This window comes from Typha latifolia, chromosome 1, assembly GCF_019914945.1.
Source record: "Typha latifolia isolate L0001 chromosome 1, TyphaL0001v2, whole genome shotgun sequence".
In the NCBI taxonomy this organism is placed as follows: Eukaryota; Viridiplantae; Streptophyta; class Magnoliopsida; order Poales; family Typhaceae; genus Typha; species Typha latifolia.
Window position 1 is genome coordinate 9101706 of NC_133086.1, and position 118428 is coordinate 9220133.

Sequence of the window (118428 nt, forward strand, 5' to 3'; positions counted from 1 at the left end):
TCTCATTTTTAGATCTGGACTAGATTTGACATAAAACTTTAGAAATAGATCCCGAAAGATGAAATCGTCGGATCGACGTGAAATTTTTATATGTTGTATCCCTATAAAAGAGCTTTCCAATAAATCTAGTTTTAGGCAAATCGGATGGTAAGATCTCAAGATATCATCCAATCAGTATATGAACGTCAGGGAGTCTGTCTTTGGATCCGTGGATGGAGGCACGAGATCCTTGATGATGGTGGATGATGGTGGACCAGCGATAATGGGGTGGCACCGATGAGTAAATGGAGGTGGAAGGGTTATGGATGATGAAAAGGGTTAGGGTAAGGTGATAGATAGATTGGAAGAAGGGGAAGGAGTGGGCCGCCCCCTAAGGGACTAGGGTGATTGGTCGGTCGAGGGAGGCTAGAAGCGGCGACGCCGGGCAACGAGAGAATGAGAGAGAAGAAGATGAAGGAGGCTAGGGCAAAACTCAATTCATTCAATAATCATTCTATGGTTGCCATCCACACCTTTAGAGGCTAACCAAATAATTGAAAAATGGCAATTATTAACCCTAAAATAGTAGATTTTCGTCGATCGCGTTCAAACGTGCCCGATCGCGTTCGAACGCACATTTTATATTCTCTGTATGTGCGAACGCGATGCAGGCGTTCGTAGGCGCGTTCGAACACGGTGTTCGAATGCAAATTTTGCACTCTATGGATGTGCGAACCTGATGCAGGCATTCACAAGCGCGTTCGAATGCACTCCACCCGCATTCGAACGCGAAATACAGAAAACTTATTTTTTAAAAATTAAACACTAAAATAAGAAACAAAGACACCCCTAAAATATATCCATGCTCAAGACGACATCGGTGAAGTTTGAATTGTATCAAAGTCCACTCCGGCCTCTCTATAACTACCAATCGATCATAGGTTTGTAGCACGGGGGCAGTTCAATCATATACCGCTTCAAATGGAGGCTTTGGTGGTAGGTGATATTGTAAGACCACTCCGTCCGAGACAAATACCACAACCACTCTCTTGGTCGATCCGCCACGAAGCATCTCAAATAATGCTCAATATCTCGATTGATTACCTCAGTTTAGTCATCTATTTATAGATGATAGGCCAAACTGAGTGTCAATCGTGTCCCCTACAGTTTTAAAACTTTGCCTAGAAACCACTGACGAAGATGCAATCCTTGTTAAAGACAATCGTCCTCGATATCCCATGAAGCTTTGCTATATCATTCATAAAGATTTCAACATGGTGGAGTGATGTGATTCAGACCACACGGAGTCATCTCATGCATGGATACTACCTATGGACCCTTTTTTATTTTGATTTCTTAGTTTCATTCAAAAAATAAAAATTCTTGCTGTCACGTTCGAACGCAGGGAGGTCGCATTCATGCACTTGCATATGTTTGCACATATAGAGAACGCAAATTGTATGTTCAAACACGCAGAGGTCGCGTTCGAATGCCCCCATTCAGACATCTGCATATGTTTGCACATACAGAGAACTCAAATTGCGCATTCCATCATGCTCGGTGAAAATGCATTATTTCTAGGTTTATCATTAGTTAGTTTTGCTTGTTAGATTATCATAATATTATGTGGAAGACAACCTATTAGGAATAATGAATTAATATTGTGTTTTCCTTCCTACTTTCTCTATTCTAAATCTTCTCCCCCTCGCTCAAACCCTAGCCACGTGCCACCTTGATGCTGGTTACTCCTAATCCTCCTTGACTATTGGGTCCTCCCTCCTACTTGGGATATCAACCACCTTCTCCCCCTCTTCCTTCACCCAATAGTACCTTGTGCCACCGCTCCATCACCACCTTCATCACCATCACCCATCATCTCCACCTCCACCATAACATTGCCTATTTGTCCCTAGCTATAGTCAGAATCTATAAAGGGTGTGAATATAAAAAACGTAGGTCAGAAAGATACAGAATGATCCCATCTAGTTTTGAAATTTTATAACTACAAGTAATATTTAGAGAATATTTTCTTCAGACTGCGCAGACTACTTTGCTACATCCGATCTTGATCGGGTAGCTGAGGCCCGGTCCATAACAAGTGGTATCAGAGCCACCGTTCCTCAGACACTATGCCAACAACCAGATCCATCACGTCGAGACCCAATGAAGGCACCTTTGTCGAAGGAGAGGCCACAAATATGGTTAGATTTGAGATGAACCCAAACTTACCAGTTGAGACTTCTCCAATGACTTCTTCCATCAACTCAGATTTAATCAATATGTTCACGGACATGATGGAGATGCAGCAAGCCATGCAAGAATAAATGGAAGTGATGACTCAGGTCCTCTTGGGCCCACCAAGAAGTACGACGACAACCGAACTTCTTGCTCGCACTAGGATTGCACCACCAATAGAACCATATTTTCGTCAAAGGACACCGCCTCCACCATTCCATGCTAGACTAGAGGAAGATCATGAGGACTTCATGGGTGGCCAAGCCAAGGGGCCCTTGCTGGCTACACTGCCAAAAAGGCGTAACGTACCACTGCTAGCTTTTCACCGTAATCGAGCATCGGATCTGCCTCACCACGATGATGATGACGACTAGGCAGATTATGAATAACTAGTGACTCCTCAATATCATCTTAGGAATGCTAAACTAAACTCAAGAGAAGAAAGGCCCAACCGACATGAAGAAGAAGCACGCGAAGTCCATGCTGGGACCATTCGCCTCAACTTTTCACCCTTCATGGAGGTGATCCACTCAATTGGGTCTATCTAGCGGAGCAATTCTTCAAGTACCAGTGAACATCCAATGCACAAAAGGTGTTTTTAGAATTATTCCATCTCGAAGGCATCGCCATCTGATGGTACTAAGTCATGAATTGAGCTCAGCCTTATTGAACGCAGGGGGAGTTCGCCGATGCTATTTTTATCCGTTTTGAACCCTAAAGTTATGAAGATTTCCAAGCTACTCAAGAGATGGCTAGCTTACCTACCCTAGGCGGAATACCCATACAACATGGCTCACCACACTGCTATTGGGATGACACCCTTCAAGGCCAGTTTATGAATGCGTGCCCCCCCCATTGCAATCCTATGACTGATCAAGCGCACCGAACTGTTCTGACATAGATAAAGTACTAGCGGAACGAGATAAAGTGCTCAAATAGCTCAAGCTTCACCTCACAGCAACACAGAACCAAACAAAGCAAGTGTATGATAACAAACACTAAGATAGAAGCTATGAAATTGGCAATTGGGTTTATGTTCGACTCCAACCATATCGGCAAATTTCGATATGACCCATTCAAAACCAAAATTTAGCCCATCGCTCCTTTGGTCTATTTCAAATTCTAAGGAAGGTGAGAGCAATCGCATATATGCTGGATTTACCCAAGTCGTCATGAGTTTTGCTGATCTTCCATGTATCTAGCTTGAAAGCCCGGGTTGGTCCAGTTGAGCAGGTTGCGGCAGAACTACTCGAGCTTGAACTGGAGGCAATTGGGCTCACTCTAGAGAAGGTCCTAGTGTGCAGGAGGGTCAAACACGAGAGACAAGCCACATGGGAACCCGAGGTAATATTAATGGGCTGTTATCCTAGCTTTGTACTTTGAGGATAAAATGAGTGGAAATATAGTGGAGTGATGTGATTCGGACCACATTGAGTCATCTCATGCATGGATATGACTTATGAACCCTTTTTATATTTTGGTTTCTTAGTTTTCTTTAAAAAAATAAGAACTTTGGATGTCGCTTTCGAACGCAAGGAGGTCATCGTGTTTGAACACCTACATACATTTGCATATACGGTGAACACAAATCGTCCGTTCGAACGTGCGAAGATCACATTCGAATGCCCCTGTCCATTTGAATACCTACATACGTTTGCACATACGGTGAACTGCTTCCTTGCATCTGATCTTAATCGGGTAGCTGAGGCCTGATCCATAATAGAGTACCGATCCATCAGAATTTAGAAGTTGAAGAAACAAGGCAAGATCTTTTTATGCTCTCATCAATTCTTACATATTCATGTTTCAAGACTTTCTTAGCTTAGCTAGGTAGCAAAATGATGATAAATGAATGACCATATTCTAGTATCCAATGTAATGCAGTAGTAGAGTATATAGCAGGCATGAGAAATCAACTTTTTACAGCACTCTCTATTTGACTATTTGTCAATAGTAAATGCTACCAAACATGAAACTGAAGCATCCAGTAACATAATGCCTGCAAATATTAGTATATTTGTTGCATTTCTTTCAATTATTGGATGAGATATATCATACCAAATTATCCCCTCTCATAGCCTATTGTACCAAAACGGGGTCTGAGTGCAACTAGATAGGACATACCCATGGAATTTTTGGTGACATAGGAAAACCCAGCTTCAAAAATTATTTTCTTGTATTGTCTTTAATCTCTCTTGGCATAGACAAATCCTTCATGAATTGTGAAAACAATTGACTCTTCTTAGAAGTGTCAACAAAGAGAAGTATATTTACTAGCATAATCAATGCGTCATTAATTGTCTCTCTGGATTGATGTCTATGTGATAGTATATTTTAATTTGGTATTTTTAAGTAAGAATATTGAGTTTTTTAAAAAAAATATAGATATAAATTTTTTTTCTATCACTTTTGATAATGCTCTCACCATTTTTTGATGTTGTGTGTTTGGTAGATCCCAAATTAGGACTTCTCTACTTCTACTAACTTCTGCAATCAATCTAAGGGTGATAAGATGAATAAGAGTTAGATCAATGAATCAAGGTTCTTTTCTTTTATTAATTATTTATCCTAATATTTTAGATATTTACACATTGTATTCTATTGACAATTTTGTTTACTTTCACTTAAAATTGTAGAGTAAGTGTAGCACACCTGAATAGTGTTGATAAATTGCATTTAAGAAAGCAGCTCAGAGTGGACTAATTTTATGTCCATGTATTAAATGCATCAATTGTTTTTGGAGGAGTCGAGATGAAGTTAAAGATCATTTAATATCTTATGGATTTTTAAATGGTTACACAAGTTGGATATTTTATGAAGAAATAAATATGACATCAATATACAATGAAGTAAATGCACACGGTGATATAACTACAATGATGTATACAACCTAATGCAGAGGTAAATAAATTTTATATGCTTGCATGAAGTCCTAGTTCCCTATTTTCTTTTTCTTTATTTTGGCTCATAGGATGAAAAGTTCTAATCTCATTACAAATCTAAAGAGGCCCAACATAGAAAAATCTATTTCCTGGATATGTCCTCTTTCATAGTTACTTCCTGTGATTATCTTTCTTAGAATTAATATTCTTCTACTTATTACATCCTTGTTGTATTTTGAAGTTATTTTTCAATTTGGTGTCATCATAAGTTCATTTGTTTGATAGAGAAGATCTTTAGAATTAAATTGTAACTATTTTTTTTTCTCTGACATAGGTTTAAAGACTAAAAGTTGGCAAGACTGGATGACTACCTAGGCTTATAATATTAATACTTATAATTACAAAGGATAGACCAAGCATGAGAGAAAATTTCAAAAGCTTTTTTTTTTTTTTTGTCATGATTTTGTCTATCTGCAAATTATAATTATTTTTATGGAACTAACTTGGATACATGCTATATTCTCCATATATGGATGATTTATGGATAACTATAACTTAAATGCTACAAACTTTGATTATTAATCATGCAATTAAATTTCTATTTGTATAATTGTAGAGGTGTAATTATTTGTTTGATATATGTATTGAGCATTCTGTGTATATTTAACTATGAACAGATAAATTATAAAGTTCATTACTATTTGCAAATTATTAGATTATGAAATATTATAAATGAAAATGCTCATTTCTTGGCATTTACAAGTGCTAGGAAAGATTTCATAATCCCAGCATTAATATATGCTGCTAATACAATAGTTCACAACATTTATTAATGCCATGAAAAGTATAACAGAAATGTTATTTAGCGGTATTTATAAGTGCTAGGAAAAATTTTATAATTCTTAGCATTAATAACTATCATAATACCACTGTTTTCAATGGTATTTCTTAATGCCACTAAAAGTTAATAATTACTAATATCATTACTAAATGTCGCTATTTTTTTTTCGACAAGCACATAAGCAGCTTTTCTAGCAACATGTTGGGCAAAGTTTGGCAGCATTAACGACCTATTTAGCGGCATTTATTAATGCCATGGATGGTTTGTTTTGTTGTAAAAAAATTTGTATCAGAGTACATACCCATCTTCAATCTTCTTCGTACAAGTATTATTTCACAAGTCATATGTCTTAATTTAACATTAAAACTAAACTGTAAATCATATTCTAAAGTGTTTTGTATCTACAAATTGCTATTGTATAGATTTGCACTTACAATCTCATTCAAAAATTTTCAAAGACAGCCCTTTAAAGCTTTCCAAAGACTATCCTTCAATTTGCTATCCAAAGATATCATTTAGCTTTTAAAAGATGGATTCAAATCTTTAGATAAACACATTAGAGTGAATGAGATGAACTTTTTAGTAATGTCCCCTTTCTACAAGAGAAAAAAAGATCTAATAAAAAGATTGTCAACAATTGAATCGAAATCAACATAGAAATCAATATTACCCTACTACCTTAATTTATCATGGCACACTTCCAACTAGCAAGTATAGAGGTTATTCCATGACACAAAGCACACTGACTAAGATTTCAAAGGTGATACAATAAATTTTAAATTTTAAAACAAGAGACATCAATAAAAATTTCCAATCACCCTTCAAAGCAGCACACTCGAAGAGGACCAATTAGGGATGGAAAAGCTCAACTTGCCCATATTCACTCTTTGATATATTATAATTATGAAACACAATTCATGCCTTATAGTAGGATTTAATTCCCTTAGTTAAATCCAAAATGTCATCACCAAATAACTTATGAGATGATAGGAAATCTATTTTTTTATCAGTCATCATCTCATTCATCAATCAAGATAAAAATTTGGGAGGTAGAATAAAAAGATAGGTGATAGTGGCCACCCTACCTAATCCCAAATTACTTTTAATTAATCTAGAAGTAGAACCATTAATAATAAAAGAAAAGGAAGGATTTGAAATTCATTTTTCTCAAAACCTCATATACGGATATTGCCATAAGAACAATTTTATTCTATTTTTTTACTATTTCATAATATTATGAATCATATGTTTAGTTTAATCATGGAACAATACTTTCTTTTTTCACAAAAGTAAAAAATAAATTGCACTTTATACGACGTTGTATGACTCAATATCACAAAATCTTATAGTATTTTCAAGTTAAACACTTAATTCCTCTATGGTCTTGACGAAATTATAATTATTAATTTTTATCATGTCTAATCAAATTAGAGGTCTTAGAGGTCGAATTTGAATATTTTCATTAAAAACAAAGTTACAAAGGGTTGAATAAAATTTCTAACTTATCTAAAATAATACTGATCAAATTTAAAATGACAAAGATAGAATAAATATATCAAATATATATAATTTTGTTATATTTTTACTATTTAAAATTCTATTAGTATTATTTTAGATGTGTTGAAGAACCTATTCAATCCTCTACAACTTTTTTTATGGGAATCTTCAAATTCGACATCTAGTATTGTTAAATATAAAATAACGATTGTATTTTAGTCAATGCCACATGAATGTTACGTGCTTAAGTTAAAATATATGTGTGTTTTGTGAAATTGAGGCATACCATGTTTGGGGTAAAATGGGAGCTAAATGATAATCTTTTTTTTTTTTCTAGTGCTAGCCCTAGCTCTCTGCTAGGATTCGATCGCTGCCTTCCCTCTCTCTCGAGAGGGGTTTTTTGGTCGGCCTTCACTCCCCTCCCCTCCTCTAGCCGGGTGTTAGAGGAAGGGAAAGGCTTTTCTTCTTCTTCTTTTTCTTCTTCTCCCCTTCTTCACTAGTCTCGAGGTTTGCCGATCCTTGTGCGGCCGGGTGCGTGGGTTGTGGAGACAAGCCGCCTAGGCCAAGTATCATTACTAGTTTCTCTTTTGACTCCGCCCTTTCTTTGCCTCCGTCTTTATTGGCACCTTCCTCTACCTTTTCTCCACCTCCTTCGTCAGAATCCTTCTCCTTTCTCTTAGTGGCACAGCCTCCAACTCGCCCGCCCCTCTCTAGTCATCATCTCTTGCAACGGTTGGGCCCATGTTCACTCATTCTAGCTCTACCTCCTTCTACCTTGCTCTTTACCACCGCCTCCGACCCTAATGCCATGGTGATCATTGGCCTCTCCGATACATTGCTGCCCTCCTTAGCCGCCCGCCCACCCCTTGTCAGGTCCATAGTGTTGCAACTGCTACCTAGCAGAGAAGCAATCATGGCTGCTTATCGATTGCCCCTCCGCCTAGTAGTGGTCCATCTACTGCTATAGCTAGCTGTTGTGGAGATGCTAACTTGGGGTTCTCAATTCAATGCCCCAACATGAATTGGTGGCTTGTTTCACTAGTGTCGTTGAGTTGGTCAGTCTCTATGCGTGTTGGGTCTATTTTGGACGGGATGAGCCATAGGACGTCGACCTTTTGTTGAGAAGTGCTATAAGCCCAAGTCTCTTACAATTGTTCTTATTTGTAAGGCGGCATCTGATAGCCAAGAGGGAGACTTGTTCTAGGGTTGATGTCCTATTCCTTCCGAAAATTTTATTTGCATGAGTACTTTTATTATTACAAGTTGATATTCTGAGTTTTATGTTGGTCAGCCTGTCTTTCAGCTAAGACCGGGGCTTATTTTAAGATTTTATCTTACCTTCCTTTTATATTTGTGTATCAAGCTATAACTATTACTTTGAGCTTAATAAAACATCTGTCTAAAGACTTCTGGAAGAAAAAAAAAACGTTGGGGGGTAAAATGCAATCAACCCCCAAAAAAATCACGGCAAAACGTGGATAGAGAAACGACTCGGATTTGAGATATAAGCCGACCCGTTTTTACCAGCGCCTGTGATGCGGATCCGGGTATCGAAATCAATTGATCCGTCTTGAATCCCTAAATCCAAACGAGAGCGGCAAAACCCTTTCCTCCCTATTTTTCCCCTTATTCGATCAAGAACTAGGGAGCCATGAGCAACTCCCGCGAAGAATCTCCTGATTGGCTGCGAGCATTCGAGGTTTATTCTGGGATCTTATTCATACTTCTAATCGTTCACATTGATTCCTTCTTCTTCGTGCTTCTGGATTTCTTTTCCCCTTTTCAAGAGTTCTGTGTTTTTGATATTTAACTAATTAGATTTACCTTTTCATTTAGAATCATGGATTCTTGTACTGGGTTTGCCACTTTAGACTGGGGTGCTCCATGTTTTGGATCTCTGGTACTAAAAGATTTCTCTATTTGCCAACTTCGATTACTGTCATCTAAGTTTTACTGGTTATATTGTCTGTACATATTTAAAACTCTTAGAATTTGTCTGTTTCTATAGCTTCCTTCAGCTTTTGTGAGGTCTGCAGAAATCCTTTCTGAACTCCTAGAAAGCATTTTGGTTGGGCCCTTCTTCTGTTTCTCTCCAATTTGGATATATTCATATGATAGTTTGGACACCACACCACGCGTTTATGGGAATCTTCTCTTATTGACATTCAAATTTTTTTTTTCATATTAAGAGTTCATATCTTTCAAGGCTGTTGTTCGTAAAATCGTTGATTGGGCATTAAATCAACCTTTCATTTCCAGGAAGTTAATCTAATGATCTTTTGCAAAGTCTGGAATCTGACTTGGAAACCATTTAAATTTTGTGTACATGTGATTGATTCTCGTTGATCACTTGTTCCTTCTCATGCTATTGAGAAATATATTTGCTCATTCTCTGAGAGTTTCTTGGCTTATTCTCCAATTGTGAACAAAATAAGCATGCTACTGATCCATTATTCTTCTCTTTATGCTTCAAAAGATGTTGTAGTTTGCAACCAATAGCTAGAGTCCCAACGAAGTTTTAAGATGGCATAATATTTAACTCTAGGATTATCGTTGAGGAATTCTAACCTCGTTCTGCTTACATCGGTCTATTCTCTTCTACAGGCTCCAAGTAGGGATGTTGTTACATTATCTTCCGGTTCTGATTCTTCCCCTGAAAATAGTCCTTCAAGGTCTGCTCTTACCCCTCAGGAAGGACTTGATAAATATCAGGAGAACAACTCCGTTCTTATAGATAGCGGAGAAGATAGCCCAACAATTAAATCTAAGAAGCCAAAGACTGCCAAAACTGAAACTTGCCAAGTTGTGGCAGAAGGTAAAGTTCATTGAATCAAAGCACCTTCCTTTATTGGAAATACAGGATTCTTTAGTTATCGCAAATTTCTGTAGCTACATCATCTCAACAATATCCTTGAGCTGAATATAGTATAATTGACTGCAGCTCCTGTCTTCATCTTTGTTGTTACATGACTGTATGTCTGCTAACATTTTTTTTTACATGGTCTAATATAGATACCTTGGAAGCACAAGAGGAAGGACCTGATGAGCAAGATAGAGAAGATAAACCTGCTGGGCCTTCTGTATGCTGGATATGCTATTCATTTTAAGCAAATTTCTTTATAAATTCAGAGCCTATTGACATCTGATGCTCTTTATATTTAATTATTTCCGAATGTAGTGTGTCTCATCAGCCTGGTGGAAGATCCCACCTTTTTCTCCCAAAAGGCCAAATTACTAATTTGACCCTCTCTAAAAGCCAAATTACCGAATTGTAATGTACATTCGTAATGACTGTAATATATCAGAATATATTACTGAATTATAATGTGATTATAATATAATATATTAGAATATGTTTGTAGTGAACATGCTATGATATGGGATGTGAATTTGTGATAACTATATTACATTATTACATAAGTTATGATTAATAAAATTAAATTATTTTTTATTCTAAAAATAATCATGATATGATAATATAATTATTATAAAATAAAGTTATAATTTCTATTTAATTTTAAACATATTTCTTATCTTTCTATAAAAAAGAAATAATACATATCTATTTACATTAAACTAGGAAAAGAGCAATAAGATCAATTTGATTATTTTTACCCCTTATCTCAAAAATCACAATCAAACACCATTTTATCTCATATTTTTATTCTACACTTATCCTAATTTTTCTAACCAAATGCCAAAAAATAAATTGGGATAAAAACTCTTTTATCCGTGGATATCCCAGAATAAGTCCTCATTTTATCTCAATCCCAAAATTTCCTTATACTGTTATCAAATGAGCCATAACACTTTGGATGATCAACAATCTGGAACAATCTCTTACTTTCTCCATCATTTATTACGAATTCTCATGGTTTTAGTATTTGTTTTATGTGCTACTTTTTAAAGAATTGAATCTTCTTGTTTATTTCAGGTTTCTCAACGGTTGCCCTTGGTCTTTCCTGACAAAGTTCATCATTCAAAGGTACTAGCTTCTCCTATTTATTGTTATCAGTAGTGGTGATATCTTGTTTGGCCTACTTAGGAAGTAAAATAATAATTATCTAAACTGGAGTTTTTCCTTTTAATTAGAGTATCTACAAATGAAAATGATTAACTATGATTACTGATTGCTAAGACTGACTTTTGATCAAAATTGAGTATGCATATTTTTGTGATATGATAATTTTCAAATTCAACTACCACTACAAGAGCTCTTTTCTTTTCTCTTTCGCATAAAGAAGTGGGATTGGGCCAATCATGTAATCTATGTCTACACTAATCCATATTAAGATTTAATTAAATTTGTACCATATAGAATATTCTAAATTTTTCCACTTTTTAGCTTCCGAATTGAATGTGGAAATGGGATACTCTATATCTTTTCTTGGTTGGGACTTTAGGGTTATACTAAATCTTTTCCCTTAAAAGCCTTAATGGAAGGAAAGGTGGGGGAAAGGAATTTTGGATTGAGAAGTCGATGTGCTAGTGCTTAATAACTAATCCAGATTGACACTTAGTGTTCATGATCAAGTCCCAACACCAACACCAGCGATAGGGGCAGGCGACAATACCACCATAGCGGTTCTAGTTGCAGCATAAAATAGTGGCATAACAAACATTAGTAGTAGAACATAAGTCACAAAAGTTTACTTGGCGCAATAACTGGTGGCAAACATAGCATAAGCATAGGATTTGTGGGTACTAGGCAAGATGCAAGATCTCGTAGAGCCTCATCATGCCCACTTCGGGGGAATGGAAAATAAAGACTTTGAAAGTAGCTTCTTTAGCTTCATACACACAAACTTCATTTAGATATCACTACTAGGGCTATCAAAATATGCGAGCAGCTCAAGCTCGGCTTGGGCTCAGGTTAGCTATGGATCAACTCGTGTATAAATGAGCCGAGCCTAAACAAAATTGTTGGATCGAAATAAATTTGAGCTGAGCCTGAGCACAAGCTGGCTCGCTCAAGCTCAACTCCAAAAGCTCAAAATTATATATATATATTATATAAATTTATACTATATAAAAATTATAGTAGTTGGATTTTAATTTAATAGCTGCCTGAGATTGCTTGCCTTGTTCTTGTTCCTACTCCTACTCCTACTAAACTAACAAGCCCACTAAAGAGCTCCTACACCTACACCTACACCACCGACTCCTGCTCCTAATAAGAGAAGAAGAACTACTCCGGCTACGACGAGAGCGAGTGGATCTGGTAGCTTGTCATGTGATCATTTCAGTCAGCTTTATTTTAATACTTTGCCCTTATTTATTTATTTATTTTTATCCCATCTTCTTCTCTCTCATCTATCATTTTGCCAACCACTCAAATTTTGTTACTTATTGTATGCTAATACTTTCTTCTTTTCCCTATGACCTATCACATCTCTCTCATTCCATTTCATTTAATCAATTATTCTAACTCACATTTTTTTTCTTAGTTTATTTGTCCTTTTCTTTCTCCTTATGACAAACCTGTCCTATTCTCCTTCCCCATCTCATTTCTACTCTTCTTCAACCCAAATCCCAAAATACAACCCCACCATTGCAGCATTGGCGCCGGTCTTCTTCTCGATGCTGACGACCACCGCAACCTTCCTCTTATCCATGTCACTATTCCCCCAGCAACTCCTCTTTCTCCTTCCCTCTCTCAGTTTCTTACCCTCTCATCTCTCCTCATTCTCCCACCTCTCTTCTCCCTCGTTCTGTAATAGGACGACATTGATGAGAGCGAATAGGCCGGCGCTAACCTCTCTCATCTCCTTCCTCTTTCCTCTCTTCCTCTCTTCCTCCTCTTTTCTTGGCTCATTTCTAGCTCAAGCTTGGCTCAGGCTCGAGTTTATTCGGCTCGAGCTTAGTTTGAGATCAAGTGAGCCAAGCCTAAACAGATGGTTTTGGCTCAAAATTAATTTCAAGCCCAGCCTGAGCAACTCCAAGCTCGACTCGGTTACACCCCCCCCCTAATGACTACCAAATCTATTACACACTTACATGGAAGGAATTCAATTAGGATGAATATAGTGGAGAGAGGGATTTCTCTATTTTTTCAGCAATGTTTTCTTTTTAACTCTGAAATCTTCTTCCAAAAAGTAAGCCTATGAACAGTGTTCCATGGCTTAAAATGTTACTCGAAAATGGAGTTCCTTGGGGACAAATTCTTGGGAACACGATTATGTATTAGAAATGAGAATGTTGAGATAAATATAATACATTTAAGAAGACCAAAGGCTAGTTAAGTCTTGTTTGTAATATCACTTAGAGGACAAATGCTTGGATAATAACGTTGAGATAGTTTATGCATATACATTTCTCCCTGAAGGAGCGACTAATATATTATTTTTGTGGAAAAATTTCAAATAACAGCCTGCATTTTCATCATCTTCTGATTAATATCCCATCTTTGAGGATTTTCTAACTAGATCCATTCTTTTTTGTAATTTTCATATAACACTCTACTATTACTTTGACTAACTACCATTAATCCTAATTTATGGTTTATCTAACTCTACTGCCTAAGTTATTAAAATAACCTTGAAAAATTTCTAACCTGACCCACTTTCTTTAACCACATTTCCCTAGCCCACCTTGCCCCACTAAAATAAAAAATTCTTCCCAGATCTAATCACTCTACCCCACTAAAAGGTAATTTGGGTGTTTTAGAAATTATCTAGTATTCTAAAAAATAATCTTTGGTTGAAACCCTTCTATATGATATTTTTTAGTTTTAATTTACTCAAGGTGTCATATGAAAATTATAGAAAAGAAAGGAGGGATCAGGTTACAAAACCTTCAAAGATGAGGTGTTAAATGGAAAATGATAAAAATGCATGGTGTTATTTGAAAATATCCCTATTTTTATTTACTACAAGATAATTTCAGGGCCTATTTTATTTGTAAGGTTCTAATTGTATGTTAATTCCTTTACATTGATGTGTTAATGGAGCATGCATAAAGGTTTTAGCTTCAGATATATAGGTAGAATTCAACTTGTGCAAGAATTTTTTTTATTATAATCCTACTTGTAGAAGAAGATAATTTAATTATCAGAAGAATAATATGCAAGTGTGTTGCTTGTGTCTCCCAGAAAGCATGCACCTTTTATGAACAAGATTATGCTATAAAAGAGTGAATGTATTTTTGGTGAAATATTGAAAGTAGTTGTACAACTATTGTCCAATTGTCAATTGTGCGACATGGATATATTATATTGTTAATTGTATTGAAGACATCTTAAAGCTGCAAAGTATACAACACATTAACTGGAAAGAGATTAATTTCCACAATCATTTGATGTTATTGTTGTTGTGAACAGTATATTTTTCTGTTACGATGAGATAAATCTATTGCACAAATTAGGGGTAAAATTGTGTGGTAATTTCTTTATATTTGATTTATATCAGATTTTCTTCTTTAATATTCTATATGCACTACTGCTCATGCTGTGTAAGTAATCATGAAATTTCACTCTTCCAAGAATTGCTTTACATTTAGGCACTTGTTGAATGTGATGGGGACTCTATAGACTTGAGTGGAGACATGGGTGCTGTTGGGAGAATCATTATTTCCAATGGTCATGCAGGGAATAATGAATTGCTATTAGACTTAAAAGGTACTTGTTATTATGTTATATCTACAGTACTTAATTTTTCCAAATTTATTGAAATATATGATGCAGCCGCAAATTTTAGCATGTGGAGTTGTGTCACACTTGTCAACTTATTTGTTAATCTCCTCTTTTAAGTTGGTGTTTAAATGATTACTGTTCTGTGTGGACTTTGGAGAGGTTCTGACTATTATCTTTTCAGACTAGCATGAAGACAAGATCTTTTCATTTAAGACCGATGATCAAATCTTTAGTGGTGTCATAGTTATGGAAATTCAAACTATGTGGGTTTTCTTACATGAAGTTGTTTCTTCTATTTAGCTCATTTGGCCCATGTATTTGATTAGGCTGACAGACTTTGTCCAGCTTCTGTCAAAGTCCTTGTTTTCTTTTACTGTTAGCTTGAATTGATTTACTCCTTGTGCACTATGCCAAAGTTGAGAATTTTCTTTTCAGTCCTGGGGGAACGAATAATTTTGGAGGGAATATTGTTATGTATTTTGATGTATATTGTTAACAATGGATGTGTTTATATTTCAAAGGCCATGTTGGAGGTTTGGTATGATGTTTACTGCAATTTCCTCACAGTACTCAATGAGTGGCAGAGCAGTGGGCTAGTTTCCTGATTTAACTAGATCAAATCAGATATCCTATTGTTTGACCTATTTGACCTCATAAGGCAAGTGCTTCATTTGGTTCATATGATTATCCTGATTGGCAATGAGAATCTGGTAGATCCCATGGTTCCTTATTTCAGAAACAAAAGCTCATACATGATTTTTCTGCCAGTTCAACAGAAGTTTACTGGCAATGCATGGATTAACTATGCAAATTGCTACATATTAAGCTAATTTTAAGTTGGCCGTTGGACCATACTTTATATCTATAATTATTAAGAGCAAGGTTTCCAGTTTCGGCCAATCTCGATCCTACCTTATTGACTAGTTTCCATAGTGTATCGGCAGGATTGGGGGATACTTGATCTGGACCGGGCTGTTTTAACTAAAATGAACCAAAACAGGGAGAGAGAAAATGAGAGAGAGAGAGAGAGAGAGAGAGAGAGAGAGAGAGAGAGAGAGAGAGAGAGAGAGAGAATGGTAGAGGGTGGGAAAGAAAGGAATTTTTTATGTGTGAGAGGGGGGGGGGGAGAGAGAGTGATTGGGAGATTGAGAAAAAGAGAGAGATTGAGAAAATAGCTAGTTTTAATCTTTATATTTAAGTAATTTATATTTTATATCTTTTTTAATTTTTTTATAGATTTTTATGTATTTTAAATTAATTTTTGAAATATAGGCCGATCTGGTCAATAATGTATCATTTTTCATGCAGCTGATTCCGATCCTAGTTCTGATACTGAGAGAACCTTTATTAAGGAACTGTTTGGTTACACTGTTACTAAAACAGCCAAACAAGTATTCTCAGAAGCTGCAGCGAAATGATGTACACATATTTTCTTGATTGGGTAACAATAACAAATCATGTGTCAGCAATCTATTCCTATCATAAAATCAAAATGAGTGTTTTTGGATTAAAAAAACAGTACATATGATTTTAGGAAGGCATGACTAAATTAATCAGAATCAGAAAATTAATCAGAATCAGAATCACAACTCTCCCTGAAAAGTTAAAAGTACTTTATGAACAAAGTGCTAAAACTTTGTTCAAACATGCCCCAACTACTCAATCTGACATCAATTCTGCTAACCCACCAGCCCTAGCAAGTTCCTTTGTTGTCTTTTTGTTTGCTCAGAACTTGACACCATTGTCTAGAGGGCTCAATGACAGGTTGAAACTGGTCATGGAAAATTGTCAATTCTTTTGGATCTTTCTCATATTAAGGTCTTGTTTTATCTGATACTATTTTGTTGGAAGTAGGCTTGGATGACGATTACACACTATTGATTCTAATACCCATAGTTTTTTTTCTTCTTTTGGTACTCTTCTTGGTAGTTCATAAATATACTGTCAGATTATCCAAAGTCACCACAAAGTTGTTCTTTATGTGTGCCTTTCATTTCCTTTCATCTTAGCAATTATCAAATATTTTTAATTTTTTTAGATTTTCTCATTTCTTTTGCTGGTCTCGTTGATTCGTAGCACTTCCATGCTTTTGTTAATATTTCATTTTCTTTTGTGCTTGTTGTTACAGGAACTGTATATAAAACAACAATAGTTCCTTCAAGGACATTTTGCATTGTATGATACACATCCAATCTCAAGATTACATGCATGTTGTAGCTTATTTCTTTACTTGATTCGTTGATCTTAAGCTGTCTGATCATTGCCCTTCTTTTGTTCAGGTTAATGTTGGACAATCAGAAGCAAAGGTATGTCAGTATATGCCTTACACTAAAGCATTTTAGTTTTCTGTATGTGTTTAGAATAAGAAGTAAAAGATGCTTTCTTAACAATTAGTCTAAATACAAATTAACGAGATACAATGTATTGTTATATATCAACATCTTTTCTTCTGTTTAATCTTAAATTCTTAATATGATCATTTAGCTATATCTTCACTGTTCCCATGTTTTTGCATCTTCTTTCGCCTGCTGATTTTTTTATCTGGTTGTTTCTCTCGACAATGTCATCAAAGTGAGTTATCTCATCTCTATACCTTTTTTTAAAGATGTTGGGAGAAGCTGACACAATATGAATGGGTGATGCGGACATCACTGATAGGACGCGATGGCGTGTGTACCAGCGCAGGAGGCGCCGACAGTTGATGATCCCTCCTATAGGGATTTGGTTCTGATTTTTATTTATTTAGGGTGTCTTTTGTTTATTTCCTATGTAGGGTGTTTTTTGCTTAATTCCATTGTAGGTTTATATATAGACCCGTTATATTTCCTTTGGCACTTAATGGAAGTTTATGTGATTTGTTCTCTAGAGGATTTTGGTGTGAAACCTTTTCTTAGGGTGGAGGTGTGAAACCCCATTCCTTCCCTTCTTATTTCTCTATTTCATTTTCCTCCACTACGTTTTGCATCATTTTTGCACATCCATGGTCAAATTATCCTTGGAAGGCCTTGGCTATTTGATAATGATGTGCATATTTATGGCCGTTCAAATATCTGCATATTTGAACATGAGGGTAAGAAAATCAAGATTCTTCCATCGCAGCCTAGAGGTGGTAAGATGGAAAAGAAGTCTGATCCCATCCACTTCGACAATAAAGTCATCTTGATTAGTACGAGAGACATTGAACGTGAGATGAGTAAAGGAACTCCTATTCTGATTCTTGCGGCTCGAGAAATTCTGAATGAGCCTAGTGAATCGATTTCTTTTGAAGCCACTGCTGTGATTGAGGAATTCTCGGATGTCTTTCCTGAGGATCTCCCGGATGAATTGCCACCAATGAGAGATATTCAACATGCTATCGATTTCGTCCCGGGTGTATCTCTTCCTAACTTGCCTCATTATAGACTTAACCCAACTGAACACGCTGAACTAAAACGACAAGTTGACGAGCTATTGAGAAAAGGCTTTCTAAAGGAAAGCCTAAGCCCTTGCGCAGTTCCCGCATTGTTAACGCCAAAGAAAGATGGAACATGGCGTATGTGCGTCGACAGCCGCGCTATTAATCGAATAACGGTAAAATACCGTTTCCCCATTCCTCGTTTGGATGACATGCTGGACATGATGGCAGGGGCCACGATCTTTTCAAAGATAGATTTAAAAAGTGGCTATCACCAAATTCGTATACGCCCTGGCGATGAATGGAAGACTGCGTTTAAAACAAAAGATGGGTTATATGAATGGACAGTTATGCCTTTTGGCTTGACTAATGCTCCAAGTACTTTCATGAGAGTGATGACTCAAATATTACGACCTTTTATGGGACAATTTTTAGTCGTATACTTTGATGACATCCTTATCTATAGTCGATCTCGGGAGCAACATATAGATCATCTTCGTCAAGACTGCGCTGTCTTGAGAAGAGAGCAACTGTATGCAAACCCTATGAAATGTACGTTTCTGACAAACAAAGTTGTTTTCTTGGGTTTTATTGTCTCATCTGAATGAGTGTCTGCTGACCCTGATAAGGTCAAAGCTATTAAGGAGTGGCCTGAACCCCGTACCATAAGAGACGTGAGAAGTTTTCATGGACTCCTACCTTCTATCGTCTGTTCATCAAAGGGTTTAGTACCATTATGGCTCCAATAATAGAATGCCTCAAGAAAGGTAAATTTAAGTGGTCAGCAAGTGCTACTAAAGCTTTCACTGAAATCAAAAGGAAAATGGTGGAAGCCCCTGTCATGCGACTCCCCGATTTTACTAAAATTTTTGAGGTCACTTGTGACGCTTCTGGAGTTGGTATAGGAGGAATCCTAAGCCAAGAGGGCCATCCGATTGCCTACTTTAGTGAAAAGCTGAATGAAACTAGACAACGATATACCACTTACGATAAGGAATTTTATGCTGTGGTTCAATCTCTTCGGCACTGGAGGCATTATTTGCTTCCTCAAGAATTCGTAATCTTCTCTGACTATGAATCTCTTCGCTACCTTAATTCCAAGAAGAAGCTTAATGCTAGACATGGTAGGTGGGTCGAATTTCTCTAGGACTATACGTACACCTTGCGACACAAGTCCGGAGTAGACAACAAAGCGGCTGATGCACTGAGTCGTCGCATGATTCTTCTTTCAAGGATGAACGCATAAGTAATAGGATTTGATAAAATCAAAACTGAATATGAATCATGTCCGGATTTTCATGAAGTTTACAATTTATTAAGCAATGGAGAGACTCAAGAAATAGATGGTTTCATCTTGCAGGATGGCTATCTATTTAAGTCCCGAAGGTTACGCATTCCTAGCACCTCGTTATGGGAATTTTTAATTTGGGAATTGCATGCTGGGGGTTTAGCAAGACATTTTGGGCATGCAAAAACTATCGAAGCTACGGAACATCGATTTTTCTGGCCAAGCTTAAAGAGATGTTATGAGACTTGTTAGTCGATGTCATGCATGTCAACTTGCTAAGCAGCGAAAGCAAAATACAGGATTGTACACGCCTTTACCGGTTCCTAATTGCCCTTGGCAAGATGTTAGTATGGACTTCGTGCTTGGACTTCCAAAGACTACCCGAAAGCATGATTCCGTTCTTGTGGTGGTGGATCGATTTTCTAAGATGGCCCACTTTATACCCTGTTCCCAAACTTTTGACGCCTCTCGAGTTGCTAAAATCTATTTTGACGAAATCGTTAAGTTGCACGGGCTACCAAAAACTATTGTATCAGACAGGGATGTAAAATTCACTAGTTATTTTTGGAAAACTCTATGGCATAAGATGGGAACTAAGCTTCAGTATTCAACTGCTTTCCACCCACAAACTGATGGGCAAACTAAAGTAGTCAATAGGAGCTTAGGTAACCTATTGAGAACTCTTATCGGCGAGAATCTAAGAGACTGGGATCAAAAACTGCCAACTGCTGAATTTGCATACAATAATTCTGTTAATAGATCCATAGGTCTGAGTCCAACTGAGGTAGTATATGGTTATAAACTTAGACAACCTATAGATCTCATTCCTATGTCCCATTATCATAGGTTGTCTGAGTCTGCATCTGCATTTGCATTACATATTCATGACTTGCATAAAGAAATCAGTAACAGAATTGCTCAAAGTAATACTAATTATAAAATTCGAGCTGATCTAAGAAGGAGATTCAAAGAATTTAATGTTGGAGACTTTGTGATGGTCCGAATACGTCCGGAACGGTTTCCACCCGGAACTGTCAAAAAGTTGCATGCACGAAGTGCCGAACCTTTTAAAATTCTCAAGAAAATTAATGATAATACTTATGTTCTAGATCTCCCTAGTGATTTTGGCATCAGTTCTACTTTTAATATTGAGGATCTAGTAGCTTATAAAGGTCCAGATTTTACTCCAAATAACCCACTAGATACTGAGCCTACCTATGAGCCTGTTTATGAGAGACCCTCTTTACCTCCACTTCCCAATATTCCACCTAACACAGCAGACGAAATTGATTAAATTTTAGATGATGAAATTATTTCAACTAGAGAAGGTGGATCCCAACGGTATCTAGTACGTTGGAAAGGACGACCTACATCTGATGACACGTGGCTTGATCGTCACGATTTGGAGGTGCATCACCCTGATACCTTAGAGCAGTATGAGAGCAGCACACTCGACGGAGTCGACTTCTCTCCCACCCGGGGAGAATGATGCGGACATCACTGATAGGACGCGATGGCGTGTGTACCAGTGCAGGAGGCGCCGACAGTTGATGATCCCTCCTATAGGGATTTGGTTCTGATTTTTATTTATTTAGGGTGTCTTTTGTTTATTTCCTATGTAGGGTGTTTTTTGCTTAATTCCATTGTAGGTCTATATATAGACCCGTTATATTTCCTTTGGCACTTAATGAAAGTTTATGTGATTTGTTCTCTAGAGGATTTTGGTGTGAAACCTTTTCTTAGGGTGGAGGTGTGAAACCCCATTCCTTCCCTTCTTATTTCTCTATTTCATTTTCCTCCACTACGTTTTGCATCAATGGGTCATCACTTGGTGCTTATGGTTGTGATTTTCTTCACAATAGGAGTTTACATTCCGCTATTGGTCCATAGAGTTTTAAGCAGCAAATTATGTTTTAAGACTAGGTCCAGTTATTTAATCTTGTTCCTACTTCATTGGATACTACAAAGGTGATTCTTTTAGAGCTAAAGACAGCGCAGTTTATATTTTTCATTTTTCATGTAAGGAAGCATATCTTTAATTAAAAGATGATGAGATTAAATAAACTCTGAACTTTTCTTTTAACTTCTAATAAATTAGGTCTTCATTTTTAATAATGCAGGGTGCTGCATTCCAGTTAGTATCATTAGGCAACAAAAAAAGGGAAAAGTTGTATAAGAACTATGACTCTGTTGTGAGATTGTTAAATGACATGTACTTCTAGTTGGAACTTTCTATAGTTGAAAACTTATTCCTTTAAGTTGAAGAGAATTTTATTGGCAACATGGTTACATTTTGAATGTCATGCAGCTAGGTAACAGTGTCTAGAAAATGATTACAGCTGAGATGAAGAGTGCAAGAGATTGAGAATGGCAAAATGGACACAGTGCATGGAGAGGTGAAGTTTCAACAAGATTTTATACAGAAGTAATTATCAAAGAGATGCAGATTGAACAAAGACATGATCTTATAGAGAGCTTTTAGTGCAGTGGATTATGAATTGGACTTGATCTTAGATAAACATAAAATCTTTGGCAGGGAAGATATGTTGAATCCAGTTTGAAACATTTGAAGTCTTATGTTCATGAATTCTCCTGTTGTTTTGAAGATATAGCCTAGTATCCTCTAGTTAGCAGTTTACTAGTTTACCAGTTTACAATAAGATATGAATCTTATTTGGGTCTTAGTTACTTATTCCAATTTTTTTTCGACAATTTGCAGTTATATATGCTCTATCTACATATATTCATATGGTTTTACACGATCCATGTAGATATTAATTTGGAATGGTAACTACACAGATTGAGGCTATTATGAATGACTTTGTACAATTGGAGCCTCAGTCTAATGTATTTGAAGCTGAGACAATGATTGAAGGTGAGCTTTTTACTCCTTTACTTTCTTCTATCATGAACAATTTGGAGGCTGAATATTCTATGATGGAATAAATTTTCTTCCTTTTAAGAATTTATTGATCTATGAATAGGTTTAGGAGAGAATTATATTGTTAGGTACTTACATTTTTACTGTTTACTAACTCCAAAGTCCTGTATGCATCTTTGTTTGCATAGATTATGAGTCCAGCCATTGTTCAAATCAATTTTAAAGATGAGTTTTGCCATTGTTCAAATCAATTACTAAGAAGGAAGGCACTTAACCCCCACTTTGTTTCTCCTTCTCTGTGTGTGTGTGTATAGTTAGACTAGAAAATCAATGCTAGAAATTTATAGTTCTAATAATGTTTTAACACCTTTTTGGCAAGTGAATGCACCTCAAGATTCACATGATTTTATCCTAAGGTGAAATAAAGTGAGAGTTCTTTTCTTTCTCTCCACCTTGGGATTAACTTTCACAATCCCAAGGTGCAATCAGTAGCTAATGCAATTTAACATAAAATTTTATGTCCGACTCATATTTGTTTGTAAACATATTTGTTTATCCATGAATTCTGGAAATATTATGAGACGTGTCAAACTGGAAATGTTTTAAGTAATTGAAAAAGGAAGATCACCTGAAGTTAGTATTGAGTCCTGTTTTGTTTAATATTATGATATACTATCTTTAGTTGATACTTGAATTTTGGAATAACTTATAAGGTGGGTTCACTTAAAACTGGTTCCAGTTCTATATATTCCTTTCCATTCTCATAACAGGCAACTACTTTGATAAAATAACCAACCTCATGAGAAATGTAGACAAGGAACCAAATATTTCGTCTGAAGAATCAGGGGCAGTAGCATGCAAGAGCTGCCAAAATATAAGTACATGAAAGTATTTTTGAGACTGGAAATTTTTCGTACTTTATATCATATCATTCTTTAATTAATGCAACTGCAGGAAGCTTGGAATGATTATTGATATCTTAATTATGTTAGCTACAGCTCATCTCTTACTCTTCATTTCTATCATAACAAGATGGACTTCTCCTAGGATTAGAATGGACCAATCAGTAAATCTTCATCCATTGAACACAACCCCAATTTTCAAGTTTTTTTTTTGTACTTTTAGGGATGAAATTATTGAAGGGGTTAAAGAAGGGAGAAATAGGGGGAACTGTTGAAAGAAATTGAAAGTACAACATTTGCCACTTGAAAGTACGCAAGATATGATTGAAGCTCCTAAAGGTTGAAATGAATAGCTTTGGAATTTGGATGTTTTTAGACGCAAAAGCGGGCAGATTCTATATTCAGATTAAGGAAATGCTCTTAATAATTCCCCTTTATCGTCCTACTGTGTGCACATCATTATAGGTTTCACTTTTAAAACTAATTTTACTTTCCATGAAATTATCTGCTAACTTTGATATATCCGAACATTTTGATAATTTTGTTTCTTAGAGCCTTGATTGGTTTGAGGCTAAGTCCCGAACTTGATTAGTTGATCCTATTTTTTAGTCTTAATTTTTTGGAGAGCGAATTTGGTTAGGGTTACTGAATCAGGCTAGGAGTTCTTGAACCAGTTCAGAGACCCTCCTTGAACTCAAACCAAACGGGCGCTAGGTTTTCAAAATACTACATTCCTTTGGTTAATTTTGGACCTTTCCACTTGAAACATGATAAAAGAACTGATGAACTCTAAATGTGCCGGCAAAACTGAAATTTGAAACTTCACTTGGAACCTTGATTTCAGCCCTGAATTTGGCCCATCATTTGTTCTTGTACAAATAACGAATAGCATATACATTCTGGAACTTGAGAAATAATGCCTGTAATTACCCAAGTCCAGAGAATTAGTCTCCTTCATATGTATACCTTTCTCTATGGATGTTTGGAGGTTCTCTCATAGTGCTGAATGTCTTCTGATCTTCTCTAGAGCTAAATGGAGAATCTATCACTAACCAGTGCTAGACTTGGCTGTAAGTGAGTTGAGAGGTATGTGTTGGAATCTCATATATTTGTGCTAAAGAAGTAAATAAAATATCAAAAATTAAAATTCTACATTAATATGCATTTGTTTCAACTTTCAAGTATTGTTTGGCGTTCATGAGCTCCATAATCAAAATTCATTCCTAGTTGACTTGTGGTACCTATTTGGGTCATAACATTCTACCCTTTAAACATTTGCATTAGAAGGTTTCTTCAAGCTTAATGTTTATGTTTCAGTGGGAAGTAGGAAGATTCATAGCTAAACCTAAGGCCAAATCTTGCTCATTTGAAAGAGGAGACTGTTGTTTTAATAGTTGGTTGAACTGTTGAAGTAGTTTGAAGTATTTGCATATGCTTGAGTTGTAGAAGAACGTCCTGAAATACTTATGCTTGGAGGTGGTCAATTTGTCAGGTGAAAAATTAAGACGACAATTGACTAGCCTAAATTTCATTTCTTTCTTCATTTTTCTGATGCAGCTTACATACTCATTATAAGTCTTGATTAAATTTCTATCTGGAAAAACAACTAATAACACCCATTGTTATCATTGTTTGCCTAACTTCTGTAGCTGCAATTCAATAGGTACACTCAATGGATTTTCATTTGATTCAGAAGAGGAAGCAGATAAAGTGCCCAAGCCATCCTCTGTGAGTGACCAGAAGGATGAAAATGTGGATCAGGCAAATAAGAAAGGCAGTGGAAAAGTTAAAAAATTGCCGGTATGCTCTGAAGCGAAATGCCAAAGTGTATTAAATGGCTATAGAAGTGTTAAAACCTTTTTCAAAATTTCAGCAGTCTAGCCCAAATATTAATACTCAGGTAACAAAGAATGACATTATGTATGCAGGGTGCAGTACATAAGAAGGGGAAAACTGCCGAAAGGCAGCCTAAAAAAGCAGTACGAAAACATCCAGTTTTAAAGAGGACGAAAAAGTCAAAGAAGTGACATAATTCCATGCTCCATTCGTATCCTCCATCATCAAATTGTTTTACCTCTGAAGAGTAATAGGAAAGAATGCATCCAATATCAGCTGTAACTTTTATCCTGTGTAAGTTCCACGGAGAGATTGTTATGTTTAATCAGAATCATTCTCTTTATGAATTTGAATTCTGGCTACATTTTGGTGTGAGATAAAAGGTAGAACAGTCAGTCCCCAGCATAACCCATTCTCCATAGTCTACATCTTAGAACCCATTTTGGTTTTCTTTGGCTATAAATTGCCATCAGACAAGCATTTCTGATCTTTGATAGTCTATATCAGACCGTTAACTACTGGAAAATATCTATCCTACGTAATCTGATATATTCCAAGCTACACTTTTCTTGTATGCCAGATAACCACTGTTATGTAAGGTTATCAAAGAATTACACTAGACATTCGTACATTACAATAGGCACCACAAATTCCTGCGCTTGAATGTGTTATCTGTTCTGCAAGCATAGGCTAGTGAGCCTTCCAATGATCTGGTTACACCTAGAATTTGCTATTTAGTATTATAGGGCATTGTTCTTAAATTCTTCTGCATATGAGCTTGTATTTCTCTGGTCCATCAATCTCCTTTTGCCTTGCCCTCTAGTCTGGTCGCCTCTGGTAAGGTAATTGCGTCCTAACCCTAGAAGAAGAGGATGAACAGAAGAAGGAACCACAGGTGAAAGGCTCGGCCGCTTGCCGTGGAGGTCATCTTGCCTGGTTCGCCGCTGTTGCTATGCCCGTTGATTGGTTGACCAACTGAAGTACCATCTGATCTCTTCATCCTGTTGAGATGGGCAAGAAACATACGAGTATGGTCATTAAGAACTCTCTCTACTTATTTTGTTTGAAAGAAGAATAAGAAGAAGAAGAAGAAGAGAGGGATATTACCAGTTGGTGGTTGGGCAGAAGACAATGGTGTAGTCATTAGCCTTGCAGGTGAAGGTGCTTGTTGCATCATCAAATGCATAGCTGTAGGCTCTTGGACAGGCGCTCTTGAAGATGGAGGAGTACATGGATGGCTTGCATGTGTTGGGGTTTGCAAACTCCCCACTGCAGCAGTACTGGTCGAGCCCAAACACCTCGCATGCGCTCTTGCATGCGATCACTCCATCGCCGCAGTCAACCTGGAGCTCTTTCGGGCAACCTGAGAGGAACAGTTCATAAACACAAACACACTGACGATGAGGATGTCAAGTAATTTCTCTCTCTACGAAACTTCTTTTGTTTGATTCTATTATATTAGCTCCTGATGTTAATTACCGCGGTTGAGGTCGGCCATGCACCCGGTAGCATTGCACTCTCCGTTTTGTAAACCTGGGATGGCGACAAGTGGCAGGTTGTACCCGTCGACGAGGCTCACGTCATAGAAGTCCTCGTCGGTGCCCTTACCGAGGGTGATCTCAAACAGGGTGGCCGGCGGGAGGGCACCGACGCCGTGGCATTCCATTCGTCCGCCGCAGTCCCCGGTTTGGCACATGCCTGCCTCATCGCCGTCGAATTCACACCCAGTGCGGGCCCAGATCCGGCCCGACCACCCGGGTGGGGCTGGAATCCGAACCGTCTGACCTGAGTCTAGCCTGAACCCAGTGGTTGGCAATTGAGGAGTCCCAGCTCCAGCCAAAGTTCCAGGCCATATTGTGTGAGGGCAATTGTTGGATATGGTAAAGGTGCAGCAAATTGAAAGCTTGAACATATGAACAAACACTGAGACAAATAACAAGAGTTTACATGTACTTTGTGCATCCATTGATGGATTTGAGATGGTGGTGGTGGTGGTGGTAGGAGGAGAAGGAAAGGGGAAGGCATTGGGAGGAGTCAGAGGAAGTTTTAAAACGTTGGGGGGGAGTAGAGAGGGTTAAGGAGAAGTGCTTGAAAGCTTTTCTCCTGAGGTTGCTTTGCGAAGCCCTTTGGCACATGGTGAGGGCTGTGGGTTTAGTATTTTGCATGCATTGGGTGGCCTCATTAGGAAGCAATACCTTTTGCAGTATTGGAAGGAATAAAAGGTAAAAATAAGATACAATTGTATAATACCACCATCTCTTTATACCCTTAGTAAATCTATATGAATTCTACCTACCTATGATTTGTTACATCAGGGAAAAAAAAAACTAATGACAATGTACTTATATCTATTAAAATCTGATGTAACACCAGGGTTTGAGTTGGATCCATGAAAGATAGATTTGTTTAGAACTGGCCGGCCCCCTGAAAAGCTTCAAGCTTTTCTGTATAGCAACTGATGTGGTTCAGGCTTTAGAAAAGGTTTCAAGGCGGGGTGGCAAGCTCAACTTTGATCAGTGAGGTTTAGAGGGAAAGCATCACATTCTTACCAAACAAATGTATGGTTAAACTGTTCCTTTTAGTGAGATTGTGATCCTAAAAGGGATCGGAAAGTTGTCCATCAAATTGTGCAAGTTGTTGCAAGTTGTAACGCTCCAATCTAATCAAATAAAGCAAAGCCTGTCACTCGAGAACAAGAAAAGTGAGGTACACATTATGCATAGCTTGGAAAGAAATGATAACTTACTGTAATCTTACAGCATCATACTGCCCAAGAGGGAAAGTCCACTATTGCTTGGATAGTTAGGAAGAAAGGAATAATACTCATTTGATGCATCTGTCAGTTACAAGCTCCAAGCTGAGGAAATACCAAATGACAGTCCTTCAGAAAGATAAAAAAACTTACCCTTCAAACTTTAAACTTCATGCCCCATGAATTCTGTTCCTGATTTAGAGGTCAACATGAACATCTAATGAGCAACTAGCAAATTCAATCACAGAGGAACTAAGGCTTTAGGTAGATATCCTTTCTGGATTATCCTTTTATCCTCTAACACAGGAACATGTATAATCCTTAAGGCACAGTCGCCGATTTGTCACCAAAGAAGGAAAAAAAAATGGATTTGTTTGTGCCCCCTCCATTGATCATGCTTGTCACTAGGCTGTTTCGCTGTCTTCTTCACCATCTATGTGTTCATCAGCAGCTTCAGGGCTTTCAGGAGTTAGGTAGCGGCCAGTCATTGGATGAACAGGACGGGTGTCACGAGGTCCACCTTTGTGGGTCATTGCAAGCATAGGTGGAGGTGGTAAAAGTCCAGCCCGGAAAAGCACACGTTGGACAGGATCTGATGGCTGCGCACCAACTGATAACCAATACCTGCACCAATAGCAGAATGAGTAACAGCAATAGAGTAAATAGCATTTTAGCACAAAATAACCACATTTATCCTACAGGAACTTGCAGTTCTAATAGGCATATGTTGTAAAACAAACAAAATCCAGAAAGGCTGGACGTATTGCATGTTGCATAATAGCGAAAAATCATAATAGTTTTTCATCAATAACATATTCACAAGCCTGCCTAGTTTCCCGTTAGATGGGATTGTTCAATCACATTTCTTTCTAACCGCAGCCTAAATCTTCTCCATTGCCTCTTAATCTAATCCTTAAATCTTATGTTTGAGATCCTTCCTTTTTCAGAACACTGAACCCATGATACACTGTAGAAACAGCTTATATCTTATTTATACATATCTTTTCTATTTTGATCACTGGTCTAAAATCCCTCCTCACTACAAAATTATAGGCTTATGATGCACATTGCAAATGAACCTTACAAAGTGCATAGTTATTTAAACCAAGGTTCCCAGTATCGGGATCGGTATCGGCCGTCCAGAAAAACGATACGTATCGGCCGTTCGTATCGGATCGAACTATTTTTTAATTATATAAAATTCTAAATATTATTTTAAAATGCAGAAAAATTTAGAAAAAATGACAAAAAATAAGAAAACAAAAATTACTCACATATGAAGTCTAAAACTTAAAAAATGTATTAACTTACTCAAAATTTAAAATTTTGATGAATACCAAGCTGGTTCTCGTAAATTTCTATAGTCTTCATCATCACAATCACCATAAATTTATAAATATTGATGTTTGGGACTTGATGCTCCAAAAAGTGATTCCATCATACTAGTTATATTGTATGGATCTTATTGTGTGACTTACGTTTGAGAAGGATAATAACCAGCATTTGAATATTGTACCTGAGAATACTAAGGATACTGAGGATAATAACTAGCATATGGATCTTGTGATGGCTCCAAACAATAAATACTCGATGTACCATAATCATATGAACCAAAATGCATCTCATGACGACGTCGCTGATATGTATATATATCCACAGTTTCTCTGTCTTCACTCCTTATGCCTCCTTGACTTTACTCAACAAATGTAAATAGAACGATCTCACCACCATATGTATCATTAGGACTATGACTGGTACTAGTAGGTATATTATCTCTCGCTACTGAATAACTCGTACCAGCCTCTGCCCTCATCGTGGTCTCTCCTAATATTTCATCTAACCATGGGTTATCTCTATCATCTAATAACCTGTCCTCTATTTCTCTGATCCATGAAGTCAAGGAGTCTTCTTCATCAAAAACATGATTTAAATCAATCAGTTGTTCATTTTCTACCTTTCTTCTTAAATTTCTCTCCCTCAATCTCATATTATAATGACAAAAAACTAACTTCTCCAATCATTCTATTATCAATCAGTTGCGTGTTTTTGTGTGGATTAAGGAGAAAGTAGTCCAATTTCTTTCACACTGTGATGAAGACACAATTTGACTTAAAATCTTCTTTGCTATTGGCGTCAAATTTAGTGCCTCCTCCCATCCATAGATAGACCACCATTCAGCTGGAGTGTTATGAGATATAGCTGTAGCAACTTTAGCAGTACTGAATTGCCCAACTCTCAATCTATATCTCTCTATCTGAAATCAGAAATATATTATTAGCTTATTGATTATATTGAAAGTTAAAACTTGAAACAAATAATATTAAAATTATTTAATTGAATCATAACTCACTTTTTTATTGCATAGGATTTATTTATGAATATCGGGCTCAAGCTTGCTGATTACCTTTCTAACCCCCAACAGGACTTCACTATCATTATTGACATTTTTAGAGAATTAAAATCTTGAATTAAGAAAATATTCTGTAGAAATTTAAAATTTGTAAGCATTCAAATTTTTAAATATTCATAAATAAAAGTAAATTAATAAATTAAAACTTAAAACTTAAAACTTAAAAGCATGCCTACTAGCAGCGTGTATATCTCTATGTAGTTGTTTGTTTCATCTAGAATCAATTATCCTCCACCACTTCCTATAATTTTGGCCCACATTTTTTTTATTGATTCTTTAGCTATGTCCATTGCCTCATATAAGAAACCCATCTCAAACTTGTCATCACTGTCTACAAGTCTTAATACTTTGACAAGAGGTTCAAATACTACAGTGACAATTGTAATATTATCCCAAAATGTATTTCCAAGAGCCATATTTTTTAAAGTTTCACCTAAAGATTTATCTTTACGTTTCATATTCTTAATTTTTATAGATCACTCCTGTGATGTAAACATCCGCATAATATCATCTTTGTAGCGTATGATGCTCTCCAAGGCTAAAAAGTGAGTGGCAAATCTAGTGACCCCGGGTCTGATGATCTCCCTACCACCAGTCATCTGCCTAAATAAAATAAGAACCCAACCATGGTTATATATAAAATTTGTTAATCTCTGACTTTCACGTATGATCATGTTAATTTCAAGCTTTTTTGCAATAATCTCTAACATCAGATCAATACAATGTGCAGCACACATGGCGTCCAATATAAATAAGGTCTTTTAATCATCAGTAAATTTCCAGCAGCTTTATAATTTGCCCCATTATCAGTAACCACTTGGACTACTCTTTTTTCACCGATTTCTTGTAACACCTCATCCATCAACTGACAAATATAATCTGCATTTTTGAAATGAGCAGTAGTATCCACAGACTTCAAAAATATTATCCCCATGCCAGAGTACACTAAGAAATTAATTATATTTCTTCTGTTTTGTGTACTCCACCCATCACACATCAGTGTACAACCAAATTCATCCCAATACCATTTAAATGTTTTAATATAAGTATGAAGTTCATCTACATCTGAGTCAAGATATTTAATAGCAATATCATTTGAACTAGGAGAGGGAACACCAGACCCTACTGATTGTATAGCATCTACTATAGTGTGATAGTAAGGACTATCAGGTACATTGAAAGGAATATGGTTATAGAAGAAAAATTTAGAGATAGCCCTACCAATGTGTTTCTTTGCATTTTTAATTCCTTTGAGAGTTGTCTTGATAGAAATCTGTGTACGACCTCTCTTTTTTTCTGAAGATATATATCCATTGGTCCAATATTTTTAGACTCTGCTGTAATACTAGGAGTCCTATAAGTAGAACTGCTGCCCTCATATTCTCTCTCTCCTCGTATATTAACTAATCTAGATCTCTGAAAGTTACCACCAGTGTTTCTTCTCATCTCTTCCTCTTCTTTATGCATATTTCTGCTCTCTTTCATTGCCCTCCTTATCTGTCTCTCCTTCTCATCAACATTGCAACACTATTGAGCAAAATAAAAGACTTGTTAAATGCAACAGGTATGGAAAGAAAATGAGTAGTGCTGTCAGCCGTTTGAAAGAATATTTAGCTGAAAGATAAGGAAATGTAGCAGCTTGCACTCAAGTGTCCTTGGAAATTAGAAAGCAGATGTTGGCTCATTTAATTGGCAAAAAGAAGGATAAACAATCTGCACAACAAAGAGAGTCAATGGTTCGTGAAAAATTGATGCATAATCCTGTACACATTGATGATGATAGCAGTGAGCAAAGTACCCAATGTCGATATCATATGACTTCTCTTTTGGAGACATTGATATTTTAACTCTACAACTAAAAAACATTAACAAAAATCAAAATAAATTATAAAATAATTTAAAATTTATGAGGCATAACTACATAAGCAGCACTAGGTGCTGCTGCTGTGCTGAGAAGTAGCAGCAGCAGCACTGAGAAGCAGCAGTAGCAGCACCTGCTATAGGTGCAATTGCTGCACAATGAAAAAAAAACTGAAAAAAAAACTTACCCAAGGTCGTCGAAGATTGAGGTCGTTGAATCTTCGTCGGAGAACGTCGCCGCAGGTCGAGGTCACCGGAGATCTACTCATTACTCAGTTGCCGGTGAGAAAGAGAGTAAGAGACCCGTGAGAAAGAGAGAGAAAGAAGGAGAGAGGCAAGTAGGGGTGATTGATGTCCCCCGGGTCGGATTCGACCCGTTCCCACCCGTTTCGGTCGGGATCGGCCGAAACGGATCGAGTTTTGACCGAAACTGCCGAAACCAGCAAACCAACTAGTTTCAGCTGGGAGCCGATCCTGATCCGTTTCTACCGATCCCACTCGAGATCGGCCGAAACTAGAAACCATGATTTAAACAGCCCTTCTTTAAAAGATAGCAATCGGTATGAACAAAAAGTAACAAAGAATCCTAAAAGGAAAAAGGAGGAAATAAATAAAGTACCAGGTAGATTGATTGCTTATCACTTTAAGCTTGATATCTTTGTAACATAGTATAATCTTGCAGGTAATTGCAGTACTTTTAACTAATCAAAAGAACATTCTGGGCCATCTATATGTTCAAACAGTTGAGTCCTATGTTGAGAAGTAAATAACAAATTTTCTTTGGAATGGTTACACAGGATTCCTTGTGTAAAATTAACGTAACCAGCCATGAGTCGCATGCATTACGACAATAACAATTCTGTATGATGGTGTAAAAACAGAGAAAGGTATAGATCCTAAGGAAATCTGATTCTATAGCATTTTTCACATGTCAAAGACACAATGAAAGCAACTGCAAAACTTCCTCAGAGCAGCAGCAGATCTGTTGGAGGAATCTGAAAGGAGAAATAGCACCCTCGGTTGAAAGGTGAAACATAAAAACTTTGGCAGGAAGATATGATGCAATTTGCCATGATTCTTAGATAAGCCATACCAGCATAAGCTAAAACAAAGGAAGAAGAGCAAGCCATCATATTTAACAGAATGATAAATGAATGCACCTCCTTATGGTTAGCTCATATTTGCAACTGGGAGAGCTCATCTGATCAGCATTACAAAAATCTGTCATGGAAGCCCCCAGCAAATTTGACCTCCCACTGCCACGCTTTTACAGTAGCAGTATGGCAGGCTAAGACACGCCATACTGCTACTGTATGGCATGTCTTACTCCATAATGATAAATGAATGATAAATCCGACTCGGTGTGGCAAGTTAAAGGAAAGATTTATCTCAAGTATCTATTGTTATCAACATTTTCCCTCCAAACATTTTGAAGTTTACACAGTACAATTTCAGGCTCCAAATAATCATTCCATCATCTGCAGCTACAATGGCAACCGCTCTCAGTCCTCGCCTGCCCCCTCATCTGCCCTGAAATGAATGCACCTCCTTAGGTTTAGCTCATATTTGGCACTAGCAAAGCTCATCAAATAGCTAGATGACTAGCTTGTCTTCATATCAATGTAGTCCAACAAATTGAGTGCACTGATTGTATACGGTAGTAATGCACATAGTACTTTATATGGCATCTAATCATTTCCAAGTATCTACTGTTTGAGACCTCTCTCTCTCTCTCTAGAACCAAGCTAAAGCAATAACACAATCTCAAGCTCAAAATAGTCATTCCACAACCAGCTAAGATGGGCATCAGCCTTTAATCCTTTTGTTTCCATCATCTGCCCATAAGCCCATCTACAATTAGCATACTTTATATCCTATCTCATATTCAAATTGAGGCTTTGATTATGCCACCGGAATAATAGTCAAAGATCCAAGAATCCAATTATTGAAACAGTTTCTGAAATATTAATTGATGGTGACAGTGACATCAGTTTCCTTTTTAAGAGAATCATCATAGTAAATCATAGCATTGTCTCTCTTCCTATTCTGGAGCCAACAAAATCATACAAGAGATATCTTGGTACCGGTACCCAATCCACCTGCCCTTAAGTAGTACTTTTAAAGCTTTGTTGAATTCTCAACTGCAAGCAAGCTAACCCAGCTTAGTTATACTCAACTAGTTAAATGTTGAGTGATGACATACGATTTGCTGTTGAAAAATTCCTTCATCTTGCCTTTCTCAAATGCTAACTCGTATAAGTGTATGAAACTCGTTTGTAGTAGTTCAACATCCTAATATATGTTACTTGAGGAGAACATATATAATGGAATATAAGGTGTCCACTACCCAATCTCTATTTTGGGTCATGATAGTGCCATTTGCCCATTTCTTGAGAAGAACTACAAAGTTGTTTTGCTTAATTTTGCCATGATAATACAAACAACTTAATGCTACAATAAGCTTCTCATTCTATATCCAAGATGTTTTGCTGCACATACGCATTATCCTTCATCTTACAAGTTTCATGTATGTGATCAGATATCCGAAGATTTTACATCACAATTTCTTTCATCAGTATGTCATCTTAAGTAGCTTGAGATTAAGGCAAAATTACCTTGCCACATTCTTGAGATTAAATTCTTCCATGTCAAACATCATATCCATGCCAAATGAATCAGTCTCCTGATCCAACAACCAAAATGATCTCCAAAGAGACTTGCTCCTCTCCAAAATCATCACAAGCAACAACCTTCATAGACACTCTCAAGAGGAAGCAGCTTTTAGTTGAGAAATAGCGCCTTTGTAATCCTTGGGAGACATGAATCAAGAACACCTTGACAAAGAGAACCATCAGCAATGGGTGCTGCGGTTGAATGAAGAAGAGTGTCTTTAAACAAGAAGTGGATGCTTCTAAAGATTGCCATAAGGGTAACTAAAATTGTTCTATATTCGGATGATCTAGATACCATATATGAGAGTGAAGAAAAATGATATGAAAAAGGCACATGTCCAGCTAAGATTAACGTATTTGGAATATAGAATATGTCAGCAATACATGTACATGTTTGTGACAGATTAATTTTTGACCAGATAAATATTCTGATCCTAGTCATTATCTGGTTAACATACCTGACATAGACACAGACTCATAACAGATTGGCTAGCCTCGAGTCTTGCTTATAAATCACTCTAAAGATAGAAACTGGAATCTCCATTTTTCGAAGTGGTCAACTAAAATATAACAGAAATTTTGCATGTTCAACTATAATCAGTACTTACAAGCCTTTCTCTAAGAATATGATGCAAGTTAGGTAAGTGAAATCATTACCAACATCAGAACTGAGAATGCCATTCTTGCATAATTTTAACTTTGATATGTTCTGTTACTGCAAAAGATGCCCCTAACAAAGTATTCCAATCTGAATTTCTTTTCTAATGTATCCAACATGTTAAATCAATTTTCCAAATTTTGACACTTTCATCTTAGGATATCCTCCGTGAACATACGAAATTCTACTACAGTCACATTATATAGAAAATGGACACTAGGTGTTCCAATCTACATGGTCATAGACTTCATGATATTTATTTCACTGCCGGAGTTCCATCAGATGATCAGAAGCACTGTTTTCAGGATAAAGCAAACCTCACATTCTGTGTTTCATTTAGTTATGTCACCAGTAAGGAAGCATCTTCAAGTAAAGAGATCATTGCAAGAACCTTTATATTAGCTAACTTATGTAGGCAACCTTCTTTTTTAGGCAAATTACAATAACTTGAGAAGATCTTGAGGATTGCTTGATCTTGGGAATATTTCTTGCTAAGCAGTGTGTCATGACCTAGGGCCAACCTCAAGGATATGTTTAAGATTATAGTTAGTGAACATCTTCAGCCACTTATTACCAGCAGTAACACTGAATTCCTCACTGATAATGGGCACATAATTGATATGGAACCAAAAGGTAAATGTTTGGGTTCCAACTTCCAATGAACCTTAATGATTCACAAACTTTCTCGACCTCAATTATTAAGCTCATGACATGTTGAAGATGAAGTTCATAATGCAATTGAGAGTCCCACAAAAAGGTAATAAAAGAGCTGCACCAATTTTCTAAAGCAACCTACTTTAAACTCTTCTTAGTTCTCCAAATCATTACATCATTTGATTAGACTACATAATTAAGAAGAGAAAACTAGCTCACTTACCACCACAGTTGGCAAAAATCATTTTTTCTATTAACTTCTAAGAGAGGTGAAACCTCACATATCTTCATGAGGAGGTAGCCCATATTTCACATTAAATTTTGCTATTCACAATCAAGCGCCTATCAGCTGCAAAACCAACTTGAAAAATGTTTATTCTAAACATTGTCATAATCAAAAGTTTAACGAACAGTGAGGAATAAATCTTGATATAAAATCTTTTTGTTCGACTTAAAAAGCATATGAACTAGACTATCAATTTCAGATAAACAACAACAAAACATCCCCCAAGACTTAAAGCTGTTCATTGCTTTACTTACTTGACTCGATCGAAATTTAGCCCCATTCTCTTACCACCATCTTTCCCTGTGAATTCAAAACAAAAAGGAAGAGTCATTAAGATTGTTAAACAGATAACCCAATCCAAATAGCTATATACAATGCGAAAAGAGGAGATCGGCAATGTCCAAAATTGGATTTTTTTTTCTAATATATATATATATATAGAGAGAGAGAGAGAGAGAGAGATCGTAGTACCAGGCAAGGGATTGTAGTAACCCAACACTTCGAGGTGCTTCCCGTCTCTCGGAGATCTGCTGTCGGCCGCTATTACTCGATAGAACGGCCGGTTCCGGCAGCCAAATCGGGATAAGCGAATCCTCACCGCCATCTCTCTCTCTCTCTCCCGGTCAGGGACTCAGGGTTTAGAGAGGGTGAAGCGTCGGGTAGAGATCTATTCGGAGTTTTTATAAGCATCCGACCCTGGCCAGCCCGATATATTTCGGATTCGGGTGTACATAAACTCTTATCCGGAAGCCCGAACAGTGTATGGATGGGCCTGACCCGACCTGGCCCATTTCATATCTTTGGATGGAGAGAGGTAAAAAAAGAGAACGAGGGAAAGGTAGACAAGTATCTAAAAATAATAAATAATAATAAGAGAAAAAGGGGGCCTTTCTCATTTCTATCCCTGTCTCTCTCTTCCTCCTCAGTTATTTGATTTATTGATACAAACCACGTCTAAATTGAGTTTGAATTAGCTTAAGTCCCTTAATTACAAAAAATTATTTTATAAATATAAAATATTCTTATAACATCTTAAAAATATAAAGCCAGATGGATTAGATCTATGTCAAGATCTATATTTTCAGTATTTAGACTTTCTATAAATTTTAATTCTACCTAAGGAAAAATTATTATTAAATCCGAGAGAGATAAAAGCTGGATGGATATGATTAATTTTTAATTTATTTTACTTACCTTGTGCTCTTACTTTATTTCTCTACAAATATGGCTTTATAGCTTATATTATAGATATGCATAATATATGAATTGAGTTAGATTAATCATCTCCCTATCTCTATTGTCAGTCTCTCTCAACCCTAGTTGTTTTATATGCTTTTTTTTTCCTTTTCCTAATCGGTCAGCCTATTATAGTCACTGGCCATCTATCCACAAGGCTAACCTCTAATGCAACGCTATCATCTAATTGAGAGTCTTGCCACTATCGATTCTCCTCCCTTCCTTCTCTTGCTTGCTATCCATCTATTTGTTTACCCTCGCTAAGTCCCCTAGTCAGTATTATTTATATTTGGATGGAGAGCATAAAAGAGAAAAGAAAAGAATAAATAAGGAAACCAGAAAAAAAAATTGTTATAGTCATTTTTTTCTCCCCCTGTCTTATCTTATTCTCTCATGTTTAAAGTTTTAAGAGATAATTTTATTTAGATCCTTGAATTATCATTTATTTTTATGTACCTCCTAAATTTTTTTATATACATAGACCTCTAAATTATTGAAAACGTCTAACTTCCCTTACGTTGTTAATAGAAAAGATAAAAAGATAGAAATACCCTTCTACTTATTATAAGAGGGTTATATAAGATAAATTAATCAAATATATTTTCTGCCCTCCAAACCCCTCAACTTTCTCCTTTGCATCTCTCATTTTTTTTATTTTTTTCATAGAACTTAATTAACAACCAAGTGGGTTCCTATGCGTTCTTCTACTTCAGCATGTTCTGCATCTCTTCCTTTTTAGACTCCTACCTGATCATCATTATCGACATTAACATCAACAACACTAACCTTATTAAGGTATTTCTTCTATTAGGGAGTGGAGACAAATCAGAGAACAAGGGACAAGGCGTTTGAAAGCATCGTCAATTCCACGATGGACCTGGTTAGTGTTTTATTTGTATAATTTGATTTTGAAGGAATTTTAAGAGTATGAAACATTAAAAAAAAATCAAAAGAGCTTTGTAGAGAAGATAAGAGAGAGGAAGAACAAAAAGTTCTTAATTTTGGATTGAGAGGATTTCTCCTTTATAATCTTTTTTTTTAATATAGTAACATTAATGGGATCTCCGTGGACATAGCCCTAGTTGGGTAAACCACATAAAATTTATGTCTCCTTGCTTGCTTTGTTTATTTTCTTCTTACATTCTATATTTTATTTCCAATAACTAGTATTAGAGCTTGGGTTGTGGTTCAAATAGAAGAATAAATTCTCGGATTGAGAAGTTCAACAGAAGCAATTTTGTTTTATAAATATGTAAATAGAAAATTATTTCTATAAAAAATCTTTATTTGTCTTTAGCCGGAAGTGATAATAAACCTAAAAATATAGATGATACAAAGTGGAACATATTCGATCACAAACGGTGATTTAATTTACTCTTATAACACTAGTAGCCTTTAATATTTACAAAAAGAAGATGACTATACATCGTATGATTGTTTTGACAATGATGTATTGATGAAGAAACTATTCAATATGAAAATGTCTGAAAGCGGTACCGTGACAAAATATTTGGATAAATTTAACACTATCACTAATCAATTAGAATCGTTTGGTATCAAGTTTAGTGGTAAAGTTATGGCTCTATTGTCTGATCTATCAAATAGTTGTGGCGATCTAGTTAATAAAAGTATCTCATTAGTGAAAAAACATCTTGTCAGTGAAAGCATTAGGAAATGATTTGAGCATGAAGGAAGAGTAACATTCATAAAAAATAATAATAGCATAATATAGTCAAAATAAAAAAATAATAATTTTAGATATCTACAAGGGTGCTAGAATTATGGTAAGAAATAGCATATAAAGTATGATTGTAGAGCACCTAAAAAATTAGCGCACAACAATAGTTATGACAAGAGTTCAATAAATCTTTCTATCGAATCCGATTCAGATTATGACAATCAAAATAAATTTGGATTTTAAATTTAAGTGCATCCTTCTATGGTGCATTGAACGTAGTTTTACTTTCTAACTTTGTATAGAGAAAAATTTAAAATGTATATATCAGTGATTATCAACCATATGATATCACTAGAAAAAGAGATGTGAAAGTTAAGACTGCTAATAAATAAATCTAAACTCGAAAGATGTGAGATATGCGCATAAATTGACTAAAAATTTGATTTCAGCCAATTGTCAAATATACGACATAATACAATATTTTTTAATAACTCACTAAATATCACTAAAGAATCTATGATAATAGCCCGAGGCAAGCGTGAAGGGATTTTGTACGCAGCATCTAATAGTAATGTAATTGCAATTACGTCATCTGAGATTGACACTATTATTTTGCATAGGAGGCTTGGGGACATATGTAAGAAAGATATGAAAGTAATGATTTCGAAAAAAAAGGGTTATAAGATCTAAGTTCAGTGGATATGAATTTTTGTAAACCTCTGAAAAAAAAAAATATCAGCTTTACAAAGGTTGGAAAGACACTAAAGGCTGAAAAACTAAAATTTGTTTATACTAATGTTTGGGGACTAGCTTATATATCTTCTATTGGTGGCTCTTTATTATATTAATTTTATAGATGATTCAACTAGAAAGTTTTGTGTTACTTCTTAAAACATAAGTCTGATGTGTTTAAAGTGTTTAAGAAGTGAAAAGCTTTAATTGAAAATAATATGAGGCTAAAACTAAGATATCTAATATTAGACAATGGAGATGAATATTGTAAAAAATAATTTAAAGAGTTTTGCATAAATAACAGAATAAGGAGTGAGAAAACTATTCTAAGAACATCGCAACAGAATGGTGTTGCAAACCATATAAACATAATACTTTCAAAATATATTAGGAGTATAAAAATTAATGCTAGATTACTAAAGCAGTTTTAGGCAAATGTAGTAAGCACAGCCACCTACCTTATTAATGGAGGATCATTAGTTATATTAGAATGTAGACTACCAGATAAATTTTGGATGAGAAAGGAGGTCAATTTATCACACTCATGAATTTTTTTATTATATTTTCTACACTTATATTGATGTTGAAAATATATCTAAACTTGATGTTAAGTCAAAATTGTACATTCATTATATATAGTGTTAAAGATTTTAGATCTCATCTTTGAGCTTCCTATAAATAAAGAGAAACTCTTTGAAGGCAAATCAAATATGAGATTTGGTTCGAGCTAGAAAAAAGCCATCCAAAATAAGTGGGTGTATAGACTGAAAGATGAACCTAATAGCTAATAAGAAATACAAAGTCAGATTGGTGGTAAAAAGTTTTCAACAAAAGGCAAGTTTCGACTTTACAATAAAAATTCTCACATATTGTAAATTTGTCTACTAACTATGCGCAGCATTTTGAATATGATTGATTTACATTTACAGCAGTTAAATGTAAAGATAATTTTCTTGCATAGAAATTTAGAGGAGGATATCTACATGAAGTAGCTAGAAGAATATGTGAAAGTAGAATTTGAGTGGCTTGTATGCAAACTCAAGAAGAGTTTATATGGACTAAAATAAGCTTTAAGATAATGATATAATAAGTTCGACAACTTCATAGTACAACATAGATATAATCATTGCAATTCAGATCATTACCGCTATTTTAAAAAGTTTGAAAATTCATATATTATTTTACTCTTATATGTGGATGACATATTAATTGTAGGTTCTAACATGAATAAGATTAAGAATCTTAAGGATCAATTATCTTATGTTTTCTCTATGAAGGATTTGGGTATAGTTAAGTAAATTTTGAAAATGCAAATCAAAATAGATAGAGAGACACTTTCCAAAATTATCCTAAAAAGAGTACATTAAAAAAATATTGAAGACATTCAATATGAAAATTGCTAACTCAATTAACACATCTTTTACAGATCATTTCAAACACTCAAGTTAGTAATTTGCAAAAATATAAGAAGAGAAGACAAAGATGGTATAAGTTTTATACGCCTCAACAGTTGGGAGTTTGATATATGCTATGGATGTACAAGACTAAATATTGCGAATAAAGTGAGAGTTATGTACATAAGAAATTTGAGTAAAGAGTATTAAAAAGATGTAAAGTGGGTAATTAAATATCTACATGACACAAAAGATGCATTTTTATACTACGGAGACTCTAAATCAAGTTAAAAGATTTTATTGATCAAACTTAATAAAAAATCATGACAAAAGGAAGAGTATTAGTGGGTTTTTGAGTTTCAAGATTAAAGAAAATAGTTTTATCAATGATAAAAGTAATATGTTGTAGCTTCAAAAACCAACAAAGAGATGATATGATCAAAAAAACTAATTGAAGAAGTTGGGAATAGAGCAAAAAGATTACAATTTGTACAACGACAGTCAAAACACTATGCATTTAGCAAAGAATTCAACATTTCATTTAAGGACAAAGCACATTGATATTAAGTATTATTTCATACAATAATATTTACATAAAAAGACCCTAGAGTTAGTGCAGATTCATACAAATCATAATTTTGCTGACATATTAACAATAGTTGTCACCACAGAGAAGCTAAAAATGTACTCAACTTCTTTTGGTCTTCTTGGTTAAAGACAGTATTGAGATTCTATCGTTGGTTGAGTATAGGTAGATATTGAGGACTCAAGTTTTATAAATCATATGAGAGTCAAATTAGTCTCCAAGTGAGAGATTGTTCGGAATTGAGACATATTAGAAAAAAAAGAACAAAGTGTTTAAATGTCTCGGCAAATTCATGACGGGCCTAATTAGGTTCTTTTGTAAACTTATAAATATAATTTGTTCCTAAAAGAGTTTTAAGGGCGTGAAAATTTTGAAAAAAAATCTACGAAGAAGAAAAATAGGAGAAAGAACAATAAATTTTTAATTTTGAGTTGAGGAGAATTTATCATTGTAATCTCTTTTATTCTATATAATAAAATCTCCGTAAAATTACCCTTAGTTAGGTGAACCATATAAAATATGTATCTCGTTACTTGCTTTATTTTCTTTTCTTCTTGCATTCTGTGTTTTGCTCCCGATATCCCCTTCTTATATTTTAATTCCAATAGTTTTTGTAGTACCACACTTTCTGTTATGCATTTCTTTCCTATGCTTCAGATAGTCATATGGATAGCAACCTCCATCCCATAGTAAGTAATCGAAGAACTTAACCAAACTCTTATCCTTTACTCCATCTCCAAATCCAAGAAATCTTTTAGCCTCTAATAGTTGAAAACAGAAAATGGTAGCCGTCATACAACTATCACCAATGTTGTAGATTTGATCATTATCTCCATCTCACACAATTCTTCAAAACTATCTCTGAGCTCTAGTGTTTTTATACAATAAAAAATTATTCATAAGTTTTTAGTTTTATTTAAATTTGTTATCAATTTCACAGGAACCTAAATAGTCATAGAAAATCCATTTAGCAAGAAGCTGACTTTACGTGATCTATTTGGTAAATTATATGAACATTTAATTCTACCTATTTGAATAGGTATGCAAAACTAAGACATGTATATTGTCTTATTTTCTTTGTAAATTTCAGGAAGCTTTGAGAGAGTTTGGCTTTGAACTAACTTTAATGTGATTGAATTCATATTATTGAGAATTTTAGCGATCAACATCTTGATTAGACTCTTTTTTCAAAGAATTGGAGTAGAGCTAATCCACTAGCCAACTAGCAAAGCTTTTCTTTCTCAATTCTAATCTCTATCAATAATAGCTTCGCTCTTGTAATCTTTGAATAGCTTAAGATTATTAGACCGTAAAGATTCTGTTTCATGTTTTAGACAAATAATCCAACTAAGCTCTTCTCCTTGACTTGTTAAAGAAAAGAATGTTTCAAGTTTCTCTACAAGCTTGATCTCAATAACAATTATTTTTCAATGCCTTACCTTGTATTGCCCTCGCCGTACCCTCCCTTCGCTATCTCGACCTCCGCTTAAACGACTTCAAGGGCTAATTTGTCCGGGCCTCTTTGATCAACCATGCGATGTCATCTTTTTGAACTCCAACCACCTTTATCACCCTATCCTCTCCAACCTTAGAAACATTTTAGCATTTGTTATTGTTTTCGCTAACAATTAGCTAAGTAGATGCATCATCTTCCAACAACGGTATGATAAACACTCTATACATATAAATAGCATATATATTGGTAAATTAATATTTCTATTTTTTTACTACTATAAATAAGGGTATAATGTCATAAACTTGCTCACATGTGATTACATAATAATATATAAATGAGAAATATAACGATGAACCAACTAAAAAAAGATTTGTGAGATTTTTAATAGTTTAGGAGATCTATATATAGGAAGATGGTCTATATGAAATTATTCTAAGTTTTGTTTTAAATAAGAGTTTTATCCAAATTGTGTAAATGTTATATATATATATAATGTAAAGTGTGCTCATTAAATGTATGCCAAAAATACAAGGCCCAAGCTTGTTCGATATCATGTTATATATCTAAAGTTGCTAAATCTATAACTATCACTTCTAGAGATGCTCATTGAACCAAATTCAGGAAAGTCCTGGTCGACATAATTCACCAACTCTAGCTCCCTAGTGTTAGAAGCACATATTTTTTATATTTATTATTTACTATTGTAGTTTTATCTTATCTCACTTTATAATGGCAGAGTAAGAAACTTTAGAGGGGCAAAATTATCAAAATCTGTACTTTATACTTGAAGTATTAAATAATAACATATACTTAAAATTTCACTTAAAAATTATAGGTTTTCCAATACATTCTAATTTTTAGTCTAGAATCAATAAATTTAGTTTTATTGTAACCAATTTCTATATGGCACATATTTTAATAACTAAAAGAAAACTCTTACAATAATAGAAGTAAGAGATCAAAAATAATATTTATCATATTTATTTCAACTCAAACATATGATGAGCATGGAGTAGTAAATACAAGATTAAATCAACAAGAATGAATAGTATTAGAAGAAAGAAATTATAGTTGATTATTTTCTATAAATTTTAGAAATATATGATTTAATGTTGGATCCACAAATAGTATTTTAAGGGAAGAATTCTAATAGAAAAAATAAAAGATAGGATGCAAAAATTTAAAAATAAATAAATAAATAAAATTTTAAATTTTATAAAAATCAATGGGGGTGCAATTACTTCCTTGCCTGGCCCTAGATTTCACTATTTTAGGAAAGCGAACTAATTTTCAAATCTAACTTAGGTCCCGATAAAATTGTCTTTTATGTGTGATAATATGTTGTATATAGATAAATTTGTATGCTCTTTTAAAAAAAATATTATAATTAGAAAAAAAAAACTATTTCTAGAAACAAATGAAATAATAATCTTCATCTAGAGATACATGCATGCATGATGTAATAAAAAGTGAGCTATGATTTACTTAATCTCAGTTAGGACATACAAATATATATTATTTTATACTTACATGTGTTAGCTTCATCTACAACATTAGAGACAAATCACATTGTATTAATTCTCATAAATTTGTACTTAAAATATACTTAAATGATGCCGGTAATAATTTAACTCCTGGGTGGTTTGTTTTTATAGATCATGGATCACACACACAGTGATGAGCATTAATTATTCATTGCATTTGGGTTTGTTTGAAATGAAACATCCAAAAGAATAAGCATTGAGAAATAATAAATACAACAACAAAGGGTAGTAGTTGAAGGGTTGGCACAAAATGCTAGTAAGTGAATGATAAGCATCTCCACCCACCGACCATGAAAGGAGCAACTGAAAGATTTATTAATTTATACTCCATCCTCATTTTAATTACTAAGAGTAGATGAATAGCAAAATTAGTTACTATATTTATTTAATATATAAACTGAATTGATATATGAATACATGAGTTAAAATGAAAATTTACATATAACACCCTATCTTTTAACGAAATTTTGATTTACATACTATATTTTTACTATTTATAAATCGAACCTTATAATTTAACTAATATGTCTAGAAAACATGCCGTTGTTAAATCTGCTGGTTAAATTTAACCAAATCTTTTAATTAAGTTATAATGAAAAGATTACAAAAATATTTTCAACCAAGTCATACTAAAACATTTTAGTCATTTTAGAAATAAGTGCATAGTTATTTTAGAAATAATATATCTCTATTTAACAGAATATTCTCATGGTATTAGCCCAGGTCTAACCCGAGTTATTTTTTTGCACATATTCGTTAAATTATAGAGCTCGATTTGTAAATAATAAAAATATAAAATATAAACCATAATTCTTTTAAAAAAGATATAAAAATTTCTGTATTTAAAAAGATCAAAATAACCCTTTTAATTTACAACAAGTTAGGATTTAGGAATATAGCTTTTTTTAATGTTCTGTTAAAATCCTTAAACATTCTAAATATTTTAAATGGAGAGAAAATAATATATATATATAAGGAATATAAGAGGATTAAGTGAAATAAATGAAGGGTGACGAAGATATTTTAAATCGTATCCTAATCATAATATATTCTAAATTTTCAACCTTTTTATGGGAACAAAAATGTTAACATCATGGGAATTTTCCAAGAGCCTTCCATACTCTATCTAAACACATTTGCTTATTTAAATCCGTAAGTCACGAAACTGTTGAATAAGGAGTGTATTTAATTAATGCATAATTTATTTATATTATTAATTATTAGCATGTTATCGGATAACTTTCCAAGCTTTTGGATAACTACAAATTTTTAACTCTGTGTAGATAATCTAGTGAATACTTAGAAAACTCTTTATCCTTAGAATTGTTAGTTAAACTTAATTAAATTTCTGAGTTAAATTAACTATATTAAAAAGATTACGAAATACTCTCGGCTAAATTATACTTACTCAACCTGTACTAATTAAACTTAACCTAACTAAATCTAACTAATACTAAGAATATTTTAGCTGTTTAGAAATAAAATATTTTTATTTAACAGAATATTTTCACGATATTAGTTTAAATCTAACTCCAGATAATTTCTGTATATATTTGCTAAATTAGGGTTCGATTTGTAAATAATATAATCATAAGGTGTAAATTATAATTTCGTTAAAAGACGGTGTGTTATATGCAAACTTCTCTAAAATTAAAATATAAAATTAGATTAATTTTATTACCTCAGCAAGATCGCTGAATCACTTCAACAACTTAATATAAAAAAATTCTCCTAATAATACGTAGAATGTACGCAACGACGTTCAATTTTCCACATAAACTATTGCTATTTAGTTCAACCATTTTGCTGACGTGGCTTTTATTATAGATAGCAAGAAATCTGGGATCTATAGTTTGGTCAAAAAAGGAAACTCCATAATAAATGCATGGGTTGTCGTACGCTACACCAAAATAAATTCCTCTGGCAGCCTGAGTGGGGTCAGTGCTCCGTCATCAGCGTTATCGTGCCTCGTCCTACTACCACGTCGTCAGATTCTCTGCCACGCATTCTATTTGCTGACTTGACCGCCGTACCACCTCCACATCCACAAGTCTTTTGGCCCGCCACGTAAGATTTAAACAAAAAAAAAAAAAAAAAATATATATATATATATATATACATGGGAGAAAAGTTTCGGGCCTTCTCTGCTAGGCTGCTTGAAAGAAGACACCGTGCAGCTTTTCCTAACCAATGGTCTTCTGCCACGTCGCTTACAACCTATAAGAAAATTCCCTGAAGTTATATAAAATTTGAGTACAAAGTGACCATATGATGTGTTCTAAGTGGCTACTAAGACTACCCAAGTGTATTGAATTCAAATTCATTTCCATAGATTTATGAATCTCTTAATCCATAAGTTGCAGCAAAGTACCAACTAATTTTCCAACCAAACAAGGAAAACATATCTAAAGTTTGTCTAACTAATCAAATATAAATATACTTGGTTTCTTTTAGTGCTAATTAGTGCTATTAATAAAATTTATTAAAATAAAAAATCCTATATTAAATAAAATAATAATATAAATTTAGGAGGGTCATGGCTCCTGTCCATGATCTCCATCATTGTCCGTGATGGCATCTCTGCTCTCTGTCGGTCTCAACTTTTGTCACTTCTGAGGTAGATTTGTTGGGAGAGCGGATCATCTGCATCCTAAGATGCAGGAAATCTTGTTTAGCTGCCAATACCTAATAAATTATTAGCAGAACAATAAAGATGCTTTATCTAGGACGAGAAGATAAAGAAATATGTAAGGTAGCATTGTGCCACAATGCCATCATATAGATGGTAGGTACTACTAATTAGAAAAACAAAATTTAAGGGAAATTTTCAAGTAACACCCTATATTAACTTTATTTATCGAATTATATTATACCTAAAAGGAGTCTATTTTAATATAATTTTAAGTAAAATCTTAAACTGGTCAACATTTTACCTGGCAAAAAGTAAAACGCTAATCATATTAATATTTTTAAATAAAACGCTAATATAATTAGCATTTTTATTAAAGAAAAAATGTTGAATAATTAGCTTTATTAGAAGAAAATGATATATATATATATATATAAAATATTAAAGAGTTTATCGCTTTATTGTTAAAATTATTAAACAAGATATATATAAAAATATAAATAAAATTTTATAATGTTGTAACTTTGTGCTCGATTATCTATTTTAGTCATAAAATATATCGTTACGAAAATATAAAAAAATAATATAGTCATTCCTTGTAGCCAACTACACTTAGAATTACAAAAAAAATCATAACTCCTCCAAATTTTATTTTTATTTTTTTCTAATAAAAAGCTTAGCTCTTCAATATTTTTTAATATAAAATACTGATATAATCAACATTTTATAATGCTGCATTTATTAGCGTTTTATATAAAGCTACAGAGTCATGGACCCATTTTGATATTAAGTATATAATATGATCTATTTGGAGAAATAAGTTTTAAAAGAGGGTTAGTTTGGTTAAAAGCTCTATACTGATTAAATTATTAAAATACTATGATAAAGTTTAGAAATTACCTTTGTATGTCTAATAGAATAGAAAATTTTTCATGTAACACTCTATCTTTTAATAAAATTATAGTTTATACTTTACATTTTACTATTTATAAATTGAGCTCTATGATTCAGCGAATATAAAAAAAAAACATACTATTAGATTAATTAGTTAAACTTAACTAAATCTTATAGTTAATTTAACTAAATTAATAAAATTATGAAAATACCTTCAACCAAATCATACTAAGAGTATTTTAGTTATTTTAAAAATAAAATAATTTTACTTAATAGAATGTTCTGACTTCTACACATATTCACTAAATCAAAGCGCTCGATTTATAAATAGTAAACATATAGGATGTAAATTATAATTACGTTATAAAGTAAGGTGTTATAAACAAATTTTTCTTTAGATTAAAAAAAAAATATTGGAGATTGTTTGAAAATTCCCAGAAATTAAAGATACTTTTATAATTGTGTTTACTTGATGCACTCTCCTATGTATGTATGTGTAGTTTTTGGGAATAAAAAAACAATTTCATTTTCCAAAATCATTTGTAGCCAATCCTTAAAAAGTAGATTACTTTACTCCTCCACTTTCCATCTCTCCCTTTGTTAGACAACACTAACAAACAAAATATAATAACAAAGAGAAACAAGGAAAGCCTCTCAAAAGCCAAATTTCCAATCCTTCTTTCCCCTAACTCCACCATCTTCTTCCCCTCTCCGCCAAATTATAACAAAAGAACCCAACCTCTATCCTCCTCCTCCTCCTCCTCCTCCTCCTCCATATACACACAGCCTCCCTCCATTGCTAAAGGTCTCACCTTTCCTCCTCCACAACCTCAGAGAGTTCCGCACCTTCTTCTAGGAACCGGGAATCCAGCATCTGGGTCTTGTCGGGGAACCGAGGAGCGGTCATGGCTGAAGCTCCTATCGAGCCGCCTTTGTCGCCTCGGAAGAGATTCTCGGCTCTGAGAGGCGTCCGTTGGCGGATTGATCTTGGGATTCTGCCGTCGATTCCGTCGGCTTCGGTCGACGATCTCCGGCGGGCTGCTGCGGATTGCCGGAGGAGGTGAGTTTTTGGGTTCTTTCTCTTCTGTACATTTTTCCCAACATTTTGGTAGCTAAATCTCTTCTTCCCATGGTTTGTTTCTGCCAAAGTTCCTTTCTTTCTCCCCTCAACTTGAGATTATTATGGTACTTGAGATTCAAAGTAGATCATTTTCTCATTGTATCAAGGATTATGCAATCACAGATATGCGCGTCTACGGCGACATCTTCTAGTAGATCCTCATCTTCCCAAGGATGAGGATAGATCCTCTGACCTTGTCATGGACAACCCTCTCTCACAAAGTCCAGGTGCTTATCTACTTGACTTCTAAATATCTTCTATGGATCAGGGCACAGTGTCTCGTTCTTTGGTTGTGCAAAGTTGCCTCCATTGGATGGAGACTTTCTGGAGTTCTGTATATTATATTTTTTCTTTCTGAGGACATAATTTGACTGTTATTCTGTTGGTGGATATCTCAAGTCTGTTTTTATAGACATTATTCCTAATTTCTTCTGCTAATTTCAATGTTTGAAGGTATTATGTATCGTTAGATTTGGGCTGAGAAGTTCTGAATAACTACATCAGTTAAATTTTCATTACTTTGAAACTTGAAAGCTAATTGCACCAGATTCTATCCAGAATGGCTGAATTGTTTTTTAAAAAATTTACTCTATTTTGGTTTAAGTGCTCAATTTTCCTGCACAGTTTGCTATTGACATCATCAGAAACCTTTTTTTTTTTAAATAATGAATAAATGTGATTATGCACGTAATATGAAAGATAAAAGCAGATTATCTCTTCTTAAGGATAGCTATGCAGTTGCTTGACCTTACTCCCTCTATGAATTATTAATATGGTGGGCATCATCTAAATTAGGACTAAACATATGGAGAGCGAGAACATTCATTTGTTCACTTTTTTATTTGTTATTTTTACATAATTGTCACTAAAAACTTTCAAAATATCATAATTGCCATAATATTTTTTAAAATATCATAATTGCCACCGAAATCCTTGTGCTCTTTTAAAAATGTCATTCCGTTAGTTAAATCTAACTAATCATGATTAAAACACAACTTAGATCCAGAAAAGACTATTTTGCCTTTGTATAAATTATTAAAAATAATTTAAATACTATCCAATATTATACTCATACTATAGTATGATAAAATATATCTTATTTTATGTAAGAAAAAAATTGTTGATAAATATTTTACACTAAAAAGGAGGATATTTTAGTCATTTATGTGTGTTTATTAATTTAAATAATAATATGTTAGGAATATTATGTTAAAAATAATTATAATGGCAATTTCGAAAGAGAAGATTTAAATGACAATTCTAATATTTTTAAGAAAATAGTTGCAATTAGGTAAAATCCTTTTTTCCTTCTAATCAAGTTAAATCTCTTTATTGCTTACTAATGCAGCTCTACTCTTTTGATCAAGTTTGTTGATCGCTTTTATATACACTGTTACAGACAGCACTTGGGGCCGCTTCTTCAGGAATGCTGAGTTGGAAAAAATGGTTGACCAAGATTTATCTCGACTATATCCAGAAGATGGTAGCTACTTCCAGACACCCGCCTGCCAGGCCATCTTGAGGAGAATATTATTGTTGTGGTGTCTTCGGCACCCTGAATACGGATACCGACAAGGCAAGTTATCTTAATATGTCTAATGTCTGTAAGCTCAAATAATTCCTTGTTGAAGATTGGTTGAATTCTTTTTGCTGTTGCTCATTGCACTTAGTTGTAAACATTTCAAACATATTTTCACTTGAAGATATGTTAAAGGCACTGGCTGACTTTCTTTGTCATTCCTTGTGATTTTCTTCTGTCAAAATAAAGTACGTGCTCGTATCCAAACCTTCTGCATCTTGCAGGGTACTCATGCAAACTTCCTATTGAGTGTATTCATCTACTTTAGTTTTTTAAAAATTGCAATCTTCTTTTGTAATGGTATAATCATCAATAACCTTCACATGTAATTAAAATTTCTTTCTAAAAGTCATAGATATACATTTATACTAACAAAGGATTGTACTTTTATTTACAGGAATGCATGAATTGTTGGCTCCTTTGATATATGTTCTTCATGTCGATTTGGATCATCTATCCCAAGTGCGAAAACTCCACGAGGACTGTTTTATTGATAAATTTGATCGAGCATCTTTAGCAGAAAATGATATGGTTTCCAATTATCGATTTAGAAAGGACAGGAAATGCAACTCGGTAACTTTCAAAACAAATAGTTCTCAGGAGACCACACTTAAAGTTAGCAACCTGGATGAGCTTGATCCTGACATAAAGGATATATTTTTGTTATGTGATTCTTATGGAGCAGAAGGTGAGTTAGGTATTATATTATCTGAGAGATTTCTGGAACATGATGCCTATTGCATGTTTGATGGTTTAATGAATGGAGTTCACGGTATTGTTGCGATGGCGGATTTTTTCTCTTCCTCGCCCAGCACAGGATCAAGCATCAGTTTACCTCCCATTATTGAAGCCTCATCTGCGCTATATCATTTGCTTTCTATTGTAGATTCTTCTCTTCACTGCCATCTTGTGGAGCTAGGTATTGAGCCTCAGTATTTTTCCCTTCGATGGTTGCGAGTTCTGTTTGGACGAGAATTTTCCCTTGATGATCTCTTAATATTGTGGGATGAACTATTTGCTTCTTCCAACAGCATGTACATAAGTGACAATACAGAGTATAGATTTTGGCTCTTATGCTCAGCTCGGGGGGCATTAATTGCAGCAATGGCAGTCTCTATGCTTATTCACCTGAGGTCGTCACTGTTAGCCACTGAAAATGCAACATCCTGTCTACAGAGGTTGCTGAATTTTCCTAAGAATATTGACATGGAGAAGTTGATTGAAAAGGCCAAATCACTGGAGGTTATTACTCTTGAGGCAAACATCTCCACGTCTTCCTATAGGATAAGTTCTAGCAGTAATAAATCAGCGGTTACCAGAGTTTATAGTCTTCCATCTGGTTCAGCATCTCCTAGAACTCTTCTCCATCCAATACCAGATAGCTACTGGGAGGAGAAATGGAGAGTTCTAAATAGGTCTGAAACGATTTCCAAGGAAACAGAGAATAACTCTTATTCTACTGGAACAACAAAAAAATCTCTGGATGAGAGATCTGGTTTATCCAGGATGGAATCAGATCCTTCTCCAATGAAGAATCGGAGAGGAAAGAATGCTTGGTCTTCAGTTCGGCGTAAGCTTTTTGACAGTTTGTCTTCCGATATAGAAAAATTGGAGGCAGATGATGTTAAGTCGCTAAGAGATAAAATTCCTGTTGTTTCAGGAAATGAATCTCTCTCCTTTCAAGTGAATGTAGAGGAGCATCCTTCCAAGGAGCCAGATGTCCAGAATATAATGCAAAGGACTTCAGATTTCACTGCTGAGGAAGCGAATTTGAGTGGAGAGTACTCTTCGGTGCTGTCCACGGCTTCCAGTCCTAGTATCATGGGTAATGATCATGACAATGACTCTGATAAAAGTAGTGTTACTTCAAATTCATCTGTTGGTCACAATGATGAGGAAACAACTCACATGGAGGAGCCTTGTGGTCAAGATTATCATAGTCAGGAAGTTCGAGACTTGGGAACCAATTCTACTGTAAAGCCTAGACTGGATGGATCCTTGGAAAAGGCAGAAGTTTCAAAGCCATTATCTTCTAAGTTCCAATGGTTTTGGAAGCTTGGTAGGGCCTCTGATGAAGGGAACATGGCGAACAGCAGAAGTGAGGAGTCACAAAGGCCATCCAGTGGAAATATCAGTAAGGATCGTTTACAAACTTCAGATACTGATGGGTGTTGCAACTCCTGTGGAGTTTCCAGAAGAACAGATGTTGGTGATAAAAAAGTTGTTAGCACTTTAAAGAATCTTGGGCAATCCATTCTCGAGAACATCCAGGTAAGACATTATTCTGTTATCAAGTGGTCTTTCTACTGTGCTTCTATTCCAATATGTGGTGTTTGTAGACAATCTCTTATTATAATGATGAGTGCCTGAAGAAAAAGGGGACCACCGCACAAAGTTCTTGTCGGTGCACAGCCTAGGAAAGGGAAAAATGTACGATGCCTTACCACAATTTCTGAAAAGGCTATTTCCCTGGCTTGTGTCTACGAGCAGTTTGATGTAAGGTGGCAAGGCTTTTATAGAGACATTGAATAACATCCTTTGCCTACAGTTGCCTCCAACTTTTGTTTCTCATGTATATTCTTTTAGGCTTTTTCGGTTTAGTTAGAGAAATGGTAGTATCATGTCCTTTTTTCTTGCAAGGTGATAGTATCATATCCTTTTTTCTTGCAAGGTGATAGTATCATGTCCTTTTTTCTTGCAAGGTGATAGTATCATGTCCTTTTTCTTGCAAGGTGATGAAAAAGATTAATGGCTTTATGACATGGCTGCTTTTGTGATACATCTGATATAATGTTACTTGTGAGTTTCATATACTGTTAGAATGTCGATTACTCATACTACTAGTCATAAAGAACAACTGCTGTTAACTGATTAAAGATTATTACATGCTTGAGTGCAATGGTGGAGAAATGACTCCTTTTAATTTGTTTAGGTTATCGAGTCAGCCTTTCAGCAAGATAGCGGTCAGCTCAGCTCTCTGGAGACCTTGTCAAACAACATTCTTGGAGGTAAAGGGCAAGTTACAGCAGTGGCAGCTCTCAAGGAGCTTCGGAAGATTAGCAACTTATTATGTGAGATGTGAGTTTACTATAAAATGTGTATAGCTTCACATGTAAGTATCATTCTTCCATGGCCTAGTAATAAAAATTGAAGTGTCTAGGCCTTTCTCAATAAAGATTTTGTACCTCCATTGTAAGATATGTACATCTCTTCAGTCAATAAACCTACAAGTATCAGGGAGCAGCTCATTGGCTTTAGTATATTTCTTTTTAATTTGTTTAAATCCACAGTCATCTCATTGGTAAATTGGTATAAATGAGCCTTCACAGCTATAATTCCTTTGAGTTGGTTTAAATTGTGAATGTGGCCTTTGTTCTTCTTGGCTTGTTTTGGAGTATATGATTTCTTTTCATATATCTCGACATGAGATAGAGTATCTTGTTCTAAGTATCCTACACAGGCATGTCTCAATTTCAACTGTGATCCTAGAACATCAGATGGTGACTTATCTTAATTATGGTATCAAACATTATATTTACTTGATTCAATGTTCTCCAAGTGATGCGATTCTTAGATAACTCTCCTTTTTAATGCTAATAGCATTATTCTCTCGTGGTTAAAAGGATTTAAATTTTCGCTTCTCTTTTAAATAAAATTATTTGATAACGTCGGATAAATATTTATCCGGCACTTATTATTACATTATTTTCCCTGAATATATGCAGCAAATTACTCGCCAATATATCGCTTTCTCTACCATGTCGCATGTGGACCAAGATGGGGACATTAACATCTCAACCAAATTCTTAGTACGTTTTGTCGTTGTCTTTTAGAGCTGGCCTAACCTGGACAAGAAGACGACCTCTGAACTCACAAATAATGAATGAAGAAACAACGAAAAACTAAGCTTATAGACGAATTATTCAATCTTAGGTAGTGTATGATCTTGCCGGGAATCACGTTTAGTTTTATTGCGGTATATTATATTAGCTATCCTGGAAGAAGATAAGAGGGTACGGTATGAAAATAATTCTTTTTTATTTTAGAGAAATAAAAATTTAATTGTATCTCAATTAAATCGATGCCGTTGAACTTAATAATATCTCAATTAAACATTTTTAATTTAATATTATTTTAATAAAAAATATTATTTTAATACTAAGTCCGAACTATTTATAGTTTTAGATTTTTTTCTATCCGTAGGAGAAAGAGAGAGAGAGTTGCATAGCTAAATTGCCAACTGAGAAATATTGAAAGATTCAATTTTTCTATAATCGTCAACATTCACTGCTCAGCAAGGTATAGTTAGGTGCTAGAAATGCTGAAAATGTTAAAACTTTCGGCGCCTTTGTAGCTTACAAAATTACTAAAATTATAGGAGCTGTCTTAAATCTGAGTTGGTTGAGGAGTCCTTATTTTGCTTTAGTTTTTGAAAGCTTGTAATGCCCTATTGAAATTTTGGTTAAAATCAAAGTGCTAAGGCAGTCCAAGGGCTTAAGCAATGCAATAGCAAAACTTGATTCAAGGACACTGCGATAATTTAACAAAACTTGAGTTTATGCACTGGTGATTGGTTATGATAAGGATAGCCTCTCTCGGCCTCATCCTTAACCTCCTAAATATTTAAGAAAGATATATTTTGTAGATAAGAATAAATGATGACACATCTTAATTCAATCTTTAGTTTCTTAAATATTTAGGAAAGATATTTAGAAAACTTAGTTGCTAAGTTTTTCTTTAGCTATATAAAGTTATGAACACTTTACTTGTAAATGATATAAAGTTTTAGAAAATGAAAAGAAGTGAGACTTTATTAAGAAAGCTCGTCTTCTCTAAGTGTTATTTTTTAATACAAATATGTATTATAAAAAGTCCTCTCTCTACCTCATCTCTTTACCTCCTCTTTCGATCTTCGTCTCTCTTTTATCATTTTAGAATAGTGATAGATTATAGTAGATTATGGTTACATAAATAGAGTAGGTTATGCTTGTGGTACTATATAAATTCTTAATGTTTCTGCCATGGGCACTCTTTCTCCTATGTAAAGAGAGAAACCTAAAGTTATAAATTATTTAAACCTAGCATTGAAATAAAAAGTCTTCAATTACACCATAATTAGTTTTTTTCCCCTTACAAAGGGTACTAAATATTTTCTAAAGAAGGTTTAAATATAGCTTAGATTTTGACAAGACGAAGTATATACTCTTACATTGAGATGTTATTGCACTATGATGATGGAACTAACTTCCTCTCAATATTTAGTCATTAAAGAGAGTTTTTGACCAAAATATATTTATCAAACTATAATAGTGTTCAAAGTATTTCTTAAAGTAGTACAATATGATAATTGCTTTTTCGGACAACGACTATCATTCGAGTAATCATCTAACTCCCATTGATTGTTGATGATGAAAGTGTGGATGTAATATTTAATTTGCCTAAATAAAGTGAAGGTTTGGTGAAATTATTTGTAGAGTCTACGCTAAATGATAGAAAATATGATGGTTTGATAGAATTCACTACTTTGTTTGCACAACCTAATGAACAAATGATATCTCAATCGCTAGTAAACTTGAATTTTCATAAACAATATTATGCAGATCTAAGTCAAAATCATTTTGTGTCAACTTTAATTCAACCTCCATTAGAGTAGCGTAATGCAGATTAAGCATCTCGTAAAGTTGTTAGTAATGAAATACAAGATATATCAATTGCTTCACAAAATATTAATAGTGAGCCACACATTGGTCTATTGTTTAAAAGTAAAGATGAGTTGTAGATGCATTTAAAAAAGCATACAATTGTCTTATACCACCCATACAAGGTTAAATATTCAAATTCTACTATTTTATATGTGAAGTGTCAATAAAAGAATATTTATCAATGGAGAGTACAAGCATATATTCGAAATAATCATGAGATATGAGAAATAGCAAAATGCATTGGTCATCATACTTATCTCAACCCTTCACTAAATGAAGACCATTAATTAGATATCAAATTTATGGTTCATAGACTTATAGATTCTGTGAGAAAGAATACAAGTAAAAAAGCTAGTTAGCCTCCAACAAGAGATTATCCATATTTATTATTATTAGATTTCATTTTGAAAAGTGTAGAGAGTAAAACAAAAGTTTATGGCAAATTATTTGGTGGTTGGTAGAAGTATGCAACAGGGAAAGTAAAACACAAAAATTCTAATATAGTAGCTCAATATGATAAAGTCAAATTGAATGACCCAAATACAAAGATATTTATTTTTTGATCACTTGAAGCTTCAATTCATAGATTTAGACATTGTAGGTCTGTAATAAGTATTGATAGCACACATATAAATATATATGGTAAATATAAAGATGTCTAATTATTGCTCCTGATGAAAATGATTAGATATTTCCTCTTGTATTTGCTATTGTAGAGAGTGAGGATGCATCAAGTTAGGGTTGATTTCTTGCATGTTTACGTCATCTTGTTATGCATTAAAGATAATAAATTTGTTTGATTTCAAATAAGCATACTGAAAAATTAGTAGCAGCGGATGACTCCAGTAATAGTTAGAAGGAGCCAATGCTTTGGCACCGCATTTATTTGCGTGATATAATTAGCAATTTTAATAAACATTTCTATAATACTACTGACAAAATTTTGTTTATCAAACTATAGAAAATCATGTTTGAAAATTTGTCATATTACAAATGAAGAGTTAAACATAAATATTATTTAAAACATAATAGTTACACTTTCTTAAATATTTAGTATGTCTATTATGTCAGATTATTTTTTTATTTTATAATCTTTAGCATACTTATGAATATAATTTCGTACAGTTGTAAGCACATAGCTGCACGTGATAATTCAGGCTATATAGAAGAACTTATTTTAAGGTTATAGAAATAACATAGATATGAGACTATTTCGAGAGGCAAAGTAAGAGTTATCTTTATTACAAATAAATAGTTAAATATAAACACTGTTTTAAATATAATAATTATACTTTCTTAAATATTTAGTATGTTTATTATGCCATGTTACTTTTTTTATGTCATGATCTTTAGTATATTTATAAATATAATTTCATGTAGTTGTGAGCACATGGATGCACGTGATGATTTAAGGTTATTAATATAAATTTAAGGTCATTTAGAGAGGTGGGAAAAGAGTTATCTTTATTACATAATTAAATTTGCTATAACATTTGGCTCATATTACTTGTTTTTTATTTTGCAAATTGCAGGATCTAGGTAGCCTCACTTGTCGACATTGAGTTTTTGCAAATTGTAGAATCCAAGTAACCTCACTTGTCGACATTTAGTACTAACTTGATAGAACGATATACTAATAAGTTAGAGTTAGTTATTCATGAAAATGATTCAATTGCCTTCTCATAAAGTAATTCCTAAACTGGTTTCTCGTAAAGCAATTTATTAATCACTTTCATCAATTACTTAAGATGGGACTTAGATGATTACCCGAATGGTAGTCATTGTCTAAAAAAATGATTTCCCTATTATAATTCTTTGGGAAATACTTTGAACAATGTTATAGTTTCGAAAATATATTTACTGTAGAAGTAAACTTGAGTTTTTAACCAAACTAGCTTTATTATAAATTTTTTACCAAAATAGACTACTCCTTAAACTTATTATCAAATGGGTCTAATTTATTGTAGCCTAATAAAAACGCTGAACTACTCAACGTTTTATCCCTAAGCAAAGACGTTGATCAGTTTAGCGTTTTTGTCTGGTCTTAAAACGCTGAACTGATTAGTATTTTATGTACATAAATTATTTTAACTTAATCTTTCAGTAGTTAAGGAAAAAAATTGTCTAGGGATAAAAATGCTAAACTGATTAGCATTTTTAAAAATGCTGACTAGTTTAGCCTTTTTGTTACGGTTACAATGAATTAGACCTCATTTAGTAATAAGTTTGAAGAGCAGTCTATTTTCATAATATATATATATATATATATGTCTAGTTTGGTCAAAAAATCAGTAAACTCTACTAAAGAACATGGTGTTTGTACTTTGTAGTACTAAATAGTGAGCTTCTTAAGAATAAACTTGCTTAGCAAAGAGGCTTGAGTGATTGACCGAGCTAGCCCTAGTTTAATTTTCTTTTTGTTATCAAAATTGATTGTCCTCCAAACTTATTATAAAACAAAAGCCTATTTTACTGTAGTCATAACTAAAAGACTAAACTCATAAGCGTTTTATGTTTTTACACAACTGCTTATTAGTTCGGTTTTTTATCTGACGTTAAAATGCTGAACATTTCAGTATTTTATTTGTAGGATTCAATTTAAGCAGCTTAAGTTAAAATTTTACTTTTATATAAAAATGCTTATCCAATGTAAGCTAATATTTAATCAGCTTAAGTTAAAATTTTACTTTTATATAAAAAGGCTTATCTTGATAACATTTTTACCTTAGAGGTAAAATGCTTAAGAGTTTAGCATTTTATTATCGAGCTATAATAAAATAAATTCCTTTTAATACTAAATTTGAGGGGCTGTCTATATTGATAAACATGGCTAGTTTGGCAAAAAACTCAAGAGCTCCCTAGTAGTTTAATCTTATTGCCAGTTTAGTTCACTTGTAGAATAAGGCTAATTTTAGTACAAGATATTCTATTATTTAATTAAAAAGTAATAATAAAATATGATGTGATATAAAGTTAATATTAAAGTAACAATGAATTTAAATTTGTATTGAGAAATAATAATATTTTAGAATTTTTTATAAATCACACCCTACATTTTATCTATTTTGTAATTCACACTTCATATTTGAGAATTTTATAATCTAACCCTTTCTTTTCCCCTATTATTTTTATTTAAGCTAGAAGTAAAATAGTTATTTTTAAGTATATTATTAAATTAATTTTTAAAAGTTGTATAAAATAAGAAAGAAAAAATTATGAATTAATATAGCAAAAAATGTTAAGTTGTTTAGTTACTATACCATAATAAAAGAGGACCGAACAATCAGGGCCAAGCCCCGAAGATTAAAACAAATGAATAATTTGCTAAGACATGAGTGGCATGTCTGCAATCAGTATTAAACTGGAGCACCTCAAAGTGGATGCCAATATAGCTATTCAGTTTGATTCAATAGCTTGAAGGTTTGTGGCTTTAATGCCATCAATCCTCTAGGTTATAGAACTTGACAATCGTAAATCTTTTGGGCCTACAGGATATATATAATATTTGAGGGAGTGCCCTGAGGCTGATAGATCATTAAGATTCATATTTCCTGTAGGTACCAAAATATGAACTAGAAAAGTAGCTCAACATAAAGGTGTACCTTTTAGGGAAAAAAAATACTCCAAGATTATATACATATCCCAAATGTCATGATACTCCTATTTCTTCTTCACTGCTGCATACGATCTACAACATGATTCAGCGATCTACAGCATGACTCAGATGACACTAAATAGCAGATTAGATAAAACAAAATCTACAAGAACTTGTGACTACTCATTGTTGGAATTGCAGGAATGATCTTTTTAACCATAATACTGAAGCTGTAACAGTTTCATGCAATCAGTTCCACCTTTCTATGTACATCCTCACAGGTGGTGGGAGACATTATTATCTCTACTACGCATTCGTCCTGTGTATCAAAATTAAATGTTTAGTGATAGCAACATTTAATCTATTGGCTATACTAAATTATCTCTAACTCACATCTAATGCAATTAGCTTTAATGCGGTTGCAGCATAAGCTTACCCTGGTGCATCATTTTCACATACAGACATCATTCTTCATCATCCGATTGTATAGCAGCCTTCTTGGGGATCTTCTTTGCTAATTGAGGGGAAGCACATGCTGTCAGTGAATCAGAATTTATGGTACTGAATAAAAGAACTACTCATGATACTGGAGTCATGCAGTCTAGCCAAGATTGACAAACATTTACTCTCCCAAAAGTCTATCGACTTGTCACAAAAGCACTGAAGATAACAATGTAAAATACAAATGAAAATGTCAAAAATGAGGCAGAAATTTTTAGTGGATAATCAGTGTAAGACATCTTGCAACCAATGACAAAGGATCTTTTTCCCTGCCTGTCCTTCAATAAGTCCTATGATAAGTAAGGATTTTTTTTTCCCTGCCTGTCTTCAATAAGTCCTATGATGGATATGATATTGCAGGAACTTGAAGCGAGCCAATCTTTGCTTCCACTGTCCACAAGCCCCTTTCCCAATATGAAATATGCCAAGAGAACGATATATCATTTACAAGTAATTTCAAGTCTACATTTGTTATGGTTCAACTGTTGCATTAACTATCAACTATCTCTTCCACTTCCCAGTTCTAATATGCTGCAACAGTTTTAGTCTGTGTGTACCACGTAATATTAGTGAATAGACAGCCCACCGTCCAAGAACTATCAGAAATATCATATGCTCTAAAAATATGATGCAGTAGCTTAGTGCCAATCCACATTAATCAGTATAACATATATCAATTCTTGTCAATCTGGATCACCAGCTTGTGAACTACTCAAGCTTGGCCTGTTTTGAGCTATTTTCCTGGCTTGAAAAATAAACAAGCCAAGATCCAGCTGATCCCAGCTCACTTGAGCTTGAATAATTGTTTATATATATGTATATTACACTATTGAACTATTAGACCATCAGAATCAGAGTTCAATGGCTTCTAAGATAACTATATATACGTGTCAAAATAACTATACATGCTGTGAAACTATTAGAGCTGCTAGATTTAGAATTTAATGGCTTCTAGATATATTTTAAACTAGCCTATTGGAGAGATCATTTTTTGAGTCTAACCAACCCGAGTTTAAGCTGGCTCGACATTAATTCAAGCTAAGCTTGAGCTGGCAGTGTTGCAGCTCAAATCAAGTTAGGTTTCTATAAATTTCAAGCCAAGCCAAGCTGAGCTCAACTTACTACACCTGTAGTTGCAAACAAGGATTGCTGTCCCACTGAGTCAGAAAGTGCTTAGTTAGCCATTAAGAATTTGACAGGTATATGCCGATTAAAAAAGATAAGAACAAGAACTCACACCAGTGAGCTTATTTGTGGCCCTTTTTGTGTGGTTTCAGATGTGTTTGCTGCCCCCACATAGCACGTGAGCACAGTCATAGGTATTGATATGGGGTGGAGTAGAGAAATGGAGATTTAATGAAAATCAGGGATTGCTGTCGCATAAGCGCATTGAAAGCATGCTTATAGTTGGGTACAGATTACAAAGATGCTAACTAGCTGAAGTGGCATGGAAGTTAGTCCATAACTAACTTCTAAATTGTCAAAAACACATCCTTGGCAATGAGGCCTCTTTTCTTTTAGCTGGGTCATCTGACATCAGCCAACAAAATTAGTACTTTCATAATCAGAATTTACATGGATTTAAGCTTTACTCACTTGTGCTCACAACTACCATATACTTATTGTCTTGTTAGGCACTACTTTTACTTTTGGCTTGATGTGGTAAATTTTGACTATACAGTAAACATTACTTTCACACCCTTCTCTAATTACTTCCTTACCCACTAGAAGGTTCAACCCAAAACGTTAAGTGACAGTCAGTGAGGGCCCCTCACCTACGAACTAACTCTTAGCCTTCAAAACTTATTATCTTCATGATTGACACTTTTAAGCTTTCCATAAGTTGATAATACAATAAAATTCATGGATTCTTAATGCAAATCATGAATCCAAGAAGTAATCATGTAATGCTCATTATTAGACCGCATTCCCCCGTCTTAAAATGGACTATGCTGTTATTCCCAAAAACTTACTATAATGTTATTGTTATTCTTGTCATGGTAGATCAGTGACCATGGATGAAGAGGCTGATATTTAATTTTCTGTAATGCTGAGAAAACCAAAATTTTCCTGAATGTATGTGTTCTGTAAATTTCCACATAAGTTAAATTATAATTTTAATGACTTGTTTCAGGAAACAACATGCACTCTAACCAGATGATAAGCAACTGAAACTTTATATATGTAAAGATATAAACATGAAGAGAATTGAGTTTGCAATATCACTATCATCTTTATCCGAATTATCATAAACCTAATTTGATGATAGAAACATATCCATGCATAGGTTTCATGCTTTAGTCAACAGAGAGATGGAGAAAACACAACTGGATGAAATTGGAATATAGTAAATTCTTGTTTCAATGGTTTTTTTCTCCTATCTTCTTGTCTCTATATATTTAGTTATCACTTTAACTATGGGGACAGAGGTGCTACATATATTAGTACGAAGATATTAAGCCTAGAGATGCAGTTAAATACTTTCGCTTAGCAATATTATTCATTTAAATGGACCTAGAGGCATCAATTGTGTTCTAATAACAAAAAGCGGTCAAATAGTAGTACCTTTTACCAAATCTAGCCTTGGTCATTAAGATTCATCATTTAACACACCAAAACAAACTTCAGCCACAGACAGACTCTTCAATTGCCAAGCATGCTACCTTCTTATGATTCACAACTTGTCTAATAGATTGATTCCTTGAACACATAATAATGAAGACTCTCATATAGGTCAAGACACGTATATAAGTGTTCAAAAAAATCTGGAAATTCAGCTCAAGCTGTGCAATCAACTAGTTCAGATATCTCAGAATTTAGCCTAGAAGAATGACCCAAAATTTTCTGAAAATTATCCCTAATTCCTATAAAGAGTTGAAAGTAGAAGAAAAAAGAATGTAAATATGCCATATGTAGCAACAAATTGCATAAGTCCCCGTTTAGTTCTAGATTATTGTTTTCCCTACTCTCGATTAAGGAACACTACTCTAGATTTATAACCAGATATCAAATTATCCCAACTTTAGATTAGAAATACTATTCACATTATCCCACACATACGCCTAATTTTAATTTTACCTTTGATTTGACTAAAGTTATTTCAAAAACCTCTCATACCACCAACTTATCTCATTTAACAAACGAAAAGTTCTTAAATTTTTTACTCAATGATTCAACCTATCTGTTCTCTCTTATCACCCACCTATTTCATTTCTTACTCAAGTATGCATTACATACTTATAAATATGTGAATCATACCTACAAGTATATCAAATCAAGGGTATTTGAGTTAAAATTTTAATTTTAATTTATATTTTTGCCTCTAACTTTATGTCACATAAATGGTAATTATTATACCACTGTTCTAGTTTACAACCTAATATCAAATTACCCTGCTCTAAATTAGAGGTACAATTTTAAGAATAAGAAATTAGAATATCTACTCTAATTCATTCCTGGACACCAAGCGGGGCCTAATGATCGTCCATATTCCCCAAGTTTACACAATAAACACTAAACAGCATACCATTTCTCCCCAAGACAACCATCTTGCACAGAAACTAATGTAAAGGAATTTTGTTTCTGCACCACCATACAAGAGCGTAAATAAGGCTAGTCAATCTTAGACCTGATCATCGAGCCCAGCCCGCCTGTTAGGCCCGCCCACCTGTTTAGCCTGCCTGTTCGGCCCGCTGCTACAGTGAAAAATAACGGAAAATTTTATACACTGTACCATTTTATAATTTTTTTAGCCCATCTCTCCCATCACAATTCAGCCCAAGTATAAGTATTGTTTAAATTTTTTAGCCCACCTCCCATCACATATTAGCCCATGTACTATTTAATTTTTTTTAATATACTTTTTTTTAAATAGAGAATAACAAAAATATTTAAAAAAAATGTAACGGAAAAAAATATTCTAAAAATAGCTAAAAAAATTCTAAAAATTAGCAAAATAGGACCTCCACTTTTTTTACCATTTTACCCTTTTAACAAAAATAAACAACTAGTTTATAGGGTATTTTGGTAATTTTAACTTTTCTCATGCTTATAAATAGATGATAAATTTTTTAAATTCATCACACATTCTCAAATTCTCTAATCTCTCAAGTTCTTTCCAAATTAAAGGTTTCAAGATTTTTAGTCTTCAAATTAGCAAATTCTCTCCAATATAGATTCCTTTGGATCATATAGAATCGCAATTGGAGGGCGGAGATTCAATTAATCCTACACCCGCATCTCAACATCAACCTGATCTGAAAACTCTGGCTTCGGCTTCATCATCAGGCAGTTCTAAGAGATTAAAGTCCGAAGTTTGAAAGTATTTCAAAAGGATTGAAACGAAAGATGGCCAATGTAATGTTATAGATTGTAGAGCTAAATGTTTTCAATGTAATTATAATTTTTCTACATTAACTAAGAATGACACTACTCACCTAATAAGGCATATTAAAGACAGTATAAAAAAATCAACTTAATATTGCTCAAATGTTGTTTAATCAAGATGCTTCCGGAAATATTTCTAATTTTCAATGGAATTATAAAAATGCTCGTAAAAAATAGTTAAATATATTATTCATAGAAATAAACCTTTTGCTATGGGTAATGATCCGGAACTTGAAGGTTGTTTATAAAAAGGTTTTAATCCGGCTTTTAAAAGAATTTCTCGTCATACAATTAGAAGAGATATTTTAAAATATTTTGCTAAAGAAAAAGAAAAATTAATTTTAGATTTTAAAAAATTAAAATCTAGAATTTCTTTTACTAGTGATATTTGGACTTCATGCCAACATTGGTCTTTTATGTATATAATCGCACATTTTATTGATAATAATTGGAAAATATAAAAACGAATATTTTTTTTTCGAAAGCTTGATGAGAGTCATACTGGTGAATATCTTTCTCGTACTATTACTCAAGAGTTAACAAGTTATAATATCCAAAATAAGGTTTTTTTTCTCACTCTTGATAATGCATCTAATAATGATTCCACAATTTCTAATCTTCGATGTTTTCTTCCTTTACTTTATAATGATAAATTATTACATAATATATGCATGTGTCATATTATAAATTTAATTGTACAAAGTGGTATAAAAGAAATTGCTGAACTAATTCATAAAATTAGAGAAATTATACATCATATCATTTTTAATGATAAAAGAGCTAGAATATTTGTAAATATGTGTAAAAAGTATGGATTAGAAGCTAAAAAACTTCAATTGGATGTAAAACATAGATGGAACTCTACTTATGAAATGTTAAAATTAGTACTTGAATATCAAAAAACTATAATTTTTTATGTTTATTTAGATATTAATAATGAACTAGAATGTCGTTCTGATTTAGAATGTAGAAAAAATAAAAGATTTTTTAAAAAGATTTTTTGATGCTACTAATATGTTATCAAACTTTTATTCTCCTATAATTACAATCGTTAGTATGCAACTTGTTAATATTGTTCAACTTTTTATTGCTTTTAAAAATGATCGGACTTTACATAATGTTTTACAAAAAATGGAAACTAAATATGCTAAATATTTTGAACATTTTCCTTTACTTATTGGTTTTGGCATTTTATTAGAACCTCAACTTAAAGAGACCGGCTTTTTCGATATTTTTAATGGTTTATATGAAGATAAACAAGATGACTATGTTTCTCGTGCGATAACTATTAAAAGTTATTTTGAAAAGGTTTTTAATGATTATTCTATTATATATGGTTCTTCTTTCTCTACGCCTTCATCTTCTGTTATTTCTCCTGAAAATGGTAGTACTAAGAAGTTATTGCTTGCCCGATATAAAATGAGGAGAACTTCATCAACGTTGAGGGAAATCATTGAGTTTTAAGCATATTACAATCATTTTGTGAGTGAGGATGAAATAGATACTTTAGTATGGTGGAAGGCAAATGAGAGAAAATTTTCAATTGTTACTGCCATGGCCCGTGATATATTGACCATTCCTATGTCTACTGTACCTTTAGAATCTGCTTTCAGTACAAGTGGGTGATTAATTGATCAACGTAGATCATGTTTGGGAAAAAAACAATTGAAGCGCTAATGTGCCTACAAAATTGGTATGCTGCCGAATCTAGATCGCAAATAAATGACTATTTTGCAATAAAAAATATAGAATTTGAGTTTTTAAATCTCAATGACTAATGTAATTTTATTTTTTCTAATTAATGGATGGATTATGCAAATGATAGATAGGTGGGTAGGTGCCAACCTAGTTGGGATGTGCTCATTCTATAGTGATGCAAAAAATCCTCCTAATTTTGGTGTAACTATTTGTTTAATTATAAAAATATTTCTATTTACTCATTTGTTTAACTATTTATTTTTTTTACATTTGCTCATTTATTTTTATTTATTTTAATTCTAATTTTTTATTTACTTTATTTACAACGCGTTCTCTGTATGTGCGAATGCCTGTTTTCGCGTTCGAACAACCTGAATGTATTCTCTGTATGTGTGAATTCCTAAGAGCGTGTTTGAACGCGGTGCGAATGCGGTGTGAACGCAGTCGGCCAACTAGCTATGTAAATTTGGGTGAATAATAATAATGGTGAAATATGGGGTATTTTTTATAAAACTCTTAAAAAATCCTGCCAAGTGGCCGACGATCCGAGTAAAGAAAAAAGGCCAAGTGGGGAGTGGCGAACTGGCAACAGCTGGCCAAGTGGGCAGTGGCCAACTAGCAACAGCTGACCACCACCCACAATGGCACAACTCCACAAGTGACAAGACCACAACTCCCCATGACTCTATCTACCCAAGCTACCTTGGACGGTTGGACCCTTGTGTTTGTCACACTCCTCGGATCCATTCTCCTCTCCACAAGGTACCTTGGATGGTTGGATACTTGTTAGCGAATTGCCGCCGCTCGGTGTGCGCTACAGTGAAGAACTCCTCGATCGCGGCCTCAGGCGGCGCCATCCCGGCGGTCGATTCCAGATCGGCCCGTTTGTCCCATAGAGCACTCGTTGGCGTCGTCTCCTCCGGTCGATATACCACAATGGCAGCTCTTCCGGCGGCACCTCACAGGAGGCATTGCTCGAACAGCGTGAGATCCGACCGAGATCTACGGTGGAGCGTCGCCGACCGTCGGAATTCTGCTCCGTTCTCGTCGTCCGCGGCTTCATCAGGACATTACGGCTCCAGAGTTGGAGGCAGGAGATCTAGAGCTCTGCCGCTGCCCCCGCCTTTCGGCCGCGAGATCTCGCCCCCTCCGCCGCCGCCAAAGCCAGTGTCTTGGCTCTTGTCCGATATCTCACGGGCCATTGAAAATCTTAATCGGCAGAGCCTGGCCCAGCTCGATATCTTACGGGCCGACGGACGATAACGGGCTAGACTATTCTAGCCCAGCCCAAATCCGGCCCGGCCCGAGTGATTGATGGGTTAGGCCGTGGACAAATACTTAAGCTCGGTTAGCCCGAAAAGCCCGGCCCAAACCCGACCAGGCCCCGGCCCGCCCGATGATCACGTCTAGTCAATCTACATAAATAATTGAAAAAAAAATCCAAACTATTTCCTCCTTTTCTTCTTTTCAATTGAACGAGGGGAGAAAAAAAATAAGTCAAACATTCCAGAAGAGAAAGAGCAGGGCAAAATTCAAAGATATAGGTAGATCAAATGACAAACCAAGCAAAGCCCTTACCTTCCACGAAGTAGCCCGAGGAGGGCCACCCCCTAGCTGAGGTCAGCGAGAGCATCTCCTCCTCACTCATCGGATTCGCGAATCTTCCGACGAGCTCAACCATTCCAGCTGCCGCCGCCCGCCGCCGCGGGGGGACCCAATAAGAGGATCCCGGAAGAAAGGGGAGCCAATCCGGAGCAGATCGGCGAACGATGATGCCGTGGATGGCGTCCTCGAGCCGCCGGACCCCGACGACCTCTACGTCACCGGAGCTATCGGACGAGGAGGAGGAGGAGGAGTCACCGGCGCCGAGGTCGATCTCGATGAGGTGGCCCCTATCAGCGCGGTGTGAGCGGAGGCGGAGGGCAAGGAGGCGAGCGGAGGACGGGAGGATAGGGAAGCGGAGGGCGCCGGTGAGGTGGAAGGAGGAGGATGGATTGAGGATTAGGGTTTGCGAGGTGCTGATTAGGGATTGGTAGAAGACGCGAGCCATCGGTCGCTTACACCCTGTTCGGAATCCTCGTGAAGATTTGAATTCTATTTGAAATTCTATTGATTTTGAGATGATTTAGATGTGAAATATATATAACGGATCACACTACTTGATATGCGACTGCGTGAGAATTCATTTCTATCTTAATTCAGGGTCTATGTGGGTAAAGAATTTCATAATTCTGGGTCTACGTGGGTGGGTAAAGAATTTCTTAATTCTGGGTCTATGTGAGTAAAGAATTTCTTAATTCAGGGGTGTATATAGAAAACAATCATAATTTGGGAGGCTAAATTTAATTAATGATATTTTATAATTAATAAAACATATCCATGGAACGGAGAGATGCGTCTCGAGAGCAAGAAACCCAAGCCCACAAAAAAGCCCACCATGCAATCCAAAGCAAAACCCTAGCCCAAACTCTTCTGGGAGATGGGATTCAAATTGGATATGAAGGGTTTGGGCATAGAGGCATCTCGGAAGAGGTCGGTTACTCTCATGTTGGGCAGAGAAATCAAAGGGTTGGGCTCTCAGAGTGCATAGCATCACGCGGAGGAGAGTAGTTTTGGGAAATGGAGGACGATGAGTAACAAACCTTTATACAAGGATGTTCTTCTTAGAAATTTAGAATAGCCAAAATCTAGTTTATACAAGGATGTTCTTTTTGAAAATTTAGAAGAGCCAAAATCTAGGGTTTCTTCTAGATCTAATGAGGCGAGGAAGAGATCAAAAATTGGGTGCTTTCGCTGTGTGAACACAACCATTGGGCGACATTGTGTCGAAACAGTGTTCTCTATTTCAAGTGTAAGAAGTTTGGACTCGGGTGGGTCGTGCAATTTTGGAAAGATGGAAGAAAGAAATGCTATCTTAGCTAGATCATCTTAGGTTTTACTTCGAGCTTATGAGAAAATGAGGCAGAATGAATTCAAGCTAAAGAAATGTATGGTAGTGACTGTTAGAAGAGCCAAAATCTTTGAGCATTATCTTGAATTAGCCATGAGTACCATGTGGGCATAGGAGCATTCACGGAAGGCGAGAGCAGTCTCTGAGCACAAATTTTTGATGGATTTTCCTTCTTTACAAAGCATGGAGGAGGTGATGCGGGAAAGAGAAATTGATTTAGAGGTTGTAGTGGTTGTGTTCAAATCTTGGAGGAAGGATTAGAAAGTGGTCTGTCAAAAGAAACTAGTATGGCTTCGATCGTTAGATATTCCTCTCCATTGTTAGAATTATATTCACTTTATGAAAATTGTTGAATCATTCGGTACTCTAATAATGGTGGATGATCGTACAATGAGAAAAGAAAATTTTAAATAGGCAAGGTTGAGAGTAATGATCACTATATTTTAAATAGGCAAGGTTGAGAGTAATGATCAAGGACATAGTGAATATTCCTACCAAGATAGCTGTTATTATTGATAGTGGATATTCCTGTCAAGATAGTTATTATGATTGAGGGTTTGATATTTGAGGTAAACTATGAAATCAAAGGTAAAGACAAAAAATTGCATAACTCAAAAGCTTATGCTTGAGTTCGCAAAGGACTAAGAGTGAGATATGACCAAAGCACTAATCAGGGATGGGGTAGTTGGGATAGAGTTTATTGTAAGATGGCCCCAAACAAATGTACTAAAAAGATGGCTATGCATGCTAAATCTAAGAAGGCTGAATGGGGAAAAGCCTTTGTGAAAGAAATTGCACCTATAGTTGTTGAATCAGAGAGAAGAGAAGAAAATTCAGAAAGATGACAATATGAATGACTCAAAAGGAAATGACAAGATGGAAAATAATATATCTATAAATTCTCTAGAACCTGGACACTCATCTGAGTGGAAGGGAATAGAGAAATTGAAGCTTCTTAAGAAAATTTGGATGGGAAAAAAGATTTTGATAGAAAAAGGAACTTGGGCAAAAAATGCTGGAACATGGGGAAGCTATGAAAATAAAAAAAAAGGAAGAAATAGAGATTCAATAGAAAGATAGTGATGAAGACAAAATAAATAACTACAAATGACTATGCATTCTAATGGAAGATATTGGATGTAAAACCAATGCAAGTCATCGCAATTGCCAACAAGAAGAAGTATTAGAAATATAATCAAGCAACGTGGACATGAGAGCTCACTATAGCAATAATTAGAGGAAATGGGTAGGACCAGAGATTGGAGCAAGGAGGGAAAAAGAGAATGCAAGAAGGTAATCCTTTCCTACAATATCTTTATTTTTCTAGATTTTCTGATGATGAACTATTATCTATTGCACATACTTGTAAAATTTACTTAGAATGTTGAAGGCACTTGAGTGGGAGAAAGTTGAGAAATATGTAAACTCCCTGAGAAGAGACAAGGAAGGAGGTTGATCAAGTGAAATATGAAAGGTCTATTTTAGAATATTAGAGGTATAAAAATACCTGAAAAAAGAAAAAGCATCAAAGAGATTATTTTGCAAGAATAATTAGATTTTGTTTATATCCAAGAGAACAAGCATGAGGTAATGAAAGATAGAATGCTATTAGCCATGGGGGAAGGTAGGATCAATTAGTGATCTTACTTCCTTCAGTGGGGGCTTCTGGTGGAATTGGTATTAATAAAGATAAGCTGAAAGTGATAGATTAGGAAAAAGGTACTCATGCTATGTCTGTTTGTGTTCACAGTAGGGACAATTCAAGTTGGTGCCGACAAATGTCTATGACCTTAGGAGTGAGCTGACAAAAAAAAATCTGCGGGATGAACTGAAATAAATTAAAAATTGGAATGGTAGATATTGGCTCCTTGGTAGAGACTTAAATGCTACCAAGTTTGTGAGTAACAAAAAAGGCACAAAGTCCTGTAACAAAGAAAGAAAGACCTTTTAACAAAGTTATAAATGAACTGGAGATCTTAGAGTTACAGCTTTCTAGTAGAAAATTCTCTTGGTCTAATATGAGAGAGGAACCTATTTTTGCTTTACTTGATAGAGTTTTTGCTACTACTGATTGAGATCTATCCTTTAACTGTAGTTAAAGCCTTACCAAAATTTTATTCTTATCATGTCCTTTGCTAGTGGATACTAATAATGTTGAGGCTAAAAGTCATATCTTCATATTAGAAAACTACTAGTTTTGCAAACTAAGTTTTGATGCTTTAATTACCAAATGGTGGTCTCGAGGGACCTTGGGGAATTTCTCTGTTGGCATTTAGATTGAGAAAGTTAAAAAGATAAGACAAAGTCTAAAAGGGTGAAGTAAAAACCTGAGAATGAGTTATTAAGCTCTTAAAACTAGTTGATCCAAATTGTTAAATAGTTGGATGTTACGGAGGAGCAAATAAATCTTAAATCTAAGAAGGTACATAGAATGGAGGTGATTGTGATTCAACTGCAGCAATTGTATGAGTAGGAAATAAAATGGCAACATAGATTTATACAGCTGCGGCTATCTAAAGGTGATCTAAATATAGCTTATTTCCATAAGATGTCTAATGGTAGAAAAAGAAGTAATAATATTTTTTCACTTCAGATTATTGGGGAACAGTCAAATGATCTGAGAAAACTCGGTGAACATATTACAAATTACTACAAATAGTTGCTTGGGAATGTGAGTAGTTGAAGACTAACAATAGCCCATGAAATATGGGTTGATAGGAAGCTGAGAAGTGATAAAGCTAAAGCTTTAGTAATTCTATTTTGTGAAGATGAAATTTAAAAGACAGTCTTTGAAATGGTAGAGAATAAAGCACCTAGTCTAGATGTTTTAAGCATGAAGTTTTATCATCATTTTTGGGATTTGGTAAAAGATGATATTTTGGCAATGTTCTAAGATTTTTATAATGGTACTTGTAACTTGCAGAGATTGAACTATGCTATGATTTGTCTAATCCCCAAAAAGCATGGGGCTGATAGAATAGAAGATTTTTGATCTATTAGCTTATTAAATTATAGTTATAAAATGATCGCTAAAACTTTGACTAATAGATTATATCAGGTAATTTTTGAGTTGATTCCTAACTACAAAGTGTTTTTATTAAGGTAGATACATTATGGACAGTATAATAAGTGCTTATGAAATTATTTTTGGGTAAAAAAAAACAAAGTATTATGCTAAAGCTAGACTTTGAGCAAGCTTATGATAAGGTCAAATAGGATTTTCTAACGAATGTGCTCAGATGGAGAGGATTTCCTAATAAATAGATTGACTAGATAATGCAATCGATATTTACTGAGTTTTCAGCTATAACCATAGTGTTTTGGGGAAATATTTTTAATGTAAAAAGGTCTGAGACAAGGGGATCCATTGTTGCCTTATCTTTTATCTTGATAGTGGATGAATTAAATAAAATGCTCAATAAAGTTAAATATGAGAGATTGATCACTGGTCTAGAATAAGATGTTAGGATAAGATGTGAGTGAGAATGGGTTCGTCAATCTTCGGTATGCTAATGATACTTTATTATTCTTGAGGGCTAATAGGAGAGAGGTGAGGGTACTGAAGTTCTTATTACATGGTTTTGAGGCAGTATCTGGCCTGAAAATTAATTTTGAAAAAAAGTTCCTTAGTATATTTAGGAACTAATAAAAAAAAAGGATGAGTTAGTTGTTATGCTAAATTACAAAACTGAGGCTTTGCTTATTAAATATTTGAGGCTACAATTGCATGATAGTTAGCTGAGGAAAAATGATTGGATGATAGTCATTGATAAGGTGGAAAAAGGTTTGTAGGATGGAAATGAAAGCTTTTATTTTTGGGTGGTCGTATAACTCTTATTAACTCTATTTTAAGTGCAGTTCTTCTATACTTCATATCTTTCATTTTTATGCCTGCCTAGATTTGTAAAAGAATTGATAAGTTGAAGAGAAAGTTTTTTTTGGCGTGGGACAGTGGATAATAAGAAAGATTATGACTTAACAAATTGGAATAAGGTTTGCAAAAGAAAAGAGTTTGAAGGAATGAGAATTGTAAACTTACAAGAGCTGAAGATGTCCTTATTGGCTAAATAGTGGTGGAGATTATTAAACTCAGAGAATCAAATGTGGGCTTCGATTGTTATATTTTTTTTTGTGGGGTGGGGGTGAGGTTCTATAGAATGGTGTAGTCTTTAAAGTGAGAATGAATTGGGAGGCTCACAATGACAAACTGACAAAATTCTGGAAAGATATTTGGATAGAGGAATGTTCCTTGGTAATCAAATTTCCGTATCCTTTTCAGATTGTGTGGGATGAAGAGGTCTCTATTAGTGATGGTTAGCCTGAAAGGTGGAATTGGGATCTTAAATATTGAAGAATGCTCTTTGTAAATCTACTTCTAGAGGAGCAGTAGTTGATTAATTTTGTGGAAGAAAATTGTAATAAGGAAGATAATGGAAATGATAAGATTAAGTGGTGATTTGAGAACAATAGAATTTTTACAATGAAATCATTATACTGTTTCCTTAATTATGGAGGTGTGATTTCCTGAAATCTGCCTAAAATCTGGAAATTGAAAATTTCTCGAAAAGTTTGAGCTTTCCTTTAGTTGGTTTGTAACAATAGAGTGTTAACTTGTGTGTTTTGTTCAAGGGATGAGATGATGGATTATTTATTCTTGAGATGCAAATATGGTGATGTTGTGCTGCGACAAATGAAGAGGGCCATATGGATTAACAATCATATAAAACATGTAAATTATTGGTTCCGGACTGATAAGTTGAAGTTGAGCAAAGATAAGAAGAAATGGTGGTATATATGGCTGAGTGTATTAATATGGAGTATCTGGCAAGAACGGAATAATCAAAATTTTTAAAATTGTGCTAAGTCAATTAATGCATTTGAACATAAGGTGACATCCTTGTTCCTATAATGGGCAAAGACTTAGGGAGGAGATGTAGTGAAGCGAGTTCAGAAGCTGACATAAACTTGTCGAAAGAGGAGTTGGTGAATATAGAAGATTAATGATGCTGGCTTTGTGCCTTCTCTATTCTTAGTCTAGAAAACCTTATGGAGTGTTTGGACATGTGCTCTATTGTTAGTAATTGGGATTATGTTAATTTATGGTAGACTTTTTGATTTATCTAGTTTTGTTATAGTTGAGATTATGTTATGTTAGTGAACTGATGTTGGTCATAGGTGGTTGTTTTGTTAGAAGTTGTTAGTAGGACTGGTTGATAGTCCATTTGTTGTAATAGATTTCTTGTTTCTGATTTTGTGATGTATCTTGATAGAAGATCATCACTAATTAAGTTTCAATAAAATATGTGTTGTAGTCTGAAAAAAAAGTCTATAACTTTTCTCTTGCCATTTAATTTTATGCTATTACTTTCTTTTTTTCGTTATATGAATGTACTTTCACTCTTTTTTGAGTTTTTGACAATTTTAAGTATGTCCCTAATTTTTTTACGCATCTAAATTATATCAAAACTTAAATATGAGATAATGTTTGTTTGGAACTACTAACCTACGCAACGACTTCTAAGTATAAGTTGCTCACTTAATTTATATGAAATTTCAAATCCTCTAAAATCTATCCATCACCAACGACCCATTGCTCATCTATTACAAGTGCAGTTGTATTGCCATTGATATATAGATTTATTCATTCAATGAAACAGAAGTATAGTCGTAGTTATTAGAATCAGACAAGACATTGACTTGGTTAAGAGTCAGGGCACTAGGTGACTAGGTGATTGGTTCAACCGATAGTTTGCTCGGTCGAATTGCTAGTTTTTTAAAAATATTTAAATAATATATAAATAGATCTAAATAATTCTAAAAATAAATAAATATCTTATAAAGTAGTATAAGTGTATGTATATCCCTCAAAACAAATATTATATATATAAATATTCTCATAGTTATTTTCAAGTTAAGTTATTTAATATAAAAATATAAAAGTACTATTGACTGAGAGAAATACTTAAAAACAAGAATAAGAATTTTTTTCTCTTTTTATATTTAAATTATTTAAATTTTAATAGTAGTTTATTTTAAGTAGTATTCATGCAAAAAAAATAAGGATTTTAAAAGTTATACGTGCAAGAAATTTATATACATGTATACATGTAAATATGAACTTTAGATAGACATATAAGCACATAAAGGAATTTTCAAAGCCTTATGTGCAAAAAAAAAACTAATTTAAAAACAATAGATATGTTATAAACTAAATATTTTAAAAATTTTAGGACTAAAATACCATTAAGATATAAAATAAAATAATTAAATATTAGAGATAATTTTGTAATTTTGTAAAAGAAAAATAGACCTAACTAGCTGGCCAAAAACTAGCCGGGTTGCACAGTTCACTAGGTCAATCAGTTTTTATCGGGTTGATTGCTTATCCAGTCTAAAAATAAAACCAAACCGGTTTGGTGGTTGGTTCACTTGTCCGGACCAATTTAGATAACTATGAATATAGTCCAATAGAGAAACTGATACACATGAATTATGATAAATATTTTAGCAAATACTCACTTGGTGGGCTCTATGTGGTCTAAATTGATAGTTGTTATAACCAATGAGTTTGTATAATAATTTGAGCTTTATAACAAAATGACGCTACCATTATTAGTCTTTTTAGAGAGAAGTGAGAACATAATAGCGCCTTATTAGATACCAATGCTATTAGAATTCAAATTCGAGTACTTTCATACAACATGAGCATATGAGCCCCTTTAACCAAGCTTTATTCCATTGGCAATGGTTATCATTGGGTTTTAAAAGCTTATTTGCAAATTTTGGTTCCTTTTTGTTAATAGCTAGGAATTCGATTCATAGATTATTCTATGATTGATCTCAATTGAGCATAGTGCTTGAATTGACTATTTTCTTGCAAGCTACTTGAGACAAAGTTGATGTAATAAAAGTTTTGAAAGCATGCATCTAGGTTATTCATGTTAGGGACCGCAATTAGGGTTTATTATCTAGAATCTGGATATGATGCTATATTTATCATCTTAGCTGCCAATTTGTCATCAGCCGCCAGTTTTCACTATTGGTAATTTGTGCAATGTTGTATTATTCTTTTATATGATGTGTCTAATGAATTTAACTTTAGTTATCAAGCCCTTTTCAAGTTTTGAAAAATAAGCTAGTTGATAATAAAACACAATTTTGTGTGCCTTGCCTTCTTTTAATATAGCTCTAGTACACTGCTCTAGTTTCTAAAACAATACAAAGCTTTTGGATAGCTTATTTCCAATATAGATCATGAAATTTATAATATAGAAGAAATCTGATTGATACCTTGTTGGTAGAGGAGCAATAGATGATCAATATGGTGCAGAATAGTGAGATTGTTCTGGATAGGAGGCCTGATAGGGCTAGTTGGAGGTTTAATACCAATATGATTTGTATTGTTAAATCCTTGTATAACCTACTAAAAATGGGGGAGAAATTGCCAGAAGTTTATCTAGCATATGAAAATTGAGAATTCTTCAAAGCTTATTTGTGGCTGGTGTGTAATAATAGAATCCTCACTAGAGATAATTTGCTTAGAAAAGGCTCGATGGGATGTTCGAAGTGTGTTTTGTATGGGAAGGAAGAGTCAGTAGTTGCATATCTATTCATCAGATGTCCATATTATAAAAAGATTTTATGTCAGCTTGCACAACTCTTTGGGTTTAAAAAGAAACCAAAACTGGTGAGAGATCTATTTTTTTAATATAATATTTGAAGCATAGAGACAAAGAAAATAAAAAGTGGTGGCAAATCCTAATGTCTGCTATGATATGGAGTAATTGGTTGGAAAAAAGAAGAGAATTTTCCAAAGCAAGAGTAAAGATTGGAAAGTAGTGACTTGTGGTGTTAAAGATTTATTTCTTGGCTGGTGAATAATCCAAGGAGAGAACAAGAGATCCAAAGGGCGAAAGTTGGTTTATTGTGAAAGATCTGGAGATCCTGTAATTTTGGAGGATTAGTTTTGCTGTGGTGGCTTTAGTATTAAAACTTTGTATTTGTTTGTAGTCTTTATGTGGGATTATATGCTCTAGATTGTGGTGTTTTGTTTTGTTGTTGGCATTTAAAACTTTGTCTTTGTGGTGGTTTGGTTGTGATGTGTTGTTTTAGTTGTTAGGTCGGTTAGCTTTCATATCGGCTTTGCAGTTTGGTGGTTAATTAAGTTTCTAAATGAAACAGAGCAAATGCCTGTTCTTTTTTAAGACCTCGAGATTTAGCACCATAGTGCTGCTTGCTGGGCTTAGTAACACTAGAGAAATTATTCAGTTCTATAGCGGTGGAAATCTATTTAATTGAATGGGTTCTTAAAAATTTATTGTTAAGCATGCTATAACTTTTCTGTCGTACTATCCTCCTATTTTTATTGAACAGTAAATCTATGCAATCAACGATGGTGCAAATGTTCTCCATATCTCTCTATCTCAAAAAGAAAAAAACGATGGCACAAATGCTATAACTTTTCTTAGAAATTTATCGTTCAGCGACGGCTCATTGCTCGTCCGTTACAATGTTAGCTTTACTAATTCAACTGATGCACAAGAACTATGTATGTGTGCTGGAGTTTTGCTGTTGGCCAATGGTTAGGCTAGCAAAGATCTGCAGTAAGAAAGTTGAAATGTCATAGCCATCGAGTGTTTGCTTTGAACTACTGATGAAGGTGGGTTATATTGTCAGTTAGCACTACCGGGCACTGCACTTCAAAGTTAATTATCACTACACAGTACACAGTCATACTATTTGGCCCAACTTATCTTTCTGCTACAAGCATTATTCCTGTACCCAAGCAGATAAAAACAAGCAGCTCTAAATCCTCCTAAAATGCATGCAGTACGATTTATTTTTTCTGAGTAGTAAATCAGTTTGCAGTCTGCTCAGCTTATATAAGCTGTTGCCAATAAGGTGACACATCTGAAGAGTGATCATCCCTCTAATCCCAAAAGAGACTTTTTAGGTTCCCCCTCTTTGCGCTTGAACAAGGCCAACAAACAGTAATGATGCAAAATAGAGTTTATGTTAACTTTCTTTCACAACTGAGACCATAAGTATAACTTGTATGATCAATATATATCTCAGGGATGTAAACCAAAGCAAATATATTGAGAGAAAAAAAAATCTATAAGAATGATCTTGGGTGGAGCAGTTACACCATGAAAATTAATCCGTTTCTTCACAAACAAAAGGCAGTGGAAGGCACAAAGCAATCACAAATAGGTGTCCAAGGTCAGTCAAGATGATTACGACTGGAGGCCATATGCTTTCTATAAGCACTGAATGCAGTTTCATTTTCTTGAGAAAAGGCTCAAATCTCATGGCTTGACATGCTCCCTAATAAACTGCTCTACTTGCGACACCTCACCGGTCAAACCAGATGACTCTGCCACAGCGACCTTGTTCCGGCACTGAGCAAAAGTGAACAGCTCACCAGGAACTCCGAGCATGAATTCATTGGTGATATCAGCAGTAGAGATTGCATTCCTTGATGTTCGAAGCTTGTCGCTGCAAAAAGTTATAGCGATGTTGAAGATGGTGATAACAAGATGACAATGATAATGGTCATAGAAGAAAAAAATCAACCATGTCATTCCTTACATACAGTGACAATGTGTATCATTTACTACAAACTTATCCTTCATTTCTTTTTTCTCACTTTTTTGCTAACCAGATGGTCTCTTATCATAAGCGAAAGCGAGAGAATTCTAGGTCTTACATTTCTTTCTCCAACTGTTTCCTGATGAATTCCTTTGAGTGTGCTGTCACTTTATCTGTCTTGTTACACACTATGAGGATGGGGATTCTCCTCTTCACTACGCTCGACTTTGTCAGAATATCATATAAGTACCTTTCACACAGGAAAGAACACTAAATTAAAAAACTGGCATATACTTGCAATGATCTTCTCTAAGAACAGCAATAACAATTTTTCAAGCAAAAAATGCAGGCAAAAAATTACTCTGCAGCAGGCCGACAGAGTGGTAAGAAATCCAGAGCGTCCACAACAAAAATGAGACCAGCAGCTTGAGGTAAGAACTCATCAAGCTTGGGTTTGAGCCTTGAATGACCAGGAACATCAACCAAATGTACAGGTTTTATTTTCCCCTTCTGCAGATAGGAAGAACAGCACAATGAATGTACACTGACCAGTTACTATGGAGTTCCTCCATAATCTTTCTGAAAAAAACGAGGCAGCAATATGTATAGTATGATTTGCTTCTTGTGATGTGGAACATAAGGAATCAGCTATACCTTTTCAAGTTCAGAATGCATCACAAAGCTACCATCATTTGGTTCCATTGAAGTTACAGTACCTTGATGTGGAGAGCCATCTCGAAGCTAGGAGACAAACAAAAGTATATAAATTAGTGCACATACTGATTAACAAATCAAACTATAATGCACCTATGTTTTGCTAAAAAAATTGCTGGCACCTCTAATAAACTAAAAGCACTTCAAAATAGATCGTTCAGAAGTTTGTTGCTGATCAAGTTCAAATTTTACAAGTGCTAATACAGAAAGCATCTTAAAATTGAATGCTTATGTAAAATAATGCTGCATTACATGTGCACATGCAAGGAATTTTGGCAACAAGGAGATAATCATAAAAATCTGACAACTCTTAATACTAATCTTATTCCTTGTTACTAGCTTTAAAGATAAGACATTGACTCTCTCCTATATCGTTCTTGTTTGATATTTGGCATTGTCTTTGACAGAACTTCACTTGTAGACTTGCAGCAGTCAATATATCAATCATGGATATGGTCAGATCTCATATGCTTATCTTTCTTCAAGCTGTCAATTATTAAAACAAGGAGGATAGTGCAAAGAAAAGTTATAGCATTCAACAACAAATTTTTACAAACTCATTAAATGAAATAGATTTCTACCTGGTAGAAGAGAACAGTTTTTCCACTGCCACTTAGCCCAGCAAGCACTATGGTGTTAGATTTGGAGGTCTTCAGAAAGGAGACTGAGATAAAATAAAAGTAACACAATATCACTATGATTCATTAGATTTGTTATGTTCAAATGGGAGCAGAATAAGTTCCACAAACTTTTAACTTTATATCAAGATTCTTTGATACTTTACAGCCGATTACAAAATTAAGGTCTCTCAGTTTTGTAAAACCAATTCTAGCACAGTTGCACTTCAGTAATCGGTGTTTTAATGGATGTTTTTTTTATCTACATCCAGTTCTACTGGTCTTTCTTATAAATGGTCAGAAGATAGAAACTTGAAAAGTTGATACGACATATCTATATAAAACAAAAATGTAGAATTGTTGGTGCAGTCAACTTACAAAAAATAAAGAAGACAAATGGTAGGATCAAAATAGCAAGAGCAACATAGATTTGCTGAACTGGCTGTTGGCGAAACCATTGTTCAAGTTGATAAACCGACTGCTCCATATCTGCAGGACAGCAAGTGAATTTTTTTATTACAATGAAAACGTTAAATGAGTGAACAAAATAAATAGGAAACAAAAAAAAAAACAAGAATAAGATTACTTACATTGTAAACTGTCCAAAAACTTCATAATATTTTAGAAACTAGAAACTAGAGCAATGTACTAGGGATGGATCAAAAGCAAGTAAAGTACGCAAAATCGTGTGTTTCGTCAACTAGCTTATTTTATTGAACTTGAAAAGGGCTTAATAGCTAAAATTAAATTGATGAGACCCATCATGAAAGGCATAGTACGATATAGCACAAACTATCAGCAATAGAAACTGGCCACTCCATAGTGGTAAATATATCACTACAAATCTATATCAAGGCTCTAGATAGCAAACCCTTGTTACGGTTTCCTACATGAAGTAGCTAGATGCACGCTTCCAGAAATTTGTTACATCATCGAAGTAGCAGATAGCTTGCAAGAATATATTCAATTCAAGAACTGTGCTGAAATGAGATCAATTTTACAATAATCTGTGAATCGAATTCCCCGACGTTAATCAAAAGTGCGAGAGTGAGAGTGAGAGTGAGAGAGTACGTGTTGTGCGCCGCTCGCCACCACTACCGTGCACTGCTCGCTAACCGCCGTCGTGCGCCGTGGACAGTTGGAGGAGAGGGCTTGAGAGAGGAGAGGAGAGGAGGAGCTCGACTAGGGCTGGATGAAGTTTCTTATTTTTCAACTAGGCCTGGCCAACCCGCTAAGCCCACCCGACCCGCTAGGCCCTCCGGACCCGCTAGGCCAGCCGACAGCTTTTGCAGCGCGGCCCGTAGGCCGGCCCCACCAAATCGGCCGCATGAAGCCTAGAAGGGTGAAAATTGATCCCCGAATGTTTGACCCACGTCTATATTCATATTTTTTTTATTCAAATGTATATTGGGATACAGATATTAAACGAATAGTAAAATTTAGAATCATATAAATATAGATCGAATAATTTTGGACGCGGATCCGATTTTAAACAGATGCGAATCAAATTTTAAATAAAGTATGACATTTATTTTAGAAACAATTAACACAAAATATTAAGAGTTCTAAAAAAAAATCTTGCATATCAAATACATATAAATCATTTTTTTACAAAACTGATGCACATCCTTTCTCATTCTCTCTTTTTCCAAAATAACTTATCATCAACATCTAAACCAAAAATAATATAGTTCGAGTTTCCCTAGAGAAGATCCTCTAATTCTGCTTTTTTTTCAAAGGAGTAATGAAAGGGCCCCCCAATATCAAGTCGAATGTCTTCCACAACCTTTTGGGGATCCGAGAGGAGCGCCACTCTAACCAGTAGGTTATGAGAGAGGGAGGAGGTTTTGGTAAATTGTATGGCTGGCTAGGTGAAGTAATCCTACAGTGAACATAAGAAAGGGCACTCAACAAGAGGTGGCTTCCTAATTTTAAAGTATCATTATCACACGTAGGGCAAACTATAAGTCTTTGATGGCCTTTTCAAGTTGTGATGCCTACAATGTGGATTTTGTTGAGAGTAACTAGTTATAAGAAAGTTTTGAGTACCACCTATGAGGAGAAAATCAATCATAGATTTAGAGGAATAGTCATCGATTGAGGCTATCATAGTGAACCTTTAAAGTAGGCTTAAAATCTCATTCATCTCCAGAGTTGGTTGGCTAAGATATTTGTCCACCTCAGTCGCTTACCAAAAAAAAAGTGTTAAATTCTTCTGAGTAGAAGTCCTATAGGTGAGAAGGATACGAGTGATGAGAGACAAGTTTCCAAATGAGGGATTCTCTCATAATCTCACTCAATTGCCTCTTTCACTCGAGTGAAAGGAGCATCCTCTAGAAGACTATCTGTGAGGATGCCCCACTAGATGGAAGAGCATCTCCAAGGGGCATCAATACGAGGGATGCATTGTCTAAAACAGTCTATACTGAAAAGCCTCAATAAAAGGACATCAAACTAGGGGTGCAAACGGATCGGATATAAACTAAATAGTGCTTAACCCACATTCGGATTTATATTTTTAGTTCGGATTGTATTCGAATATAGATATTAGATAGATAGCAAAATTTAAAACCAATCTTAACTAAACGAATACGAATAATTTTTGGATAAAGATTTGGATTTTAAACAGATGTTGATCAAATTTTAAATAAATTATGATCCTTTTGTTACGAACTAGCCTAATCCAATCCGCAACGGTTCCAGACTCAATGAAGTATGTAACTTCCAAGAAAATTTGCGAACAATCTAACCAATGGATCCTCTAGAAATTTGGAAATGTTGTTTCTCTCGAAGATAACTTTCCAACGAATCCAAGATCATAGAATTCAGATGGTTAGATCTTAAGATATCGACCAAAGAGTGGTCGAAGGCTAATTAAATTCTAGTTTGATAGCCTTCTAATAGCTAGATGGATGCTAGTAGGGGTGGCAATCGGGTCGGGTTAAGCGGGTTCGAGTCGGGTCAGATTCAGGTCGGGTCAACATTACCTTGACATGAACATGACCCGATTAATAAACAGGTTGCATTTAGTAAACACGGACATAACCCGATTGATAAATGGGTAACACGACACGACCCGCCTAACACGTTTAATAAATGGGTCAAGTTAACACGACACACTAACACGACCCGTCTAACCCGTATACTTAAACGGGTCGTGTTAACCCGACACGTTAACACGACCCGTCTAACCTGTTTAATATAAATCATATATAAAATTTAATATTTACTAATTTATTATATATAAATGGTGTATTACACAAATAAAATAACCTATTTTTAACTCAAAATTCATACAATATTAAAATTACAATCATAATAATTCATCATAATAAAACCCATCCAATTGAGTTTAGAACAAAATTTTAATTTTCAAAAAGTGTATCATAGATTCATACAAACAAAATAATACATTTCCAACTCAAAACTTATACAATATCAAAATTACAATCCTAATAATTCATCATAACAAAACCCATACAATAGAGTTTAGAACAAAGTTCCAAATCTCAAAAAAGTGTATCATACATTCATACAAACAAAATAATACATTTCCAACTTAAAACTTATACAATATCAAAATTACAATCCTAATAATTTAACATAACAAAAATCCATACAATATAGTTTAAAATAAAGTTCCAACAAAGTCCATACAATCCCATGATAATTAGAACAAAATTTAGAGTTTACAATCCATTACAAATTACAAATAGTTTAAAATATGCAAACACTATCATTAAGCTCTCCATCTCCAAATATCATGACCCTGCCAAAAAAAACAAAAAGTAAACATCTAAAATATAAAATATATACAAAACTTCACTTACATTAGTTAATGAGCATTCACCGGATTTAGATTTATGCATTTGAGCATTCACCAGATTCTACAACTTCACTTGCAGTAGCTATTAAGTCCAAATTTGTAATATCTTCCGTTAGCTCCTCCAATGCTACCAATCTCGAGTTTTTGAATATTTATGTAAAAAAATAATTAGTAGACTAAACTTTTTGAATATTTATATAAAAAAATAATAATATACTTACCTGTAGTATGAAACAACCAATCTCGAGTACAAATTAAAGCTTCCAGATTCAAAAGCACCTGTGGAGATAGGAATACTTAATATATCACATGCCATGAGAGAAAGATCTGGATATCGAAATTGATTAGATTTCCAATAATTAAGAATATCCAATTTAGAACTTCGATCAATTCGAGGCTCTTCAATATACAATTCTAATTGTGACTTTTGTGATTTGCTCACAAACTCAAAACTCTCAAATGAATCAAACTCCTACATAAAAAAAAATTATTATTCTGAATATAAAAAAAATTTAAAAAAAATATAATTATACGAACATACTAATAGTATTAAATTACCTTCATAATAAAGCTGTTATCTTCAGTATCATTTGAAACTTTACATAAAGTAGCTGAAGATGTCATATCGGAAACTTTAGAAGTATTCTGAACATAGTAATCAAAAAGAGCAAACAATTTCTCGCGGATCTTTATCATCTCATAAAAAGAGCCATAAAATTTGTTGTATGAGAATTTCACAAAATGTATTTTGAATCGTGGATCTAGAATTATAGCTATCGCCAAAATAATACTATATTATTTCCAATATTTTTCAAACTTTACATTCATCTATGTGGCTATATGACTAATAAAATTATCGGAGCTTTGCATGCCTTCCAATATATTCAATTGGATCAAAACCACCTTAGGAAAGTACAAATTTGTTGTAGGATATATAGATCTAGAAAATAGAGATGTAACATCATAAAACAACTTCAAAAACTTGCAAATCTTTTCAGCGTTACCCCATTCTTCTTGTGATGGACAATATTTGTAATTTGAATCACTCAATTGTAAATAAAGAAATGCACGATGATATATAATAGCACTGTCAAGCATTAAGTAAGTTGAATTCCATCTTATAGGAACATCTTGTCTTAATCCTTTACTGCTATTTAAAGAAACTTATTTAACACACTCAGCAAATCTCTGTTTTCTGACTTGTGACCCCTTAACATATTTGATACTTTCTCTGATTTTGAATACAGAATCATTTATTTCTTTCAGACATTCTTACACTATTAAGTTAAGAATATGAGCACAACAACAAACATGAAAGAAATCACCATCACATAATAAAGCATCATTCAACATAAGTTGGCTCCTCAACAACTCAACAAACAAATCATTTGCAGATGCATTATCAAGTGTTATGGAAAATAACTTTTTCTCTATACCCCATTCAGTCAACAATGTATAAATCTTATCAAACAAAACTAAAGGTTTGTTTTTTTTTTCTTTAACTACTAGAATTCTCTCCACCAACTATGGGAGGAGGAACCTCCTCAGAAATATTTTCTCCATCTTTAGAAAATATCTCCATACTATCATCACCTATAACTAAAATGAAAGCAAAAAAAAATAATATCATAACATGGAACCAAAGCTATGAAACTAAATTAAATTGAACTAAAATCAAGTAAGATAAACTTGACTAATAGATCAAACAAGAAATTAAAAAAATAGATCTTTCTGAACTTGGCTAAATGGTGTGCTAAATCGCTAATTAATTGAAATTCTGAAATAGATCTTTCTGATGCATTTGCTACTATGCAAATTTTTTATTATAACACCGGAATCCTTCCTTCTCTCTGAAAAGAAAATCATGACAATTGTTCTATAGTTTTTTTGTCTCTTTATAACTGTAAGGATTTGTCTGCTAATTGGACTTTATTAGTAACATACCTTTTGGTTGCAGGAAGGTGGGGAAGAAATGATGGCGTATGTAGTAACCCCACACTCTTTCACCAAGTGAGCTCTCTTAATACTTCTTGAAACTCAGGTCAGTTCTTCAATTTTTTTTAAAAGCTTAATCTCTCTTTCTTCCTTGAGGAGAAAAGTGGGAGTTTCCCCCTCTGTTTATGAATCATTAACATGACCTACAATTATTCCATCCTCTTCTTCTTCACCAACCATCTCATGGTTATGGTTCACCAGAATCATTATTCACCGACATCTATCTGGTGATCGAAGTTTTAAGACTCACAATATCTGTAACTTTATAGACATCCAACAGGTCTAGAAGTCAACTCTAAGATTAGATAATTATATTTGATGGAAGTAACCATACCAGGTGTAGATGGGAAGGGGGCGCGAGGGGCTCGGGTGTCCGGCGGCGCGACGCAAGGAGCTCGGGTGTAGAACTGTAGATAGGAAGGGGGCAACGGCAGGCTGGTGTGGGAATTGAGGAAATAAAGTGGGAGTTGGGACTTTGGTCTTTGGCCAAAGTCTTTGGGTGACGAGTTTTAGGGTATGAGGGTATTTGGGTAAAATTAGAAATTTAGAATATATATGTGTGTGGTGGGTTCGCGGGTCGACCCAACCCACCCGACCCGTTTACTTAAACGGGTTAAACGGGTCAAGCGGGTCAGAGGCATAAACCCGAACACGACCCGATTAATAATCGGGTTAGGCGGGTTGACTCGTTTATGACCCGAACCCGATTAATCTAAACCCAAACCTGATTAACATTCGGGTTATCGTGTCGGGTTATCGGGTCGGGTCAAGTTTTGCCACCCCTAGATGCTAGGTTTAGTTCTTGGTGTGAAGGGGAAGAAGTTGTTATAGAAGAGGAAGGTTAGAAGCTGGAAGAGGTCGACCACCCAAGTAGAGATAAGTAGAGGAGGTGGAAGAAGGGAGGTAGGAGAGGGTGCCAATCGCTAGAGATAAGTAGAGGAGGAGATAAAGTCAAAGCCAATTCCAATATCATCATCATACTCCAATTAGGTTTCCTCCACATATATATAGAGGCTCACTCTAGGGACTCATCAACTAAATTAAATAACTCTAACAAATCCTAACAAATTAATAACTAAGTTAAAACCCTAACAAACTAACAAAATCAGTCTTCCTTATCTTCTTTTGTTTCGTTGCTTATCTTCTCAGATTAAGTTTTCGTTTTGTTATAGATAGATTCTGAATCTGGAGAAGTCATGAATATAAAAGTTGTAAAATTATGGAGGTTGGCGACCCTATCCAACTGGTTTGATATTATTTGGATATGTATAGAATATTTTGCGAATATTTTTCCGAAATTGTGTAGAGTTGGATTTGGCTAATTAAATAAAATCATAACCTACTAAGACTCTAACTAAACCAAATAACCAAATAAGATAATTAGACTCAATCCATTGAGCCTAATCTCCCTTTGATGTGATCCGATCTGACCCGGTTCGCATCACTTTTATTTAGACATAATTAATACAAAAATATTGAGTTTTACAAAAAATAAATTTTTTATATGTCAAATACATATAAAATTAGAAAAATTAATCTCTACAAATAAGATATAACACATCATTAGTAATAATATCAATATTCACTATTTAAATAAGTAAATTAAAAATTGTAACTCATTCAAAAAAATATGTGGATAAATGGATATCCGATATCCATATTCGAATCTGAAAATTATATCTTACCTGTATCTGAATATGTATCCAAGTTATTTCTTAAAATTCTATTGGTATCTAAATCCATATCTGAATCAAATAGAAATTTTTTATCCAAATCTGATCTGAATCAGGTTGGATAGTAGGTCGGGTCGGAGTTAATCCGACCCGTTTTCACCCCTACCTCAAACCCACCAAAATGGCTTTAGCAAGCAAACCTTTAGCCTAATTAACCAAACATAGCAAGCTACTTGCCTTGTCCTCGTCTCTCAAAGAAAAAGAGCCATCAAATTGAGTCAATTTGTTGGATGACCTATAGATGAGCCCAGAACACTAGTAGGAAATGAAAAGATATGGAAGAAATGATCATTTTGACCGAGATGAGTCTTGCACCAATTGAGAGTGTTACACACTGTCCAGCCTACCACACACTACTCATGTGCCACACACTATTCCTAACCTTTACATATGATATCAATATCACATATAGCATTAAACATCTCAGAGCAACTAAAGATAATAGAAATTGGGAATTATACCCTATCTAACAAGGACCATAACCATTAGGATAAATACAACTTGAACGCTCATGTCGTAACACTTGGTAAAAATATATATATATATATAGAAGTAGGGTCACATGCAAAGCGGGGGACCATTTCCTTCCCTCTCGAAAAATACAACTATGATAGCTGGAGATAAAGATTGATAAATAATTCGTGTAACATGTCTGACAAATAGCATATGGTTGAATGTCTATAGGTTCTAGACCTTAGATGTATGGTCTTATCAACATCACACCTCATATGCAACATTCTGCTTTGATCCTACCATGATAGTCGAGTCATTTAGGTAGAGTCTAGTTGATTATCTTTACTTACTATTTTCAATTTTAAACTAAAGCAGATATTCCATGGATGTAAGCCCAATAAAGCATATTAAATTTGACCCCTATGCCTCTACTCTTATAAATAGGACGACTAGTCATACGTTAATTATAATCATGGAATAAATATTGGGTTTCGTTAATTATTAACTTGCTTTATCTATTAATTGTAGTCGCCTATTTTTCTAAAAGTAGATTCTTAACCATAAAAACCTTACCAAGCTACCAAATCTTAATCCACATCTTCTCTCATAAGCCACCCTACTAAACAGCTAGCCTCCACCATTCCACAGCCATCCACAACATCAGTATTTTCATTGCAACCCGGTTTGACATTCCCTTACCCTTTTGGCCATAACTTCTTACTCTAATCTCCAAATCAACTCAAATTAGAGCAAAAAAAAATCTAACACGTGAGAATACCACTCATAAAAATTTCATAATTTCTATGAACGAATCAATACGGATTTAATTTGAAATATTGGTATTAAAGTCACAGCTCCTCGGCCGATGGTGAACACATGATCTAAGGCAAATATGAAGGAGATTGTGATCATAGAGGACCAGGAACATGATCCATCCATGTGGAAGTTTCTTTGGTGCCACCACCGTCCACTTCCATCGACAAGCCACCAGCGTGGGTGAAGACTATATTTATAAAAAAAAAATTTGGCCAATTTGAAAAATAACTTAAAGGAGATGAAACTTCCCTCAAGGACTCGATCCAAGCCTTGGAAGATGCTCTATCAGCCGCTCACAAACCAACCTGCATTGCCAGCACTGCCGGCCATGGCAGAATCGGCCTCCAATGGTGAGAAAAACTTAAATCATGAGGGAAAAAAAGAGCATGCCAAACTGTAACTACAACCCCTCCTCCAGTTACGATGGACCTCTTACCACCTCAACGGACTCTCCTAACCACAACAACGATGTTGGAGCAGTCCCCATCGACATCTTTCCTGGACATAATGGAAGCTAGGGCCTCGAAGCCCCAATTTTCCGCCAATGGTGATCTAAACCCTCTTGGTCCAAGCCACCACTGTCGATCCTTTCCTATTACTCTGCATCCGAGCTAGCTTGACGACAGACATAGGAGATGGCCAGTAGATCGCTCATGATGACCCTCTCTACTGTAGCAAATACATACATGGTGACAATGGTTCGCTTCTACTACTCGACTCCAAGCCCGTAGTGGACTCCGTAGCCATCAGCAATGGTTCGCTTCCCCCACAACCTTCATAAGATCTCTCTCATCGAAGTGCCACCCACCATCTGCCTCACCACCGTAGCTCCATTACAGTGGATCCCTAGGTACTAGCCATAACCACCAGAGGCTACGGGGAATGCCCAAGGCGTGTCGTGGTGGCCTAAGTAGCAAGCTTAGCTCGTGGAAAATAACTTCCTTCCACTACCACATGCCGATGTTCCACTGCTGTGGGGACTAGTCATAGGTTGACTGCCGACGATCCACGACCTAACCAAGACGTTGTCAGCGCCCATGCAATCTGTGGCAGCGTCCCTAGGCCAAAACACAATTCCAAGCTAAGGGTTAAGGTTAGGGCAAATTGGTGGAGAAGATTGAGCGCACACATCACGAGGCAGGCCAAATTTTTTAATACTAGTTGGAAACTCATGAGCACAACTTGAGGCCCTCGTACAAGCCCGAGGATGACTAGTGGGACGATCAAACGAGCTCGTTGTGTTAGCTAACTGAGCCAGACCTACGCGTAGGCCTAGCTCGATACAAGCTAAGCCCATAAGCTTATGACTTATGTGGCTATCACGCATCGTGAGGCCACATGATTCTCTATGATGGATCACATTAGGGAATTCAAAATCGTATCGTTAAACTTAATTTTCCAAAATTCTGAAGAGAAGACCTACTTAATATAATAGTTTTTTACATACCATGACACACCCAAGCACCAAAATGTCCAGCTCGCATAATTTCACTAGATGGCATGGTGATTAGGTGGTACCAGTTGGTAGAGCAAAGTAGATCATTTGAGTCTTGTCAGGCCTTTGCTGATGCGAACTATGCTACATTCGGTGCAACCTAGTATAAGGACTTTTAGGCCATGTTGACTAAGCTGACTTGGTCAATAGATAAGTAGGAGTAGTTATGGGTTAATCATAACTGTGGAACAAGTATTGAGTTTAGTTAATTATTTAACTTGCATTTATATTTTAATCGTAGTTGTGTATCTCTCTATGAGTAGATCTTAACCTTGGAAATCCTACCAAACTATAAAACCCTAATCCATACCTTCTCTCACAAGCCATCCTACCCCATGGCTAACCTCCACCATCCCAAAACCGTCCGCCACCCTACAACGACCGCAACAACATCAATATTCCTATTTAAGCCTCATTTTGACTGACCATAATTTTTTGCCCCGTGTTATGATCCGATCACATGGGTTAAGTCGAGTCAAATCGAGTCGAGTCAAATTAGTTACTTAGCTTTATCTTTCTATTTTGAATTTCAAATAAATCGGATAATCCGCATGTGGATCAGATCTGTTAGAGATTTTAGTCATATAAATAGGGGTGGACATTAGTTGATAAGGAGCATTGAATTTAGAGAATCTGAGTTTAGCCCGTTATTATTCTCGTTCTTATCTTTTTATATTAACCGTTGGTTTGTCTTTATCTTTATAGAAGTAGATCATAACTATAGATCCCCTTCAAGCATCCAAACCCTAGCCACCTCCTACCTCCATCAGCCACCCTACTACACAGCCGTCCACCACCACCCTTGGCCTTCCACCACTCTCCGACGACCGCCACAACATTAAAAATTACCATTCTGCCCTCTCTGACCTATCTCCACTATTTTATTTTTATCTTTTCATCCCGACTCTGATTTATGTGAAACTAGAGCCATTAGAACCCTAACTCACGAGCCTCCACCTAAATTTTTATAATCATCCTACGGACGGATCATTCCAGATCTGGTTCGTAATACTCCGATCTCCAAATCTACTCAAACTAAAGCCAAAAGAACCATAACAAGTGATACTACAATATGTAAAATTTTATAATTTTCTTATGAAAGAATCATTTCAGATCTCATTCGAAACACCTTCATATTAACATTGTTATACAGTTAATGCTCAATTAGTAAGAACAATGCATTACATAGTGAATATCATGAGTAAATACTAGTGTTTTATCCTTGTCACTTATAGGAGTAACTGTATATATATACTTCGGTTCTTGTTTCCCGATATTCATAATTGTTGCTTATTTCATCTCATAAGGTATTGTTGTCTTTTGTTTGTTAGACAATAATAAAAGCTAATGAATCTATCATATAATGTCATATAATATGTTCAAGATTTATTATACTAAAAAAATATTTATTGTATTAATGGACTCCCATATTTGTATGCATGTATTAATTTGTGAAGTATCTTCTTTGTAAGATGTTTTTTAAGGTTATTTTATTTTTGGAATATCAATTTAAAAATATTTGTTTATTTATGATTATGAGAAATTTTAGTATAATAACTCAATAAGACATTGCACATAATACTAGTAAGGTGTATATGGTCCATTGCATATCTATGACTTATATAAAAATCTTTTAAAGAGTTTTAGTATAGTTTCTCTTATTAGTATCTCCATAACCACAATATATATATGAGTTTGTCAATTTATTTGTATGTACATTTTATCATAGATTATTTCCAACATTATTTTATTTTACGAAAATTTGCACAAAAACACCTGCATTACTTTTCTGGTTCAAACCCTACATTATATATTTTTCTCCCTAAAAAAGCATGTCTTTTACTTAAGATATACATTTAACACCATATATTTACTATCAACTTAAATCATACTTCTAAAAGTTACTTAATACCCTTGCCATAGATTTGTTAATGTTACATTAACATCAATTATTTAGGTTTTGATGCAATGTTTTTTCTTTAACCTTTTTCACTAGAATTTAACAAGTCTTTCAGCGGAGTGATTTTTATATTACTTTGGTAAGACATGATAAATTTAGAGATACCTAATGAATTAGTAAAAATTACACATCAAGTACACCTATATTTTTTACTTGCAGTTGTAGTGGACACATTTCTATTAGTGCAAAAACTCTATTTCTTTTTGACATCTTTTACATGTAATTGCTTCTTTTTAGTGTGTTTTTCTTGTTATATATGATATCATTGTGGTTGACATATTTCTTTTTAAAATCTTGTCATTTTTATAAATATCTAATGTATTTTAATCATCACAGCAATATGTGACCTTTCCAATTGAGTATAAGCTTGTTAAAAAAATAAATTAGGAAATGAGAGAAAAAAATATTTCTATGGTTTAGAAAGTTTTTTATGACAAAGTTGAGTTATTAGATACAAAACAAAAGGTAGTGTAGGTGACTAGATATAGGTATAAGTATTATCAAAAGACATAATCCAAAGAGAAGATATGATGCATTTCCACTTTAAAAAGACAATTGACTGAATGCACTTATATAAAATAAAACAAAGGAAAAAATAAGGAATGTTTAATTTCTCTTCATGTGAACCTCTAGATTTAGAAGATTTATATGAGTTTAACTCTCCTTTATCCTCTTTTGATTATTTTAAAATAAAGAAAAAGAGTAAAGATGATAATTATGTATGAATATCTTTTTAGAATGATCGAATAGTTTCTATTTAATATGCTGATGAAGGTATTAAATTGTTATGATAGAACTTTTAGAAATATCATATGATGTTGATAAAATCTCATTAATATGTGATTGTTGGACCTCTAATCAAACTACTGATTATATGTTGTTGACAGCATATTACATTGATCTTAATTGGCAGCCACAAACACGCATTAATAGTTTTATTTATTTGAAGTCACCGCATGGTCGTATAATTATTTTTTATTGTCCTTTGTATTGAGAAAAAATTAGGATAAAATAGCTTCTATTATACTAGACAATACTTTAAATAATGATATAGCAGCTAGATGTTTAAGAGCTAATTTCAATTCAAGAGAAAAATTATATTCTAATTGTGATATTTTGCATATATTCTTACTTTGATGATACAAGACAAATTGAAGAAAATTGAGGGAGTGATTGATAATATTAGGGAGATAACGAAATGCTTGAAGAAGTATTCTAACCATTTTATTTAAATATGGTGAAATTGCTTGTGTCTACTACAATAAGAGAATCATATACTAATATTCCTATTAAGTAGAGCTCTACATATATGATATGCTTGGTTCTGCTTTCAATGGTGATTCAATGGTGATTAGAATTGATGTCCATAAAGATGCTAACTACAAATAGCTTCCTATGAGGAAGAATGGTGCAGGTTTGAAAACTTTAGCAAATATTTATAATTATAAATAATATAATTACTAATTTTAGGATCTATATTTTCTATATTCAATCAATTTATTTTAGAAATTATAATGTTAATAGAATATTAATAGAGGAGTCATATTCTTCTCATAAATATATAAAACAATAGTGACAATAATAAGAAATAAGTTCGATATATATTTCGGTGATTATAATATATTGATAGCAATAACATGAGTTTTGAATCTGACTCCGAAATATTAACTCTAGTTTGTTGGGATCTCTTTTCCTAAAATTTGTTTCACAAGTGTGTTATTGATGTTTTTTTGGTTTAATTCAAATTATAGAAGATCTTTACTCTACATTAAATAATTATTGAAGTTATGGGTCTAAATATATAAAGATTTTCATCTTCAAATAACAAGACATAAAAAGAATTACTTTAGAATTTGATGACTTTTTATGATCTATTACTACCACTATACCTCTTAAATGAGAGTTTAGATATATTTGTAAGAGCCAAATAAAATATATGATAACAATTTTGAGATTAGTGAAAAATGAATACATTGAAGTTCTCTATTATATCTAAGATGGCTCATGAAAATATTTTTATACTAATTACTATTGTAACATCATAATCTATCTTTAGTGCCGGAGGGTATTAGATAATTAAATTATGTAAGAGCAATATTTTTATTATGTCAAATTTGTAGATACATTTATATTTATTTGAGTTGTCGGCAGATTCATTCATACATACATATACACACACACACACATATATATATATATATATATATATATATATATATATATGTATAGTTAAATCAATAAATTACAGAAGATTAAATCATACAAAAAAATCAAATTAAAATATAAAGAAAAGAATATTTTAGCTGCAAATTTTATGGACTCATCTAGACAAGACTATAGAAGATCAAAACATAATCATTTAAGAAAACTTAAGTGGCGTCACATAAAATAAGTAGCCTTCGGACGACACTTGTAAAATAACAAAGGAAAAATCACAAATAGTTTTGAAGATTCTTTTAGTGGTTTGTCTTATAACACAAATTATAGATGTTCCTCCTATCTATTTAAGCGACTGAGACCTATTAAAACATTCATCCCAGTGAGAACTCTAAAAATTTCTAGTCATAATTTATAAGAGTTCTCTAGTTTCCTCACAGAGTTAAATTTCTATCTATTGTGAAAAGAGTTTTTACATATATACTGACACAAAAAATCAGAGAGACATACCACAAACTAAAAGCGAAGGCAAACTGATAATGTACACTTAGACGAAGAACTGTCTAGAAGTTTATACTTTTGTTTTCACAAATGATATGATATACATTGATTCAATTTAGGCAGATCTGCATTTTTTTTTCCTTAATGCAGTAGAAGATTTTCCATGATAAAAAATCATATCATCTTGTGTTTCCAAGCTTAATAATTGCCACTAGAAACTTATAAATTCCATAATTGCCTCTTCATTCTTCATAATATCATAATTGACGACCAAAATAATTGAAGTCCTCTAAGAATATTATTCCATTAGTTAAATCTAACTACTTAACATTAAAACTAAATTTATACACAAAATAGACAATTTTGCCTTCGTATAAATTTGTTAAATTATTCTAAAACTATATAACATTATAGTATGAGACAATAACATCTGTAAACGTATTTTAAGATATTTTAGTCATTGACATGCAGATGTTTAACTTTAATATCCTTATGTCAAGAATTCTCTGAATATTGCAACGAATGCAATGACATTTATGATAAATTTCAATAGCAATTATATAAAATAACTTTACAATTTAAATTATAGATAGGTTCAGCGAGATTCAAATCCAAAATCCTCCTCCTCTGCTATATATTACATATTACCAAAATGAAATCTCTTTCTCTTTCTCATTAAGAAAGATATATACATATATATGCATCATCCAGGTATGTTGTCCTGAATGCATAAACAACTCTGAATCCATGGTTAATAAAACAAAAGGCTTAGCTACATAGCTGATACAAGAAGCCCTCATCATTCCTGCAGCCGCATGCACGAAAAGTGCATAATATAACAATTACTGCTTCAACAAATGCCTGCAAAATGATATGTTACAACACTGAGCACTATCACATATAGCTGGCATCGACCTTGTGGGTCAGACTGATACTACTCCGGAACCCGCAGAATGCTCTTGCATACCCTAATTGGTGCCCTCTTATAGGATGTCCCTAAGGAACTGTACCAACCATAATCCAGCTGCGCCATCCTATCACTTGATCTGAATGATTTTAAAGCACGTGATATGGGGAGAAAAGAAAAAATTACAGTGAAATGGCTACAAGAAAAATTAGTTTGAAGTGGGGCGTTTTCTAGGTTTTCTGGATGCAGCAGACTTGCATTCAGTATCTGTTGGCAAGGGAAGCTGCCTGACTCCCAAGGACTGAACTTTAGAGCTTTTTCCTCGTGCCCTGCTAGATTGATGTGGGCGAGAGCGTGCTGCAGTAAGATAAGTTTTACATGAGGTCTCCCTTCTTGTACTTTCCTGCTTTGCTAGTCGAGCTAGCTTCGCACGACAGAGATGCTGCCCTGCCTTTGGTGAATTCTCATAGAGGTCGCCCTCTTTGACTGATACATGCTGGAGTGATCTTGACGCATATGCTTGACTATCATCCTGGCAGCTAACTTGATGTTCCCTCAGAGCAACGAAGGTTGGTATCCCCTATTCATAAAAGTAACTAATGTAAAATGGAGCTTCCATACAACAAATTAAGCACACTCCATATGGAGCACGTAAAGTGTAAACTACCTCAGATTTTTGAATCACAACTCATCGTTGAGGACAAAATTTTAGTTATAAAGGAATTCCCTGAAAGTCAAGTGTTTGAACATCAATCTTGCCGCTTTACTTAGGGTTTCTATCATTTACTAATAGTTCAACTAAGATGCATATTCTAAACTTATGTTCTTCTCTTGACAATATCCCAATTTTCTAATTGTAGTTTATTTCATAAGAAAAATCAAAACTTAACTAGATCTGAGCAGTCTAGCTTTCAATTATTCCTAATATGTCAACAAGACAAAGTCCCTCTCCCTTCCTCCCACTTACTCCTGTTAGACATTCTACTCAATCCTCGCTTTGTTGCTTATACTCAAATCTTGACATTTACATGGGGATTTCCTTGAATGAGGTGAACCAGAATTTTGGTGCAGAAAAGAATTACATCATGCTTCAGTGATCACCAATGACCTTCCATTCTTGTTCCATGGTAACAAATCTAGAGTTGCTACTAGAGGACTTTGGGCACGGACATGCATCTAATGTGCACACAGACAATTACAAGTCGTGCATGTTCAAGTGAGACCCATTTGCCTGTAGTGAGCAAAGCAATCAAGTGTCTAATATCAAACCTGACATTGTTAAGCTAGTCCAGTAACTAATTTTATATTTTTGTGCAATAAAATGACTGCATAAAAGTTGCTCATATTTAGAATGGGACCCAGAGTACATCCAAATTCCAACATGAGAAGCAACATATGTACACTATGTATTAACAGAACTACCTACTATGATCTTACAAGAAGGATAACTTCGTAATAAAAAGGAAGCGGTACTCCTACCTTTTCTTTACCAATAAATATCTCTATGCATCAACCATGCAATTAAGAAACGGTACTCCTACCTTTTCTTTACCAATAAATATCTCTATGCATCAACCATGCAATTAAGAGATAGCCCAAGCACAAGATGCAAGATTAAAGATTACCTCATTTTGAGTGTCAGAAGGTTGTACACCTTCCAATTCATCGTCTTCTGAATCATCCATTTCCTCATGTTCAAACTCTACATGAACACTATCTTCATCAGAATCACTTAATTCTTCATGTTCCATAACAATACCTGGTATAGACTCCTCATGAGACTCTTCTGTGCATTGGTGAGGACAACCATTTCTAGACTCTAGCTTTTCTACAAGATTAACATCTTCCACCCTGCATGACTGGACAGATGAGCAGCTCGATATTGGAAAGTCAAAAGGCTTATCTTTACAGCAAAGAGATGGCTTGTCAGAATGTCTGCCTTTCTTCAACACTCTTTGCTCCAAACAGGAAGCTGACTCAACATATTGATGCTCACTTGTACCTCTGCAACCCAATTTTCCATTTCCATTGCCAATCGCATAATACAAACGAATGTCCAAGTCAAGACCATTTTCCTTCTCCTTGTGGCATGTAGGTGCACCATCGGTTGCCAATTGACCATCATCTACCAGAGATTCTCTTAAGGTATAATCAAATTTGTTGAGGAATTGATGACAGTCGCTTTCCCTTCTGAACTCACCAGCAATCATAATGTTGGGGGACAATGAAGTAGCACCTCCACTCGCATTTTCAGTTCTTCGCAATAGAGGATGAAAGTCAATAGTATGCATATCACCAGGAGCTTCCTTTGTCTGAGAAGCAGTGTTGATATCATCACTTCTTCTATCAACCTGAACTTTACTTCGCGTAAGAAAATTGTACCCGCTGGAAATGTTGGTGAGACCAGTTGAGTAGTATGACGAAAATTGATCCTCATGCAACTGGAATAATAAAGGATGCATCTGAAATTCTGACTCAGTGGAATTTTCTTTCGCTCTACTTTTAGGGACATCTCCATCTTGCTGCAAAATAACTTCAGCACCATTATCTGAGAATAACTTTAATTGTTTTCCAGGGCTTACTCTATGGATGTCTTCTGTAATGGCCCGAGGAAGCACTGAAGCATTATCTTTTGGTACATTGTTGTTGATATTAGAATAAGATGGTGAGGGATGGAGGCCTTGAAAAGCCGACTGGGATATCACACGCACAGAGGGTGGAAGGTTTACTGGAGGCAAGTCAGGGGCCAACTTGACTACTCGGGCACCTTTACGTTTATGTGCTTGGGAAGGCAGAGAGACTAAGCGACTTCCCGCAGGACTTGACTTTGCATTTGAAGATGAGTTATTGTGAGAAACAGCATAAGATGTACAATATCTGACACGAGTACAATTAGATAAAACGTTTGTGTTTTCTATATGCTTTGAACAACTTGCCACGTTCAGTGTTCCTCCATTTTCTTGCTGTAAGTCACCACATTCATTTGTACTTGCAGAAGACTTTTCACTAGAACAAATACCATCTGGACGCATCATTAGAACAGGTTGCATATTATTCCTGGTAATACTTGAGAGAGACATATCATATGGGAAATAAATGGAGCTCCTATGTTCTGAATCTGCCAAAAATGCTTCGTGAACGTAAGCTTCATCCTCCTTACTCTCCATTTCATCTGCACTGTTAGCTCTTCCATTGTCGACCTGGTAATCAATCATGCATAAAAAAAAAATTAATTAAGGATACTTACTTGCCTACATGAATTACTGTCTACAACTGGTTCTGATAAACTAACCTCCTCTCCATGTGTTGCTAGCGTATCACCAATTGAAGCTTTCATTTTTCTTCGTTTTGCCTCGTATAATCGCCTTTTCTCTTTACCAGCTTCACTTTTACTGTAAGATTTCTGGGTACCGGTGGCAATTCTCCACTGACGTGGCAGTAACAATGGATCTCTATGCGGAACAAAAAACTTCCAAACTGATAACCAATCATGTTTAAATAACTTAAGTCCCTGGATTCAAAAAGTATAATATGATGAGCTCATGGCGTATCAATTGGCCACATCAATTCAAAGTGCATGAAATCATATTTACTCACCTCATATATGCGTGCCTTTTCATCTGTAGTAAGTGGAGAGGTCTTCATTCGTCGCACAGCCTGCATTAATTAAGACATGAAAGTCTTTTGCATAAAGGAGAATCTGAAATTGAAGTGTATGTAATTCATTCGCATAACAGAAAAGAGGTTGATGGAAATGAGTAAGCTATCTTTGAGTTTCAGACTTTCATTCCATTACTCTCATCTTTCCATTAAGATTTAAACAAGAGGAATTCTGAATTCATAGGTCAGATAAAGGAGAAGACTCAGAAGAGTAAATCTGCACAAACATGAAAGGAAAAAAAAATAAAGGTAAAAAGGGCTTGAAGGACAACCAAAGGATACTGAAAGATTTAAGTATATTTTTCATATCGGTACTAATGAAAGGAACACCAAAGGAATTAGGAAAGAAACAGGGAGGTACTTCACATCTCTGACAATAAGAAAGATGATAAAGAAAATTGAAATGTTTCAAAATGCATCTTTCTTGGTTTATTCATTCCATGGATTGAAGTATCGGCCAATCCCGATTTGTATTGCCGAAACAAATCGGTCGACTTCTGATCTAAAAATCGTCCAGAAGGGAAGGCCGATACAGCCAATATGTATCGTTGTTTCAAGCATATTTAGAATCTTGGTTCATTCTATTTCTTTACAGGGTTAATGTATCAATGGTTATAAACTTCGATGAAGGGTGATGCTCACTTCAAAGCACTTCATAGTAAATAAGCTTAGATATGATTTATCTTCTCTTGCGAATGAGACAGGGTGAGACAGGGCCACACGAGAAAGCAGTCAAGCTCAAATATTGGTGTAAGGATTATCCTAGGAACTACTACATGTAAGCTGCTTCAAATTCCTAGATACCACCTGCAAGTGGCTATCATATCTTGAAGCTGGAGCAAACATAGTTTACTATCCAGGTCCCTTAAGACATTCTACAATCTCTCTTTTCCTTTTCCTTCTTTTTCATACAACTGTTAACCAGTTGCCTTGCCTTGATATTTAAACTGGTAACCTGCTCCTCTTTATAACCGTGGGAGATCATTGAAATAAAACAATTATGCTAACAGAAGGACTTGAAAGAAAAGAATTTACTATCAAAGAAATAGGGAGAAGAATTTACATTCATTTACTCACTGCCACTGAAAGTTTACAAATGCCTACCTTAATTGGATTCTCAGGAGCTTTGGAAGAGCTTCGGTTTTTCTGCCTGATAAAAATCTAAATTAAAGAAAGACATGTCATCAAATCAGTATACAGAGTCAGATGAATTGTCGCATTAAGAATGTTGCACGACAATGAAAATAAGATCCCTAAGAGCAATAGTAGGCATATATAGATCCAACCATTAGTTTCCAGTTCAAAACATAATAATCATGTCAAATGTGCATCCCATAGTACAAAAGAAGTTCATATATCTAAATGCTAAAGTTTATTTAGTGAAAGCTGAGTAATAAAGCCCACAAAAGTTGACTCCAAGAAATTTATTCTAGGGAATCATTTAGAAAATTGACCTTGGGAAGAAAGAAAAGTACACTACAAGGTAAGAATTCCACTAAACAGAAATTTACTAAGACAAACAAAATCAATCATAAGATGTAAATAGTATAATAAAAATGAGAAAGATAAAAAGAATTCCAAAAAGCTAAAACTAATGCCTATAGGAAACCAAAACAGAAGAGTAGTGCAAGATAGAGTAAGTTATTATTTTATGATCATTATACAGAAGTAAACAATAACCTGATGCTTGGATTTACAAGGAAGAAAGTGCTTCTGAATTGAACCCCAGTCATTGTTATACTTCATTAGTCCCATTGCTAATAATCTGCAAGGATCACAATATAAAAAAATATGTAATCATTAATCAAGTTTGAATTTAACATTTTCACTAGATAAAAGTATATCAGCAGTAGCAACGAAGCCATCTCGAATACTAATGTATGATATCTAACTAATTTATACAAGCCCGAGATTACTCTCCAATGAGAACACAATCATAAAAGCACAATGTAGTCAGTGCAGAAAGTTTTGCTGACAGTCATTCTGTACATTGTCAACTATGGCAAGATATAAAACATGACATACTAAAGGGCTGCACTTAGTCTAATGGCACCTTACACCTATGGACCACAAGTTGAAGCCATGGAAATGGCGCTTCAGCAATATTCATAAGGTTGGATGTGTTTCGCAGTCCTCATATCCTTAGTTCCTGGGAGCCTTGTGCAGCTGGATGACTGTTTGAAAATAATAACAGTTCTACTAAAGATAAGAATACTTATATTTATCATTCCAATCTTATAATGAATATAATATAAGCTGCAGAATGAAATATGCATTTTTCTGTAAACAAGAGTACCATATTTGAGAACTTACAAGTAGGCAATCATACTAAGGTATGGATACTAATGTTTTGTACCAGCTATCATAACATTAAAAAAAGGTATAAGATGTAAAATAATGCTTGTTATATAATAAGTAGACAAACAATGGAAAGAACTAGAAAGGAAAAATAATGAAATATCAGAAACTATATTTTGTCAAGGAATATCAATGACAGGAAGATTTAGGTAACACACCCATCCTCTGCATCAGTAAAAAGCACACGGTTGGCAACAGCAGGTACAGGAGGCTTATGAGGAAACAGTGCTGCATTAAACAATGGAAAGAACCTCTGCGCTAATCTTGCAATATCCACTGGAACAAGAGCAACAGATTGCTTCTTGGTGCTTTCTACAAGGGTAGCAGCTAAGGACTTTTTAGGCTGCAGTTGACTAGGTGAGAGCGGTGAAGCTGTACAAGAGGCATTAGATCCACCAACAAGTATAGCATCAGTTTCCATATGGCAATCTACTATTGGCAAAGGGAAAAGAGGTTCTCTTTTCAAGTGACTTTTGTCAGCTGAAATCTCCAAATGACTTTGTCTATATCTCAAAGCACCTGACAAATCATTTGGTATAATTTTATGATGGCAAAAACAAAACTATCAGAATAAGCATCAAAACTGCAAACAATTATATAAATGTATACATAATCACCTACTAGCTATAACATCAGTCATGTAACTCTTTGTTAACCGAAGTGGCTCAACATCAAGAATCGACAGGACGGGGTTATCAATAAATGGCATCCAGCGTGAAGACTCGTCACTCTGATTATAACTGGAATTGATTGTAGAATACAGATGTGGTATCCCAAAACAAAACTCAGGATATGAAACTTTTCTCCAGGTCAGTGCTTCTTCACGTCTAGTAACCATCTCTGTTATCATCTTCTGGACTTCAACCGCGACTTGCTGGCGTGATGGATCAAGAACACAAACAGAGAAGACTTGAACTAGAAGTTGAACATGCTCATGTATTAGGCAATACAAATGGCCTATTTGCTGAGCTGTGAAACCGTTCACTAATTCTGCTCCAGACAAAGATGATGAACAAGAAGAAAAACTTTTAGGAGAATAATACTGCCACCCACAGGCTGGGACAGGAGTTACTTGGGCATGTGAAACATATGGCAGTATAGGACGCAATGGCAATTTTGGTTGCCCTAAACAATATTTCTTCTTTTCAGCCGACTCCTTTTGACGTTTCTTCTGCCTAGTCTCAGGCCTATGAGCATCTTCCTCCTTGTCATCTACAGCTTTGTAGCTTTCAGTATTTTCATCTGCATCACTTTCTAGTGCCTCCTCTATTTCAATCTCAAAGTCAGCATCATTCTCATCTTCATCCAGATTTTCATCCCCCTGACCAATCAGTGTGTCATCACCAGCTCCTTCCAGTAGAACAGCGGCAAGAAATTTGCGATATTCTTCTTCTTCATCAACATTTTGTAGGTCACAATCATCATCAGATTCCTGAAGAAAGGTTTCCAATTCCTCAAGTGTATAATTCGCAAGAGAATGGCGGGCTCGCGTACGTCTGCAGATGGCATCCTCATCACTTATTTCTATGGCTGTCCTCTGGGTATTCATATCTTTCAAAGAACCACTAGTCTGCCCCAGCTCTTCTTCAAAGCTATTGCCTGCATTGCTTCCATTATAAGATGGAAGCTGCTTGTTGCAACTTCCAGAATAAGTCAATTCTTCACACTGCTGAACAGATGGCTTTGCCTCTGACGTCCTTTGATGATTTTTCAGATTAGCTTCATTACCAACACCGCCTCCAGATGCTATTCTATTTTGCATCAAACTATTCTCATTCTCCTTTGCGGTACCAGGACCAAGGCATAGTGCATGATCAATTTGCCTAGATGATGCATTACCATCTTGTCGATCTGAAGAGCTTGTTTTAACGTTATGTACACAAGAACTTGGATCTTCATTTTCTGAAGTCAGACTTGATGAGGCATCGGAAGGAGTTTCCTCTCTCAAAAAGGGATTGAAGTCCAAGTCCTCTTCCTCTTCATCTTCAACTTCCATACCTACTAGATGGCCGGATAATAAGTTGGAAAGAGAATAAGCAATTCACTACTAAGAATAGTGGGTTGTTGACCTCCTTATAAAGGAAAAAAAGGAAAAAAGAAAAAGAGGTTGAGATAGTTTAAGCAGAAATGCATTTCACTGTTGCAACAAAACAACAATGAATTGATAAAGCTCGTGATTTTATGTCCTCAACTATTATGATATAACATAGTAACAGAAAATATAACAATAACAACCCAAAATTTGCTACCGCTTCGATGTGGCGAGATCAAGTAACCTCCTCCCAAGTGCTAAAGGCCGCCCTTTATTATTCTCCAAGTCCAACACCAAGAGTCCATGGACGGGTTCTGTTCTCGGAAGCAGCCCAAGAGAGCAGCTTTGTAGTCGTCTGAAAAAGAAGGAATCTAGGGGAGTAGAAGCAAAAGGGAAGAAAGGAACAGGGTTAGGGTTAGGCTTAGTTAGGGCAGGAATGATCATCGAACAGGCGGGACTAGGCTAATCTTGTCAACCGAACTGGGCTCTGTTAGTAGCCCAGCACGGGAGCCACTTAGGCTAGGCTAGAATGGTCCAGCATGTTACTACTCACAAGCCCATAAGATGACGGGCTTAGGCCAGGTGTAACAGGCCTAACCAGACTGCGCTCCTATCATAAGCATTTTTCTTGTCTAAGTTTCAGAATCATAAAAGGTTCATCCTTATTCTCCACATAGATAGAATGATCTACCTCTTGTGGCAAGATAGTATTATTGATTATGGATCTACTTGCCACGAAAGTAGATTGCTTAGTGCTGGCTAGGCTATCAATAGAGGACCAACATCTTAGCCACCGGTTAGTAAATAATATTGCACAAAGAAATAGGCCAAAAATCATTATATTGCTTAATTTTTTATAATTGCACTTACATACACTTGGTATGAGTGTTGAAGTTGTGCAAAATATTTGATAACAAATAAAATTTGTGTTATGCTCTGCTAGATGTGTAATTGTTATGGTTAGACATTTTGTAATCTAAGAAATTCTATTTTATCACAAATTATCAAAGGGGAAGAATGCCAGGTTTTATTTGTACTCACATAATTAGCAAATTGTGTTTCTAAACAAAATTTTATTAATATAATGTGTTTAGATTTTATGTATGAGCATATGCAAAAATTATGACAAGTGACAAGATATTGATAAAGAATATTGAAGTGGAAGATTAATTTTGAAGTCCAGAAATTTATATATACAAGTGATTTGAAGATATAAAATTAAAAAATTTTAAGTTTCAAATGATTCCAAATCAAAGTGTTCTAACGATTTAAAGTCGTCATTGAAATGCCTAAACAGTATCTTGACGATCGGAGTAGTATGAAAGGATACCCAAAGACACTAGAACAACCACTTTGCATTATAGGCCGCTCAGTTGTCGTTCGAACACTTTCGACAAAGAACATGAAACAAGGTATTCAAATGGATTTTTTGCGCATTCGAATGGATTTTTCGAGCATTCGAACGCTCGAGCCAGAATTGAATAATTTCTGTCTGACTTAAATTAGTTTTTTGGTCTTTTCTCTACACATATATATACCAAACAACCCCAAGTCGAGGGGGCACACTAATTGAAGAGATTTGAAACCCTAGAAGAGTTTTGACAAAGCATTTGTAACGATCAAAAAATTAGAGAGACTAAATTCATTGAAGATTTCTAATTTATTGTAGCTACTTTCTTCCTTGGAGCGCGTTACTATCTCGAGGGCCATTGAGATAAGCCGTTCAATCTCGAGGGTCACTAAGATTGAGATTGGTGGATCAACCACTTAAAGTAATTCATTTCGAGTTCTAGCGAGCAAGAGAACTTTAGAAATAGTTGTGAGACTCAGCGAAGGTCTATAAGTAGTTTTTATTTTTGCACATTATTAGTGGTCATCCTAGTGAAACAGATCCATTGGCTTTAGCCAAGTTTAGGATTTTCCATGTAAAAATTATTTGTGTTTGCTTTGGTCTCTATTTTTTATTATTTTTTATATTTATATTTTCACAAAAGGCCGTTATCTCTTAGATTAGGATTAGCCTAAAATTTTTAATTAATAATAGAAAATTTTAAAACTATATCCTAGCTAAATGGATATGAATAGTTTTTAGATACGGATTGAATAATTTTCCAATACTGATCAGATCTCAAATGAATACAAATTGGATCTTAAACAAATTATAACCTTTATTTTAGATACAATTAACACAAAATACTAAGAGTTCCAAAAAAAAGTGTCGCCCTCTGCATATAGGTTATCAGAAGTTCAATAGATAGCCGAAAGAACTAGGATGTTTTCAAAAGTGCTGAAACTATTTTAAGATGGATCAATAGTTCCATCTTAGTAAATGCTCAACAAACTTAGATGGAACAATGGTTCCATCTCAGTAATACTGAATAAAAATAAGATAATTATTTTAACCTCAAGATTCATCAAAGCCTGAAGTCAATTAGCTAGTTTATAAGTAACGACCTTAGATATAAACTACTGATATTAAGACTGGAAATCGAGATAATTTAAATATAAACTGCTGATATTAAGACTGAAATCGAGATAATTTAACTTAAATCAAGATAGTAATTTATTGTTATAAAAAGCAATTCATCTTTAATCCATTGAAGCAATGAATTGTAAGCTGGGTAACTGATAACAAGAAGCATGTCCCATCAATAAAATCTATGTCCAAACATTTCAGGTTCAATCATCAATTTTCCCAGAGTAACTGGCCCAAAGCCTTTCAACAACTTCTTTAATCTACTTAAGGTGAATCATAAATATTAGCAGCCTTCACCTTCTGAAGTGTAACATACATAATTACATTCCCAGCTACTTTGGCTATATACCAAGTTTCTTAAAATCCACGGCTGAAACAAAAAATGCCATATGGCAATCATTATAATTAAGCATATAAAATGCCTTCGTAGTTGCAAGCAAACGAGAAGTATCCTATAACTTTAACAACTAGATAATTCGAAGTCTATACCATGAATCCTCGAAAAATAAGAGGTGTTGTGGTGCAATACCTTCCTCTAGTTACCGGTGAGCTTGGTGACGACGAGGTCGAGGAGGGAGGAGGCTTGTTGACGATGAGGTCAAGGAGAGAGGAGGCGGAGCTTGGTGATGCGACGGAGAGTGGAGATGGCAGCACAGCTGATGCAAATCTAGTATGAATGCAATGTTTGGAGAACAATCGACCCAAACAAATAACTAAAGTAAAATATAGTAAGCAATAACTGATAAGAAATTAATTGATTAAAAGTATCACTACTAGATAGAAAGAGAGAAAACTACTCAGATAAGACAGTAGCTTCCTCAACTCTCAAATAGGTACATTGATAGTAGAAAGGCCTAAAATATAGTGTAAGGGAAGACTTTAGAGTTTAGGTTTACCAATAAATTGAATAGTAGTGCTTTTACTTTGAAATCAAGTCCTCATCTTCACAATAATATAATAATAAAACTCTTATTTCTCCACTCCGAATATATCATGCCACCCCATAGATGGGATGTTATATCTTTTCTTTTGGAGAATATGACATTTGTTCGAACCCTTAATCACATATATTAATTTCGTAACAAACATGAGATTTATGTGAGACCCACAAAATAACTAATTGAATTTCATTTTTATGTCCTTGAAGCAAATGCACCCTAAGACTTTTAAATTAGGAGAAGGGCTTATATTCTCTCTTCTCACTCATGTCCACAATAACATTAAAATAACCAACTAAAAGGCACGAATACCAGTAATAATTAGTCAACTAAGCTCATGCCATAATTTTTTTCTAACAAAAGTTTAAAAAAAGAGTAATGCACATCTCCTTCTAGATCATCAAGATTCCCCTTAATCATCCTCTACTTGAAATGGCTTCCACTTTGTAACTTTGACCCATTCTACAAGTAGTAGAGATCACCTTAGTAGCTTCTATTTTTGTTTCTAGTAAAATAAATAAAGAACTTAATTCTTTACATTAGATCATCACATCTTTTTGGATGCCTCTCGCTAATTCCAAATAATGAACAACATAAATTATACAACCATACCTCCACTCTTTTGCGGCTGCTTTCATATAATGCCTTTGCCTAACGGCCATGTGCACACGTCCACACACTTATACGGCACACGCCTATACATGGCGTGACGGATGAGATAGTGATATAAGATAAACATGTACTCAAGATGGTCCATCCCATAGATAAATCATGCTATTATCCAAATAAACACTTTTAACATATTAATATCAAAGTGATACACTTAGTTAGAGTATTTTCTTATTGAATTAATTATTTATTTTTATTAAAATAAATTTTCTGTAGGTCGCGTTCGAACGGGGTTGGGGGCACGTTCAAATGCATTTGCAAATTACTGCATCAGGTTTGCAAATACAGATAACATGAAATGAGCGTTCGAACGCGGTGGGGAACGCCTTTTGTGCGTTCGAGCGCGATCGGGTGCGTTCGAACGCGGTCGGCGAGAATCTTTTAGAATTAGGGTTAATAATTATTATTTTGGCTTGTTAGCCAGCCTCTATAAAGGTGTGGATGGCAGCTAAAATTATTATGCTATTGAATTATTGGTTTCTTGCCTCATATCTTCTCTCTATCTCCCTCGTCTATCGAGTCATCCCTCTTCTTTGGAATCTCGACCACTTCTTCCCCTTCGTTTTTACCCCTTAAACCATATCAACAATCCACCATCATCTTCATTATCAACCATAACCCTAACATCCACTCCACCCGTCACCACCACCATTATATGCACTAAATCATAAATTCGTCTCCGTTGCAGTTCGAATCTACGAAGGGCATAATACGAAAAATGTAGATTAGGGAGTTACGAATCGATTCCACTTGGGTTTATAATTTTCTAACTACTAGAGAATATTTGGTGAATATTTTCCATCGATTGCGCGGATTACTTCCTGCAACAAATCTAAATCTTGAAAGAATTGTTTCGTAGCCTATCATTAGTATCAGAGCCTATCAATTAGGTACCGTATAACCTATCATTGGAATCAGAGCTAAGTTAACCTCAGATCTCCATTAATGGTTGAAACAAAGAAGATGACATCGACAAGGAGACCAATGGAACACCAACAAGGAAATACTCAATCCACGATAATCCTAACCATAAGGCCGATTACTTTGGAGCGACAACGGCAGGACTAAATCAACCAACGTCCATAGGTGTGAACATGGGCTTGGCGGATAAACTTTGAGTCATGTTCCAAACATTGCTGCATAGAGTTGACGTAATACAGAATGTTCATAATGCTTCAAAGGAATATGTCATGAACCGATCAGCTTCGTCATCTCCTCGACAAAGATCGGTGCCTCAAGAAGGACTAGTGGTGGGATCACACCGAACCGATACCCCATAGGTCCAAGTGCGACATGTTAATATCAATGATCCTCTTTTACCTATTCCTACAAATCATCCCCCACCTTCGATACACAACCCAAGACCAGCGGTGGTGGAACCCAAGAGGCGTGAAGCACCGGTACGCTTAGTTGATGAAGAGAATTAGCACTCAGATGATGATGTTGACCCCTTCGGAGATGGTGATGAACGTGCTCAAGTATTTAGAGAGAGATTAATAAGCACAAAGATTTAGACCTAAACAAAGAATCTTGCGCAAACCTCTCTCAGGTTAATCTCTTAGAAAATCTCTCATTACCAAGTCAATAGCAAAACGTAAACTTTCTATTGTTATTTCGTGAAAGAAACTTCATGGCTGATCCTCAATGCCACAGGTTTAACAAATTATATTCTGAATGTTTTGAGACTCACTACGAAATGGTCATGTCAACGAAATAATTAGCATCACACTAAATAATATCAAAAAAAGAGCGTCATATTGCACAAAACTCCTACCAACTCGAGCTCTGAGAAAAGAAAATATCTGCAGCCTATTTTCTCCATGAATGTTTTCTCTTTATCAGTACAGAAAATTACATTTTGCACATCTTAGGATACTAACAAAGGGCAGCTTATTATCACGATCTCAATACATAAAAATTAGCAAGTTTCTATGTTTCAGTTTTGGTATCGGTACCGGCATCGGGCCATTTTTAAAAAATTATGTAAAATTATAAAATTATTAAAAACAAAAATACAGAAAAACCCTAAAAAAATTCAAAAACGATGATAGAAAAATAGGAGAAAAATATATGTTACTTTCTCCCTCTCTTCCACTCTTCCTCTCTCGTCTCTCTTCATCTTTGATTATTTGCTGCAGCAGCAGCTCTCCACCTCTTACGCTGCTGCTGCAGCAAAGAAAAAGAGAGAGGGAGAGAGACGGAAAATAAAGCCAAACAAAGGAAAAGGAGAGAAAAGAGAGACTCACGGAGCTCCCGTTTCCGAGGTTCCCTTCGCCGAAGGTCGCCGTCGTCGGAAATTTCCTCGCCGGGGGTCGCCGCTGCCGGAACGGAAGAGAGCGATTACGTAGGGAGAACTCGCGCGGGGAAGAGAGATTAGGGTTGGGAAAGAGAAGAAGCCATAGAACGCGAATGAAGTCGGTCAGTTTCGAATCCGGGTCGGAGCTTACCTGAAATTTACCGGATCCGGCCGATTAACCTAATAATTTGTTTCGGAATAAAAACAGAGGAATTATAGTTTACTCCGCATGTTTAAGCCTAAAATACAAATAAAAATGAAGGGTTGAGTTATAAAATTCTTAAAAATTAGGTTGTGAATCACTCACGATATAGGAAAAATATAAGGTATAATTTATAAAATTCTCATTTAGCTAATTATAATTATGTTACTAGGATCTCTAATTAGTCTTTTATTCTTATTAAAGAATGATTAGAGAAAATTGTATAGAAGGAAAAAAAAAAGTAGCAAAACGGGCAGGCCTAGTTGCGGGCCAAATGGGTGCGTTTCCAAGCCAGGTCGGGTGAGCAAAGGGCCGGCCCATGCCGCCCATGGGTAGTTCGGGCTCAGGCCGGATCGGGCCTAAACCTAGTCCGGACCGGGCCTAAACCTAGTCCGGACCGGGCCTAAATCGGGTTTGGGCCGGGTACAGGCGAGCTGGGCCATTTGATTAAGTCTAGTCTCTTCTCTCCATTCTTATATTGTTTTATCAGTATTTAATGAGTACTAAATGTCAGAAGAGCAAACTTAAAATAAAGGAAGAAAAAAATAATGTATCACTTACAAAGAAAACTGAAAATGAGTCTGAGTGACAAAATTAAAAATCAATTGTATTTTTATTGCAAATTACCATTATAGCTTATGCTCATCTAGAATCGAACCTTATCATAAGGATAGTGCTTGAATGCTGCCCAGAGTTGATCAAACAAATAAATGGGGGATGTGGATTCAGCAAAATTAATAGCAACCAGTCCAAATAAATTTTACTGGCACACTAACTCCACTTGTTACAACAGTAGCATTGGATCCTCTATTGCTAATTAAAGCCACAAAAGAGGAGAAAAACAAAATAAAAGAATGAGCAAAGTAAAATAAGAGAAGAGACATAAAATTTTAAGTGGTTAATTAAAAAAAATTCCAATATTTATGGGGAGATAGTTGGAAGCTTTCAATATGTAGTAGAAGAAGAAGAATACAAGCAAGAGACCATGTCTCTACTCTCATCTACTGCAATCTTTTTTCCACAAATTGTCTTTATATGTTGTAGCCTTACATGGAAAATATAGAGAAAAAATTGAGATCGGGTTATAAAAATTTATAAGAACGAGATATTTATAAAAGAATAATAATAAATGTAGTGTTATTTAAAATTTTTCTCAGAAAAAATAATAGTAAATTCTTGTTAAGTCATGTAAGCCCTTATATATTTTATGTAAGCTATTAAGATAAGTCTTGTTAAGTCATATAAGCTACTAAGACAAGTTTAATTAAGTCATGTAAGTCACTAAGATAAATTAAGTTATGTAAGCATCTAACACAAGTCCTAGTTCGAGTTGTACAAGTCCTTAGAGATAAGTCCGAGTATAACTCATTATACTCGACATTTATATAGAGAGGCTAAGCTTCTTTGTTTAATCATCAAAGCATCCAATGAAGAACTAAGAATTATATTTTAGCTTTTGACTATTTTAGGAGTAAGAGTAAAATATTCTAGGAGTAGAAGTAAGTTAATTATAATTATTTATTTTCTTAGGAGTGGATCTAAGTTAGAAGTCATAATTTTATCTCCAATCTATAGCCATCATTACCAATAATAACCACCCTACATTACGGTCGTCCACCATCACCCTTAGTCGTCTTGCCCCCTCTAACAGCCATTGCAACATTAGATATATACCAATATGTCATTTGATCTTTCTCTACTATTTTATTTATATCTTTTTATTCTGACCTTCGATTTATATAAAATGAAAACAATTAGAACCTCAACTTCCGAAGCTATCACCATCTAAATTTTTATAATTTTCTTAGCTCCGAATCAATCTAGATATGGTTCATAATAGATAATGAAATGACTAAACCAATATTCATTTCATTATAATTAATAACCTACGACCAACCCTATTTAGTCATAGCATATCAAATCCAATTTCCCATATTGAGCTAGATCAGCTCGGCTCAAGTGGCTCTTTTTTAAAATGTTAAATATTATTTTATTTTGAGAGAACACATTTTAATTTGTAAAGAGACTCTATGTAAATACCATTTCAATCTTGTTCATTTCTGATACGGGACTAAAGTGAACTTTATTTTAAAATTTTAATACACTACCTTGAAAAATGTAGCAACTTTGATCCAAACCTCAGTTATAGGTAAGAATACTGACTATGCTAGAATAAATAAACAAAACTAAATATAATAATTATATTTCAAGCTAATTCGGTCTGTGCTCAACTTGTTGGTTCCAGCTCGGCTAGGCTCAATTAGCTTTTCGGGCTAAAAAACTCAACTCCTGAAAGAACTAAAAAAAAAACTCTTGGAGAGCAATCCTTCACCCTCTCCCTCACTGGCACCCAACTGGGCAACCACGAGTATCTCGACCGCATCCAAATCTGATTTATATTTAGATTTTTCTCTCTAAAATAAATTCTAAACTCTCTCTTTTTCTTTGACCACAACTCTCTTCTTCCCTCTTTTCACCTCCTTATTCTTCTCCCTTACTACTAGAGTTTACACTGTCAAATCGGAGCGCTGGAGCACTATCAGAGCAATCGGAGGCCACTCTATAGCTCCCGGTGATGATTTTTAGCATATGGACTAGAGATTTGAGATTTCAATTATCTTACTAGACTCAGATGAGTGAATTCACTCACATATTTATTCAATTATATTTCGTATATTTTATCAGACCATGTATTTCTTTGTGTTCAAATTTATTTACTATATTTTCTGTGTGCAAATTTATTTATTATATTTTCTGTTTGCAAATTTATTTATTATATTTTTTATGTGCAAATTTATTTAATATATTTTCTGTGTGCAAATTTATTTATTATATTTTCTATGTGCAATTTAATTATTATAATTCAGTGTATCGTTATACTTCGTACAAATTTCAATTTTTAGTTGGGAAAAATATATAACTAGTATTGGTATGACTTAGAGAATAGTTTTGTTATAAATCGCTTGCGATTTTCTATGGTGACTCAATTCTAAATGAAACTTTAGAGAAAATTCCTATTTTAGATCACTACAATGACTTTCTTAGGTGACTTTGGCAGGGTTATAGAATAGTCTCGAGATAGATCAAAAACTTCATGAGGTGACTCTAATCTCTCTCATCGGTTAGTAGAAAAAACGTGGTATATTTATCATATAGTGACACCTCTTAATGACCCTAACTGGATCAACTATGAGAAAAAGACTCGAGCGCCATCTCGAGATGATTTCTTATTGATGTTGATCCATAGGGTATAAATCAAATAATATTTTTTTAGAGAAAAATTTAATATGTTAAAACTAAGTATGGTACAAGTTATGACTTTCTATTATTATTGTTGTTACTTTAAAAGCATGCTTAGTAGAAATTGTTATTTTATACGCTAAATTTAGAATTTTTTTAACACTATAAATTTTAGATTTATTTAGTTTTCGAGTGTATTCCACTAACTGAGCTATGTTATCTCATAGATTTTCTCTTATGATATTTCTGATAATATGATAATAGTCAATGTGACGACTAAGCAAGATACACCGGGACTCTACCTCCACTTAGGACCTACCTACCTTTCCATTCCTTTAGTCTTATGTTTTAGACTATTTATTAATTCAATTCATTTAGAGACACATTAATCATGACATTGGTTATTTTCATTACATTTGGTTTAAATCAAATAAAGCAAATTCTTTTCTTTTTATTTATTCTTGTCATTGTATACTTAGAAAGTATTAGTAAGGCTTCGTATATCTCAAGCATATTAAAGTATATGGTCGGTCATGATTCTGACTTCGCGTCATGACAGCTCTGCTCGACTCATTTAGAGCTCGAGCCTCGCAAGCCAGCGAATTTTTTTGACAGCCCTACGTGGATTAGTGGAGGTTAGTCGTAAGGGTTAGTGGCTCGTGGAGGTAGATAGAGGCTATAATTTGGAGATAAAATTATGATTACTACATTAGATTTACTTCTATGAAATTGGCTACAATTAAAAGAGTAAATGTAAAATAATAAAATGGCTAATCTAATAACCCATGACGGCTCCTATTTATAGGAGTAAGTCATAGGTCAGATTAAATTCGCTCTATTGAGCATCTGCAAAATATCCACTTTAATATAAATTTTAAAACTATAAATAAAATCAATTAACTAAACTCGACTGGACTCAGATTAATGACTCGATTCTCACGTTCAAATAGTATCAAACAGGTGCGAGTTGAAAGCAACTCAATGAACTCATGTACCAGTACCATACTTGCCCCCAATTCTTGATGCCACTAGGAATTGAGATCACCGTTGGATTTAATATTTTCTATAAGCCACTACAATAATCTAACATTTGCTAATTATCTAATAGGAAGTTTCAAACTAATACATTAATAAGACATTAAAGAGCCTTTTGCTAATTATCTAATGTCTGTCGATGTAGAAAGGTGAAGGTGGAATGAAATATGCAACTATTGTTGTGCAAAATACTCAAATGGGTGAAGGAAGCGGAAGCAAAACCCTTCACCCTCAAACAAATCCAAGTGGAATAGCAATAATTTGGGGCAAACCAAATATTAGCAAAGCTAATATCAATATCTATGTGAGAACTCCAAATGCAAGATGCCAGTTGTAGAGAACTTCAAATACCCAAGATAATCACAAACATGAACACCAAATCAATGCAAACCATGAAGAGAAAAGAGTGAGAGACACGATTTACGTGGTTCGACGATGTGCCTACGTCCACGGGCGGAGCAATCTTCAATCCACTATGCAAATCTTCAAATACAAAGAGATTACAACTCTAATCTCTCTCTAAACAATGGTGGCTCTCCCCTACAAGCTTTTCTCTCTTGCAAAATGCCCACCCCAACCCTAAAATCCAACATTTCTATTTATAGGCCTAGTTTAGAATTGGGTTTTTCCGCGTCGCGTTCGAACGCCCTTGGGGCGCGTTCGAACGCGCCTAGTGCAAATGCAGACTGGCGTTCGAACGGCCAAAGCCCCGTTCGAACGCCTGCAGAAACTGCTGCTCTCGGGTTGGCTCGCGTTCGAACGCGGCTGGGGCCGTTCGAACGCCTGCATCACAGACTGCTCTCTGTCTGGAGCCCGCGTTCGAACGCCCTCAGGGCCCGTTCGAACGCGTGGCACAGAAATGCTGATATTTTGTTGAAATTGAATTTGAGCCAATTTTAACAACTATTGCAAATTAGATATGAATAAATCTGAATGTAAAAAAATTATAAAAATTTAGGTGGTGGTAGCCTCATGAGTTAAGGTTCTAATGACTCTAGTTTAGTTTAAATTGAAGGTCGAAATAAAAAGATATAAATAAAAGAGTGGACCAAAATTAGAATGGGGCAAAATGATAAATATTCGACGTTGATGCGGTCGTCAGAAGATAGCAAACAGCCAAAGGTGGTGGTGGACAATTGTAAGATACGGTGGTTCGTGGGGATGATGGTGGCTATGGGTAGGAGGTAGAATTAAGGTTTCTAACTTAGATCTACTCCTATGAAAATAAACGGTTATGACTAACTTACTTCAACTCGTAGATTATACTCTTACTCCTAAGATAAACTCAAGACTAAAATAATTTCTCAATGCTTAGATACTTGTTTGAATAAACAACGAAGCTCTGCCCCTTTATATATAAAGGTCAAGTACAATGAGTCTTACTCGAACTTAGCCCTAAAGACTTATATGAATCGAACTATGACTTATCTTAGAAACTTGACTTAATTGAACTTACCTTAGTAGCTTACATGACTTAATTAAACTTACATTAATGACTTACGTGACTTAATTAAACTTATCTTATTTATTTACATGACTTAACTAAATTTGTCTTAAGAACTTATATGATATAATTAGACTTACATTAATGACTTATATAAAAGATAAATATAAATTAATTAAAAGATAAATAGACACGATCTATCGAGTCCAATGTCTTCATTATACAATCCAATCTAGCCCAGTTCGCATTAGTAACAGATTAGTTGACCAAACTTCTAATTGAAGTGATTTCTCGTGGTCTAGTTATTACTCCAACACATTTAAACCTTGTATATAAAACCATAGATCTTTTTTATCCTTTCGTAATGACAAATTTTATAACTAAAATAAATAAACAAGTACAAATTTATGACGTTATAAATTTTTTCTTTATATTTTTACATATATGTTTAGGTTCGATTAAGATTCGATCAAAATTATTATATTAAAAAAAAATTTCTTCTTCATAACACATTATATATATACATATATATAATGGACTATTTGTCAGACGTAAGTACAAAAATAGTTCAAAGGCCTAATAATGAACGAAATAATTTAGTATTTTTAATAATAAGACGTTTTATTGTTCAACATTCTGTGTGTATCATATTTCCTTAACAAATCGCTTAATTTTTCAGCTTATTTTTAAATAAAAATTGCTGATAAAAAAACTCTAATATGATCAGTATTTTACTTTTGCATAAATAAAACACTTAATAATTTATCGTTCTACTTAGAGCTGCAGTGAAATAAATTTCTTTTAGTATTAAATTTAGAATGTCACTATTTCAGTAAATAAAATTTAAAATAGGGCTAGTTTGGTCAAAACCTCTAAAACGAGCTTACGAATTACCCTGACATTGTGGACTATAAAAACAGTCAAGTTAGTAACTATCAATCAAAAAGCGACGAAGGAAGAAGAAAATAAGCACCGT

The 118428-nt window shown here is 34.6% G+C and overlaps 7 protein-coding genes across 15 annotated transcripts; 2 read left to right on the top strand and 5 right to left on the bottom strand.

The window, feature by feature from the left end:
- The first annotated feature begins 8986 nt into the window (after positions 1 to 8986).
- LOC140788751 (uncharacterized) lies at positions 8987 to 25727 on the top strand. Of its 2 annotated transcripts, XM_073138175.1 has the most exons (11): positions 9064 to 9133; positions 9271 to 9334; positions 10039 to 10249; positions 10447 to 10514; positions 11369 to 11419; positions 14932 to 15049; positions 17193 to 17239; positions 17344 to 17370; positions 22546 to 22621; positions 25193 to 25329; positions 25458 to 25727. In XM_073138175.1, exons 2-11 carry the CDS (start codon positions 9275 to 9277, stop codon positions 25554 to 25556), a joined length of 894 nt encoding a protein of 297 aa, XP_072994276.1. In that variant the 5' UTR covers positions 9064 to 9133; positions 9271 to 9274; the 3' UTR covers positions 25557 to 25727. The 2 variants fall into 2 exon arrangements, with proteins under 2 accessions (XP_072994285.1, XP_072994276.1); XM_073138184.1 differs by lacking the exon at positions 9271 to 9334 and having other exon boundaries at positions 8987 to 9133.
- A 154-nt stretch (positions 25728 to 25881) lies between these two features.
- Positions 25882 to 27991, bottom strand: LOC140788759 (pathogenesis-related thaumatin-like protein 3.5). Of its 2 annotated transcripts, XM_073138206.1 has the most exons (4): positions 27915 to 27991; positions 26845 to 27288; positions 26473 to 26728; positions 25882 to 26366 (listed from the first exon to the last, which is right to left on the bottom strand). In XM_073138206.1, the coding sequence occupies exons 2-4, from the start codon at positions 27275 to 27277 to the stop codon at positions 26225 to 26227; spliced, it is 831 nt and encodes a 276-aa protein (XP_072994307.1). In that variant the 5' UTR covers positions 27278 to 27288; positions 27915 to 27991; the 3' UTR covers positions 25882 to 26224. The 2 variants fall into 2 exon arrangements, with proteins under 2 accessions (XP_072994307.1, XP_072994299.1); XM_073138198.1 differs by lacking the exon at positions 27915 to 27991 and having other exon boundaries at positions 26845 to 27470.
- Positions 27992 to 28167: 176 nt separating this feature from the next.
- On the bottom strand, positions 28168 to 37313 carry LOC140788771 (small ribosomal subunit protein bS16m/bS16c). Its single transcript, XM_073138220.1, has 3 exons — positions 37129 to 37313; positions 36912 to 36957; positions 28168 to 28741 (listed from the first exon to the last, which is right to left on the bottom strand). The coding sequence occupies exons 1-3, from the start codon at positions 37259 to 37261 to the stop codon at positions 28522 to 28524; spliced, it is 399 nt and encodes a 132-aa protein (XP_072994321.1). The 5' UTR covers positions 37262 to 37313; the 3' UTR covers positions 28168 to 28521.
- Positions 37314 to 49527: 12214 nt separating this feature from the next.
- Positions 49528 to 54748, top strand: LOC140780658 (uncharacterized). 2 transcript variants are annotated; one of them, XM_073126351.1, is made up of 5 exons: positions 49528 to 49866; positions 50050 to 50153; positions 51326 to 51502; positions 51903 to 53776; positions 54438 to 54748. In XM_073126351.1, exons 1-5 carry the CDS (start codon positions 49712 to 49714, stop codon positions 54585 to 54587), a joined length of 2460 nt encoding a protein of 819 aa, XP_072982452.1. In that variant the 5' UTR covers positions 49528 to 49711; the 3' UTR covers positions 54588 to 54748. The 2 variants fall into 2 exon arrangements, with proteins under 2 accessions (XP_072982452.1, XP_072982453.1); XM_073126352.1 differs by lacking the exon at positions 49528 to 49866 and having other exon boundaries at positions 50053 to 50153; positions 51294 to 51502.
- Positions 54749 to 60810: 6062 nt separating this feature from the next.
- LOC140802742 (uncharacterized) lies at positions 60811 to 69670 on the bottom strand. 2 transcript variants are annotated; one of them, XM_073158327.1, is made up of 3 exons: positions 68966 to 69670; positions 61239 to 61316; positions 60811 to 61121 (listed from the first exon to the last, which is right to left on the bottom strand). In XM_073158327.1, the coding sequence occupies exons 1-2, from the start codon at positions 69435 to 69437 to the stop codon at positions 61267 to 61269; spliced, it is 522 nt and encodes a 173-aa protein (XP_073014428.1). In that variant the 5' UTR covers positions 69438 to 69670; the 3' UTR covers positions 60811 to 61121; positions 61239 to 61266. The 2 variants fall into 2 exon arrangements, with proteins under 2 accessions (XP_073014428.1, XP_073014427.1); XM_073158326.1 differs by having other exon boundaries at positions 61239 to 61337; positions 68966 to 69630.
- Positions 69671 to 79417: 9747 nt separating this feature from the next.
- Positions 79418 to 82463, bottom strand: LOC140780599 (uncharacterized). The gene is made up of 7 exons (XM_073126251.1): positions 82331 to 82463; positions 81638 to 81748; positions 81224 to 81306; positions 80583 to 80669; positions 80290 to 80438; positions 80047 to 80178; positions 79418 to 79835 (listed from the first exon to the last, which is right to left on the bottom strand). Exons 2-7 carry the CDS (start codon positions 81744 to 81746, stop codon positions 79646 to 79648), a joined length of 750 nt encoding a protein of 249 aa, XP_072982352.1. The 5' UTR covers positions 81747 to 81748; positions 82331 to 82463; the 3' UTR covers positions 79418 to 79645.
- Positions 82464 to 96799: 14336 nt separating this feature from the next.
- Positions 96800 to 111642, bottom strand: LOC140786886 (uncharacterized). Of its 5 annotated transcripts, none has more exons than XM_073135595.1 (10): positions 111482 to 111642; positions 108158 to 108284; positions 103742 to 105118; positions 103279 to 103639; positions 102443 to 102527; positions 101867 to 101923; positions 100700 to 100759; positions 100395 to 100613; positions 98728 to 100302; positions 96800 to 97682 (listed from the first exon to the last, which is right to left on the bottom strand). In XM_073135595.1, exons 3-10 carry the CDS (start codon positions 105114 to 105116, stop codon positions 97311 to 97313), a joined length of 4104 nt encoding a protein of 1367 aa, XP_072991696.1. In that variant the 5' UTR covers positions 105117 to 105118; positions 108158 to 108284; positions 111482 to 111642; the 3' UTR covers positions 96800 to 97310. The 5 variants fall into 5 exon arrangements, with proteins under 5 accessions (XP_072991696.1, XP_072991719.1, XP_072991704.1 ...); XM_073135618.1 differs by having other exon boundaries at positions 103742 to 105121; positions 111482 to 111620; XM_073135603.1 differs by having other exon boundaries at positions 111313 to 111619.
- Between the last annotated feature and the right edge of the window lie 6786 nt (positions 111643 to 118428).

Bases quoted from the DNA above. Each gene is read 5' to 3' on its own strand.
- LOC140786886 (XM_073135595.1), bottom strand. From the start codon at position 105,116: ATGGAAGTTGAAGATGAAGAGGAAGAGGACTTGGACTTCAATCCCTTT. The intron at 102,528-103,278 runs GTGTGTTACCTA...TGATCCTTGCAG, and splicing joins TTTACTGATGCAGAGGATGG to ATTATTAGCAATGGGACTAA. The intron at 100,614-100,699 runs GTGAGTAAATAT...TTTTGAATCCAG, and splicing joins AAAAGGCACGCATATATGAG to GGACTTAAGTTATTTAAACA.
- LOC140788751 (XM_073138175.1), top strand. From the start codon at position 9,275: ATGGATTCTTGTACTGGGTTTGCCACTTTAGACTGGGGTGCTCCATGT. The intron at 9,335-10,038 runs GTACTAAAAGAT...TCTCTTCTACAG, and splicing joins CTCCATGTTTTGGATCTCTG to GCTCCAAGTAGGGATGTTGT. The intron at 17,240-17,343 runs GTATGATACACA...TCTTTTGTTCAG, and splicing joins CTTCAAGGACATTTTGCATT to GTTAATGTTGGACAATCAGA.
- LOC140780599 (XM_073126251.1), bottom strand. From the start codon at position 81,746: ATGGAGCAGTCGGTTTATCAACTTGAACAATGGTTTCGCCAACAGCCA. The intron at 81,307-81,637 runs GTAAGTTGACTG...ATTTTATCTCAG, and splicing joins ATTTGTCTTCTTTATTTTTT to TCTCCTTTCTGAAGACCTCC. The intron at 80,439-80,582 runs GTATAGCTGATT...TCCTATCTGCAG, and splicing joins TGCATTCTGAACTTGAAAAG to AAGGGGAAAATAAAACCTGT.
- LOC140788771 (XM_073138220.1), bottom strand. From the start codon at position 37,261: ATGGCGGTGAGGATTCGCTTATCCCGATTTGGCTGCCGGAACCGGCCG. The intron at 36,958-37,128 runs GTACTACGATCT...TTGAATTCACAG, and splicing joins TTACTACAATCCCTTGCCTG to GGAAAGATGGTGGTAAGAGA. The intron at 28,742-36,911 runs GTAAGTAAAGCA...CTATTGGTGCAG, and splicing joins CTAAATTTCGATCGAGTCAA to GTATTGGTTATCAGTTGGTG.
- LOC140802742 (XM_073158326.1), bottom strand. From the start codon at position 69,437: ATGGCTCGCGTCTTCTACCAATCCCTAATCAGCACCTCGCAAACCCTA. The intron at 61,338-68,965 runs GTAAGGGCTTTG...ATTCACTGACAG, and splicing joins CTCGGGCTACTTCGTGGAAG to CATGTGCTTCCCCTCAATTA.
- LOC140788759 (XM_073138198.1), bottom strand. From the start codon at position 27,331: ATGGATGCACAAAGTACATGTAAACTCTTGTTATTTGTCTCAGTGTTT. The intron at 26,729-26,844 runs GTAATTAACATC...TGTTCCTCTCAG, and splicing joins CATGGCCGACCTCAACCGCG to GTTGCCCGAAAGAGCTCCAG. The intron at 26,367-26,472 runs GTAATATCCCTC...CCATCTCAACAG, and splicing joins TTCTGCCCAACCACCAACTG to GATGAAGAGATCAGATGGTA.
- LOC140780658 (XM_073126351.1), top strand. From the start codon at position 49,712: ATGGCTGAAGCTCCTATCGAGCCGCCTTTGTCGCCTCGGAAGAGATTC. The intron at 50,154-51,325 runs GTGCTTATCTAC...ACACTGTTACAG, and splicing joins CCCTCTCTCACAAAGTCCAG to ACAGCACTTGGGGCCGCTTC. The intron at 51,503-51,902 runs GCAAGTTATCTT...TTTTATTTACAG, and splicing joins TGAATACGGATACCGACAAG to GAATGCATGAATTGTTGGCT.